Source organism: Neolamprologus multifasciatus, chromosome 7 (assembly GCF_963576455.1).
Source record: "Neolamprologus multifasciatus chromosome 7, fNeoMul1.2, whole genome shotgun sequence".
Lineage (NCBI taxonomy): Eukaryota > Metazoa > Chordata > Actinopteri > Cichliformes > Cichlidae > Neolamprologus > Neolamprologus multifasciatus.
This window is the reverse complement of record NC_140445.1, coordinates 32,678,060-32,822,238: the sequence shown is the minus strand read 5'-3', so window position 1 is coordinate 32,822,238 and position 144,179 is coordinate 32,678,060. Positions and strand designations below refer to the sequence as shown.

General features: G+C 39.0%; 4 protein-coding genes and 1 long non-coding RNA gene across 6 annotated transcripts; 3 read left to right on the top strand and 2 right to left on the bottom strand.

Annotated features, from left to right (window-relative positions):
- Positions 1 to 703: 703 nt before the first annotated feature.
- On the bottom strand, positions 704 to 13,255 carry adra1ab (adrenoceptor alpha 1Ab). Its single transcript, XM_085164965.1, has 3 exons — positions 13,050 to 13,255; positions 8,428 to 9,710; positions 704 to 3,556 (listed from the first exon to the last, which is right to left on the bottom strand). The coding sequence occupies exons 2-3, from the start codon at positions 9,341 to 9,343 to the stop codon at positions 3,105 to 3,107; spliced, it is 1,368 nt and encodes a 455-aa protein (XP_085021091.1). The 5' UTR covers positions 9,344 to 9,710; positions 13,050 to 13,255; the 3' UTR covers positions 704 to 3,104.
- Positions 13,256 to 22,820: 9,565 nt separating this feature from the next.
- On the bottom strand, positions 22,821 to 24,704 carry LOC146514593 (uncharacterized). The gene is made up of 3 exons (XM_085164555.1): positions 24,508 to 24,704; positions 23,900 to 24,446; positions 22,821 to 23,843 (listed from the first exon to the last, which is right to left on the bottom strand). The coding sequence occupies exons 1-3, from the start codon at positions 24,702 to 24,704 to the stop codon at positions 22,821 to 22,823; spliced, it is 1,767 nt and encodes a 588-aa protein (XP_085020681.1).
- Positions 24,705 to 26,282: 1,578 nt separating this feature from the next.
- LOC146514592 (uncharacterized) lies at positions 26,283 to 27,816 on the top strand. The gene is made up of 2 exons (XR_014875459.1): positions 26,283 to 26,856; positions 26,998 to 27,816. It is a non-coding gene; the product is annotated as an uncharacterized LOC146514592 (long non-coding RNA).
- Positions 27,817 to 37,743: 9,927 nt separating this feature from the next.
- Positions 37,744 to 48,723, top strand: tmem230a (transmembrane protein 230a). 2 transcript variants are annotated; one of them, XM_085166855.1, is made up of 4 exons: positions 37,744 to 37,896; positions 39,268 to 39,382; positions 40,042 to 40,164; positions 47,811 to 48,723. In XM_085166855.1, the coding sequence occupies exons 2-4, from the start codon at positions 39,281 to 39,283 to the stop codon at positions 47,949 to 47,951; spliced, it is 366 nt and encodes a 121-aa protein (XP_085022981.1). In that variant the 5' UTR covers positions 37,744 to 37,896; positions 39,268 to 39,280; the 3' UTR covers positions 47,952 to 48,723. The 2 variants fall into 2 exon arrangements, with proteins under 2 accessions (XP_085022981.1, XP_085022982.1); XM_085166856.1 differs by lacking the exon at positions 37,744 to 37,896 and adding an exon at positions 37,910 to 38,061.
- Positions 48,724 to 48,842: 119 nt separating this feature from the next.
- On the top strand, positions 48,843 to 111,269 carry igsf9a (immunoglobulin superfamily, member 9a). Its single transcript, XM_085166854.1, has 21 exons — positions 48,843 to 49,538; positions 57,740 to 57,834; positions 57,959 to 58,159; positions 65,935 to 66,081; positions 69,607 to 69,755; positions 70,567 to 70,678; positions 75,899 to 76,040; positions 81,506 to 81,651; positions 84,328 to 84,470; positions 88,546 to 88,686; positions 89,177 to 89,293; positions 91,034 to 91,184; positions 91,437 to 91,548; positions 93,087 to 93,277; positions 95,429 to 95,646; positions 96,005 to 96,089; positions 96,917 to 97,087; positions 97,477 to 97,513; positions 97,821 to 100,049; positions 100,743 to 100,816; positions 101,588 to 111,269. Exons 2-21 carry the CDS (start codon positions 57,774 to 57,776, stop codon positions 101,749 to 101,751), a joined length of 4,791 nt encoding a protein of 1,596 aa, XP_085022980.1. The 5' UTR covers positions 48,843 to 49,538; positions 57,740 to 57,773; the 3' UTR covers positions 101,752 to 111,269.
- Positions 111,270 to 144,179: the final 32,910 nt, after the last annotated feature.

The following is a 144,179-nucleotide window of genomic DNA, read 5'->3' as shown; positions in this document are numbered from 1 at the left end:
AAACTCAATTTCAATATAGACACAGAATGCTCATTTCAGAGCATTAATTTTTTTAGACTGTTATTTATTTCTGTATTTGTTTTCTGCTGCTTTTTACTTTCATGCAATGCAATTTAATTAAACTGCAGTACTGCTGTAAAGTTTTCAGTTATTGATGTGATACAAAATAATTCATTAACAGTTTCAAGTACTGATGACAGGATAATGTTGGCATTTCATAAACGTACAACATTAAAAAAACATTTATTGCAGAAGCGATTAAAGTAAACACTAGAGATGCACCGATCATTTGGCCTGGGTCACCCAATCACTTAAATCACCTTCACTGAGCTGAACTTAAAATGGACAGTCTGAAAAAGCCGAGAGAGGCAAAGTGGAAAAAGTTAAAGCCATACAGTCCCCAGAGCCAGCCGCAAACCAAAAGCCTCAGTGTGAGCAAAGGATCAAAGCTGTTACAAGAGAAATGAAAGAGATGAGAGAAAGAGAGGAAAGGGGTTGATGTCTTGTTAGCTGCTGAATTTACAGTTGTGGTCAGAGGTTTAGATACACATGTCATAGACATCAATGCCATGATATTTCTATTTGTAATAATTTCTGAACTGTTCTTTTTTGACAGCCCTCATTGGATTTATCAATAATCAGAACAAGTAAGAGTTATTTTGTTGTGTCACCACTTATCTGAGGTCTGGAAGATGACCTAAACTGTCACTCTTAGAACCAACGCAGGAAGCACCAAGGCTCAAAAACCCCATCGGTTTAAATACACTCTACCAACTCTGCCAAGAAGATCAAATATCCAGCACAAATTATCCCAGACATTTGTTGATGGCTACCAAATGCGTCTGGCAGAGGTGCAACTTGCTAAGGGACAATTAACTAAACATTAGCAGGCATGGATGGATAGTTTTGAGCCTGTGTGGATTAGAGAAAATCCAAAACAGATTCAAACTTGTGCAACCGATTCTTGTTTTTGTTTTGTGTGCTGTACCATCATTTTACCCTGGAAAGAGAACAGCATAAAGAAAGAATTAAAAACAACTCAAATTACCATGGTATTCATGCCCACGATGAGTATATTTAAACCTCTGATCACAATAAATAAGCCAGACAATTATGTACGTACCTGACATTTGTTTTGTCATATAAATATAATGGGCATGTTTCTACTTCTTAAGGTAAAATATGCCATACAACAGGGGCACAATTAATGGTGCATACATTTTTGTTATAGTTGTTTAAAAAGAGAAGATCATGAAACTTACTGTTGCTTCTTTTATTTAAAAAAAATAGGGTTTTTTTCACCCTGATGAAAGGGGATTTTTGTTTCGATAAGCTACAACATTGGAGTGCTCCAGGAGAATTTCAATCGGTGCATCTCTAGTAAAGGCCATGGAGGGGGGGGGGGGGGGGGGGGGATCTCTAATTCACATAGAGATCTGGTATCCTGTCCTCTGACATTACCAATTTAGAATTTTGTAAGTCGATTAATTAAAATGTGAAACCATTATGGCAGTGTCACTGGCAAACAGTGCATAAGAGGGTCATTTTGGATTTAATGATAGCAGCTTTCCTCCACTGCTGGAGATATAACATAGGTAATTAGTAATTTGATCAGTAAATAGCACATTCATTTGATTTGATTAGATTTTTTTTACACAAGGAGTAAACTCTCCAATGTGTCCAAATGATTCCAGGCACATTGTTAAAGCACATTTCACAGCTGTGTTCTCCCACACACTTTTTCTTTGTATTTTCATACTCTGTCACCAGCTAACTTAATCACGACTGGTAACGTAACTGCCACTTATGTCTCAAATTACATCTGAGTTAAAGAAAATTGATTTCACTTAATTGTTGCACTAGGAACTGGAATGGAATTGGCTCACAAAGATTCAGTCTTCTTTTGGCTCATTGTTTTTGTTCTGGCCCTGCACCAAAGCCCAGGCTGATGGTATCTATTGAACAGGCATTTTAATTAGGATTTGTTAGACAGCGAAACGCAGCTAAAATGAGAGTTACTGTTAGACTTTCACTCATCAGGTGGACAGTAAAACACATTGTTAGAGGATGGTAATGTTGCTCTGCTGGATGTGTAAGCAGAGAAATGTCTTCTTATGTTAGCCATAGCTTCTTTTTAATGAGGTAATAATGCACATCAAGCCTGAGTTTTTGTCAGCTCATTTTAGAGTCCTTATGCACAAAAAACCTTATGGATGCATCTTACAGATGAGAAGAACCATTGCAGTTTTGAATGCGCGTGCATCAGTTTTAAATAACCAGAATAAAGCACAAGTCGTACACCAGCAGGAAACCAGTATTCACACAAGCAATGCTGTAAAACACTGAAAGCTGATTTTTAACACAATTTCCAAAGAACCCAAACAAACAGCAAAGCAAAACTCTTCCACTTTAAAACTGTAAACTGTGCTGTGCTGTAAAAATGTCCTTTTTTTTTTAAACCCAGTACTCACCAAGGAATGCAATTTTCAACTTTTTCTTTTAGGAAATTATTTCATCTCTTTAAAGCAAAGGTCACACATGCAACACACACGCTCCTCTATCTTCCGCTTTCTCAAAGCTTTCGCTGAATACTAATTATTTCCATGACTTTTGAGTATCTCACCCTTAAGGGTTTTTGTGCAATCTGAAGAAATACCACTAATACTCAAAAAATATCATGTCTCCCGAGTTCTCTTACAATAGCGTTTCTATAAGTTTCTGTTATCTCGTTTATTCCTTGGCATTCAGGGATCGTTATACTTTCTATCCTAGAAACTTGCCAAAAGGGCTTTTAACTTGCATTCTCAAACCAAAAGAGCTTTGCATCTGTTCCAAAATTCACTTGCTGGACAGTCACAGGCTCCTACTTGCTGGCAGCTGAAAAGCTCCTCTCGAAAATTTTGACATTTAATGCCCCGTTCAAGTGAAGCTCAGTAGTAGCTGTTGTGAGAATACAAGTATTACTTACTAGCTCTCCAAATGATGTGTCATGCAACGAGGCACCATCAACAGCTCAAGCCATTATTGGCTAGACCTGCACTCTAATATCTCTGTGAAATATAATTATATGTAAAAGTTTTACATAGATGTCGAAGTGAAAGCTGTCAAACAGCCTCTCCTGTAATGCCGAGGGAAAGGTGTAAGACCTTAGCAGATCTGTTGGAGGCCTTCTCTGGTACTGGAGTATGACTTGCTGAGAAACACCATGCCTTCAGAAGACTCTTACTCTGGCCTTGTGCACTCTGAGATTGGTCTACACCATCAGCAGATGAGGATGAGGTTGACAGCACTCTACAGCAAGTCAATGAAGAAACGGTGACAGGTTCTTGCACTGGGCCTGGGTCGGAGGAGTGGGTGGTGATGTGTCCTAGGGTTTGAGAAGTAGTCGGCACAGCAGTTCTCAGGCACTGGCCACGCAGCACGCTGTGGAAGGCTTTCTTGAACTCCTGGCTAAAGCACGGGTAGATAATGGGGTTAATGCAGCTGTTGAGGTAACCCAGCCAGAAGGTTATTTTAAAGATGGTTTCGGGAGGCTTACAGGATGGGAAGATGGATCCTAGCAAAGATGCAGAAAGAACCTCAAATCAGAAAATGAATACAAAAGCACACCAATGAGAGCAATAATACCTCAAGGTCCTAGATAAAGGCAGATATCGAAAGCCCATGGATCTGGCAAGATTAAACCATTCTCTAATTTCACGTGGTTTCAATTTATTCATGTTTTTGTATAATTACAACTTTCTGGAAACAGATATTTTTATTTGTCAGCATGACAACGTCCCTGCACATTTCCAGCTTTATAAATAAAACATTTCCCAAGTGGATGATCTTGACTCGTCCCTTAACAAAAAAACAAAAAACAAAAAACAAATAATGAATAATTTAAAATGGCATCTTGGAAGAAAAAGGGCAAGTGTAATAACTGTACTGGCACTAAAAAGGCAGTAAATCTGTGAAATGGTTAGGTTTTTTTCCCTATTATTTTATACTGGCATTTGCCAACATCGGGTGACTGAAAAAATTAGCATGCATGAGGGGAGCATACATTACAGCGGTGTAATCCTGCAGAGTAGATTCATTCTTTACCTGCTCCTTTAAGGCTTACATTCATTATATCATTTATTTATCTTATCTTAAGTTGCTTTTTAGTTTCATTTTATTGTGTGGTACTATGTTTTTCTCTCAGTTATATTTAGGCCAAGTTCTGGAGCTCAAAAATGAAGCCAATGCCAATTTACCAAAGATTGCAGTGGCCACTTGAGGCTGGCTCCAAGAGCAAATCAATCCCCACAGAATCCCATTTTGAAAACATCAAACTTCAGAGCACATTACTCTATTATTGGATTTTGTTAATACCTTAATTTAGGGGCGTGGATGTTAGGCCTTACCTCGATGTAGCTGAATCATTAAACCTTGACCCTATTTGTACTACTGGAGCCTTTTGGAGCATTTTTTTTAACGAATTTATCTGACAAATACTACGGTTTGCTGTGTGGTACACCCTGTCCACAAAGCTTTTGCTTGAGGTTTGTTGTGTTAAATTCCAGTCATTAACTTAGCAGTAACGAGGCATCTGTGATATTTTGTGCTTTGGGTCCACAGTTTTTTTTTTTTTATAGATGTAGCTTTGAAACCAAGTGTTCTAGAAACTTCTGGCCAAAGAGTCTCGAGAGTAAATATTTATGCCCAGAACACTGACTTTGAGCATTTCAATTACATGTTAATTTACCATGTGATTTTATTAGAAAAATGCATTTTAAATGGTTAAATTTCATGGAATGTGGCCAAATCAAATTTACTTGACATCGACATAACTTTTGGTTGCAGTCAGGCATCATCCAGGTTTAGAAACCAAAACTAATCTGTTAAGTTTTGGAAAACATCTTGGTTTCTCTCACAGTGTTCATGTAATTTTTCAGCTTTAATTGTAAGAATTCTAAGGTACCTGTTACACAGACTGGGCTGGAAAAGGAAAGCAGCTGTCATAATGTGAACGTGCAAGTTCATATTTGATGTTGCCCCTCTGGTGTTGTATCACTCTGACCTTTGTGTTTGTATGATGTATGTTTGTATTACAAAAAATCCGACTATTGGCCTTAGCAAAGGTGAATGCTCCCCGAGTGCCCTTATAGTTGCTATTGAAGCAGCTGCTGTGAAAGGCTGGTGACCAAATGGTTTAGAAAAAAACCAAGCATTTGATCTGAAGGGCTTAGGATAATTCAAAATAAATAAAAAATATACTTGTGGTTTTTCAAACCCTCAGTCTGTGAATCTCCGAGCTTGAATGAACACTGTGCCGTGAGCCGTGACGGACCGTCTCAGTTGAAATGCATAACTATCCTCCTGTGACTGGCTGCCTCAGGTGGGTACAGGGTGACTGAGGATGCCTCCTGGCATTACAGCCCATTAAGCCTCATGCTAGTTATTATCTATAATAGCTTTCATTGGGGAGGGAGTAGTAGTTTGCTTCTTTCCATTTCAGCTCACAGCTGAAGCCTTTTCCGCTCCAATATGGTGCTTTATTTGTTCTGTGTGGTTGCTTATAATTGAATTTCTTGATGTTCCTTTAAAGAAACTTGGCCAGTAGAATCAAGGCAGAGTAGAGAAGGAGAAAGAGCTTGCTTGATGTTGTTTTCATAGACCAAAACACCAACCAATTTTATGCAAACTATGGGTACTTGTATTTACGTTGTATTTAACAGTGACTCGAACAAAATTCCATCCTGGATACAAATTTTGTGGACCGTGTACAATAAACGTGACACAAACATAAATATAAAACATAACATGAAATGAACATAATATATATGAAAATTAAAAGAGCTGTAATAAATGTTTTTTAAAAACATACAGTATAGATAATAATCGCTGTATGTTTGATGATGTGCAAAGTTTTGTTAAGATTTGGAGTGGGACTGTGATGCACAGATTGCCGTTCCCAAAAGACTGTTGCTATTGTATCTACAGGTAATATATTGGCAAATGTGAAAGAGCCACCATGAAAATTCCTACTGTCCCCCTGAAAATGACTGTCATAACTTCAGTGGACCTGAATTGACACCTTGCAGGCTTGCCACACTACCACACAGACAAACTCCAAAGAGATTTTAACACCTGCCAAAGTATTTGTGGTAGTTCCCACTGCAGCAAGTGTCACCGGGATCACATTTTGCCATGATGGCATGCATGCATGCACTTACACAAGATAAAAACAACATCAGTTGCAGCTGTTAAAGCTGCCCATCACAGTTTTATGGTCTTATTTTTGTTTAATCCAATAGTGCAGAGCCCTTTAATGTTACGTTCCCCTATTATAAGCAGATGGGCAATAGCACTATGCAAAAATCTGTCACAGTTTATTAGCTTTGAGAAACAAATGATTCATTAATAGCTGTTATTTCCTAACAGACATTTTGACTTGTCACTGCAGGAGCACACGTGTTCATACTAACATTAATAGCTCTATTTTCGAACACCGGTAAGCCATAATAGCAAGCGCCTGAAAAGAAAACAGGTGAATGGAACTCAGCTATCATTATTTATTATTAATCATTTGTTTTCACCACAGCAACATATCAGAAGGCCTTTTGTGAGAAAAGGCCTACTGACTAAATGTTTCAACATTAATGTTAAACAACAATGGCATAGAAATGATCATAAAAGTTGGAAAATAAGGGCAGTGAAAATAGTAAATCTTTGATATCATCTCTATCAACATGGGAAAACTAACTACGGTAGTTGACCTTGGCTTGGTATTGTTTTGTCATATTATAATAACTGGGGTACAGTTATTGTGATGTGTTAATCCCAGTATAAAAAGACTTGATTGTTGACTAAACCGAGACATGAACATCTAGTCTTTAGAATAAAAGGCCTTTTGTTTGCTCTTGGATTATACCTTGTGTCTGTTATATGGATAGTTATGAAAGTACACACTGCAAAGAAAAAACTGAAAACGATAACACGTATATTATTTGTCCAGATGATGTGTTTCATCCACGTCTCCTACGTCTCTTATCGTAGCTGGGTTCCGCCTTCAATAAGATTAGTATTTATGTAACCAAATAGATTTTTCAGCGTGAATCTCACCATCTGTGACCTGGGAGGTAAATACTGACTGACTGCTATTCTTAAAAACATGCCGGTCCACTCCAACGATCACTTATCTCAGTCAAGCTGTAAGAGTTATTTCAGAAGCAATTAAGATTTCTAGATAGAGCCTCACAACGGTTGGTTTCTGTCCTCTCTTACATCTGTGATAGCATCACTGCTGTCACCATCATTGACGAGAATGTAGGAAAAATTTATTACACATAAAGCTGAGGATATCTGACTGAATGGACATTCACCTTTTATTGAGCTACTTCGCATTATCCTCAGCCCATATCTACAGATGGACAGGAAAAAAATCAACATTGGATGAATCATATTAAGTCTCCTGCTTGGAAATGTCAAGTTTTTCATTATCTTTGTAATCAAAATATTCCAAGAAACCTGCCAATCAAACACAAAAGTAATGCACTTACTGTCAGACTAAGGGAACTGAGGTGTAACTCTATTACAAGCAAATTAATTCCAAAAATAATTAATGATAAGCAGACTTTAGATTCTCCAAAACAAGTTTTACTATATTTTTCCTCTTCTTGACCTTCCACTGGTTTAAACCTGCCTTAAACCAACGTTACAAGTGTGGCATATAGGAGTAGGTTTCATTCTATTGCTACATTTACTAGTCTATTCTAGGGTTAACTATCCTCTGGGCAATAGGTGTATACTGCTAAAGTGTTATTTATTGAAGTGGGAGGGGTTATGAAGCCGCATGCTGCAGTGGCTGTACCCAAATACTAAATGGTGTGCATCCCCATTTAGCATAACCGCTGCTGTAATGAAGTTTTCTCAGTCCTTCTTCTCCAGTTCGATTATTTTATCTTTAGTCTGATTTCTTTCTTCTTCGTTGTACTAAACCTTTAGCAGCAAAGAAAAAGAACTCAGACTGTTGAACATTTTCAAGGCTCTTTCTTTGTATTTTCACCACCCAGCCATCTGACACAGGTACATCCATACAAAACTTGTTTTACAAAGACAATTTCAACTCATCGGCATTTTTAACCTTCAGTGAGGTTGAAAATGCCGTGATAATATTATACAAATGTTTGTGTATTTTTTTCATTTCAAAATACCACGTGTTCTCTTGTGTATAAATATATTGATAAATAAATATTTGCTGCTCTCCAATTTTTTGATGCTAGACAGAACATTTTTAGTAGCTAAAACAGCAGTAAATGTCCTTCAGTATGCAACAAAAGATGAATTTCTCTTTGAGAATAGCAGATGCTTAGGTGTGTGCCTTGAACCTAAAGAAGAACACGAGTGTTACAAAGTGAGGCTTTGTCAACTTAAGTGCAGAGGAGGTAAGAAGGTACCTACCGATGGGCAAAACCAGGAAAAAAGGCAGCCAGCACATAATAAAGCATCCAACGACAATGCCAAGAGTCTTGGCTGCTTTTTCTTCTCTTGAGAACTTCAGCAGCCTTGGCAGGGAAAAGGAGGAGCGTTTATGCATTGCGGTCCCCTCGTCACCCTCTTGCTTCCCTGTCTGAGCAGCGTTCCCTCTGTGTATCCTCAGCATCACCCCCTCCATCTCTACCCCTTTTCCTTTCCTCCCTTTCCTCAGGGTTTTGGTCTCTCTCTTCGCCACGGTATATACACGACAGTACATGGCCAGGATGATGACCAGTGGTATATAGAAAGATCCTAAGGCTGAGAACAAGGCGTAGCCAGGCTCCTCTGTAATTCGGCACACTGTCTCGTCCTCTGGGTCGGGCTCTTTCCAGCCGAATAGAGGGCCAACAGATATAGCTGCTGAGAGTCCCCAGAGAGCAGCCACCGCGGTCAGGCCTCGCCGTCCGGTAGCTATAGCGGGGTAACGCAGGGGGTAGCTGACAGCCAGGTAGCGGTCAATAGAAATCACGCACAGGCTGAGGATAGAGGCAGTGCAGCAGAGGACATCCAGGGCGGCCCATACGCTGCAGAAGGACCGGCCAAACACCCACCTGCCGAGAGCCTCTGAGGTGGCGGAGAAAGGCAGGACAGCAGAGCTGAGCAGCAGGTCTGCTGCTGCCAGGTTGGCAATGAAGTAATGTGTCACAGAGCGCCAGTGGTGGTGGAACAGCACAGACAGGATGACCAAGATGTTTCCGAGGACCCCAAACACTACAAAGACCACCAGCACCATCCCCAGGACGACTGCCTTGGCTACATCCACCTCTGGGTGGGCGGAGGAGCTGCAGTTTGGACAAAGACCTGCTGCAGAATAAACACTCATGTTCTCTGCAGGAAACATTGTAATCTGCTGGTTGCATTAAAATGTAAAGTGTCTTGCAAATTGATGACACTCATGCCACATCTGTTCTTTAATTACTTCAGCTCCAACCCTCTGCCGTCTTCCGCTCCTCCCAGTGCAGAGGATAAAAGCTTTTACAGCTGCATAAACTGCTCTTCCAGTTAATTTGTAGGTACAGTGGCTCTTGCCAGCACTCCAGTGATCATGTGGCCAGGGTTGCTTGGCAGAATGTCTTATGCTGGAAGAGTAACACTGCCACAGTTTGCCATATTTAGTCTGGAAAAGCTTAATAAAAATGACAAATGCTCAAGTGGCAGTCACAGATGGATTTGGGGTGTCATGTCTTGCCATAGCAAAAAGGCTTTACCTGTTAAAACAAGAAAAGAGATAAAGGAAATTTATCAACACATTCATAATCCTAGGCTTTTATAAATACCCAAAACGAGCTCATTACTGCTTTAAGTGCTATTCTTTCTCTGCCAGCATAGGAGCAAATCAAAACAGAGGATGCAAGACAGAGCACATTAAATGTAAAATTGTAAAGTATAATCACCCGGCCATGATTAAAGGGTAAAAACATCATTTAATGGCCTCTTTCAGCCTCTTTGTGTGCAAATTCTTCTCCCTTTATTACAGCTGCAGTAGAGAAAAGAGAGTATGCCCCTGAGCCCATCATTCACAGTTTTCTTTTTCATTCAAAAAAAACCCCCAAAACAAAAATCCCCCCCTCCAGTGCGGTTTTCTTGTTTTGTTGGCTCTGCAAGAAAACACTGGTAAGATTAAAACATCCCATTATTTATACCTGATATTTGTTTAACCTTCATTTAAGCTGTCAGACTGATTAAAGCTAAACATGTTTTTACACAGGCAGTGTTCTTGAAAAGTAACTGTGGTAAGGATTATAATAGAAAAGAAAATATAAAGAAACAAGATATCATCCATTAAGAAAGAGGCAAACACATGGACAACACAGCAGGAATATTATCCTTGGGGGGTGGGAATCATTTGTGGCATCATGAGAAATCCAGCCAAACATTCAGAGAGCTTAAAGATAAATGAAGACAGAGATCATTTTTTAAAGCCAGAGGTTGTGATGCTCCCTCAGAGGTCTTGTGTCTATAATCAGGGTTTTAACTCATCTACCAGATGACAAGCCAAGAATTGAACCTTGAGGAGGGCACTATATTACCCCAGTGAAGGCTTCAGCCATCGAGAGTCCCACTCAGTACCACTCGCAGTGAGCGTGTTTTAGATCAGGGATGTCACCGAGCGCGATAAGCACCAGCGAAGCATAGAATAAAAGAAAGCGGCTGTGATAAAGCCTTCGGAGAGAAGAGTCATGCTTGTCACATGTTCGTGCGGGATCAAAGGATTTCACTCGCCGCACGTCCCACTGCCAGGCGGAACGAAATTCACCCAAATAAACACTTGATGCTGGGATTTCCACATCAGTGGCCGGAGGGGGAATTGATAGGTGGTGAAAACATATCTTGGTCATATCTTAACATTTTTGGTTGTAATAAGATTTCTCAGTATGGTGTCGCGCCTGCACGGAGAGATTGCTTTTTTTGGTTTTGTTTTCCTCAGCCCACCAGTGTTCGAGGACCACTGTTACTGTGGAAGGATGTCAAACAGGGAATATATTTACATTGACCTGAGGCAGCAGTTGCAATTCTGCATAGGTGAAACAAGATTACCAATATCTACAATGTGATGCAGTACAACCACGCACAGTGTTTTGTGTGCCTCAAGGCCACACAGTTGTCTTAACAACAAATAAAAACTAGAGGGGCGGCTGATAATGTAAAGCATGTATCAATAATAATAATGAGAAAAAGAATACTTTAATCATTGTTCATATTCATTTGATTATATCTAGTAAAAGGACTTTCTGCATCTCTCAATTTTATATTATTGCCAGCCGAATATCCTTTTTCCATTTAATAAACCACGAAAATATTGTAGAGATTAATAGACAACGATAACCACAGCCTCAGCCCCCAAGGGCTTTTTCCTTCATTTGTCCAGCAGCAAGCAAAAACAAAGACTGAGACTGCACACGTCCATCATTCTCTGCAGATAAGATTTGATTAAAAGCTACCAGTGAACATCATTACAATCTAATTTACATCTGAATCCAAAGATGGCTCACTCAGGTTATTGCATTAGCAGAGCTCCTGGAAAGATTGTATGTTGTCCTTGGAGAAACTTTTTTGTTCCCCCTCCAGCTGGGCGGCCTTTGCCGAATGGAAACAAGTCAGCCAATTAAACCTAGCATTGGAATTATTATAATTAGGGTTTTGTTTTTTAAACAGATAGGATATTAGTGAGCATATTAACTGACTTAATGTAGCCTGACCATGGGTATATTAAATCAGAACAGCAGTTCATAGCATGGGTTGGTATCATTATCACAAGGGTAACACAGACAATATCAACTTACTATTAACTGTCCTGATATTGTTTTGTGAAAGCAATTGAGTTTTCTACACTTTGTAAAGTGCAAACATCTCTGCATCATGTCAAACACATTCCTACAGACTTATTAGATTTTTGTTAGGCACTAATCATCAAGGATGCACTTTTTTCACCCCAACCTGCTTGCCTGTAACTAATTTATTGCTTTTCGGTGCATGATTTGCAGACTGATGAGAGTGTATTCAATGAACTTAATTTGGAAAATTTGCTCCCACAAGCTCCCACAAGGACACATGAAAAAAAAATCACTTATGATGAAGTGAGAATATGCTCACATTTGCACAAAGATCTAATTACTTTAGATCTGTTCTCTGTCCAACAAACAAAGAATTGTAATATTTCTCCAGAACATCAGCTCTGAGAAAAGGGAGAAAAGAAAAATCAAGGATGTTAAATGTTTATTTTGAACATGTTTCCTCCAGGTCACCACATCACATCAAAACAAATGGAATTTATGACTTTGATTCAGATGCCCGTGAATGCCTCGGTAGAGTTCATATATCATTTGTTTCTGCAAACACTGTAACATAACTGCTTGTGTCAGGTCTCTGAAGGAGAAAGCACTACCGTGATGAATCACTGCACATTTGAAGTCAGTTTCTAAATTGCTATTTATTCTCTTGGGGGGGTGGGTTCATAATTCAGTCCCCTCGTGACACTGATCATTACATTCCACTAGTCTTGAACATACACAGCCTTTCAGGGCGGACAATGTGAGTGCATCTCCTTTTCATCCACCTGAAGAAGTGATTTTTGTTAGTGTTTGTCATCATTTAATGGAAGATACATCCCTGAGGACCAAAGCTTTGAATTCTCCTGAGCTTTAAAGCATGTTCCATCGCCTTATGCAGCTACAACCATTCATCATTTTCTTTGCATTATTAATATTCACTTCAATATTCCACATATTCTGAATGAATATGGCCTGTACATGCCTTTTATTTGAGTTCATTTCTAATAATAAACCTTCTGTTACATATTTTAAATGCACAGAAAACATAAACTCTCTAAAAGGTTGCCTGGATTAGCATTACTAAACGGAAATAAAAGAGGTTTTTTAATGTGCTTATATGTGGCCTGCCAGACAATAACCGCCTCCTCCACATGGTTAAAAATAATCACAAACAAAAACAATGATTCATTCTGATGACTGGAAGCCACTCAGTTTGTGAAGTACAGTAAGCAGGAATATGGACAAGAAAAAGAAGGGAGGGGGAAAAAGTCTTACCTTCATCCATGTGCGCAGATCTCACCGGAATTCAGCTAATTTTCTCTGAAAGCATGTCATTTGTCACAGTGTCATCCGCAGACAGCACGGAAAGCAAAGTCAAGTGCTTCTCTCCCTCCTGCTGTCCTCCTGCTCTCTCTGGTGAAAAATAAAGTCACAGTGGACCACCCCACCTGATCCTCCCAGACCCCGCCCCCTCACCGAGCGGCTCACGCCTTTTAATTGCTGTTCATTTTAAATTAAACGCTTATTCAGGTTACCGCGTTCACGTGCGTGTGGCCCGGTAAAAGCGAGCTAACTGAGCTGTGAAACTAATTACACGTCGTTTCAAAAGGTTCATTAGGCTTCAGAAAGCAAGATTTATAACTCTGTTATTTTTTACTGCATTTTTCTACTGTTAACAAGTAAAGTGATCCTAACAAGGACAGTGTTTTGATATGTCTTATTCCGCTGTGCTTATAGCTATGCTGCTGTACAAAAGCTACAGTGCTGTGCAAAAGTCTTGAGCTTTTTAAATATTTATTTCACTGGATCTAAGAAAAATGCTAAAGAAAAGACAGTTCAACAGACATAAGATAGCCTTTCTCTGGTGATTACCAGAGAGCCAAAACTTGCATTTTATATTTTATATCCCGGGATATAAAACAGGGAGAAAAGGATGAGGTACACCGAGTTACACAAGGGCTGCACTGAACATCAGTGGCAACAGGTTTCATGAAGTGATGAGTCCACATTTGAATTTTCTTTGTTTAAATCGGCATTAATTTATACCGAGAGGCGAAGCGGACAGAGATGGAGGCTCTGTCATGGTTTGGTGCTGCATTTCAGCCTGTGGTGTTTGGGCTCTTGTAAAACTGATGGAATTGTGAATGCGCAAAAGCGCTGTCAGTTTTTGAACCATTATGTAATACTATATAGAAAGTATCAGATTGCCAACTTCATTTTTCAGCATGACAGTCATCCCAAACACACTGCCAATGCAGTAAAAGCATACCTGGATAGAAAAACACATAATACAACCATGACATTTCCATTTCCCCATTTTAGCAAAACATGAAGAACTGAGGGGTGGCTTTAAATGTGTACTGGATAAGTTCTCCAAAACATTTTCTCCTGGAAGCTTTTTTAAAAGTAGAGTGCTGCTTTGATTTAAATGTATTTGTTTTCTATAAATCAAACCCTAGAGGTATGACCTTTTGTCAGTAAAGATGGTGTTTTACTGACTTGTGTGTTTTACTTTCCCCTAACTTGTTGACTCTTACTACCACATTACTATTACTATCACAGACAACATAAGAATCCTCTATAAGCAACTCATTTTCATTCACTTTATTGAATGTTGGCTATATCAGTAATTAAATTAATTAATTCATAATTTTCGAATGTCTTGTGTCTGTTTAGTCCCACTAGTTTTTGTTTTCCCCTAATTTTCTTTCTACTGTTGCAACTGATCCATACATTTACCTCTACAGCAGTGTGATGGTTACATAACTGACAGCCATTGCAATAATCTTTCCATCCCAGATAATTCACATTTTAACGGGTCGATTTCAATAACATAGGTAGGCATGCTCCTAAAGACATTAACCACACTCCTGCACAATTCTGAAAGCAAACTACATTTTAACTTTAAACAAAGTTATAAGAACTGTTTCAATATGAACTAGGATTTGTGCTCGGTGCATTTCTGATGTTGATGGTTGCTAAGAGGGTTGAAGCAAAAGCACCATTGCATGCTGTAAAATTAAGTTTTCCCTTCTGTGGAGCAAAGAAGCTTAACCCCCCCCCCCCCCCACACACACACACACACAAAAAAAAGCTCCAGGCCAAAAGCTTACAAAAGTTTGATAAAGGTGTCTGCATACTTTGTTTTTCTTATAGCTGCCTGAAACATTTGTGAAGGACTTTTGCCAGTGAGAAGATGATGGATTTCTGGTTCTCCAGAGACCGAAGGGACCGGCTTGATCCTGGTGGTGCTTGTCTTTTGCTTTGCAGAGATATACTAGATGTAGTGAGGCAGAATCCTTAGTGGGGGCAGGAGAGGTCCAGTGCATCAATAATACCTCAAGGATGACAAATAGGCTATTTCTTCACTCAGATTATTGTTTTGGGTTGAGTTATTTATGGATTCTCCAATGGCTGAGCAGCTTGACCGCAGGTGTCTCAGATGTTGTTGAGGGCATAGGCAGCTCTGTTCACTTAGAGATTTTTTTTTCACAATCCTGTCCTGAATGCTGGGATGATGCATTCATCTTCACATGACAGAGTTGTCTCATATGTCTGCTGCCACTGTGTGTATTGATCTAGTGTATGGATCTTTCTTACGTATGGGCTCGTTGCAGCTTTCAGCACACATTTGTTTTTGTTTTTTTTACACTGTCCTTAGACTGACCTCCATGGCTTGTTCCCTGCTCAATGACAACAAGTGATTTGTTGTTTGGAATTAGTGGGGTCTGTGCTGATTGAGCTCATCCAAAAACAACAGCAGTTGAAAGCCTTAAAAATGAGAACGTCTTCTTTTATTAGTCATTTAGTGTTATCCAAATTAAAAACAGAGAGTGTGGTTTTAGCAGCTACAATGTGTTGAACTCCAGAGATTTAACTGTTCTTTGGCTCTGCAGTTATTTACACTGTTTGTCCAAGTAAAAGATTTAAAATCTCTTTTTCAAAGGACACCTCAAAATTTACATCGTAACCTGGTCTCATGCCGTAAGTGCTGGTCAATTAGCCCCACAAATTCAGTCTCTTTTATTGTGTACACAAAGTTGACCATCATTCTACAGGAGAAATTGGGAGAATACTTCATGATCCTGTTACTGTATATTTTTGAGTGCTCACCGAGTGCAGACCCAGCTAACCAAGAAAACAGAGCTTTGAACAAAGTGAAACCCATTTTACTTCAGTCTGATTAGTTTAGGTGCCTAAATATAACCGAGCATCAAATTAAAATGAAGAAAATGGACTTGAAACAAAACTTAAGTGAAAAAGTAATGGTTCTGCTGTAGGGCTTAAACAATGACTTTGGCCTCTGCCATTCCTTCAGCATCCAAACATGGACTTTTTCCATCCTCAAAACCTCTGTGTTGAAGGACACAATGCAACAGATCAGCAGAGGCCATGCTGATAAATAACCCATATTCCTGTAAAAAAAAAAAAGAAAAGAAAAAGAGTTAGGGGTTGTATCGAGGGAAATGAATAATAGATTCAATTTTGTGAGCATTTCACGTACTGCTGTGAGATTGTGTTGCATGTGGAACCTAACAATCAGTAGATGAATATTGCAACCTGCTGTTAAAAAACTTTGATTGACCATAAAGCTATTTAATGGTTGTGTGATGACAAACTTCGTTTTACTAAATCAGGCTCTGCACAGGCTTAAAATGAGCTTCAAATTTGCTGAGCACAGCACAACATGTTTTAATAATGAAACTAGGCTTGCAGTTATTTCACATTTTCTCAAAAAATTAGTTTCACTCAGCAGAGGTGTTGATGCCATCTGTGGGTTTAATATATAAATGTTAAAAGAGTGTCTTTAGGAATACAAAACCCATCTAAAAAATTAATGATAGATAGATAGACGTGGTTAGAGGCAGATTTTCCTGTGCAAAAGTTATGTAAAAATGTGACTAGAAGTGAATTTTCCTTTCAAAAGACCATTGCTGACACAAATGATGTACTTTAATGGAATGACTAGAGAATCAGCTAAACAACACTGAAAATGAAAAGGTTTTTTCACCTACACAAACCCAGATGAAATGCATGGACACTGAATTAGAGTCCAGCTATAAAGCCTCTTCTGGTACAAGCATCTCTCAGTATAATACAAAACAGTTCAATGTCAAGATTTTGCTGTAGTACACAAAATACAGGACACAGTCGAAAAGTAGTTTTAATAAACTGTAATGTAAATCTATTTTACAAAAGAATGACAACAGTAAAAGAATGTAAACAAACATTTTTCATAAACAATGATAATCATATCTCATTTGAACTATTAAGGAACAATATAGGATCCATGAGCTTAATGCATGATTATAAATGAAATTTAGATTTTATATAATATTGCAAGTGCTTTGGGCATTTTTATTTTTACATTGCTTATGCAGCAGTGAACATCACAGGTAACAGAAATTTTGATCAGGCAAGTATCTTTGGATTAGTTTCTTATTTCATTCACAGGCAGGAGCCGTACTAGGGAAGGCAACTTGAGAAGTCTGAACAGCTTGTCTCTGTCTCTGGGGCAGGGGGCTATATTCAGATAACTTTCTTTGGGAGGAGAAACAGAGCTTCTCCTCTTTTTATGCCAGTCTGAGCACCAATGCTCTGAGCAGGCAAGTAGTGGGTCAGGGAGGTTAGAAAGAAAGTATTTTCTGCAGGCTCTTCAACAGGTTTCCTTGGCGGAGACAGACAGGTAAGTACAAAGCAAATGTAGACTGAGTATAAATACTGCCTTGATTTGAGATGGAAGACAAGTGTGCCTGCCCTGGGTTAGACAGCACCCACCACTGAAAGAGTCTGATAAGTTTTCATTGACACATACATTCACACAGACAGGGGAGAGATGAAGAGAAAGGCTGATGCCATCAGGACCTTCAATATCACTTTACCTCATTCTCTGTGTAGAAACTGTTGAATGAAACTGAAGTATTTGCTGTGTGTACCTGTCTGTAATAATGGGATGCAAATGAGAAAACGTTCCAGCTGAGACCTGGCCAGTCCATCCTTCTAGCTGCTCAGTGGATAACAGTTATACCAAACTTGTGGAGCTTTTGCACAGCTGAGCCACATGAAAGCATTTTAATGCTGTGTTTCTACACTATGTTCAGGCACAAACACAATAAAACAGCTACTTTAAAGCTGAAAACTTGTTCTAGCTTTTTCATACAGGAAATGAATCAACAATCAATAAGGGAATCAATGAAGGACTCAACCAAAGCAAAAATAATAAACCCGGTACAGCATATAAATAAATAATCATGTAACTTCTGACAAAGTCAGGGTTTCAGACAGTGTTTGGAAAATGTTGGGTGAATGATTGAGTGAAAAAAAGCAACAAACATATGGGCCCCTCCTGAAAAACCTTCTTAACACTTCTAAACCAGGATTGTCAAATTCAGTTTGGTTTATGGATCATATACACTGCTCAAAAAAAGATAAAGGAACACTTTGAAAACAAATCAGGAAAAAATCAAAACAAATAAACATGGCAGATATTTATCCTGATATGGACTGGGTAATGTGTTAGGAACAAACAGACAGATATGGGCTGTAACTGTTACTTGTAATGCGTTACTGTTATCCGATTACTTTTTTCAGGTAATGAGTAAAGTAAGGGATTACTATTGCAAAAAAGTAATTAGATTTCTGTTACTTTACTTATCTAACTTACTGTTAGATTACTGAAAGTACTTTACTGTTACTTTCCTAGTTACAGGGGGAACCCAGGGCCCCCTGCAGCAGCATAGGGTGTGACAGTGGATCCAACAATTTTTATCCTGATATCTAATGGTAGTCAGGGTGCTGTTGCCTAGCCTACAGAGGTCTATGTGTTCCTCCATAGACATGCCTCCCCAGACTGTCACTAAACCACCACCAAACTGGTCATGCTGAACAATGCTACAGGCAGTATAATATTCTTCACAGCTTCCTGAGACCCATTCATATCTGTCACATGTGCTCAGGGTAAACCTGCTCTCATTTGTTAAAAGCACAAGGCACCAGTGGTGGACCTCCCAATCGTGGTATTCTATGGTGCCGAGCAGTAAACACAGGACCCACTAGAGGACATCGGGACCCTCAGTTTCAGTCTGAGGCAAGTCTGTGTCTGATTGTTTGGTCAGAAACATTCACACTAGTGTCCCACCAGTGCTCATCCTGTTTCTCCTTGCACAAAGGAGCAGATACTAGTCCTGCTGATGGGTTAAGAACCATCTATGGCACTGTCCAGCTCTCCAGAGTAGCTACATGTCTGCTGTAATCTCTTGAGACTGTGTTGGGATACACAGCAAACCTTCTGGCATAGTGCCATGATGTGCCATCCTGGAGGAGTTGGACTACCCTACCTGTCTGTAGGGTCCAGGTATTGCCTCATGCTTTCAGTGGCGACTCTGACAATTTGACTATTTCACTCTTAAATATCTTTATATCTTTAATCTAGAAAAGCATCTTGTACTTTTTCACTCCTGCATACTAATTCTGGCATCATCTTACCAGGAACAGCTCTGTACTTTGAACCTTTATTGACAAGTTGAAAATATTTGACTGCAGTTCAAACAATTTGTAGAGGGGGGCCAAACTGGACCCTTTGATAGGCTGGTTCTTGCGATATCGACTGACTGCACAGGTGCCACTATATATGAAAACACACTTGATCTTAGGCTGCATGTCTTTAAAGTGTCAAGGTGCTTTGTGTGAAGATCTGAAAAGTGTAAACAATGAAAGGCCCAAGGCAGTTTTTTGGGAAGAAAAGTTTTTCTTAAGCTCTCTTTCTGAATCTGACTACTTATTTTATATGCCATGCGGGTCTATCAGATGTTGACTATGACTTGTGTTGACAAATCCTGTGTTCCTGCCATGAAATGTCAACTTGAAGTTTTATTTTTTAAAGTTTAGAATGACTCAAGAGCTCCAGATGCTCTTTAGACATCAATCAGAAAAGTGTTTCTTCTTGTTCTTGTTGTTTCATATTTCCTCCTTTTTTTTTCCTTTTTTTTTTCCTTTTTTTTTTTTTTATCTCTGCAGTTGTTGAAGTTTAGCAAGTCTACAAACTGGTATGGTTTTTTTCTGTTGGAAAAGGAATCTCAAGCTTGTTTAAAAAGAAAAGATTATTTGTTACCCCGTCACAGATAAAACATTTACTCTCTGGTCAGTCGTTTTTGCTACAAGCTGGACATTTGTTGTATTCAGCTCCTGTCTGGAGATTTCTTGCTAAGGAAAAAATACTGAACTCCTTTACTTTAAAGGTCAGGTTCCTCATCTTCCAGCAGACAGACATCTTGGAGAGCCATTTCTGCACCGTAGTGCTCATAGCACCCTCTCACAGCTGATATTCTTCCACATTCGCCGCCTTTAGACATTTAAAGTGATTGCATTTGTAGGAAAAAACTCGCTCCTTTTACTGCCAGGGGAATGCAAACACACACGGCGCCAGCCTCTGCTTGGCAGAGAGAAATACATTTTGTTGTTATCAGTTTCAGTTGGTTAAATGCTAAATTATTCATAGGAAGGTAAAGGCTTGCCCTCATGAGATTAGTGGGCCTAATTGTTCATCCAGTTTGCTGCTTGAATGCGGCAACTTTGCTGGCTGAACGCCAGCATCCTGGATGAATCTTTTAATTTTTTTTTTGTAATGAGAAAAAGACATGGCAGTCAGTAACTATTTACAGAACCCCTCAAACTTTTAATATAACCAGCAAAGCAATAATGGGTATATACAAGTTTGCAGGATGTGAAAATTCAAAGGAAATTATATATTAAGTTTGGAAAAGGTGGATAATATTTAGTTTTGAGAGCATTTTACAAAGACAAAATCACAGAGTATGTTCACCCTAATGGCACTTTAATGACATTTAAGAAATTTAGAGAACATTTAAGTTAAGTGTTTTTAATTCTTATGAGATCTGTTCAGTTACTAATGAAACTTTCCCAGACCTGAAACCACACATCAGATGAGAATCTGGTTTCTTCTTTAGTGTCAAAAATCGACATTATTTATACTGCTCAAGCTTTGTAAGTGTGTACGATTATTCACACTCATATCCAGCTCCTCCCCGAACCTAGTGTGAGGTGTACTTACCCAGGAGTGTGTTACGTATATATACACGCGCGCGCGCACACACACACACACACGCACATGCACACACACACACACACACACACAGAGGCACACACACGCACACACACACACACACACATATGTGTGTGTATATACCAAGGTATGGTAATAATATGGTAATCTTTTCTAGGAGACTGGTTGTAGCAAAGATGCATTTAATATGGATTCATTTTCCAGTGTTCGTCTGTGAATCTAAAAGATATGCCACTGTAAACTTTACAGGGCGGAAAATATTAAAGTCAACTGTCTTTATTTGCCCCCAAAAATCTCACTGACACATATAAGGTTGTTTTATGAATACAAAACTGGCTGCAACTGATGTTAAGCCCTCACATGCTTATTTATATTATAATTAGTCTGAACTAGTGGAAATAATGAGTTTATGGGTAATTTAAATACTGCTCACAGGAGCCTCATTCATTCAAAAAGAGAAAAAAAACTACTTTTCAACACCTTTAAGTTATTTGCTTCGGTTTTTAAGACGTACTGTTTGGTTCAGCAACTGTTTTTAACAAGCGGGCCAAGAACACTATTTTCTACTGCCTTAGATCCAAACATCAGGCAGACAAAGTTAGCAATTAACTGTGATAACAGAGTGGAACATCTGGCAGCTAAACAGCTACAGTGCTATGAAAAAGTATTTGCCCCCTTCCTGATTTTTCGTTTTTTTTTTTTTGCACATTTATCACATTGACATGTTTCAGATCATCAAATGCAGTTTTATTTTAGACAAACATAACTGAAATAAATACAAAATAGAATGAAATGACAATTTCATTTTTGTTTGGAAAAAAACCTGTCCAGACATGCCCGACCCTATGTGGTTGTGCTATCTTTCGCAACATGAAATGTATTCAAGCGTCTTTCACATTACTATGGAGGAGCTCTGGCCAAATCTTCTTTGCAAAATTGAACAGCTGCACATTGGATTGGTTTTCGAGTGAAAATGACCTGTTTAAAGTCATGCCAAAGCATGTCAATCGGATTTAAGTCTGGACTTTGATGAGACCTAACAAACACCTCTTTTTTTTTTTTCTTTTTCAGAGGTGGAAGAGCTTTTTAATGTTCTTTTTGGTCAACGATGATTTTCTCCTTTGAACTCTCCCGTGGATGCCATTTTTGTCGTCTGTTTCTTTTTGCCTTATTGTTGAATCATGAACTCTGATCTTAACTGTAGCAAGTGAGGCCTGCAGTTCTTTGAATGTTGCTCTGGGTTCTTTTGTGGCTGTCATGGTCCCTGGGTCTTGGACCCAGGAATGACTTTAGAATTATAATTACAGCAGTTTCTCTTTTTGTATTTCCATCCTGTTCCCTCTCTGTTCCTTCCATCAGTCTTGTTTCTGTGCTGTGTTTTTTTTCTTTCAATGTCCCCCTGTGTCAAGTTAGTCTTCTTCATTTGTTCAGCTCTATTCTGCTCCCTGATTTATTTATTTGACTGTTGTTCCTTATGTATTATGTTGTCACGTCCGGTGTGGCAGACGTGTGGAATTGGAGATAGGACCCAAAATGCGGCAGCTCTGGTGCAGATGAGTGGTTATTTAACATAACGAGGCAAAACAAAACAGGAGAACTAGAAAGTCAAAAAAACAAAACACGAGCCCAGCACCAAAAAAAACAACAACAAAAGAAATACACCGGAGCCCAAAAAACAGAGTCCAAAACAGAAGAGTTCAGGGGGCCGGCCAGGGGGCCGACAGCACAGGAGTCCAAACAGTTCAGGGGGCCGATTGTGCGGACGGCAACGGCGGCGACGTGGAAACAATTCGGGAGGCCGACCGTAAGGAAGGCAATGGTGATGACAACAGCACTGGTCCGGGGGCCAGCCGTGCAGACGGCAAAGGCGGCGACCCAGGCGACGGAGGTCCGGAGGCTGGCCGCGCAGAAGGCAGCGGCGCCGAAGTGGACACAGTTCAGGGGGCTGACCGTGCGGAACACGGTCAGCCCCCTGCGAGGACGACGAGTCTGAAGCCGGGCCAGGCGAGGACGACGAGTCTGAAGCCGGGCCAGGCGAGGACGACGAGTCTGAAGCTGGGCCAGGCGAGGACGACAAGTCTGGATGACGGCACGGAGGCTGCTGCAGGCGAGGCTGAAGGCTCTGAAGCTGGACCAGACGAGGCTGAAGGCTCTGAAGCTGGACCAGACGAGGCTGAAGGCTCTGAAGCTGGACCAGACGAGGCTGCAGGTGGCGGCGTGGAAGCCGGAGCTGGAGGCGCTGCAGGCGGCGGCGGCGTGGAAGCCGGAGACGGAGGCGCTCCAGGCGGCGGCGTGGAAGCCGGAGACGGAGGCGCTCCAGGCGGCGGCGTGGAAGCCGGAGACTGAGGCGCTCCAGGCGGCGGCGTGGAAGCCGGAGACTGAGGCGCTGCAGACTGGACGGATCCCTTGTACCCTCCAGCGACAACAGGAGACGAAGGCCGGACGGCCCCCTTGGACCCTCCAGCGGAGACACGAGACGAATGCCGGAGCGGTCCCTCGGACCCTCCAGCAGAAGACATCACCAAGCCAGCAGTCATGGAGGCCACTGGCTGACACAAAGGCGACTGGCAACGCACTGAGCACTGGCTCTGCCTAGGCAACGCTGACATGGTGCAGTTCTCAGGTGCCTGCTTAAACTTCAGGGGTCCAGAATCAGCTGGGGACTGAGACCTAGCCTCTGGGGAAGCCCTGGAGCGGCAAACTGTGCCAATGGCGGCTAAACCATGAAAAGCACCTTGAGAAGAAACAAGTCTTTCTCCCTGCATGGAGTGAATGAGTGAAACTGGTGATACTGGAGCCTGAACTACGAGTAACGGTGACACAGGGGCCTGAACTACAGGCGACACTGGAGGCGCTGGAGCCTGAACTACAGGCGACACTGGAGGCGCTGGAGCCTGAACTACAGGCGACACTGGAGGCGCTGGAGCCTGAACCACAGGCGACACTGGAGGCGCAGGGGCCTGAACTACAGGTAAATGGTAAATGGCCTGTATTTATATAGCGCCCTACTAGTCCCTAAGGACCCCAAAGCGACAGGTGACACTGGAGGCGCAGGGGCCTGAACTACAGGTGACACTGGAGGCGCTGGAGCGTGAACTACAGGTGACACTGGAGGCGCTGGAGACTGAACTGCAAGTGACACTGGAGGCTCTGGAGACTGAACTGAAGGTGACACTGGAGGCGCTGGAGACTGAACTGAAGGTGACACTGGAGGCTCTGGAGACTGAACTGAAGGTGACACTGGAGGCTCTGGAGACTGAACTGAAGGTGACACTGGAAGCTCTGGAGACTGAACTGAAGGTGACACTGGAGGCTCTGGAGACTGAACTGAAGGTGACACTGGAGGCTCTGGAGACTGAACTGAAGGTGACACTGGAGGCGCTGGAGACTGAACTGAAGGTGACACTGGAGGCGCTGGAGACTGAACTGAAGGTGACACTGGAGGCTCTGGAGACTGAACTGAAAGTGGCACTGGAGACACTGGTGACAGAGCTGAGAGTGGCTGCGGGGCAGCTAACTGAGCTGAGAGTGGCTGCGGGGCGGCGCGATCGGTGATTCCTCCCCGCAGACGGCTCCGACGGGCCGGGCAAGATCACATCCGGCGAGTCGGGCAGCGAGGCAGGAGTGGCTGAGAGAAGGTGAGGTGTGTGCCGGAGAAAAGCCTGCATGGTCGGAGGAAGCGACTTCAGAAGCCATGGCAGGCCAGGAAAGATCCGTTGTAGCCGGCTTTCCACGGTGCGGCGAAGCTCCTCCGGAGGGTTCTCTAGCCACAGCCCGAGGAGAATCTCCACATTATACATAATGTCGTCCCGGAGCTCCTCGGACGAATTTACTGCCGCTGGGTCCATGGTGGCTGGTTCGTACTGTCACGTCCGGTGTGGCAGATGTGTGGAATTGGAGATAGGACCCAAAATGCGGCAGCTCTGGTGCAGATGAGTGTTTATTTAACAAAAGAAAATACAAACAGCAATGGCGTGGGTGAAGGTGAATTAATTTGGTTATCTTTGTCTAATATTAAAATTTGATTTGGAACATAGGTGTGGTGACTATGAAAAAAACAAAGAAAATACTTCACAGAACTGTAGACATATCATTCAGCGCTTGGTACAAACCAAAGGAGAGTGCCCCCAAGTGACTCAATGCAGTTATAATATTTCATGTATTGAACTGCAAAAAGCTTTATATGAATATATGCAGTTTTTCATAAATGGTCTGACAGACAAAAATTCCACACTGTGGACCTGACATCATCATTTTCCCAGCAGCAGCCTGCTTAGTGTTCTGACTTGCTATCATACATGCAACAGATGCTGAGAGCAATGGAAACTGCAGAAGGAAGTCTTCTCATACAGTTATTTATTTATTTATTTAGACTAATAGTATGCTTAAAGCCAGCAGTGTGAGACATAGATAGCAAGGTATGTTTCAAAGAAACAATGTGAAAGCTAATTGCATTTCCGGGGCTGGGCAGAGCTCAGCAGAGATGCTAGTGGATTTTTACAACACCAGGGGACTTGTTGGGAGAAAATAGTGAATTGAGTTAACTGTGGAATGTGCTTAGAGATGGGCAAATGGAATTTGAAATGAGCACTTTTGTTTCATTAATGTGCAAAGCCTCTGGGGCCGACAATAGAACAGGATGTCTATATCAACATGTGTGGCAAAAGAAGGAAAAAAAAAATTGTTGAATGAATAGGAAACCGTTCTGGGGGCCGACCTCGTGGACGGCGATGACGTCCAGCTGGTGGCCGGTGATTCCGAGGTGCAGAACATGGCTTGGGCAGAAGCAGGACCAGGCGAGGCAGCCACAGAAGCTGAAGCTGGACCAGGCGAGGCAGCTGCAGAAGCTGAAGCTGGACCAAGCGAGGCAGCCGCAGAAGCTGAAGCTGGACCAGGTGAGGCAGCCGCAGAAGCAGAAGCAGAAGCAGAAGCAGAAGCAGAAGCAGGACCAGGCGAGGCAGCCGCAGAAGCAGAAGCTGGACCAGGCGAGGCAGCCGCAGAAGCTGAAGCTGGACCAGGCGAGGCAGCCACAGAAGCAGAAGCAGAAGCAGGACCAGGTGAGGCAGCCGCAGAAGCTGAAGCTGGACCAGGCGAGGCAGCCACAGAAGCTGAAGCAGGACCAGGCGAGGCAGCCGCAGAAGCAGAAGCTGGACCAGGGGAGGCAGCCGCAGAAGCTGAAGCTGGACCAGGCGAGGCAGCCGCAGAAGCTGAAACTGGACCAGGCGAGGCAGCCGCAGAAGAAGAAGCTGAACCAGGCGAGGCAGCCGCAGAAGCTGAAGCTGGACCAGGCGAGGCAGCCGCAGAAGCTGAAGCTGGACCAGGCGAGGCAGAAGCTGAAGCTGAAGCTGGACCAGGCGAGGCAGCCGCAGAAGCTGAAGCTGGACCAGGCGAGGCAGAAGCTGAAGCTGAAGCTGGACCAGGCGAGGCAGAAGCTGAAGCTGAAGTGGCATGAGGCTGGACGGGGTCCTCGGGCCCCCCAGCTGGAGCAGATGCAGGACCAGTAGGTGCAGAAACCACTGGCTGAACAGAAGGCTGAGCAGGTGGTGGAGCAGACGACTGAGCTGAACACTGGGGAGATGGCTGAGCTGTCCAGTGGACTAAGGGCTGAGCTAACGGTAACACAGGAAATTGAACTATGGACTGGGCTGCTAACAGAGCTAATGACTGAGCTATAGACTGAAATAGTAGTGATGGTGGTGGTGATGATGGTTGTGGACTTAACTCTCCTGAGCCTCTGGAACACAGGGAGAACTGCTGGGCGGGCTTGCCTGAGCCTTCAGCAGAAACAAGAACGGGTGCAGGCACCTGCCGGACACAAGCTGCTCCCACCCAAGGAGTAGGTACAGGTGCGGAGACGGGCTGTGTCCTGGCTGACCTCACCCTGGAGACTGGCATGGGTGCAGGGATGGAATGGTTCACAGCACCCCCTCACCCTGGAAGCTGGGACAGGCACCGGCAACGGCTGGGCAGCTGCCGTTCTCACCCGAGGAGCTGGTACGGGTGCAGAAACTGACAGAGCCTCAGCCGGCCTGGAAACCAGAGCAGGGACCAACTGGGCCCCAGCCTCCCTCACCCGAGGAACTGATACGGGTGCAGGGGTACGCTGGGCCCGAGGTTCCCTGGGAGCAGGAACAAAAGGAGGCAAAGGAGCGGGCTCAGAAAAAACAGTCTTAGAATGGGCAGGCTCAGGGTTAAAATGTACCGGGTCGACAAAAACAGACTTATCAAAAATGAATTTTGCACTTTTTCCACCACGTTCGCAGTCTTTGCTTTAGTAGTGTTTAAGGGGTTTGAAGTGTGTGACTTGTCCTTAATTAATCCCCCCTGCCAGGGAGCTGAATGACAATAATTTTCCCAGTCAATGTCATCATCCATAAGGAAAGTTCCCCACGGATCAGAGGTGAGTTTATGACTTTTAACGTCAGATGGGACGTGAGAATAAAAGTCATTATCACTCACCACCGTGAGTTGCTCAGCAATGTCCAGTTTATGGTGGCGGGTGCGCCGCTTCCTTTGAACAGAGGAAGCTGGCGAAGCGAGCAACTGAGCCTCTGGTGCACAGAACGGTGACACTGAGGCTGGAGCGTGAGCGCCTGAAGCCACACGGAGGACTCCCACCTGAAGCGGGCGAGGCTTGGATGCAGGCGGAGCAACAGGTGGGGACTTTCGGCAGCTCTTGGGAACTCCAAGAGCCAGCCGAGTCCCACGGAAAATGCGCTCGTAGTCGGGAGCACGCCACGGCTTCCAGCGGAGCTCTTCCTCCAGTTGGGCGAAGGCTGCCTCCCGACGCTCGTTGAGCTCGTGGTCTGCTGACTCCATTATATGGTCAGGTCATTCTGTCACAGTCTGGCTGAGGAAGACTGCATGCGTTTGCAAGAGAGGACTCAAACGCAGACCAAAAACTGAATGTGACATGGATTTAACAAAAAAACAAGCCGTTTATTGAGGCTAGGAAACAAGGTACAAACAAAGGGCATAGGTGAAACTAAACAATAACCTAAACTGGGTGAACTAAAACTAAACATGAAAAAACCTTAAACATGGTGAACTGAAATGGATATCTGAAGTTGTGACCTGGATGAGCAGACGACCTGACAAGGAATGACTGAAGACACACGGACTAAATACAGACAGGAGGATAATGAGGGAAATGGAAACACATGGGGAAACAGCTGACACACATGAACATAACGAAGTCACAAGGGGAGAGTAAAACTAAAAACATTGAACATAGGAACTGTAACGTCGGGTTGTGTTTAGTGGTTGAGAGGAGACGGTAAAAACACTTAGCAGGATAGTCAAAAGAATACACACACTGGCACTGGGAATTCCACAGCGTGTTCTTTAATATACCTTCTCTTCATCAACCATATAAGCCCTAACTATTCACTTTAGCTAAAGTTATTAAGTTAGCTAAAGAGTTGGGATGCTGTGTAAGACATAAATAAAGCTAAAATACAAAGGTTTGGACACCGTTTTGCATGTTTCCCTACTGTAGGGGTCTCTGCAAGCATACAGAGGGGGTACTCTGAGAGGGTACAAGATGACAACTTTGGAATTCTACTAGAAACAGTCGATCATATTTGTTTGTCAAAGCTGAATTTAGGGCAAACTACGCTAAATTAGCGTTTTTAGCTAGCAGCTACAATAAGCATAAAAGTTACTGTACGGCTATCATTTGTTAACATGACGCTTGTTCTTATACATGTAATACATTTATTACCAACCTGAGAGTTTATCCGCTGGTCATTCAACATGACGAATAACTTCTGAAGTCTTAATTCAGCTCAAGATGCTGTAGATTCCCATCAGTAACACTTTCGGTCCGCTAGTAAAACGTAGTTCTATTAATCTGCGCTTGAACCGGAACCGGATGTAAGTTCCAAAAAACTGAATTTTGGAACTGAAATTGAATTGTAGAACTGAAACTGAATGGTGAGAAGTGAAACTGAAATTACTCGAGAGCTGAATTTTTAAAGGATAAAATGCAGTTTCAAAGCAAATCAATTCATTTTCAATCCATAAATTCAATTTCAAATTAGACTAATTCAAATTCAGTTTTCAAAAGCATTTATTCAAGTTACAATTCAGATTCAATCTGAGCAATTCAAATTCAAATTTAACTTATTCAAATTCAGTTTCTGATGGCACAGATTTCTGCCCATACATACGGATGACAACATTAACCCTCGACTTGGGTTTTCTTAAAGAGACACCATACCATTGTGACTGTTACAGAACACAGGACCCCTTCAAAATAAAACAGGAAACATAATGAGATGCAGACATGACAACCTGAACTTGACAACGTAAGACACAGACATGAAACGCATGAAGGGCAAGGGAGACTTAACAGGGGTTGGAAGACACAAGGGGAATCTAATAACAAATGAACTAGAAAAACTAATGAGCGTAACCATATACTATAAACATGAAAATAAACTAATACTCAAAACACTGGGTCATAAGACCCAGGATCGTGACATTTATTTACTTGATTCCTGTCATAATCAGGTTATAGCCAAGTAATAAACTGATTTTACATCTGCATGCTGGGACAGAAACACCAATATACAGTGTGTAAACACATGTATGCATAAATTCACCAACTGAAACAGTACACATAGATTATTTACGTTGTGAGTAATAATGCGACCAGCATTTTTGTATGAGCAGAGCAATGAATAAAGATACACATGACTCTATATATACACACAGTGCACATAGCTGTGGACACACTGATATACAATATAAACACATCGGCTCAGTTTAGCTGAAACTGCTATCTAATTTAACAGCCATGCAACCATGTCTTTAGGTTTTTGCTCTTTAGACACGTGATGATTTAAATTCTTCAGTCAGTTTAGAAACTTCATTTGTATTATGCTGAGATTAGTTTTTACTATTTAATCTGCCATGTTTGCTATGAATAGGGTGGATTGCACAACTATATGCATGTCTTTACTTCTCTTTCTAGCCTTGCTAGAAGGGGAAAAATAAAACACTAAAGTCAGGGGATCAAACACCATCTCTAAAGTTATGGACTGTAACACTATATAAGCATAATACTGGAAAAAATGTGCCCAAATGTCATGGCTAAAAAAACATACTATTACAAAAACGTAGGATATTTCCCATAGTCTGACTATTTCATAAGCAGTCCTTGCCTTTTATGGTAAATGTACAAAACAAGCTCAAAGAGGCAGGACAAATGAGGAGTAGGCTAGTACACAGTTGGTGCATTATGGGCTTTCCCATGTGAACAAGGCGTCCTGCCAGCATCGCCATAGCAGGCGAGACACTGTGTTTTTCTTTATGACCCCTGTAGCAGCAGCAGGCGTCAACATCATGCTACAAGCCATGTAATATTTTCCATGGTAGCAGGCTCACTTTGGCTTCAATAGTAATTTTCAGCAGCAACCTTTCACCACTTTCTGAAGACCAGCCTGAAACAAGTGTTTGTGCAATTAAAGTGCCCCAAGGTCTTTGCTAAACAGAGCTAAACAGAGTACTGCACAAGCACTGTGTACCTCCAGACTATTTCTCATTTGATCGTATCTATTTGATTAAGTGAAACACTCTGGTTAATAAATAATGGACACAAAAAAGTTTGTGACTCCCTAAATTGGCTAGAAGCACAAGCCCAAAGAAAAGTGTTGTCCCTGAATTTAGCTTTACCTCAGACTTTAATACTGTTCGTAAATTCCTCAGTACTGCGGGGGTCTGGTGTGCCTTTTGATTTAATGCAGTAAGAAAGGAATGCTGCTGATATGCCCTTTTGAGTCTATAGTATTTCATAGAGTAATTGCTTAGATGATGGCAATAATATAACACTTTCAACATTGTTTCTTTCCTTGACACGCCAAGTTCTTTTTGTAGTTCCCACAACGATTGAAGTGGTGTATTCTTAACAGTGGTATCTTATTTATGATAGTAGGGAGTTCATGCTTGAGCACAATAAGTTCTCAGTGAAGGTCCCTGGTTTCCTGCCATCAGTAGAAAAAGGCAGCTGACTTCAGGCTCACACAGTTTGTTCCCTCCAGTTATATCCAGGTTCTCTGAATACTGCCTGCAGCTTCCCCAAATGGTGTTGCTGTTGTCTTTTAAAGTGGCATTTGGAGTTTTTCATGTAAATGAATGATGTTAAAATTTAACTCTGAATTCATTGTCTGCACTGACCGGTTGCTGTGTTGTGGATTTTTGTGTAGCGGGATGACATACATGCAGTATTTCATTATTATTTTCAAAGGATACAGGTATTAAAGGGATATTAAAAGGCTCTGTCACCTTATTCTTTTAAAATTATAAATGGATGGCAGCCTTTACCTCTTTTTCACCTATGAGGTACTGGTGCCATTACAGGTGGGGAATAATCTTTGTCTTGGTGCCATTTGAGAAACCACCAAAGGTATGAGGAAGGGAACAATCCACAGTGTTACTTAGCACATTTGAGGTAATTTTTTTGGGAAGGGAAATGGAATGGATGTAATCTGTGGGCTACATCTGCAATCATCAGTTAATTTCCCTTTTGGTGACTCCTCATAAGCCCCTGGCATTAATAGTTCCAGCTTTCAGCACTGTAATTTTGTTCTGATCTGCTGATGGTAGCTTTTGGTACTGGCATCAGTATTTTTTTTTTTTTTTGTGGTAATGTATGGAATAGGTTGGTAGAAAAGAAGTGTCTTTCTGTCAACCAGTTGATCCACAAGTTGGTCCAGACTCTCCATCAAACTATTGCCACTGCCATGAAATTCCATAGAAATGCTCATGGCCAGCAAAAGATTAATTCTAATGAATATGGATTAGCATTCATGGTTTCCAGTGGATGAACCCAACTAATTGCCTTAGCTGTCTGTTGGTTGAAGACTTTACCTATGCAAGGAAAGCAGATTATTCCATATAAAATCAGCTAAACATGAGAAGAGTTCTCACTTGCCAAAGTAAATGTATAAAATAAATGTTTCAGTGGCATACACTGAAATTTTTGAACATTTTTTTGAAGCCATAAAAAAATGACCTTCAAGCGATGAAAACTGTCTAAAAAGACTTTTGGGTAAAGATTTTTTTATGCCCATGTGTGATCAGGTGACTGTTTGAAACTAGTTAGTGTATATGAAAGGTCTCCTGTTGATCTAAAATTTAATCCCAGGCTCATCTTCAGATTCATGTGCCTAGCTCCTACTGAAGAACATCTCAGGGATCAAATTTCAAACTACCCTTATGTGCTTTGAGCACCTTGCCCTTCATCCGTTTTCATAGTCTAAAGGTAAAATTTTCTATCACTTCAATTGATATGCAGACATTATTGTACAAATATAGAAATAAATAAATACATTCTTAGGGGGTTGTTGGGAGGCACACACTGATTTTCCATGGAAAGACCCAGTACCTATTGGATGGATTAGTACAAAATTCAGCAGAGACATTCATGGACAAGCATAACAATAGAGTGTATAGTTTTGACCCAGTTTTTTTTTTAACTAAAGTCTGCATGTAAAGTTCATCTTTGGTCTAAGGCCATATATGAAGGCATCTTCATCTTATATAATACGTAACTACCCAATATATGAGTGGAGCTAAGATGCTGAAGCTGGAGCTTAATATCTTGCCGTTAAAAGATAAATTGTATATAATTGCATCAGGAAATCCCAAACTGTGTGAACTCTCTTCCGCTTGTTATCTGATTCTGACTCCCACTGAGTGAAGAAATGCTGCCTGGAGGAAGGTGGCTGATGCTATTGATAGTCAGCAAGGGCAGTTAGGATTAGTTTAGCAATGAAGTAATCATTAGTGATATATTTCAGTAGTAGAAAGTAGGTTGCATTTCTTCAGACTACACTGATAAATATTTATGAGCATGGTTGTATCTAAATTTCTATATCTAGCAATACATATGACACACTAACAAGCAAGTGACGGCTGTTGTTTTGTGGAAACGTGGGGAAATATGGGTCTTAATCTTCGGGCTGTAATGGTAGGGACTTTGTTTTGTATGCAGCTCAAGAAGGATCTTATCCTTAAGCAGAGTGACATTTACTTTCAGGTTAACCAAACAACTGGAGAGCCAAAAAAGTCAGGATTCCAGAGCGGCGGGTGAAATTGAGTTTACTGTGAAAGTGTGAGTATAAATCACAAATACAGTGACATGGAAATGTAACAAAAAGAGAAATAGCAGAGACAAGCTCAAGGATGATGTCTTTCTGAGGACTGCATGCCTGAAATTTTGAGAGGAAGGGGAAAATACCAACAGTTACCCTTTCTTCAGATAGTCCGTATTTATATGCTTACATAAATCTTAACAGCAAAAAAATAGAATCATAAGAAGATAGTTCACAATCAATAGTTTCTAGATAGGGTATTATGAAAAAGCTGTAGTATATCTCAGGAAAAGGAGTAAAGGACCAAGGAGTGGACTGTTGCCAAAGTAAATGTATAAAAAGATATGTTATGCAACTCAAATCTTTAGATATAAGTCCAATGAAATCTTTGGAGATTGGTCCAAAGATTTATGGGTGACACATGGAGCCATACCCATGCTGTGGCTAAGGAGCTAGAGCAGGTTGCCAGCTAATCGAAATGTTAGGTTTGATCCCTTGCTCCTCCAACCTGCATGTTGAAGAATTTGTGGGCTGGATGACAAACCCTGATCTGTCCCCAATGCATCCATGTGAGTGTTAGATTAAAAATGTACGAATGGGTGAATGAGGGTTTTAGTACGATATACAGTGATGTGAAAAAGTATTTGCTCTCTTCCTGATTCCATTTTTGTTTTGTATTTTTGTCATGGTTAAATGTGACAAATTTCAATATTAGACAAAATAACACAATCCATCCATCCATTCGCTTCCGCTTATCCTTTTCAGGGTCGCGGGGGGCGCTGGAGCCTATCCCAGCTGTCATAGGGCGAGAGGCGGGGTACACCCTGGACAGGTCGCCAGTCTGTCGCGCCCCCCGCGCCCCTGAAAAAGGATAAGCGGAAGCGAATGGATGGATGGATGGATGTTTAACAACTAAGTGGAGTCAAGCATACAAAAAAATAGGAATGAGGAAACACTTTTTCACACCACTGTAATTACCAATCCATTTACATTACAGTGATTACTTACAGGAAAGGGCTATTTATGCATTACTTTTGTAGTTTGCATGCAGCTAATTCACGGATTTACCTTGGAATCATTTGCAAAGGTATGCCCATTAAAACCATATTTTTACTTACACTACAATTTGGAGAAAAACCTTTTAGCTCTGACTCATCAGGGTATGGGCAGGATATCTGATTCTCAGATTTTTAGTAACCTTTGTGTTTCATGATGGGGTCTCCATAGGTCAGGCTTGTTCTGATGACCGATCCATCTAGAAAATTGAGCTCTGGGGATGTTTTCAGGAAGAATCGAAGGCTTCAAGCCCTTTGAGTCGTGTTCTCCAATACACTGCTGAGCATGTTTTGTTGTGTTGTGTGGTGGGGAGTGACAGCTAACATCAGTGAGTGCTGACTGCTCAAATAGAAAAGCGGTATATAAGAACCAGTCCATGTTACATGCTACGTCCATATGATCTTCTGCAGTCTTGATGTGGGTGGCATGAATACCAGGAACCAAGGTTTCCAAGCAAAGCATTGTACACTAAAAAGGTGCCTAAAGTTAATACCCTTTATCTTTCAGTCATTTTAATCTTGTTTTTTTTTTTTATAGATCATAAAAAACACCTTGACTTGCTTCACCTTTTAAATTGCTACTTATATAATAACGTATTCTCTTTTTACAACAATATTTCAATAATTATAACGCACCAACATAATAGCTAGTTTCAACACTTTAGCTGAGAAGGCTCTTTACTTTTATGGAGGTGGAATATCGAATGAAGGACTTTCTAAGTGCTGGAGCACTTTCTGTGTGGAGTTTACATGTTCTCACTGTGCCTGAGTGGGCTTTCACTGATTTCCTCCCACAGTCCCATATTAGGGTGATTCTAAATTGTCTGTAGGTTTGGATTTAAGTGGTAATTGTAGTCTGTCTGTGTATACTGGCAGCCTGCAATACAACATGTCTTTCTAGCAGACAATTATTGTCTCTCATGTTAATTGTTTACGCAGAGCCACTGTATTGTACTGTCCACTACATTTTATACTCTGTAATACTGAGACACTTTATGGCCAATATGATATCTGCTACTCATTTATTTATTTTTACTGTATTTAGTAAATCATTTTTGCTCGGTTTTATTGTGAATTTTAACTATTTTACTTAATAAATCCACTTTCTCCTTCTTTCGGTTGATCCCTTTGGGGGTCATCACAGCTCATCTGCCTCCATTTTACCCTATCTCTAACAGCCTTTTCTGTCACACCAAGTTCTGTATATCCTCCTTCACTATATCTTCTCTTGTCCTCCTGCCTGGCAGCTCCATATTTCATATTGTTTGCCCAGTATATACACTATCCCTCCTCTGCACATGTCCAAACCATCTGAGCCTCAGCTGTCTAACTTTGTCTCTAAATATCACCTAAGGTATCTCTCTGATATGGTCATTTCCAGTGTTGGGTAAGTTACTTTAAAATAGTAACTTAGTTACATTACTAGTTACTTCTATCAAAAGTAACTCAGTTACTTCAAGTTACTCGTTACTTTCAAAGTAACTAGTTACTGGGAAAAGTAACTTTGGTTTTACTCAGAATTCTCTTGTTAATGTGTTGCTTCCATAACTTTGTCAGTCTTCTAGCTTGCTTACTTGCCACAAGTGCACTGTGCCACCTACCAATAGAAAGGAAAAGATAATGTGCATATTTCCACGAGAGAAATCCCACGCCTGGACCATCATTGACTGCTGCCATGATTCTAGCCTACGTCACAGCGTCATGTGCGCCTTTTACATCCAACACAAAAACTGCAGTCGTGGTGCTTTGATTGTACTCAGAACTCGGAAATTCTGTCTTCTAAATAAGAAGATGTAGGTAACACCAGACTGCAGATGAGCTGCATACAGGGCTGGACTGGGACAGAAAATCGGCCCGGGCATTTTGACTAGAGACCGGCCCGCCATTATAGGAAAAATCATAAAGCCTTTGAATGAAAACAAACGCTGTTGTGACAGTGATGTACACTGTCTTGATGGTATATATGCATCAATCTATCAATCGTTTGTTGTAAGATTCAGATAATTATTTTTTAAAAGCTAGATATTTTAAATGAGAATAAGAAAGAAAAGTATTTCCTTGTGCCCACCTATCCCTGTTAATGCCCTACCTGCCCCCCTGGCAAAAAACTTTGCTAGATCGGCCCCTGCACAGTTACCAGCTGTCAGCTACATAAAAAAAGGATCCTGGTGTTATTTGTCTCTCAGAAACAGTTCATAACTTCCCTTCAACTCATTCATGTCACCTAAAAGGTAAACCTGTTTCTCCATCACCTGTTCAGCTCTGATGATTCAGTAAGGACATCTCCTGGTTTCATCTTCATGTTTCCCTCTCACCAGATAACCAAACCGATATCATGACCAGCAGCTTTTTTGCAGCTGTGGCTCCAGCAAACATCAGCTGATAGTAGAAATTAATATTAAATAAATTATAACAACAGCTGATCAAGCTTAAACGTGCTGCTGTTGTTTAACGCGACATCGGCTGGTTTCCTCTCTCTGGCGCAAAGTGACCGATAAACAAACAAGAGAGAAAAGCCGATCAGCTGATCACTGATCAGTTTTCATGATTGAAGTAGAAACGGGAGAGGGAGGGGAAGAATGAAAGAAGAAGAGGCAGCTGTGCAGCAAAGACACAGAATAACTCCAGCTTTGTGCCTTTTTCATTGTAGCTGAATTACGGGACAAACTGTTCCTTTTCACCTCAAAACGCGTAATATTTTCTCTTAATACCAGACGGGACGGTTGGCAACTCTAATAACTTATGAACAAAATAAAGTTCAACATGATTAACTTCATAGCACCCACCCAGCTGTATAGAAACTCCGTCATGCTAGCTAGTACGCAGTACGGAAAAAGTCAGAATAACGAAAATAAACTCCACCTAAACTTGGTTTATATCTGACCCAGATAGACTGCAGGTCATAACTTCTTACCTAAAATTCAGTTCACACTCGGACCGGCGGCCGCCTCGGGTCTCTTTTCCTTCTGCGTCCCCTTTCTCTCATCCACCTGCTGCCTCCACCACTTGCTAATGTTACTGAATCTGTGGAAGCTCCGCGATAGCCACCACACGAAGTAACGAGTAACGACCCTATCTAAATCCCAGTAACGACTAACGCGTTCCTGATTTTGGCATAATAACTAGTTACCGTGCTCGTTACCACAAAAATAACGTAGTTACTGTAACGCGTTACTTAATAACGCGTTAGTCCCAACACTGGTCATTTCTAATCCTGTTCATCCTGATCACTCTCAACAAAAATAACCATCACTAGGAATACACTGAGTGAATTTATGAATTAAAAAAAAAATAATAAAATACTGATGTATTGTATTTTATTATTTTAATTTATATTTTTACATATTGAGCACCTTTAATTAGCTTTTAACATAACATTCTGTTGGGTTTTATTAAGAGTTTTGCATTTGGGCCACCTTCATTTTTTAAATTTTATTTTATGTGATTAATTGAGCTCATTTCTTTCTTGCATTTTATTTTTTCCACTTTATTGATATATTTGTTTTGCTTTGTATTTCTTAGATATGTATTCATTCTGCATTATTAAAGGTATTTTGAATTATGTTTAATGTCATGCTGACATTGCTCTTTGCTCATATGCTTTTAGTGCTATTTTTTTGTTTTCTTTTTCTTTTTCTGTTCCTTTCTTTTCTCACTTCTTTTCATATTTCTCACCGTGTTCATTATCTAATAGTTTGCGTGTTGTTTAAATTAATTGATTAGAAAGTTAAAACGAGACATTTGTGTGCGCATGCGCCATGACGAAACCAAAAATAAGGAAGTTGATGTAGTTTTTAATAGGTGTAAACAATGCAGATGTGGCGCCGCTGAGAGCATTCCGAGCTACATGGACACAAGTGTGCTGTTTGTACATACCTCAGATAATGGTGAGAGAAGGAAACGAGCTGTATGTGTTCGCGACTGTCTGTTAATGTTTGCTAGCTTCTGATAGCATAACTTCTAAATGGCTAATGTTCTAGCTAATTAGGTAACCAAAGTTCGCTAGCATTAATGCGCACTGGTACACAGTAAAATAATGGCGATTTGCTACGGTAAGTCAGGGTTTGTGAATTTAAATGGTGCTAGTAACTCTGCTTTATGTCGTATTATCGTAGTTCAGTGAATAAGGGAAGCCAATATTGCACACACCCCTACCGTCTTATTAGTTATATATGTGTATATTATATTTCCTTTAATTTCTTACAGTGTTTTTTAAATCATCCCCAAATTACTAAAGTAAATTTTTCTTTCATTTAAAAAATAAATGAAGAAAAAAAAAGTCATCAAGATAAGTCCCTCTGAAAATAATTTTGTATGATTCACTACGACATTATTGACATAACCCTGAGCTTTCCTGATCACAAATGGCTCTGTGTCGACTCGATGTGACAGCTGTCAGCAAAATAACAAGATGTTTCTGTTTCTTAGTCTTCCTTTTTGAGATCCAAATTAAACACAACACAGGCCTTAATAGAGATCAGATCACAGGAGTACTCACATTTCTCTGAGTTCCTCTGGGGTAGGTCAGTGTTGCTGTATTCATTTTGGTTTTTATATTTTCTTTATTTTCTTGAATGGATGCTGCGTCATGTGAAGCAGAATAATCGTTTAAATTGTTTTCATTAACACTGACTTGCTTATTCGCAATGCATACTAGAAACTGGAATAGAAGCAGTGGCCCTCACAAAATTCTCTTGAGATGAGTTGTTATCTGCAAGGATTTGTTACTGAAAAGATGGGGGCGGGGGAGTTCCCCCCTATTCCTTTTCACAAAATCTCTCTTCTATAATAAATACTTTAAATCAAGCTATTCCATGACCTTGCCTGATTTGAATGTTAACCGGTTTATCTGAGGAAGTTATCTGTTCACTGTTTACATGTTCAAGCAGAAGTGGAAATGAAAAGAGCAGATGAGTGTATCCCGGTCACTGACCTCTCTGTCTTTTTACTGGGATTGCCATTTCAGCGGCATTTCATTGGTTCCTATAAAACGTATCTGTGTTGAGAGCATGTATAAGTTTGACGACTGTGATGGATGTTGAGTAATCTTTTCTATTTCTAAATGCTTTGGGCAGTTTTATAAATCAGTGAGCAGAATCCTTTTTTTTTCTTTCCCCATCAATGTTGAGCTTTAGTTGTCAGGCTGTTTTTCTCTGGATAGATCAAAAATAGACGGCTCTCCTTCAGCTCACGACACCGAACGAGATAAATGTAGCCATCTTGGATGATTACCTGTCTGTGCTTCTCTCTCCAAACAGCTTCTATGCCATAATGATGACAACTAGAAGCAACATGCTCGCTGCTGGAATATCTAACAATAAGGTCAAATACTCACGGCTGGCTGCTGCTGATGATGGTTACATAGACTTACAGGTGAGAGACTTTGTAGATTGATGACAGAATGTTACTAAAACATTTCTCCACCACCAGCAGTGATTTGTTATGAATCGTTAAGTAATGATTCTGTGTAAAAGCTGAGGCCCTCTGTAATTAAAACCACTTTGCAAAAGTTTTAGGCATGATAAATGAAGCCGCTTTCAACAGTAATATCATGAGTAGGTCGTACATGGTTAACTTCCAAACAAAGTGGAGTAAACATGGAAGAAAAATAATCAAATTACTGGGTAGTGTGATCACTGTTTGCATTTAATAGAGTGCCAGTTGTCTTTGTCATATTGGCATTATTTCTAAATTACTTGCCAGGTAGGTTGTTCCAAGTATCTTGGAAAATGTTCACAGTACTTTGGATTTAGGCAATCCCAGCATCTTTCCATGTAATCTTAGGCTGAATTCATGATTTTGAGATTAGTACTATACAGAGGAGCTTTCCAATTGTCATGGGGCAAGAGATATTTCTTGTTGCTAAACATGGAAGCAAGCTGATCTGGAGATGGGGAAATTCTAATTGCATTAAAGTAGATTAGATTGAGTAGCTGCCTCATGAAATCATATGATATCAATATATTCTGATGTACAAAATTATATTTATTTATTTATTATACTATATTTTTCCACAATTTCACTCTTCACAGTTCAAGAAACCCCCTCCAAAGATCCCATACAAGGCGATTGCACTGGCAATATTCCTGTTTCTGATTGGCTCTTTACTAATTATCTTTGGGGCCCTTCTTCTGGCAGAAATCATACCGGTTGAGGTGAGTTTGGTTAGTGTGTTTAATATCTGTTCAAAAAAAATTTACATTGATGGAGCCTTTACACCAAAAATAATTTTACTGTAAAGAAATGAAGGACTTTGTCCTGAAACAGAGATTATGTGTGAATTCACAGAAAATGTCATATTGTGCACTTTGTGAAAAAAAGAAACGTTGAATAAAAAAAATAGATACTAAAAATTGAAAAATAAAAGTGTATTTGTTACTTGCTCTGGTGAAATGCCATAGGTTATATATTTTGTTATTAAGAAGACTAAAACTGATGAAAATACAGTTTCAAAGTTTAAGCCTTTAAAATTATCCGCATTTTCCAAAGCCGTCCTGTGGGCCAGATTGGACCCTCTGGTGGGCTTTTCCTGGCCCATGGGCCATACACTGACTTTTCAGTGAAACATGTCTACAGCCTTTAGGTTGAAAAACAATTTCCTTGTCTGCTGCCAAAAAAAAAAACACGGTTAGTGTTTACCAAGTCATTTTCTTTTGTTCCTCTTTTCTGAAATCCAACGGTAAGGCTTGTGTCAGGACTACAAGCCCCCAGAAATTCATTTGTGAAGGAACTCCTTCTGTCTGAGCCGCTCCTGTCTTCTTCTGTTTAAAACGTATTTAGAGCTACAGATGGGTGACAAATCAAATTAAAAACAAAGGGAAATGTTTAGTTTCCAAGACTTGGATTATGCCTCATCATGGACTAACTACTATAATAATGGGGATTGTGATTAAATGTTCTTTTTAGTCTAGGACTATGTTCAAAATTATTATGAAGCAGGCTGAAAGTTAGGGTTTTCACTGCCACATGCTGCCAGAGCAGCTTCAGTGTGCTGTTATGTTATCACTGATATAAAAATGCTATGCCTTATTTAGCATGTACAACAAAGACACAAGCCAAACATTTGTGAGAGCGCGAGCAGTGTGTTGGCCTGTGATAAAAGGGTACTACTTCAGTAGTATTGGCTATAAGAGATCAGACCTTCAGATAAGCACAATACTTTACAAAATATGCAAGAAAACTGTCCCTGCTAAATGTGGAAACAACAAGCTTGTTTCACCATTTCAGGAAAAAATGCAGTCGAGTGCAACCAGGCTATGAAAGCACGTGAGGAGGTGATGTGCAATCCAAAATTAAACAAAGGACTCACCTGAGCATCACTGGAGCAATTAACTGCACTCATATGACTGGAAGAGTAATCAAAATACAACACGACAGATAATAAAACTGAAAGATATTTTATATGTGACAACAATATACAGTTCCTTACAGCGTTAAGGAAGTTTAGTTATCGGTAACATGTTAGGCAGTTATGTTATACTTTTACCTCAAATTTCCAGGGAAAACTTAGCCAAAGCTACTTTTGTGATTACATTTGATTCATGCTGTGTCACTATTGTTGCAAAATAATGCTGCTGCTCCTGCTGGCACCTTGTGGCAAAAGATTCACACTTCAAATTAGGCAGTCTGTCAACATTGACCGGAACTCATTGGAAAAGAAGGGTGGGTCCCTTTACTTTGTGTTCACTAATAAATGTTGCTGCCTGCGAGCTGCAATCACAGATGCAATGTTCGCGACTTCTTCTATTCAAAAAATTTCATTATTGCATAATTTCCATTGTGATATATTGTGTGTAATTTTAAGACTATGTTGCCCACCCCAAGATGGAATGCAAGTCAAATAGATATTGTCCTATTTGGGACTTTGATTAGTGTGGTGGGCACCTCTGTCTAACACAAGTTCACAGTTTCTCAGAGGAATTCATTAAACCATGAATTGACCCCTTGTGCCCTGTGGATGGAGGCTTTGTTATACTTAAAGATGAGAGCAGGATAGAAATGTTTCTTCAAAGAATAACCATGATTACTGAGACCAGCTTTGTATCGATCCTTTGCGTGGAAATGCTAGAGAAATGCAACCGCATGCCCTCGCTGTAAGGGTCAAATCATCACCTCTCTCTGCATGTTACTTTATGTTCGTGTTTCTTCTGCAGCTTCCCTAAGATTTATGTATCCAGAAAATGTTTTCTACATTATTTGAAGGGCATCATCTATAATGCATTTCGGTGTTTGAAGAATAGTTTGTAGCAGTTTTGGAAATATGCGTTTCCTTTCTTACTGACAGTTGAAAAACCAAGAACTACACCATTCTCATTTGAAGGTGGAGTCACCAGCTGGTTAGCTTTGTTTACCTGCTTAGTTGAACGATAACGGGGTGTGCTTGCCAGGATATGAAACTCATTAATGAGCATCTTAAATCCACACAAAATCTGAAATGAATCAAAACCTAAAATGACAAGTTAGGATTTAATTGGGACTCACGTGCCACAGTATTTCTGCCTGTTTCTATGTTGTCTTTGGACAGAGCAAGAATCACTATTTGCCTGTTTTTTTTCTTTTTGTTTTTTTTTATAGCTGCTGTCTGTATTTATATGCTTAGTATACAGCCATTTGTGTGATATTATTCTAAAGATGTAACTCTGACAAAAGAGAACAAATAGTCTTAAGCCACTCCTCATTTCTTTGTGTTTTGAGGGCAAAATGGGAAATGAGTATAGCGATTTATGGAAACTTGCAGTATATAGGGCAGAAACAGTTGGTAGAATTGTATTGAGCTTGTAAGTCACTGTTTGGCATGACCACCTTTATTCTTCAACACAGCCCGAACCCAAAAGGCAAGCTTTCTTGCAATTTATTTAAGTAGTCTTCAGGAACAGTTCTTTAAGGACATTCAGAGCTCTTCTTTGGATGTTTACTGCCTTTTGTTCCATTCTCTGTCAAGATGATCCCACACTGCAATGTTGAGGTGCAGGCTTTAGGGAGGCCAGTCAATGACTTTCAGTGTTACATTATGTGTTTTTCTGCCTCAGCCTTTTCTTCCTGTTTCCCTTCCTCAAGAATGGCTTCTTGACAGCTACCCTTGTACAGAGACCATTTCTGATGAAGCTATGGTGAACAGGTGATGGATCAACTGAAAGGCCAGATGCATCTCTCAGGCCATGTGCCAGGTCTTTGCTGGACCCCCCCCCCCCCCCCCCCCCCCCCGTATTTCTTAAGGACATAACGTTCAGAGACCGATCATCTGTTGTAGATGTTTTGTTTTTGTTTGTTTGTTTTTGTCAGGCCTGTGCTGCTTTTGTATGTGGAGATACCCCAATTTATTGGCTAGCTCTTTGGGAATAATATAAAATACTATTATACACCTTTAAAATGTGTTATCTTTGATATTTTTTGACTCATATGAAGTAAGTTGCTAGGTGCTAGTAACAAAGGACCTAAAGATAGTTTGACTTGTTGTTTACGAAGTTGTCTGTAATGTGTAGCCTTTCCATTCTTTGAGTTAGATGTTATCTGCCTGACTACTTGTTAACAGAAATATCTCAGATATCTAATCAACTCAGTATATCTAAAGCAACTCAGTGCACTTAGCCTTCAACTTAGAGAATGGTCCAAAAAGAGAGAATATCCAGTGAGCATCAGCTGATAATTTGCAGCAACTGTGTGATGCTGTTATTGTCAGTATGGACCAAAATCTCTAGAAGTGTTCTAGAGACTAGACCAGAGACTCCTGTACCTTGATGAATCCATGCCAAAAATAGATAAGACAGTTCTGAAGGCATAAAGGGTTCCAGCCTGATTTGCTGACAAGAATAAGTAAACAAGACGGTGACGCTGAAGCACCCCCAAAGACTTCTTACTTTTTTTGACAATATTTACTACTGAAAATATAAAAAGCATTCAGTACTTGTTTGAGACATAACATTTTAACAACAAAAGTATAGATGACACCAGATTGTCAGTCCAAAGAGGGAGAGAGGAAAGAGGGGAACGTGAGGAGAAAGTACAAGGTCAGGAAGAACCAGGTAAAAAACAGACAGGGAATAGTGACAGGCACAACAGAAACTGTTAAACTGCTTGAGAGAGTTGATTTCCAAAAAGTGATAGACAGATTTGCCAACCTCAAGGTGAGGCGACAATCTGCAGAGCCATAGTAGTATCTGCAGTAAAGATTTTTTCATGCATTGTATACATTGTACCATAGGCAAAGTTGCCTCCATTTTTATAATTTTATTTATCAATGTTTTGTACATTTCAAGTGAATCTCTGTCCAAAAAATGCACTCAGTTTACTTTTTACTCACTATGAGCATCATTCATTATTCTCCCCCAGTAATTAAGGTTAGGATTAGAGATGGCACGATACCACTTTTTTATGTCCGATACCGATATCATAAATTTGGATATCTGCCGATACCGATATGAATCCGATATAGTGTGTTTTTTAATCAATAAAACTTTTTTTTAATATCTTGCTGCATTTTGTATAAGTTTATACTCAAGTTTAAATAAATAACAACACTAAAGCTATTCTGTTATACCTGTATGTAAAAAATACACTGCGCCCAAAATATTTCATAGTTCAGCAAAACTGATCAATCTAATAAACTCAAACCTGCTCCATCCTCCCTATTCTGGTATTTTAAAGAGTACTTAGCAGAAATATTAAGCAACCTAACTAATAGGGTTGCAAACTCCCAGCAAAAAAAAAAATAGGGAACCACCCTCTTCCTCATGATGCTTAATCAATGTAATCAACTTTAATTTGATGCAGGGGGAAAATGCACAAAAATAAATTATTTTTCAAGAATAATTAAATAGATTCAACATCTTTCTTCAACAGAATTGCAGACTGCACAGATGGTATCTTCCCAAAGGAAAAAGTACTATAGCTTACTAGGGTATATTAGACTTAACAGTTACTATATACAGTAATGGACTTCTATATATTTTACATCAGATTAAAACTTTGGGTGTAAGAGTCAGATAATTATTTATTAAAAGCTCGACATTTTAAATGAGAATAAGAAAGAAAAGTATTTCTTTGTGCCCCCTTTTCCCTGTTCATGCCCTATCGGCCCCCCTGGCTAAACTTTGCTAGATCCACCCCTGCACAGTTACCAGCCATCAGCTGCGTAGAAAAGGATCCTGGTGTAGAAAGTAATAAAAAATAAATTCTAACAGCAGCTTATCAAGCTTAATAGTGCTGCTGTTGTTCAGCCGCTGGTTTCCTCTTTTTGGTGAGAAGTGGGCCAAAAACTAAGAAGAGAGACGGAGTCGCGACAGAAAAGCCGATCAGCTGATCATTAAGCAGTTTCACGATTGAAGTAGCAGCAGGAGAGAGAGAGAGAGAGAGGCAGTCCCTCCATATATCTGTTGTTAAGCTTAACGTGGGAATGCTTTACAAACATTCAGAGATGAACTTACATACTTGCTTTACTTCTCTCTGGGATAACTTCCTCGGAGATGAAATGCTGGTTTGCTAGCGAGGCTACAAATACACACAGCCGCTCTATCACGTGATGCATACTGCTGCTACGGTTATGAGCCGAGTTACGCCGTGTAGCAAGTTTTGTGAGGTGCTTTTTTGATATTTAATGGATCGGATTACATTTTTTATTTCTCGTCGATATCCGATCTAGTAATTTGGATACCGATACGTAATATTGGATCGGTCCATCTCTAGTTAGGATATGTATTTTTTTTTTTTTTTTTATTATTATTATTTTTTTTTTACAATTCATTCTTCGTTTGCAGCATTTAAATATACTTTATCAGATTTGATGGTTTTGTTACAGACTTTTCAAAAATGTGTTTTGCTTTTCTTTCTCAAATGTGGGGATTAAATTGTGTAAAATGTACAAAACAGTGATGTCATGTTTTGTGACGAGGACCCAGGCACAGAGAGACTTGGTGAATTTAAGAATCTTATGATTTAATAAAGAAATTTGCAGACTTGCACAGAGATGGTAAAATTATGATGACTGATAACGGAGACGAAGACAACAGACGATGAGGACAGGGAGGAACAGGGGTTTAAATGCACCAAGGAGACACTCACAGGGAACTCGGGACAACATTTAAGGATGCAGGGACTGACAGACACGGGGAAGAAGTCTCATCGTGATGAGTAAAGTTTATCCTGCCTGGCTGGGCAGCTCTCTGGGTGCTCAGCACCCCTAAAGCTCTGATCCTAGAATCGCCCCAGACGGTCAATCTGTCCAGATATTCTTGTTATACATGACCGTTTTTGGTACTATAAAGACACTTCTGTCTGCACTAATAAAGCACTGTTGGTATTACCCAGCCCTACTTTTGACACACAGTTGGAGAGCCAACAAAAAAATCCAAAGTTTCATCCTGAGCAGCAATTAAAACACCCCTGCTGCTGTTACTCTTGTTCTTAAATAGCTATAATTGAACAGCTGTCCTGAGATTTTATAGTCCTGCTGTCAGATTTGTGCTATGCTCTTGCTTTTACTGGTCTCAGTGCTTTTATGTGTTTCTGAATATAACTAATGATTTTGATATTTTATAGCTTGGAGTTTAAACTTCAGTGGAACCCCTGCTTTGGGGTTTTTGCTTCCTAAATTCATGACACCACACAGGAGATAACTCAGCCTGCACATATTCGCATTATCAGTGGGAGGGTAATGTGAATATTTTTTAACCTACTCTGCAGATGGTATTTGCAGAAAATTTGATCTGACGTGAAGGCAGCATCGGAGTATATGAGTCTGTTGTACTTGCCAGTTATCCCACACAAGTGTATTAGATAACAGTTGTTTTACAACTGGAACCATGTCAAGGGCTTCAGTGAACATTGTGTTGGGAACCTTTGACTCAGCCTAGTCAACCATTGTAGTGGCAAAAACAAAGAAATTAACCAAGGGAAAAGAGGTTGAAGGAACGCAGCCAATTTAGGCATTAAATTCCTATTTATTTATTTTTGAACAGTCAAGGGTCAGTTCACCCAAATTAATGCAAAGAGACTGAAATGAAAGATCTTTTTTTCACTTCCTGATCTTCTGGGACTTTTGTATTTTTTGCCTGTTCTTCCTTAATGAATGGAGCTTGCTCACTTCTCATGGTGGTGGCTCAGTTATCATGTGGCCTAAATATAGGGCCACTGTCATGCCAACTGAGCCATCTCGTTTGGCAGGTGAGGAGAAGTCGCCTGCTGACATCCATCAGAAAAGGTGTTGTAAGTGGACACTTTACAAGACACAGATGAATAGAACATTTCAGAAGCTTAATACAGACAAATGATCGACATTACCGCAGCCCAGTGCAGCTCCCTGTCTTTAAAAAAAAAAAAGAAGAAAAAAAAAAAACTGGTTGAGGGTTACAGTGACTCTGAGCACAAGACTGCCATCTGGTGGTAAAATTAAACAAATTAAACACATCTCTTTGGTGTTGATGGAGTCTGCCTTTGCCTCCTGGTTGTTAGATGCCATGCATATGAAATGACTTATCATTTACATGAAATCAGATGTCAGACTATGAAGTCATTATGGCTGCATGCCTCATCAGCGTAGAGTGTGTTCATGTAGTGCTGACAGGCAGTGTTGAAGTAAGTATGTTAAAGCGTGATGGAGAACATTAGTCTTTAATGACTTCCTCTTGCATTCCACTACTAAATGCAATATTTGGTATTCAGTATGTATGAAGTCTATCTAAACTTGGTTACAGAATGTAATAATGTGAGCATTAACGAGTATTTATTTAGGTAACTAACTGAAATCATAGCGTGTAAATTCCTTCTGATTACCAGATTTTCTTTATTTTTTTCTTGATGTTTTTAGCATCCCGACCGCACTATTCCTGTCATCATCATAGGGATACTCGTTTTTCTTCCGGGATTTTACCATTTGAGAATCGCCTACTATGCTGCAAAGGGTTACCGGGGTTACTCCTATGATGACATCCCAGACTTTGGCGACTGAACCAAATACCATCCAATCATCCCCTATTTTTCCTCACTGTGTATCTTGGTGCCTGCTGTTTTCTGACTGAATGTATGTATCAAAGAGTAAAACCATATAATTTTAGGATAGATATCTGTATTTGTCTGGGTGGGCTTACTGAAAGATTTATGGTATGTGTGTGTTTGTTTTGTTTTTTTTCTCCTAACTTTTTTCCTAAAATGTGGCTTGTGTGTTCACATGTCTGCCAAAGCTCTACAGAAGTTAGAGACTTTACATATATATGCAGCTTTATTAACATTAAAACACTCAGTGACTGGTGGATATCAGTCCATCTGCTTACCTGAAACAGCACATCAATGTTTTTGCTGTTACGCACCTCACTACATACATTAAGAAATGATCAGTGAGTATAGATTTTGATAGATGCCTTTAATTTACTATTCCTAGAGTGCACGACTGAGAATCGGTGTGATTATTGTATAGTACTTTAATGATGTACAAATAGGCATCTTGTATTTTACATTTTTGGCTTCTTAATGTGTTACATCGTAAAAGACGATGGGAACTTGCATGTCTCCTAAAGATTGTATTTGCATTGCTATCAAGATTTATTACTTTAATGGTGTAAAGTATATTTTTTAACCAAAAAGTATTACTTCCCTTATAAAGTATTGTCTTTTGTCTACATTTGCTTGGTTTTGAATATTTACCAAAATGTTATTTTGCATTCACTTGCTGGAGTTAAAAAATATTAACAACAATAAAAATGAGACTACAAATCTACAAAAAAGTTTGATTTTTTATTTTATTTTTATCCTTTGTGATTGTCTGGTACAGCTGGATTACATCCTCTGCAAAGTCTTTTTGAGATATGCTTTCGATGTCAGACTCTGGATGAATCAAAACTTGAGTGTTTAGCAAAGAATCATGACTCACTTTAATAAATAATCTGTGTTAACATGTGTCTATATCAAAAAGCGAAAGACAGGGATCAAAAAAGCAATTTTAGGAAAAACTTTCACTAAGTTTAAAAAAACCCAAACATCTGTCCTTTGTCTAGCAAGTACATCTGTTCTCCCTGTTTGGCCAACAACATCAGGTAAAGGACACCCTCTTGTGGTTACCGCTAAACTGGATGCCATCAAGGGATTAAGGGCTAAAAAAATCTCCTTTCATCCTCTGCCTGCACAAACAAACACAGTTATTAAATCAGCATTGGCTCAAACATCCAGGGGCTTATAGGACTGTGGTCTGTCAGTTTACTTTGTTTTGCTTTGAGCCTTTTGAACATAACAAGGAAACAGGAACAAGCAGCGGAGGGAGGAAGGAAAGAAGGGAGGGGGGAGGTTGGACTCCGGCAGGAAGAGCAGTACGTCGATCCCTCGCTGTCACCTGTAAGTGAAATGAACACCTGTTGCCGGTGGGCTTTTAAAAGGAAAACGCTCAAATTTCAGGTAGTTTGCAACGCTACAAAGGAATAAGGCCCGCTTTTAGATTTTCAGCCACTGACCCGGTGTCTACAAACTCGGGCACAAGTTGGACTAATACTCGAGAAGGATGTGTTTTTAAAAGCAAAATCTGCCAGCGGCTGAAACGGAGCTACAGGTAAGATAAGTAAGAAAAAAAATAGAAGATGTTAATGATTTTGAAAGTGTGTCTGACTTCCAGCAGCTTTAAAAGGATGAGAAATTAATGCTCGGAGCTCAAACTGTGGAGTGCCAAGTTTCCTCTCAATCCTCTGAACTGTGGCATGCATTTAAACGTCAGTAATGAAGTTTCTATGGGGGGGATTTTCATTCTAATGCGCAATATGAAACTGACAGAAACTCAGGAACAGCCATTTGCCATGAGTAATTTAAACATCCCAATGCAAACTTAAGTCCGTTTTCTATTGTTTACATTATTTATTTGTATGTTGTTTTTCCTTTATGGCTGTTGCTTTAATTGAGAATGACAACCTTTAGATTATTAAAGAATTTGGAGTCACGTTATTAGAGAAAAACAGGGCTAAGATATTGGCTGTTAGAGCGTGAGTAGACAAACACGGTACATTCACAAAGAGGGGATTTTATGCCGCATATGGATACAACTTTCACAAGCAGCAGTGCAATATGTAGAGCCAGAACCAGCATATAAGAGCTCATATTTTTCTGCTATTGTCTTTGTATTGAACCCACCGTCTATCTTTATTTCACCACTTATGGAAGAAATGGTCTCATAACTTTCCGACACAAGCATCATTTAATGGTTTGAAATTCTATTTTTGGTTTGAATTGAGGTTGCTGATGTGCCAGATGGGTGCAGTTTCCCGTTATATATTATTTTCCATAAAGTTTATATCATCAGAGGGAGCAGAGTGGCAATTAATTCAGCAGGACGTGGTGGCACCTGAATAGTACATATGCAATAAACACTTCAGATCTGACACCTAAAGTGGGTTGAAGTAGATCATTATCTACAAAACTATTTCATTCCCAGTGGTTTTTTTTTTTTTTTTTTAGCTTCTGCGTTCCAGTGAGCCCAGTACTGATACTGGAGAAAAACTGACAACAGTGTAAATAAAAAAAAAGTAATTCTTTAAGTTGAATAACATACAAAACATCTATGCAAGGTGGTTTCTTCAGTGTAATACACCTGTGGAAACCACCAACTACTCAGTGTTTGAAATTCTAGTTAAAAGTGCAATGCACCACAATACAATGGCCCTTTAAAAAGGAAAACGTAATGTATTAGTGTATCCCTTTACAACACAGACAGCTGGGACTACATGAACAAAAATCTAATCTACTATGTGTTAATGCTTTTAAATTTTGTAAATACAATAGTGTTATGATTCAAATGTTGCCAAGTCATGATTGGTCCCTTATTGTCACCTGTTAACAAACTCAGCCCCTCCCACTTTAAACCACAGAGAAAAGCAAAGGCAGACAGAAAGAAAGGAAACGTACAAGCCCCTACTATGGTGAAATACCCAAAACGTGTGTAACTTTGGATGAAAATTGTGTACAATGTTTAGGATAAAGCTGAATTTAAAATGAAAAAAGAAAGTGTTTCAGGAATTTAAAGCAGAGCTGTTGTGATCATTTCCAACTTGATATTTTTATTCTCGACTCTGCTGAGTTTCTTTGCACGATTCTTGCTTCAAAGTACTAATTCACTGTGGGAAACAAGCAGTTTCAGTTCCTCTCCCTTTAAGGCCACCCTCGCTTAAAGCCAAGAGTCATCTGATTAGCGTATGTTTGCAAACAGTAGATTTTGAGCAGAAGCATTTAGAGCAGTCTAAATCCTTCGATTTTTCTCACAAACATTTGTACATATGCTCACCTCATTATTTGAAACATTTGGCCTTGTATATTATGAGCAAAACTGCCCTAATGTTTGAATTTCATCTGATTTTAAACCTTGAGTTAAATGAAAGCAATGCTTTCATGTCTCTTTTTTTAGACATGAAGACCTTAACTTGACACCAATGATTCAGACTTTCATGCAGAGTTTATCCCTTTCATTTGGAATGACAACAGCCTCTCCAAGCCCAAAGATTAAACACTTTGTCATAAAATCTTTTCCCTAACAACCACAGAGCTTTGAATGATTTCAGCAGTGGCCAGTCACGTTGCACGAGCTTTGGAGAAAGGTGCATTTGACAGTGCAAAGCAGCAGACAGACAGCAGATGATACCTTGTGTTATTTGATTCAGATGTCAAGACTCTGTTGTTATCAACAAAACACAGACAGTTGCATGCATAACAGCAGAGAAATGACAAATATTTGTTCAAAATTGGACCATTAGTTTACAGAGAACTGCATTATCTGAAATATTTGGTAGCATTGTTAATATAGATGGTAGTTGACAGTGAATTTGGATTTATAACAATTTATTTATGGCTTGAAAGACAACATTTATGACTTCAGCTTAACCTGGAACTTGCGGCTCTTGATTTGGGACTCAGCTCTGTAACCTTTAGATGATGGATTAAATGAAGTAAAGATTGTGGCATTCACCTGGATTCACAGAACGGCTTCTGAGCAGAGAGATGCAATACCCACACTGCAAAAAAAAAAAAAAAAAAAAAACTCTTTATTTTTCCAGTTTTCTCTCTCATTTCGAATGCCCTATTTTCGCTTAAGTGCACATCAAACCAAGCTACACAGAGAGGTTCCTATTGTGATGGAAAGTGTGTATTTGACTTTGAAAATGGGCTTTTTCTAACCCATGTGCAAGCCATGAAAAAAATACAATGTAGACTTACAGGGTGGTTTAGAGCAGGTTGATTGCCAATGCACAGTATTTATGAACTCTGAGAGGGAGCTGACAGTCAGCACTCATGACATGACAGCTCACATTTGCAAAATTGTCAGTAATGAGATCAACACAACGGTCTTGGGATGGGTCCACGAGTCATGGGAGCTTCCTGTGGTGCCTGGCACCAGTGGATTGGCCGGAGTTCCCTAGGGCTTTTGTTGTCTGGCCACATCTGTGCTTAAGCCATGGGACCTTTGGGGCTAGTGGAGGGCACTGCTACCTGGGAAGCTGCGGAGACAAGGGTGTGTGGTTGGCTTGCATTAATGTTTTGTTGCATGCTACGTGTCAAAGAAGTATCCATGTGAATGCCAGTGCACAGGAATACCACTGCAGAATATTGCACTGTAACAAGATGATGTCATTTTAATGTTGTGGCTGATTTGTGTATATGCAAACTCAGTAGGAAGCCAGAACTGTGGGACTTCAAAAACCTACTTATTTTAGATCAAATGTTAAAAAGTACTTTTAACGTAAATCCGAACTCTTTTGGGAATAATTAAAGTTATATAGCCTTTTTAAAAGTTGTGTGAATACTATATATTTTTTTCAACTTGTTTGAGACCAAACAACGCAAAGTACTAAAAAAAGAAATACTCTAGATAGTTGGAAAATTTTGAGTCAGCGCTTCTTATTTCAGCTCACAAGTCTTTAAGGAGGGAAGTAAAAAAATCTGGTTTTATAGTAGTCCTCCACAAGGCAGGACCATCGGTTGACATTTTTGGCTTTTTAGTTTAAATAGCTAAGCTGCTATTGAATTGATGACTTTGGCAAAGTATAACTTTTCCTGTTCTGCCACCATCAAGTTATCATCACCCAGTACTTTGGTATAAAGGATGGCATATATATATATATATATATATATATATATATATATTAGGGGTGCAACGATACACAAAATTCAATACTTCAATACTTTGGTGTCACGGTTCGATATATTTTCTATACAAAAAAATGTTCATGCTTTTTTAATTTGTCATTTATTAAAATTATAAATATATACTTTAACTCAAAAGTACAGTTTTTAAATTTAATGTTGCTATATATATATATATATATATATATACATACATATACATATATATATATATATATATATATATATATATATATATATATATATATATATATATATTAATGAACCGCTGTACCTAACTGTTAGTATTACGATCACTACACATTCTTGGGCTTGCTCAGATTTAAATCCACATACACTCTACCATAACAGCAACCTTGGAAATTCTCTGCGTGTCACGCTGTGTGAGCACACTCTGAAAACTCTTCAAATATGTGATGAATACCTGATGTTAAAGTATGTGTTGTATTCATCTCATGGAGGCTGTTCGGTGCCCTGAGCTTTAAAGTGTTGATGGACGTGTATCACATGTGATTCACAGCGCAAGCATTGCTTTGGATTACTGTCTTCACTGTGTTTCCCTCACAGTTGCACTATAATCTGTTTAAATCCAAATCCAACCCTATGGAGGCCTTTTAGTGTGATTCGGCGCCATGCCTAAAGTTTGAGTTCTGCAGCGCTAGGAATTTAATATTTATAGTCATGCCTTTGGATTAATGATTTTGTTTGTCCAAAGCTGAAGCACCATTTTCTGTTAAATGCTGTTGTTTACCTCTTTAGGTCACAGCAAATGAGCAATTTGACTTCTTTCCCCTTTCTACTTGCACTCTGGTCAGAGGCTAATGTCCAATTTACTGTAGCTTGCTGGCAGATACAAACAGCCTTGAACAGTTCTAACCCACAAAACAAATACCCTTGGTTTCATATTCTCTAACGGATGCAGCACCTGTTGTTTTCCAAATCGATACCGGTGCTATTGTAACAGACATATTTTGAAAATAAACCCAAACAAGCAGGGACCACAGCAAAATGCATGGATGAGAAACAGAATTTCATCAGAAAACATTTAGGCAAGGGGAGCTCCTTTATCTTTAAGTTTTAATTGTGGTAGGTAAAAGGAGAGCTGGCTGCTGATAAATCTGTGACTGTGCCCTCTGTGATGATTAATCAGCTGCTCCCCATTTCTTTCCTTATGTAGATTAAAATGGCAACAACGCAGAATTTCAGCAGCAGCATGCCTGTCACTGACTTTTCTATTTCTGCCAGCTGATAAATCTATGCGAGACAGGGCGCTTTCTTTTGTGAGCTACTGGCTCATTTAGTATAGCTTTATACATTTTCCAGAGTGCTGTGCTGTCACCGTGCTTGTGTTTATATGCATCCTCTCAGTGTCAGAGGAAGGGATAATACGTCTGTGGGAAATGTCTAGAGACCATCTGTGTTACCATGGCTGAGAGCTTCACCTGTGCGGGCCGCTTTGTTTGGCATCTCTCTGAATTTTTGGTTCAAATTTAATGATGGAAAATGTCCTGCAGTTGATTTTTTTGCCCCCCCCCCCCCTCTTCTTGCTGTAGCCTCCCTTTCTTTTCCCTCTCTTTCAAAAATAATCTTTCTTTTAACTCATGTGGATCCACTTTATTGCCTTGCTATTTCACCATTCACATAAATAAGCCTTACCTTGTCAAGCAGTAAAACTATAAACATTTTTATTCAGCTGAAGCTTGCACGTATTTGCCAGATGCGGGGCAGAGGTCTGGTTATAATTCTTTAATCAGCGACTTGATGACTATCTGTACTTTGTGATGAATCCTTATCATCTCCATTCTTATTAGTTAACAAGAGGCAAATAAGGGTGATACATAATAAGTAGATGATGCTGAGCATCTGTTCATTAAGAGCCAAATGGGGAAGCTTAGTCATGGCAACAGGGAGTCTTCATTTGTATGTGTGTGCATGTTCTCACACTGTGTGAGGGAGAGAAGCAACAGATTCATAATGTTGAAGCTTTACCTTGGCTTGTCATACTCAGTCTCAGCAAACATGCAAGGCCTAAATCCAGCATAATAAGTTCAGGATAGACTCTGTTGTGTTGCTTTGCATGACGCCATGTGGACGAAGGGCAGGAGCAGGGGAGTGTTCACTGTCAAACACTTTGCGATCAAATCTTTATTTTTTTGCCTGACTTTCACTTTGATTTTGTGGAAAATCTGTGTGTGTTGTTCTGTTGCTGAAGTATGTGAATATGTTAGAACAAGTGCAGCAGCTGTTGACAGCCTGTGTAATTGTTTGTCTTGAGTTCAGACTTTGTCCTGGTAGTGAAATGAACAAGCCAATAAAAGCCTTATGGTTATAGAGAGCTGATAAGGCCTTTGCTGCTCCTGCTGCTGGGTCAAGGATAATAACATTGCTAATTATCAGGAAGTACAGAGATCACTCAAGATGAAATCATCTTCATGAATCTGTTACCTTTTAAAGTCAACACTTGCTTACACCCAGTTTGTACAAACTACATAGTCATTATACATTAGAAACAACAAAGTTTCCATATATATTTGATAATATTCAGGTGATGTGATTCTATACTGATCATTTATTGTTGATACCTACAATTTTTAAAACTTTTGAGATGTGAAAAACAGATTTCCATCACAGGGGGGTATTTTCTTGTCAGTGGACTTGTGCTAAGCCAAATTTGGGTCAGTACTGTATATCGGCAAGAAGAAATACAGTCTGAAAACTGTCAACGAAATGGTAATACATTTGAAATCCTGTGAGTTTTTGACTCTCGTTTAGTCAAGAATTTCAAAAAAGAACAAGTTTAAGGTATATTTGGATTTCCATTTTATGCTTTTTCATAAATCACCTGTGACATTATGAGAGAAAGGACATTATTGTTTTTTTCCACGTTTATCACTTTTGTCCCTTGCTCAGATGTTAAATAAGAGTTTAAATTTAGCCATTTACTGGTGTTATAATTAGATACTTTGATTCATCTTTGTAGTTTTCCCTCTGTACACCACAACAGTCGAACCACAATCAAACAATTGAGATGTGATTGAAATGCAAAGTTTTGGTTTTAGTTCAAGGGGTTTAACAAAAGCATTGGATAATAAATAAAGCAGATAAATATCTGAAGTTCATTCCAAAGTGTTGAACTTTTTGTTTTGTTTCACTGAAACACTCATTATATGATCCAAAGAGATTTTGATGCAAGCAAAGGAGGTCATCATCAGGCTGAAAACCAAAATAGATCTATCGCAGAAAAAGCAACAACTTTAAAGGTGGCCAACTCAACGTTCTGGTACTGTGTATGTTCTTAAAAATGAAAAATTCACTGGCTGGCTCAGCAACACCAAAAGGCCAGACCAGAGAAGATAAGTCAAGTTGATGATAGCAGAATTCAGTCTTTGGTTAGAGAAAGCCCTTTCAAACATTCAGCCAAGTCAAGAACTCTCTAAAGATTGTAGGTGTCCAAACTACTGGTTATACTCAAAAATCTATCACTAACATGATTATAGGAAGAGAAAAAAGTATGAAGAAGGAAAGGAACAGCTCACAATCTGAAGCATGCCACATCATTTCTCAATGGCATAGGAATGGATGACTGCCAATGGACTCGGGTCACTGGTGTTTATGGATGAAGTATAAGGATGAATTCTGAAATGTACAGGGCTGTACTCTGCTCAGATTCAGCGAAATGCTGCAGAACTGCAAAAATGATTAGATGGAGCTTCACAAGGTGATGGATAGTCACCTGAAGTATGCTGCAAAAGCAACACAAGAGAGTACATGGAAGGGAAACGAGGTCAGTTGGCGACCCTGTGTGTAGAAGCAGAGCAGAGAAAAGGCCCGGACATGACACAGGAGTTCAGAGCTTTGTCTTTCATCAGTTGATGGCATTGTTTTGCAATCTGCAACTAAGGAAATCAAAGGAATTGAAAAGCTTGGCAGGAAGCAATTCCAATTGATTGGACATTTTAACCTGAATCTTAGATCTGAATTGGGACAGTTCCAATGCCCTAGTCAGTAATGTGCTGTTGAATAATTTAGGCAGAGTTTTCATTGAACAGCTTCCATGAAACTGTGAACTGACCTGAAAATGACCCATCATCTTGATTTCCTCACTCCTGTGTACATATTTGATCACATCTGAGCAGGGATTACTTTGACTGGATTGAATCAGCTGCTGCCTTTTGGCATTAAGTTGCACTCCGTAATGCTTAACTGTAGCCTGCGCTCCATCAGCTCAGCTCATCTCTGTCCTTGAGTGCTGAGTCTCCTGGCTGCTTCAGCCAAATGTCTTCATTGATGTGCTCTAAATAAAACACTTAGATGTCACTTTGCACGTGACTCGCAAAAGATTTATTTGACATTTATGACATTTACTTTCAGAAAACGATATAAGGCCGGGGAGCTTTCTGGCTGCAGAGGCCGCTCTGCCCATTTGTGTAATGATATGGGATGAATTCCAGTTATTGGAAAGCTGTATAAAAATCTGAATGCTCCTTTCCTCGTGTCTGTAAAATTATGACAGAAGTGGCAGCTCTGGTGTAGACTTTTTAGTTTGGAAATCTGTCACAGATGGCTGTCTTCTTGTGTGCAGCCAAGCAAGTAATGTGATTGTGACAATTGTGTCTCTTTTGCCTACAGATTGAACATGCTGCAGGTTGTATGAGTGACAGATATGGGGTCGGCAAGATCTTATTTGCAGACTTTCACTGTGGCGGTGGTTATTTGCCAATTTCGTAAGTTTTTTTTGAAATATCATTTTGCATTCCAGTGTACTTTCTCCATTTGCTCACTGTTATCATTTGCTTTGTGAACTAACTGAAGCATATTCTCTGATTTTGCTTACAACAAACCCAACAGTAACCACTGAAGGTTTGACCTCTGAGGTGCAGGCAAAGGCTGGAAGCTCCGTGGAGCTGGAGTGCAGACTTCCGTCATCAGACCCAGCAGTTGTGTCCTCTGCATCCCAGCACGTGGTTGAATGGATTCGACAGGGATTTGACATTCCTGTTCTGATTAAATTTGGATCTTATGCACCTCGGGTACATCCACAGTATGAGGGTAAGCATCTGTTACTACATGCATACACCGTTTGCTATAGTTGATGCCATTGTCTCAAGTAGCTTATCTTCATACTGTACATACTACTGATGTAAAGTATAATTATTGTATCTTAGGATTTACTCTAGATATTGTATTGTAAGAGTATTAGCTTAGCTGAATTAGCTTAAGAAGCTATTGGACAGACTGCAAGTAAATCACGTAGAGAAAGTTTGTTTCTCCTGTTAATGATGGCTATTAAATTTGATGTTCCCCTGCATGTTGGTACTCCTCTTATGTTTTTTTTACAGGTGTTATTGTTGTTTCTGTATGTGAATATGCTTTAGTAAGGAACTTCAAACAGTGAAGGATTCTTATTTGTTGCCATTGTCAGTACAAAAGACACTCAGTGAATTTAAGTTGAAAATATTAGAATGATGGCTGAATATGACATGGTTTGGTCCAAGTTTCTTTTAACTGAAAGAATGTAACCAATATCAGGTTCCCAGAATACACTCAGTACCACACCTTGATGTCCTTTTCAGACCAATCTTATATTTGGAGCTACTGTTAAAGGAGGTGAAACATTGCATCATCGCCTATTGTGCGCACTTTGCACACAGCACAGAGAACAAAGAGTCTACAGGGGGAAAGAGCCGCTATAGTCCAAGGATACCTTTGTGTGGCTCCTGTTATCCTTTAAAGTCGCAAACAATGGAACAAATGTGGAGAAAAAGAAGGCATGTCTGGGTTAGTCAGATCTTTCTTTTGTCATTTTTTTTCTTTTCTGCTGTGCTGCCTGAAGAAAAGTTCAACCTATGGACCTCTTCGGTGTTTTTGAATTTCTGCTTGAGAACAATGTAGTCATAGAAAGAAGAATGCCAAAGGAGGTATGATGATCCCACTTCAAAGAGTAAAATTCATTTAAACAGTTCAGCTGGTAGCACAAAGCAGACAGCTAACTAACACTGAGTTGTTACCTTGTCATTTATTTTCAGTGATGAGAATACCGATAGGGGGTAGATAGCAGCAATCAACATTTCATTTGTATAATTACTGCTATAGCAATCCTCTTCTGCAATATTCTTCAAAACCCTTCTTACCCGCTGTTGCATCAGTCTCTATAAACTCATTCGATGTGACTAAAAACTGTTCATACCCACACAAATCATTTTAAAATTCTGGCAGAGCTTCTAAAGACACCAGATATATCAGATGTTTTTTCTGAGGAAATGTGTATTAAAGATGAGGAACAAAAAATGTAGACTGTTTTGATCCGGTGCAGTTTCAAATATTGCACTGACTTTAAAGGTGCATGTGAGGAACTAAAAGAAGAAGTGGAATCAGAACTAAATGAAGTATGTGAAAATATAGATCACTATCACCGAAACTTAATTACCAATCATTTTACGTTTCTTTTTGTGTCATTTTCAATATGTGATGTGTGATATTCAATTTCAATTCAATTCAATTCAATTTAATTCAATTTTAATTTTATTGCCCCCTATGAGCAAGCACTTTGGCGACAGTGGGAAGGAAAAACTCCCCTTTAACAGGAAGAAACCTCCGGCAGAACCAGGCTCAGGGAGGGGCGGCCATCTGCTGCAACTGGTTGGGGTGAGAGAAGGAAGACAGGATAAAGACATGCTGTGGAAGAGAGACAGAGGTTAATAACAGATATGATTCAATGCAGAGAAGTCTATTAACACATAGTGAATGAGAAAGGTGACTGGAAAGGGAAAAACTCAATGCATCATGGGAATCCCCCAGCAGCCTATCACAGCATAACTAAGGGAGGATTCAGGGTCACCTGGTCCAGCCCTAACTATATGTTTTAGCAAAAAGGAAAGTTTTAAGCCTAATCTTAAAAGTAGAGATAGTGTCTGTCTCCCGAATCCAAACTGGAAGCTGGTTCCACAGAAGAGGGGTCTGAAAACTGAAGGCTCTCCCTCCCATTCTACTTTTAAATACTCTAGGAACAACAAGTAGGCCTGCAGAGCGAGAGCGAAGTGCTCTAATAGGGTGATATGGTACTACAAGGTCCTTAAGATAAGATGGGGCCTGATTATTTAAGACCTTGTATGTGAGGAGCAGGATTTTGAATTCAATTCTGGATTTAACAGGAAGCCAATGAAGGGAAGCCAAAACAGGAGAAATATGCTCTCTCTTTCTAGTCCCTGTCAGTACTCTTGCTGCAGCATTTTGGATTAGCTGAAGGCTTTTCAGGGAGTTTTTAGGACGTCCTGATAATAATGAATTACAGTAGTCCAGCCTGGTTGTCACAAAATTATAGATGTTAAAATGCATCTACAATTCCTGCTCCCTAAGGACTTTTCATTTATGTCAGTCTGTCAGTAGATTTCTTGCTTGAGCTCAGGGCAGTTAAAGAAATCAGTGGATTAAAACGGGGCTGTCTGTTAGTCACAAACACAACAATGCTATTGGATACAGGTAATTGCTGATTCCTAAATGATTATTGCCTACAAATCCCATAAAAGATTAAAAACAACAATTTGTTGCCGAACTCACTAAATCAATACTTTTAGAAAAGTTGCTGGACACTGTAGTACCTTGCCAGGGGTAAATGGTGATTTGTTGAGGACTATTTTCACCTGTGGATTACACATTGTGTGCTGTGTTTGCACTTACAGCACCAGGGATGCTGTAATGCATTAAGAATTTACTCAAAATAAAATGCAGGGCTTGTGATCAGAACAAAAGGCCACCCAGTGCAATGCAAATACACGGTCGGACGATGAAACTCTATCACCCAGAGGAATGAGATAAACCAGCTTTTGGCTGAATAAACAGTAACAGGCAGTTACATCAATTCATTGTTGGTGTCGGACTATTCATTTTTTAATATAGAATAATTCCAGCTTCATTTTTGAAGTCACTTTCCGTGTACAGTGTACCAATCTCTTTGGTGTCACGTCCATTGATTGCTCTAGGATACAGTAATGAGCTGCAAACACCGGCATTACGTGTTTCTTTGTCAAAGGATCAGAACCTACTTTCAGCTGAGTTAAGGCCTTTGTCATGCGAGCTGGATGCCACTCCCTTGCCCAACCCAGGCAGGAAATATGACACAGACATTTACATAGTAATAAAGTCGGGGCAAACGTTAGCTGATGAATTATCGTAAGTGGGAGTGGGGCAGACTTTAATTCCAGCCCCGGCTCATAAAAAGCAGTAGCCTTTTGTCACTTACTCTCAAGACAATCCGTCAATGTGCAGCTCATTACACTGCATGTTAGTTTTCAGACGAAGGCTTCTAGTAAAAAGCCCAATAAAAATATGCCTGCCCTTCAACCCATAAATTACACTATTTGTACTCTCGACTCAACTACAAAGCTTTCTTCAAGGAAAAGCAGCAGCTTTAATAGACGGGTTTGCTAATCACATGCCTCTCAGGTGACAAACAAAAAGCTGCAGTTCTATACAGGTTTGAAAAAGATGCTTTGTCCCATCTGAGGCAAAGCTTTCTCACAGGTACCAGCCGGTGTGGGAGTAACAGGTGCAGCATGGGAAACCAACGCTTTAGAGATGGAACGACTGGTGTGTATTTCACCCCCTCGGGCCATGAATGTTCTCGGGTGTCTCAATAGTTTGGCTTCAGGACTCAGTCTCCAACTGTTGTTTAGCTGTTGTGATTCTAATGGAAGTTATCCAAGTGATTCACTCTGCTGAGGCTCATTTTTTTCGTTCCATCATTCCTCCCTTTTCATCACCTTAAACTGATTAAACCCATCAACATTCCTTGTCTTTTGGCCGTGTCTGTAGCTTTGCAAAGTGTGAGTTGCTTTAGATTTTCATCTGATTGCTCCCCTGAGAGGGTTAAGGGCTGAAAAGGGCTTAAATAAATTTGTGTAATAGAGCTGTAAAGATCAAAGGATTAGCATCTTCTCTGTGGAAAGGACAGAAAGTCCCTCAACACCCATACAGCTGCTGACTATAAAAAAGTAAATACAGCTGTATAAATGCACTGTTCGCAAGCTCTTTCTATTCAAATCCCATCATAATCAGCCTGTGTGCAGGAGCAACACATTACACACAGCTGAAATGGCTAATACTTCCTTTTTTACATGGAAAAACATTAGAGCCTTCACTGGGATTACTCATGTTCGTTACAGCAGTGAGTAGACCTCAGCCTCTGACAGGGACAGAGACCTTCAATACCAAATTTAAAACCGTGACACAGAAGAGCTTAACACACAAAAAAACAAAAAAACAAAAAAACAAAAACGAGGAGTGAAACCTTATCGTTTTCTTTTCTCTAACCGAAACCCGAGTGCCTCTGCGAAGCTTGCCAAGGGCTGACGACATCTTATAGAGATGATGTGGGCTTGCTGCCCATGAGTATCACATTCTCAGGGTCATAAATGTCTGGGCTGCGCAAAATGGTATTGAATTTAAATAATTTTTCATACAAGCCCCTGTCACAGAAAACAAGACACTTTCCCCCTGAGATACGTCCCACCCAACCGAAGCCTTTCTTTAGAATTTGAAAACGTCATCTCCAAAATGTTACATATCCATCTTGGAAGAAAGAAAATCAATATCTCTGGTGCATCCTTCACTCTGAATAGAACTGGTAAAAATAAAAAGCACACTCCGCAGTCCTCCAAATGTCCCTTTTGTCAGTAAAGTGCCTGCTTTTTATTGAGCTCTATTAAGGACCTCAAACCTGTGGTCTTTTCATAAGAGTAGGTGTTTTTGTTTGGAATTTTAAAGCATTTTGGTACTGTGATCCCTGCCCTGATTTTCCTTTTTTTTTTTTAAAAAACATAAAATGTATTTAAAAAAAAGCTGGAAAAAGCATCTCAAATTAAATACAAATTTACGTGCTACTGTGGCTAAAATACAGTAATGATGAGGCATAAACTCTTTAAGGTTCAATGTAAAAAAATGGTCTTGAGCTGATGTGATTTTTGTAAAAGATCTTACTTCATCTTAGTCCATCTGAAATAAAACGATGCCTTTTAATTATCTCTACTGAAGGAAAAGAGGCTCCTTTTTCCCTTCATAGAGTTACTGTCTTAAGAAAGATGATGACCATCACTTTTAATAATGTATTCTAGTAGACTTTTCATTTCAGACTTAATTCCTTCATTTGTAGAGAGTTGTATTTCTTCACAGCACTGAATGGTTTCATGTTTCCCTGTCACCTGAGAATGTATTCAGGAATAATGCCTTTAGGCAGCTTCACTTGGAGACACTATATTCAGCCATGTTTTTGTGTGTGGAGTATGTTGAATTGAGCTGAAAGGAGGATAGCTGAATGAGTCTCAGACCTGCAAAGCTGCTCTTTGGCTAATTTATAATGTTTTCAGTGTGTGGAGCAGTGAACATGACAAGGAAAAGTATTGAGTCTTGTTGGTGCAGGCTGGGTGTCTGTTTTTCAATTTAGGTTCATCATCACATTTTTTCCCGGTGAACACTGTTTCAAAGCAAGTTTTTTAGGGCAAGCTTTCAACAGTTTTTCTAAGGTACCTGTAAAGATCTGCTGCTATGCAGCCACACACTATTGGAGACTGCTGCGTTTGAAAGTAGAATATGAATGCAAGCAAAAGAGGAGAACTTAAAATTCACCGCCTGCAATATAGTCATCAGCATAGTCTGAGCATCAGAATCTGCAAAACAAATGAAAAATCTGTTAAAATCTCAATTATTCTATATGACTACAATTTTGCATTAAAAGCAGATACACAATATCTGTTTTAAATTTGGATGATATCCTCTTTACCTCCTTATGAAACTCTGCATTACTTCCAGCACTGCTGCTACATGTGGCTCCTGTCTGTTCTGACCAGTTTTACGTGTGCATTTGCAATATGTGGATCTCTTCTCCTGTGTGACATCAGCCGACCATCAGTTTGGATTTTTCTTATTTGATTTTGCATAGATGGAAGGGGGGCAGGATTACAGAGAGATAGTAGCACAGGTGGTAAGTAATGATTGCAAGATTCCATCTTCAATTGTTGAAGCAGATCCTCATACAGTTCAGGTTGTTTGCACCTGATTTGTTCCTCAAACACTGAAGGATGTTACAGTGTATCTCTATATTTGCACAATTTGGATGATTTTCATAGTACACAATCCAGTCACTAAAGACTGCTGTTTAGTTTATGGGTCATAGGAGACCCAGCTCTCATCACCAGGGATGATCCTCAACATGCCAGTTTGACACTGAAGTTGATATTTGCTCTCTACCCAAACATCAGCATCCCAGCAGGGATGAGAGCACTGCAGCACTTTACAAGTAAACAACCTTCAATGAGATAGCGGCCAAATTTAAATCAGGTACGGTTTCTGCTTTTTATAGGCCGATTAGCAGATCCTTTTGATCCCACCTTGTATTTAACAGTTTATGGGTATAAATTATTCCATTAGATAGCCACTTATTATTTAACAATATAGTATCATAAATTATTCTGACTGATTAACGCCCTATATTTAATAGTTGGTGTTATTTTTGATGGGCAGGAGTGAGTTTGGCTGAAGGACAAAAATGGAAATGCTGTTGTTATATTTACATCAACAATGCAAAGCCAGACTGCCTTCATTTTACTACACTCCTGATTTGTTGGCACACTTTACCTTTCGTTAAAACTTGATTCTCATGCATTCTCATGCATGCACACATTTTCAGACAGTGCCTCTCAGCACAAATAATCTATGCCTGACGGTCTGAGTCGTGCACACTGTCTAAAGTCTAAATTTCCTCTGTCTCTGCCTCTGTGTTGTATTGTTTCTGTGGCCTCACACTTAATTTACCTTGCATTCAAATCCTTTGCTATCACGCATTTTTCAAACAGCAGCAGTGATGGCAGTAGGCCATGCTCTTGTTTCCCCTCCACCCCTCTCTTCACTTTTATCTCATCACTCCCAGTCATGTTTCCTCAACATCCCTGCAGCACCACAACCCTTCCTCTAAGGTGCAATAGTGACCCATATCAAACTGATCTCCTAAACAGGCAAGCAGTAGAAAAGGTGCCAGAGGTCAAAGGGTGGAATTTTAAAAAGTGTTAATCCCCTGAGTGTATGCTCATGTGTACTTTACTCTACCTTAACCCCCACCTCACTTTTCCCCTGTGGATTTTGTCCCCTTTGGCGGCTTGGAAAAGTAAATACACTGTGTTATCAGTGTCAGCATACCTAACTCCAACTTCCTGGTTCTTTTTGACTGTCAGGGCTTTCCCTCCCTGTCATAGTAAACAGAAATCAGAGCCTCTGTTAATAATTACCATCACAGCACAGGGATCCCAGTGGGTCTCAGGCTTCCACAGGGCAGTGTGCTTTCTGTTTACATGTCTTCATTTTGAGATGGTGCAGTGAGAGGCTGTGTGTTCTAACACAGTGCGTTCATTGACAGTTTCTCTTCGGTCATGCTTTCCCATGCTATTGGGTCACCGGACAATTGCGTGTCTGTTAAAGTGTGAAAAACTAGATGGACATGGAAAGATGTGGGCTGCAGACTGGAAAAGATAAAGGCTTGATGTTGCAAGCTACACTGGCTCTAGGGAGCCGTCACCTGGCAACAGGGAGATCAGATTTCTAAGTTTGTGCGTGCATGTGTGCTGCAGTTTGCGTGTTTGCTTGTGCATATGTTGCTGTGTGGTCGTTTTAAGGCACCATTTGAGGACACTATTCATTTCCTGTGTGACAAAGCATCACAGGCCAACAGATGCACACACCTGAGACCTGACAAGTGAAGTCACAATTGTCTGCGCTATTCCTCTGTCACGTTCCATGCACCTACCCTCTCACTTTTTTCCTGCACTCTGTTTCCGCAGGGCGAGTATCTCTGGTACGAATCACCACCCTCAGGCTGGAGGGCCTGCTGCTCGCTGACCAGGGCTTGTATGAGTGTCGAATCCTCTCACTGGATAAGCCAACAGATGAGCTTCAAAATGGCACCTGGACTGTACTTTCTGTTACTGGTGAGGTTAATGGAACAGCTTGTGTGTGTCATTATGGCTGCTCTCAAAGAGGAATTTAGTTGGCTTTTTTACAGTAAGCCAGAGATCAAAATGTAAACAAAGGACAGGATTGAATCCGGTTCGAACAATAATTTCCATCTGAGCCCCCTGGACCAGTTTGTCACTCAAACCACTGAAAATGAGAAACGCTAACTTTTACTACAGCACAGGAAAGCCTGCCTGAGGCCTTGGTACTATTTTGTTACTAGCTGAAATGTTGCTCTTATGTCTTGTTTGCAATTTATTTGATCAGGTTGATTTATTGTTATCATTACAACAGAAGCACACATCCAGCTTAGAAGTTATATTTTGGTCATGTTATACCAACAACTTTAGATTCTTTAGCAGCTCAATGGTGTATTTACCACATATACTGTATATAAAAGATGGACATAACGTCAGCCACTCAGCCATCCATTTGTTGTTTTATGTCTGTCTGTTTCTTCAACGGTAGTCTTTTTTGTTCCTCCTTGTTTAGTGAGGGTTTGATTTGACTAAAAAGACAAAAGGACACTGCTGATGCATATATTTGACTTAATAATCCTGGTCTAAATCCTGCCCTTTTTGTCATTTATTTTACTTTAAATAGGACCTTAATTCACAAAATTACCATGTTCTATTAAATAAAAGAACATCTCTTTAAATTTGTTTTATCCTGTCTTATGTTTGCAGCCAGTGGAGTTGCCCCTTTCTGAGATTTCAAGGAATGCAGTTTTTAGGCACATTTTCTTTATGGCTTTACTTTTAAGACCCCTTTTTATATCATTCACATGCATTTATTTATATATTATACAAATCAAGAAACAAAATGTAACATGAGCTATATGCCTCTATTATAGGCTCAGTTGTGATGTTAGCAAATGACCACGCTGTTAAAACGTCCTGAAGTGCTGCTAGCAACATTGACCACACCACAGTTATTAGAGGAAATTAAAAAAGATAAATTGGTAAGAAAAAATCTTTTTAGGCAAGTGAAGTAAAAAGAAATGCTTGAGTATAGAAAGAATTACTAAATGAAGCAATATTATGTACTAACAATGCTAAAATAAAAATACAAATCTAATTGAGGCCTGTAGAGTCTGAGTTTAACCTCTTGGGTTTTTTGTAATTTCTCTGAGCAATACATGATCTGACCTTTGAGTTAATTAGCTAGAATAGTCACTCCTGGGAACATTGTGGCATTTTGTATACACACAAGTGAGGGAAGACTTTCTTTTTCACATGACTAAATGTGTGTTTTAAACTGAAATTTTTTTGAGTGCCTCAAGCATAAAAATGGAAATGACTAGAAATGGAACCAAAAATGAGCATGCAGATAGATGTGTGTCATACAGCTTTTTTAAATCTACATTCAATTTTAAACCAATTACCAGGCAACAGCTAACCCCTCATGCTAGCAACAAATGAAACCATAATGCACTAATGCAGACTGCTCACTCTGCATTCCTGTAGCTTGGGATGTGGCAGTATTACATTCAGTGATGGGAGAAGGCGGGAGGAAAGGCGGTGCAGTCAGAATGGAAAGCAAGACCTGGGGTGTGGTTGAATAGTCAAATTTGCTTGGGAAGGTTCCCAACTATGCCAAGTAAGCTGGGAGTATCTGTGCGGCAGCCATGATAAGAGCTTTTTTGCGTTCTCCACATACTAAGGAAAGGTGCTTCAGTGCTTCCTTTATTGCCACTTTTAGCCCAGGACCCACACGACCATCCTCAAGGAAAAGAGAAAAAGGTCATTCTATCCCAGAGTTCTGACCAGTTATGAAAACAACCAAGAAAAAGTGCTAAAGTGTGCAGTTCATGTAAATGTTAATTATCAACATGTTTTCCATTTACTAGCTGATATGTTTTGAATTTTAAAGTAAAGATTATGAGTTATTTAGTTGTTAAATTGTATTGGTTTCCAAAGGAAGAAACATAGAAAACATGACTTAATTCCTTTATTGTTTTATTCCACATTCTATATAATATATATTAATATAAAGAAGTTTATATTATTCAAATGTGATCTTTTAGCTTACAGTCTACCGTATGAACTTCCACACATCAGGTAACTGCTGTATATACTACATAAAAATCACCTCTTAAACTGAAAGAAAACGAACATGATGTTAAAAGAAGTTTTTTTAAAAAGTGTCTAAACTTTTTTAACAGATCAGGTAATTTGGATAACTTCTGACTTCTTTTACCTGCATTTTGGAAAGAATAGTCATTGACTAGAGTTAGCGTCATACTTCTTGATAGGTGTAAATAATAAATCGTAATATGAAATATGCATCATTATTTTTGCCCTTTGAAGTTTATCTATATTTTCGAAAACCTTTGCTATGATTCCACACAAAAACATACAGAACAAAGTAGGAGTGCGCCTCAGATCAAAGCGGCAGAGACAGTTTCACCGAGCTGGTCTGTGTGAGCATCAGGATAGAGGTGAGAATAGTAATAGATGATGACTGTGTACTTGAGGACTTGGATATTACTTTGCTGGCATGCCCTGCAAGTATGGGCTTTACCTATTGTTTGCACTCCCCTTCAATAATAATCTGTGCGACTGTCACAGGTTTGAATTGGAGAGATAAAAGAACATGCTTCTTTTTCTGTTTTATTAGTCAATAATATACTAAAGCTTATTTTCAGAGAGTAAGTAAAAAAAAAACTTAAATATTCTTCTTATACAGCTACAGTATGGATATAAGTTATGGTGGCTTTTTAACTCTGAAGTGTTTGCAGACAAAAAAGGAAGGCCTGATTGTCCTTTGATAAGATCTGAGATTTAAAGTGTCAGCAAGATGTTCTAAAGGCACATTTAAAAGGCTGCATTTGCAACTGACATTTTCAGTTAAGTATGTGAAATAATAATGTGTCTTTCAGGCTGCTGCTGTAACAAAGCAGGCTGTACTGCTGTCATGTTGTATATAAATGTATTGTCTGCTAATCCAGTTTTTCCTCTTTTGTATTTTTTCCCTTAATACTTCTGCTTTGAAGACAGAGCTTTCTTGCTTTTTACAGAAGGGTAAACAGCTCGAACAGCTTTAATGCTCCTTACCATTGACTCACCAAGTCTGTTGAAATGTACTGGGTGGATGAAACGCCATTCTTCCAAATGAAATTCCCACATTTGGTGTTTTGATAGTGATATTGGAGATTGCTGTTTAACACATCGGTCCAAAATTTCCCACAGGTGTTCAGTCATTTCAAAACTTATCAAACCAATCAGTGGCACCTTTATTCCTATGGAGACCATTTCCATCAGTAAAGAAATATTTCATCATATGAAAAAGTTGAAAATCTTTATATTAATTTGTTACACTTCCCACTCAGGGGACACAAACTATACCATCAGAATGTATGAACATGTATATTTGTTTATGGATGGTGTGAAAGTATTCAATCGGAATTTGTTTTTCCATAAATGGCGGAATCTGTTTTTAAGTTTTTTAAATTTAGATGGTTTATGAGCATCTTTTTAAAGCTGTTTTTATATCCATAGCCCCACCCACCTTCACTGAACCCCCACCTCCTGTCCTCGAGGCTTTGGTTGGAAGTCACATTTCTCTTTCCTGCATGGCTAATGGCAACCCTACTCCAGCCATCACTTGGTTTAAAGACGGCATTGCCATTCAAAAAAATATTTCTGAGGTATGTATTTTTTAAGGGGTTTAAAACCTGCAATACAAGTATAGAGCTATAGTTGTTACATGCATGGGGTGAAATAAATAAACAATATTTTCCTCGAAAATAATATATAGTAGTACTCTCTCTTTTTTTTCAACCCTCAGCAGTTGGCTGCACCTTTCTGAGCCTGGTTCTACTGGAGGTTTCTTCCTTTTTAAAAGGGAGCCATCTGATTATTGGGATTTTCTCTATATTATTGTCGGGTCTTTACCTTACTATATAAAGTGCCTTGAGTTGATTGTTGTTGTGATCAATAAAAGTGCATTGAACTGTATAGTGTTCATGCACTGCAATACATACAAAGTTTGGGTAACACTGAGCAAATGTATCCAAGATGCTTTAAAATCAGCCTCAGTTCAAATGCCCATCCATCCATCCATCCAAGTTGACACAGCAGTGTTGATGCAAAGTGGCACACAAATAGGTTCTAGAAGAATCCTTGGAAGGAAAACAAAGGCGCTTTGGACACAAGCACCAAATCTGTTATTAAGAAGAGGGGATAAACACCCTCCTACCTGTTGAAATATTGTGGCACAGGAAACATTGTGTGGATACATGTGAAGTATGCATGTAGGAAGTGGAGATTCTACTATATTACTATTCTACTATCAGCTGGATGCAAATGTCATACAGTATTAAATACTGACATTATACTGTAGGGTGCCAATGCTTTTGCACAGGCTACAATTGCTGCTACCTATTGTACTTTCTGTGTGTTTACCTGCCTGTTGCATTCAGCCACCTCTCCGTTCCTTTACTATGTCATATTTATCAGGATGGAGTTTTATCTCTGCGAGCAGTGAGTATACATTCAGCAGGACAGTACACTTGCCACGCCTCCAACTTTGAGGGAAACGTGACTTGCGTGACAAAAGTGAAGATCAAAGGTCAGTTGTTGCCTAACAGTCTGTCTGTCTGTCTTTCTGCCTGCCAATTCCTTTAGTTTCTGTGATGTCTGTGTGCCCAACTGGCTTGAAGCCACCATAATTTACATTTCTGTTTCTTGCCCTTGCATCATGCAACAGAGCGGTAAAAGAAGTTCAAACTGAACTTGACTGGTATTTAGCCACGCAGTGACTAAATAAGAGTCAATATCATGATGTGAGACAAGATATCATCTGGGACTTGCCAATGTTGCTTTATCGTGATAAAGCTTTGTGTTTTGCTCAGTGTGAAGGCTTCATTTTAGAGAAGTTGATGTAACTTAGTGAAAAGTTTATTGTCTGTGGTCATATATATATATACACACATACATACATACATACATACATACATACATACATACAGTGGGGCAAAAAAGTATTTAGTCAGCCACCGATTGTGCAAGTTCCCCCACTTAAAATGATGACAGAGGTCAGTAATTTGCACCAGAGGTACACTTCAACTGTGAGAGACAGAATGTGAAAAAAAAAAAATCCATGAATTCACATGGTAGGATTTGTAAAGAATTTATTCGTAAATCAGGGTGGAAAATAAGTATTTGGTCAATAACAAAAATACAACTCAATACTTTGTAACATAACCTTTGTTGGCAATAACAGAGGTCAAACGTTTACTATAGGTCTTTACCAGGTTTGCACACACAGTAGCTGGTATTTTGGCCCATTCCTCCATGCAGATCTTCTCAAGAGCAGTGATGTTTTGGGGCTGTCGCCGAGCAACACGGACTTTCAACTCCCGCCACAGATTTTCTATGGGGTTGAGGTCTGGAGACTGGCTAGGCCACTCCAGGACTTTCAAATGCTTCTTACGGAGCCACTCCTTTGTTGCCCGGGCGGTGTGTTTTGGATCATTGTCATGTTGGAAGACCCAGCCTCGTTTCATCTTCAAAGTTCTCACTGATGGAAGGAGGTTTTGGCTCAAAATCTCACGATACTTGGCCCCATTCATTCTGTCCTTAACACGGATCAGTCGTCCTGTCCCCTTGGCAGAAAAACAGCCCCATAGCATGATGTTTCCACCCCCATGCTTCACAGTAGGTATGGTGTTCTTGGGATGCAACTCAGTATTCTTCTTCCTCCAAACACGACGAGTTGAGTTTATACCAAAAAGTTCTACTTTGGTTTCATCTGACCACATGACATTCTCCCAATCCTCTGCTGTATCATCCATGTGCTCTCTGGCAAACTTCAGACGGGCCTGGACATGCACTGGCTTCAGCAGCGGAACACGTCTGGCACTGCGGGATTTGATTCCCTGCCGTTGTAGTGTGTTACTGATGGTGACCTTTGTTACTTTGGTCCCAGCTCTCTGCAGGTCATTCACCAGGTCCCCCCGTGTGGTTCTGGGATCTTTGCTCACCGTTCTCATGATCATTTTGACCCCACGGGATGAGATCTTGCGTGGAGCCCCAGATCGAGGGAGATTATCAGTGGTCTTGTATGTCTTCCATTTTCTGATGATTGCTCCCACAGTTGATTTTTTCACACCAAGCTGCTTGCCTATTGTAGATTCACTCTTCCCAGTCTGGTGCAGGTCTACAATTCTTTTCCTGGTGTCCTTCGAAAGCTCTTTGGTCTTGGCCATGGCGGAGTTTGGAGTCTGACTGGTTGAGGCTGTGGACAGGTGTCTTTTATACAGATGATGAGGTCAAACAGGTGCCATTCATACAGGTAACGAGTGGGGGACAGAAAAGCTTCTTACAGAAGACGTTACAGGTCTGTGAGAGCCAGGGATTTTCCTTGTTTGAGGTGACCAAATACTTATTTTCCACCCTGATTTACGAATAAATTCTTTACAAATCCTACCATGTGAATTCATGGATTTTTTTTTTTCACATTCTGTCTCTCACAGTTGAAGTGTACCTCTGGTGCAAATTACTGACCTCTGTCATCATTTTAAGTGGGGGAACTTGCACAATCGGTGGCTGACTAAATACTTTTTTGCCCCACTGTATATATATATATTTTTTTTTTTCCTGAAATCATTAGTACATGAATGAAGAATATAAATATTATGAAAAGAGAAATATTTATTTTAATTTCTTTTTCTTTTATGAATAAAATGCATAATTAGTTCTTATTTTGAAAAATAAACTTTTCTTTTGCTAATAATTGTTTCTAATTGCTTGTAATACATGCAGGTGTTCACACACGTGAAAATTACAAAGATGTTTTCAAATCATAGATCTACCGTCCAGTTTAGGGAGAAATGCATGTAAAATATGCAAATAGGTTACTGTATATCATTGGATTACACCAACACACCACTGCGTAATACACTGTGGAATATATTTCTGACTTCTTCTGTACTCCTACTCCAACTCCTACTGCTGATTTTCCTCTGGAGGACCAGGATTCATCTGTAGCTTGGTGTATGGGGAAATAATTTTTGTTTTGGCAAAAAGTCTTTTTGAGGCTTCACTTAATTTTGGAATCTCACAGATGCAGTGGCCACATTTTAAATAATAATCATGAGCACGTACGACTCTAAGTCACATTATCTGAGCTTTGGCTGCATTCCTCTGAAGCATTGCCACATGGGTGGATTACTGACTAATAGCTGATCTGGATGGAATCAAACTAAAAGCCTTAAGTAACCTCTAAACACTCACTCTTGCATATATATGTCATGCATTTATGATTATAAACTTGTTCAGTAATGAGCACTGTAATGATTATGATCTTGTTTATATATGTATATAAGACATGCGGTGTTAGATCTTTTTTATTAGCTCTGTACAAAGAGCACACATGTTAATACAAGTTTGGAGTGGCTCAGGGAAGAGATAAATGTGACATTGTAATGGCACTAAAATAGCTGCGTTTGACAAATTCCTTTCAGTTGCTTTGGTGTACACACTGTTTTTCTTTTTGACTTTTGGCTTGGTTTGTATTAGCACATTTGTCACCACAACTAAAGGCTTCAAAAGAGTCATTGTAGAAACCCTCATGTGTTAAAATATTCAGTCAACCATTATAACCTTAGGAAGCTAGAGACTGACTAATTTGTTGGTGTATATGGTGTCAGGTCATAGACTACAGATAAGTGATGGATGCAGCCTCCGTGAGGTCTCCCATTAGTTTGGAAAGTCACTCTTGAAGCTTTGAGTTAAACATTTAAGACATTTTTAAGGGCACTCTGTGCTCATACTCGTCAATCAAAACATAGACCTGCTCTAAAGTATACCAAATCTCATTTTCCTTTTACCACATGTGGAGCCATACTTTATATAATAAACAGCATTTACTCATCAGTGAAGTTACAGATGTAGTCAAATGTTGGCTAATTTTGTCATATATGAATTGGATATGATATATATATATATGTATGTGTGTGTGTGTGTGTGTGTGTGTGTGTGTATTTACTATACAAATAACAAACCAATTAAATCATGTTCTTAAACCCACATTTGAGCCAGCACACTGGACTTCTCTGACAAGTACATCATTCAACCACTAAAACTAATTTATCTATTCAGGAATGCAAGTAAATATCTGTAGTTTGCCATCTTAATCAAAAAATAATAATGTCCTTAACATTTTTTTCTGTTTCTTTTCTAAAACAGTAAATTTGAAAATTAAGAGATAACAACAGTAATTAATTAAAATTATTTTTTTAATGCTAAAATATGAAGTGCTTATGCATACTGATACATTAACCATCACAGAAAATATTCTAGTAATTGCCTATACTCTTAGTTTAGGGCATCTGTGCATCTATAGAGCACCCTTGTACTCTATATACCGTATATACTCTGCATGTATGGATTTTTGTCAGATATATTGATGTCATAATTTTTTACTTCACTAAAAATGTTTAAGCACTGGCCTCGCATATGCACAATCTGAGCTGTGTTTACTATTTCTACAAAATAGTGTCTTGACAAATCAGTTACTAATTACAGGTGAAGTCTATGCTCCAACTTATCACCTGTATGGCACATATTGAGAATATTAATATTTAAGTAAGTACGTACTTTGGTTTCTGAACAAGGACCCAGCAGACCTTAGAGAGAGACAAAGGGCTGCTCATAAAGAATGTAAAAGATGTAAAAATACAGTGTATGTGATGTGTCTGGCCAAGCAAAGACATGATGGGGACCGCTGCAACATCGCAGAATGTTTTGTATATTTTAGTGTTACGGTTAAAAGAAATGTTTGAAAAGCCAATGGGGTATTATCTTCATTTCTCAGTAAACATCTACTTCTTACAATTCAACTTTTGCTGTGTTGTATTTTGTTTCTTTTATTAGGTTTTAGCATCTATTTTTGTTGTTATTATGTTTCACCAATCTACAACCTATTTAACCATTAAATATCCAGTTGTTTCCCACTTTATCTGTGGTTGTGTCTTTCGCTACCATGCATTTCATGAATAATTCATTCTGGTATTTATTAGATGGATATTTTGTATCACTATGATGTCATTATTTTCTCTCCTATGAATAATAAGATTTTTAAGGGAATGTAAGAAATTAGTAGATTTCTCATGGAGGGTAAAACAGGTTTCCTCTGAGACCAGCCAAAACAAAAGGAATACAACATACTATACTCCTCTACAAGAAGAATACTGTAGTCCAGCATAATGTTAAAGGATAATACTGAGCTACTGATGTATTTATGTTGTCCTGAAACATATAAGGCATCTTTTATATCACGCTTAAGTATTTTTTAATACTTGAGCAATATACTGTCTTTTGTCGCATCATAAAAAAGGTGTTTGATAGTGAAGGTTACAGTACGTATAATTTAATGAAAAGAGAATGCAATATACTGGAATAGATGCAACAATCTATTTGAGAGTCTTTTATCATTATTTGATTATATTGCAGCTCTTTCCTAAGAGGTCCTTCAAATTCAGTTTTCTTCTTGGCAAAATAGTCATTAAAGTAAAAGGAGAATACAACACCTAGTGTAGATACGGGACATATTGTGAGGGTGAGTATTGAGAAATCTGTTAAAACTGTTATTTGTATGAGGTGAATTTATTCATCTAGATACAAAGGAATTGTACTTATGTAATTTATTATTTTTTTGTGTCCTCTGCCAAACTGACACTGTTTCTTAGATTTTTAGGTTATTTATTTAATAACTATAGAGACAAAAAAAAAGGAAATCTTTATTATTATATCCTGCACTCAGCCTTTTTGTATCCTGCATCTCCAGGTCCGCCTGTCATTGTCATACCTCCCAAAAACACCTCTCTGAACATGTCCCAAGATGCACATCTCCAGTGCCAGGCAGTGGCAGATCCCCCCAACATGACATACGTGTGGGAAAAAGGTGGAGAAAATGTCTATCACATAGAGTGAGTGAACTACCATTTTGATCATTATCCTTTTTTCTTTTTTCTTTTTTTTCCAGGAATGTTGTAAAAGCTTAGTGGTTGTTACGTAAATCTAATTTTGTGCTTTTTGTTCAAGATTGCCTTCATTATCGTTTGCATCATAAAAAAAGGAAAATCACAAAAAGCGGACAATTACTGAGATTTGTCACATTAAATCTTTAATTTTTTTTTTTTTAAAAAGGAAAAAGAACCCAACATGTTGGGCAGGTTGTACAAGAGATGTGATTTACTTTATAGTGACTGTATTGAAAATTTACCAGAAGCATAACCTCACCTCCTCCTACAGTATGTCTTAGTGCTAGGCATTATAGCACACAAAAGCCCAATTCAGTGGGTTTAACAAATCCAGAACATTCCTTAAAAGTCTGTCTGACATCTACTTGTGTCAGTTCATTACATTTTGGTGAATGAGGGCGAGTCTTCAGACTCTGCATTAAATAAAGGGATACATGAGATCACAAAATGTACTCATGAAATTTACAGCAATTTGAGCCAGATGTCATCAATTTTATATGTTTTCTCATTCAATTATTTATAAGGCACTCAAACCCCCTGTCACTCAAGTTCAAAAATGTCAGGTAAACGTGGATCCATACGTTCTGTTGATCTGGAAACATGGATACATTCATGTAAAGATCACTTTATTATGAAACCCTCATTGATGCTGCATATAATGCATGGTAAATGCACTACATAGTATGGTTTCTTTGAGTTTAATAGCTAATGTTTGCATGCACTAAAATAGCAACAAATTTACCAGGCAAATGTAAAATTGTTATAAAACTGCAACAGCACCAAGGAAAAATACACCCAATACAGCCTGTATGTTTTTTTTTTGTTATTCATAAAAACTGAGTATTTAGTGTCCCGTGGGAGTGTCTAAGGTGATCTGTGGTTTGTCTGCCAGAATATGCACATCACTGTGCTCAAGCTTTTTAGTGCCAAAATAAGAAATGCTTTTAAAAATAACACCATGAATTGCTTTTATTTGTCATGTTACTTCAGGGCACCTTTTCTAGCTGGAGATAGTCTTTCAGGCTATGCATTTGCAGTTGTTTTCATGCTTCAGAATTCATCATGGACCAATCACACGTCCCCACATACTTTTGAATAAGTATATAAGCACCTGACTTGACTTGTTGTTTTCTAGATACAAGTAAAACATCTAGACAGACCTGAATTAACGAAAATGAGCACTGAGTGATTTCTTTTCACTCTGAGGTAACATTGACTGCACAAACTGTTTTTACAGTCCAGTGGTGATCTAAGGGCCACGTTAAAGAACTCACAACTAAAAGGTTTCTTTGCTGGCACAGAATTGAAAGCGCTTTGCTGTAATCAAGTCTGCTAGTGATGAAAGAATGCTTTATTCCTTCGGTATATGCCTAGGAGAGAGGGTGAGCTGTACACCAGAAATATTCCAGAGATGATAGAAGGTGGATTTTTTTTTTTTGCTACTTCAGATGTGAAATTTAAATAAGGAAAAAAAGAAACACACACACACACTGAGGTTACTTGTTTGGGGCTTGACATTTTGTGCTAAGGATTTTAAGTCACAGATGAGCCTCTGTTTTCATATTTTACCTGCAGTTCTTCTTAACTAGTGTGGCTTGTCTATGTTTGTCCAGGTGTAGACAACAGGGTAACACCCATTAGCTGATATAAAAAACAACATTGTATCACATTGAAGTTTTCTAAATCAGTGTTTATTTTCTTATGAATGAATGCCTCATATGCACTGGGCTTGGCTCATTCAGCAAATATACGGGGCATTAAATATTAATGAGCACAGTGATTAAAAGTAGGGAAAAAACATATATTGCACTGCACTGACCTCAGTTCTGTCTCAAATTTTCTTTCTAGTATCAGCTGGTCAAAAGGTATGAAATTAAAAGTTAGCTGATAGATAATGAATCAGTGGAATCAGAAATGTATCTCGGCAGGTGTTAGATGCAGAAGGTTATTAGTTTGTAAATACTGGAGACAGCATCTATTTTGTGTTTGTAAATGTGCAATTTCACCACAATGTTATAAGACAATAAATAGGCCAAAATACTTCATTTATCTCATGGTTTTTAACTTATTTTTTTTACCCCTAAACTACGTAAAGGGCAATAAAAGATAACATTATGTTGTAGTCTCCAAAAACAAAGAAAAATACAGAAATAGGATAAAAAATAAAAAAGAGAAGAAATTCTGATGTTGCAGTAGCATCAGTCGTGTCACTTTAAAAGAAGAAAAAAGATATTGCCCTGAAAACTGTAAATCACCGAATGAGCTTTTCTGTATGAGAGGTTTCATAAAAGCTCTGTTTTGTGCCAGAGAGAAGATGGAGTGAGCAGGGAATGGTTCATGATTGCCAGCATATCATGCACCAGACAATTGAACAGTCTCTTAAAAAACAGTGGCTGGGATAGGGTCAGTTGAGCAGGTTGGGGGCTTAATTTGCATTACTTCTCCCCTTGAGCATTTCTCTATCACAGGTATTACTGTTCATTATACTCAGGTTAATACTCAACCGGATTTCGATTGGGGGGGGGGGATTCAGAGAGGCTTTTTGGACCTGATATATATTGCTGTTAACAGCTGAGCAGAGCGTATGAGGATTATTCTGATTATCTATGACTAATGCTGGGAAATAAGCCTTTTTTTTTTTTTCATTTCTTTGTTAAAAATAGTGAGGTGCTCTTTGACAGTGCCAAAATAGATTTCCTATATTCATTTCTCCATTTACACTCAGATTTCATGCTGTTGTTTGGGTTTAAGATGCAATCATGGCAAAAAAAATAAATAAAAATCAACACATCCCTTTGAATTTGTCATATTTTCAATGTATTTTGACCTTTGTACCTTTAAGAAAGACACTATTCTCAAACTAATTATTTCATGTTCACAGCATTAATTACAAAAAGTAAAATCATTCACGTGGAAACAGTAAGTAAAGTCGTACTGCTGTAACACCTTCAGATCCATACATTTCGGATCAGGTGTTCCAGATTGGGTGCCAATGACACTCTTTAGAAGTGAGAGCTGGAACCTGTCTTATTTAAAAAGTATGACATCAAGAGTCTGGTGTTTTCTTTGCTATTGAAGTGTGTCCTCTCATGTCAAGATCTAAAGAGCTCTGTAAGGGAATAAGAAAAAAAGTTTTGGGTGCCTATGAGTCTGGCAAGGGACTTAAAAAGATTTTGTACAAGAATGGCTGCCCCAGCAAATTTAGCCCAAGAGTAAAGTGTTTGATGGAAAAAGAAGTCTCCAAGAACCTCCTAGTTTATTCCAGGACCAACAGGAAACTCTTGCTACTGTTCGTCTCAAAGTACATGTGCTGACCTGCAGATGAGATGTGCAAGGAAAAGACTTGGCTGCCTAAAAGTAACATTAGGCCAAAACTAAAGACTTATGCCTGGCTTTTTGGGTTGCTGTGTTCCAGACTGATAACTCAAATGTCAATTTGTCAAGTCACAAATGCTGTGACCATCACAAATGTGATGTGATGAGCATGTCACATATGTGACATGACCATGTCACATATGGACATTTGTGTGTAGTGTCATGATTTGGGGTCGCTGTGGACTGGGGAGTCTCTGAGTCTCTGAGTCCCAGTTATGTGCAGTTATTATCTTTTCTGTGTAAGATATTATGAATTTATTAAGTAAATAGTTTAAAACTGAACCTGAGGGGTACCCTTTGATGGTATAATGATTCCCATCAAATTAGCAAATCAGCCAAGGAATGGCTGCAAGAGAAGTTATGAAGAGTTATGGAAAGGCCTAGTCAGGTTCTAGTTGTAGGAGGATTTAAATGGGCTGTACGTGAAAAAAAGCCCTCTATCATAATACAGTTGACTGAAATCTACATGTGGCAGTGGCAGAAAATTTTACAAAAGCCTGGTGGATAATTGTGCAAAAATACCTACAAGTTATTGATGCCAAACAGGGCAGTATTAGCTTAAGAGAGCAAGAGTAACGTGAATATTAAATGTTTTTGCTGAGTTATTAGAATAGAAACTGCTAATTAAAATGTTAATTATTCCATGTATGAAAAAACAAACAAACAACAAGCAAACAATTTATTTTTTTGAATGAGCCCTGTACATCTATCATTTTTCATAAGTAAAACACCTTAGGAAAACCTTTTTGTTTTTTTGTTTTTTCCACTTTATTGATTGATTTATTTATTTTTACCACAAGGGGAATCAGTAACTCCCTGAAAAATTATACCCATGCTAGCGAAATATGATACAAAAAGTGAGAAGGTAGTTTAGTGCTGAAGCCTTGGCACAGTAGCACTTTTGTGTTATACCCTAACACATGCATGGCTTTCTGTCTACACCAATAATGGCAACATGCTGTTGCAGGTATTATCCTTGCCTTATTCGTTCAGCATGTTAGCTTGCAATTAGTTGCTAATTACTGCTTAAAAAAGTAGAGCTGAAGCAAATGGTAATTTTATTAGGTGATTACAGGTATTTAATTATAATGTACTGGATAAACTAAAGCTGACACTTTTAACCTGGGGAAAAAACGAATATAAGGAAATGTAAATATGTGGCTACATTCTCTATATGTCTATTTTTCATAGCAATTCATTCCATAGTTGATGACATATTTTAGTTTTGACATGACATCACAACACACTCATGCCACTAGTGCTGCTGAATAAAATTGATGATAAAGAAAATCACCCTTTGACCTCTTGTTTTATTTTGTCCTGTAAGATGGTAAAAAACAACTTCTTACCATCTCCAGTTTTATTCTGCAGATTGTCCTCTGTGTGTCTGCCGTTTGTTCCTGAGGCAGGTAACATACCGAGGGTTTGATAGAGATTTGTTTGCTAAAGAAGCTGGCCACTGCTGTGACTGACTGATACAGTAAATGTGCCGTAAAGCCTCATAATTCAGTTAAAAGAGCCTGAAAAGCTCTGTAGGCCTTCAGCATTGGCGATAAATCTTTGTGGTCACTGACAGTGACCCATATCACATTTTTCGATTGATTCTCTGTTAACATGAAACTGAAACAACTAAAATATTCAGTGGCACTTGCTATTTTTCTTAAATGCAAGAGGAAAACAGTAGTGGTAAGAAATATCCAAGTTTCTTATAGTACATGAATGTGAATGTGGCTGAAGGTGGTCCCTTAAACATAACACCAAAGTCACAGAGCCTGTTAGATGGATTTGTTTGTTTGTCTTTTTTTCTTTCTCTTTAAATATAAGGATGTATAAAATGAGTGGGCACACTGCCTCTCACTCTAACTGAAATAAAATGAAATGTCCTTAACCTCCATCTGCACAGAACAGTGAATAACAATATTAATAATAACAAAAAAAACCCTCCTACACTTTTGATGTTCTGAAAATGTGCTAGAGAATATTTCCCTCTTATTCTAAAGTAGCTGGTTTGCTCTCATACTGATGTTTTTCTCAAGGTCTCTAAAGTCACGAGTGAAGATCATGGTAGATGGGACTCTACTTATCTCCAGGCTGATCCCAGAGGACTCTGGCAACTACACCTGTGTGCCAACCAATGGCCTGCTCATGCCGCCAACTGCCTCTGCCATCCTTACAGTGATGCGTACGTTTGTGTGTGGTCTGTGGCTAATATATAATAAGATGTCATAAGAAGAAATATTTACTGTGTACTTCATTTATCCCAGATTGGTCAATTCTTTTTAGCTACTACACACAACATCTTAAATAAGTTAAACATACACTGTAATGTACTATATAGCAAGTAAAATATTTCAGTAACTCCAGCAGAAACAACATTTCAAATGGCTACAAAAGTAGTAAAGCAATTAATAGTAAAGCATTAATTGGCTCACAAGTGTCTGTTTTAAGTCAGCTGAAATTAACTGTTAAACATCAGGGTACAGACGACTGTCTGCTAAACAGATGTGTTGCATTATAGAGATATTGTATCAAGTATGAAACAATTTTCCGTGTCTGTCCTTGTGGCAGTGGAGCTGAATCTGTCTGTTAGAGAAAGCGCTTCAATGTTTGCTTAGTAACCTCTGCAGTACAGCATAAAAGTTGTCCAGTTTTCATCCAATCACTGAGCCACTATGAGTCCTTAAAAGACTATTTGTAATTTCCTTCAAATTTCATTTCTTTTCATTATTGTCTCTATTATTATGAATATTATTGTCATTAAGGCCTGAGCACTCAGTGTAAAGGCCCCATTGTATCTGCTCAGTTTAATATTATTTCGACAAAATAATTGCCTGTTTGAGGGCCTGAATTTGCATGAAAACTTGTGAAATCTGGCAGTAATTTGGCATTAATTAATTTTAGAAACAACTTCAATAGCAAGGTAAGAGTCCACATAGATGGACTGCCTATGTAACATTTCTGGATTTTAAAACCTTGGTCACCTAGAATAATCTAGTCATTCTCAGTAACCCTCAAACCATTAAAACACACAAAGATGCAAAAAATATTATCAAAGATGTACTTCTATGGGGTCTGAGCATGACACATTAGATAGTGTTTCAGTGGATGGTGCTGACAGAAATCGATCAAGTGTTGGCATCACAGATGGCAGGAGGTTAACACACATAGTAGGGGAAGCTGACACACCTGTATGTAAGTCAGGTGTTGAGTAGCTTGGTCATCCAGAAAGAACCAGAGTCCATTTGCATCACACTACAAATAAACTTTGACTTGTTCATCTTGTTTTAGTTCACTATGCTGCACTTTCAGCACTGATAACTTCTGAACAACTTTCCTCAGCACAGATAACCAAAGCTTTAGGATCAACTGTGTTGTGTGAATACAGAGTAAAGAAACTCAGCCTTTGCACAATCCTCCTTTTCATCTAAGTCCATTAAGGCAAGGACGAAGCTCCCCTATGGCTTGAAAATGTCTAGATTATTCTTTTTTCTTTAGAGGCAAAAAAGAAAGTGGATTCTAAGAAACCAGCCGTGTTATATATTTTATATTGTTTATATATTGAAAGGGTGGTCTCCTTATTGAATGATGGGTACATGTACATATAGAGGTTTTACAGTGTGTGTATACTTCTATTATATTTCTGGAGTGGAGATGATGTATGTATTTTTGAAAACATATTTCTATTTTTATCTAGTATCTTTGATAGGCTTTAAAATACAAATATGTATCAAAATTAGGTTTTACTTGCCCAGGGGCAAGAGATGTTTAGTCCATGGTCCTGACAAAGATAAAAACAAAATTATAACTAAACTGGTAAATAGAATATTTAGGAAACCATAACATGATTAGTGTGAGTACATATACTGTATGATGCATTTATCTGCCAATGCCAATTAGGATTTACTACATATCTGACATGTTTTGCTTACTGGGGGTTGCTGATGACAAAGGGTCAATTAGTCTGAGCTTTCTTTCATATGTCCCATGTATTCCCTTCATGTTGAGTAGCAGTCTTCACTTTAGAAACATTGTAGCATCGTAAGGTAGACAAACACTGTGATGGACAGTCACAAACAATATTTTAAGCTTCATTTTAAGCACTAAGTCATAAAAAAACATGTCCTGATTAGTTTAATTACCACTAAGAAAGCCCCAGTCATATTTTTTATATATTGAAACAGTGATCTCAGAAAAAAAATATAAAAGACAGTAGGAAAGTGAAAGCAACTGATAACTTTAATGCCAAGAGGCAAAGGATATCCGTACCTTCTTTCAGCAGAGGTACAGAGGAAATAACAAAGGTCCTGGATGAGACTGATAACTAGTGTTTATTAAGGAAATCTATATAAATTAAATCAAAAAGATGAAAATAAGATTTCAGAGACATTAAATATGGTGTTTTATTGCACTGCTGTCAGCAGTAGAATTGGTTCTGAACTAAACTGTAATGAAAAAATGCACAGTTCCTAGAACTGATGTAGAAAACTAGACCATACATTCCCTTGAAACCCCAATTTTTGTCTTGTTTTTTCCGCTTATTGTATTTTTTATTGGTGAGGCTTCTTTAAGGTTTTGTAAACAGTTCCCTATTAACATTTTGCTCTTGCCTGTGAAATATATTATTTTGTCAGGCACTCAGTCAACTGCAAATAACAGTCTGCAACTTCTTATACTGAATACACAGACTTGCAGAAAATGCAATACAACAAAACAAATGTTTTTCAAAATAAGTTATGGATCATGGCACAGTTCCTCTGCAGTGGTATGTGCAGTTTTCCTCAGTGTTGACACAGTAAAGTATTTTAATGCTTAACTATTACTAAAATATATAATGTTTTATCTATATAACTGTTCTCAGACCCTGCCCAGGCACTAAAAATGCCCCAGGAAACATACCTCCCCACAGGTATGGATGGTGTGGTTTCCTGCCCAGTGATAGCTCAGCCCCCGCTGCTCCGTGTGGATTGGATGAAGGACGGAGAACCAGTCGACCTGTCTTTGGTAATAAGAATAATAATTTCCACATAACCGCACATTTTCCTTAGTAATCAGCCTTTGCTGTGTCCTTAAAAAAATGATATCCCCTGTTCTGTGCACCCAACACTAGACTACTGATTTGTGATACTCACAAGGAATCACTGGCTGTTTTCTATTAGTACAGAATGCCCAATTTGTCCAACACTGCTGTGAGCTTTATGAATCAATAGCTGTGAGCATTTACTATATTTATGTACTATGTAGTTATTTAAACATTATAAAATCACATTTCCTGTGCTGACTCATCAAAATATGTTCTGTTTCTTAGGTCTAAGGCCATGCAATCACATACATTTTAATAGAGTGGCAGAATTTTTTCAGTCTTAAAAGCTTTGAAAGCCATCCTTAAGGCATTCCTTACTGCCCCGTGTACTTCCATCTTTTTATATATTTTTTCTGCTTTCACTTCAATCTACTGCTCATTTCATCTCATTGGATAAATGGGTGTAGGAACCATTATAGATGGGGGAGGGGAGAAGCATTTTTTTTTCTAAACCTTTGTCCTTTCTTTAAAAAAAATCATAGTTGCACACACACACACACACACACACACACACACACATACATATATATATATATATATATATATATATATATATATAGGGCGTTGTTGGAATGCTACTATGCAAGTAACCCTGGCGGAAGGGGTTACATGAATAGGATGAGGGACATCCACAATGACGGCGAAACAACTAGTAGCTCAGTGTTCCAACATTCGAAAGAAGGGACTGCTCTCACAGCTAGAGAGGTACAACATAAATGCTACGGCAAGGGGGAGCCAGGACGCCAGGTCAGGGGGGGTAGGGTGGGGGTAGGGTGGGGGAGATATCATCACCCCCACCCGAGATTGGGTACAAAGCCCCAAGTGCGATAGGAGAAGGATCGTTGAGTGCGAGAAGAACTGACCTGAAAGATAGGATCATGGCCAAGCTTGAAACCTGAACCCGTAGCCGGTTACCAAGATTACGTGAAGTAAATGGTAATGGTAAATGGCCTGCATTTGTATAGCGCTTTACTCAGTCCCTAAGGACCCCCAAAGCGCTTTACACTACATTCAGTTATTCACCCATTCACACACACATTCACACACTGGTGACGGCAAGCTACATTGTAGCCACAGCTGCCCTGGGGCGCACTGACAGAGGCTGCCGGACACTGGCGCCACCGGGCCCTCTGACCACCACCAGTAGGCAAACACGGGGTTAGTATCTTGCCCAAGGATATTTGGCATGCAGCCAGGAGGCAGCCTGGGATCGAACCACTGACCTTCTGGTTAGTGACTGACCTGCTCTGACACCTGAGCTACAGGTGATGATGTTAATGCAGCACTACGGATGATACCTACTGCCACGCTTACCGAGACTAACAAGCTGATCTACAATACAGCAGCAGTGATCAGTGAGATGCTTGGCTATAAGTTGAACAGCCACAAGGAGCAGTACCCTCCATGGAGAAGGAGGCTAGAGGGCAAGATCAAAGTAGCACGGAAGGAGGTTAGCCAACTAACGGAGTTGCAGAAAGGTGCGATAAAGAAGGTGCATAAAAAATACAGCAAGCTGTCCATACATGAGGCCTTGGAAACTGCCAAGCAAAGACTCACAGCCTTGGCCAGCCACTTGAGGAGGTACACCAGAGAGATAGAAGGCAGGATAATAAACCAGCTGTTCTCCACAGAACCAGCAAAGGTGTACTCTCAGTGGCAAGGGAACAATAAGAGAACAGCACCACCAAGGCTGGAGACAGAGCAATACTGGAAGAGCATATGGGAGAAGGACGCAACCCATAACGACAATGCTCAGTGGCTAGTGGATCTGAGGGCAGACCATAGCAACCTCCCTGAACAGGGTCCAGTAACCTGCCATAGAGGACAGTTACAAGTACCTGGGGATCCCGCAGGCAAATGGGAACCATGAAGAGGCCGCTAGGAAAGCTGCAACCACCAAGTACCTGCAGAGGGTCAGGCAAGTCCTGAGGAGTCAGCTGAACGGTAAGAACAAGATCCGGGCTATCAACACCTACGCCCTGCTTGTGATCAGGTACCAAGCTGGTATAATAAGTTGGCCAAAGGAGGAGATAGAAGCCACTGACATAAAGACAAGAAAGCTCCTTACCATGCATGGAGGGTTTCACCCCAAGTCCAGCACCCTGAGGCTGTACGCTAAGTGGAAGGAAGGGGGCCGGGGACTGGTGAGTGTCAGCACCACAGTCCAAGATGAGACAACGAACATCCAAGAATACATTGGGAAGATGGCCCCAACTGACCGAGTGCTCAGTGAATACCTCAGGCAGCAGAAACCCAAGAAAGAGGAGGGAGACGAGGATCCATCATGGAAGGACAGGCCCCTGCACGGTATGTACCACCGGCAGATAGAGGAGGTGGCTGATATCCAGAAATCCTACCAGTGGCTGGACAAAGCTGGACTGAAAGACAGCACAGAGGCACTAATCATGGCAGCACAAGAACAAGCTCTGAGTACAAGATCCATAGAGGCTGGGGTCTATCACACCAGGCAAGACCCCAGGTGCAGGCTGTGTAAAGATGCCTCTGAGACAATCCAGCACATAACAGCAGGGTGCAAGATGCTAGCAGGCAAGGCATACATGGAACGCCATAACCAAGTGGCCGGCATAGTGTACAGGAACATCTGTGCCGAGTATAACCTGGAAGTTTCGAGGTCAAAATGGGAGACGCCCCCAAGGGTGGTGGAGAATGATCGAGCTAAGATCCTGTGGGACTTCCAGATACAGACGGACAAAATGGTGTTGGCTAACCAACCGGACATAGTGGTGGTAGACAAACAGAAGAAGACGGCCGTAGTGATCGATGTAGCCGTTCCGAATGACAGAAACATCAGGAAGAAGGAACACGAGAAGCTGGAGAAATACCAAGGGCTCAGAGAAGAGCTCGAGAGAATGTGGAGGGTGAAGGTAACGGTGGTCCCCGTGATAATCGGAGCACTAGGTGCGGTGACTCCCAAGCTAGGCGAGTGGCTCCAGCAGATCCCGGGAACAACATCGGAGATCTTTGTCTAGAAGAGCGCAGTCCTGGGAACAGCTAAGATACTGCGCAGGACCCTCAAGTTCCCAGGCCTCTGGTAGAGGACCCGAGCTTGAAGGATAAACCGCCCACAGGGGCGAGCTGGGTGTAAAATATATATATCTATTTATTTCTTTTACAATGTAAGACCTTGGGAAGCAGCTATTAAAATTAAATCATTCCCTTGGTTTTGTGTGCAAAAGAGCCACCCACTTCCTTTGTCCCCTCATCTTCACACAGTGAGCTGACCCCCTCCTCAGTGCTTTATGTCTGAGCTGTGGACATGTCAGCAGATGAGATGCACCACAGGAAATGCAATAGATTCCTGCAGTGTGGGACACAGGCGCTAGAGTCAGGCTGTTATTCTGCCAATTATTCCAATTCTACCATGGACGTCACAAGCTCTCATACCCACAGTAATACTTTCTTACTGCCTAATTCTGGGAGGGGGGGGGGGGGGGGCATGATAGCAATTTTGACTTCATTAGACTGAGTGGCAACCTTTTGCACAGTCAAAGCTAAACACAAGCCTTCCAACTGTGACTTGATGGAACAAAAAATGACTGAAAATTTACGGTTTTAAAAGCAAATGCTTGAAAGCTTTGCAGGCCATTTCTGTTATGTGTGTTTTGACTGACCTGACAGAGAAAAATAAAAAAATAAATAATCTTTTCTAATCAGACAAAAATCACATCTTTTCACATTTATTGTAAATCTCTTCTTGCAAAAACTGTGCCATTTGGATGGAATCTGTGTATCAGGGACTACAAATATCAAAAACTGTACTTACTTTACAGTGAATCATTCATACATATCTGAAAAGCGCATATTTTGCTTGCTTGGTTACAGATTTCCTGCCATTTAGCTCTTTGAGTATTCTGCCTACTTCCTGTTTAAAATGTGTTTTTTACATTTACTTGGTGTATTATTCAAAATTGTGTGTGCTAGTACTTTTTAATCGCTTACTGTGAGAGGTGTATACAAATTGTGCATTTCTCTCAGTATCCAGGATGGACCTTAGCACTAGATGGTTCTTTGTTCATGGCGACTGTCAACGATGATGCAGCGGGCATGTACAGGTGTACTCCGTACAACAACTATGGAACTATGGGCACATCTGGACCAACTAGTGTAATTCTACAGGTTAGTTTGCAGTCCAGGCCACCTGGGTCTCTCACCACAGGGATGCTGTGTATCACATGAAGCCACTGTAATGATGTACACAAGACAGATTACATTTCACGCACCACAAATACCGCCTTTGTGGTTTAGATGTGACCTAAAAGCTCATCGAATTTGCCTCCGAATCTGTCCTGTTCTTATGACTGAGCTGTCAATTGCAGTAATGTGAGATCATTTTAATTAGCCACAACTGCATCTGTCACAGCGAATTAAAAACTTTAAGAGAAACGACATTTTATTGACCTTTTTACTCTGACGTGAGCCCTCTGACATTAATAGAAGTCAACTCAGAGTAACTACAATGGTGGCACTATTGGGGAGTTAATTGTGTGGCTAATCCTTTTGTTATTAAGATAATCTTGTCCAAAGCGGCAGTAATCCAGTCTTAAAATCCATTGTTGGGATTGCTGCGGACTCCTTAATTCAGCTATATTGTTTTGGCAATTCGCAGGACCCCCCTTCATTCAGCATCACTCCGGAGAAACAGTATAAAGTGGAGGCTGGTAGAACCCTGCTTATCCCCTGTCAAGGAAATGTGGACCCAACAATTAAAGTGACCTGGAGCAAGGTAAATTACCCACTGTGGTTTATTTAAAAAGCGTCCTGTTTTATTCATGTCAGTGCAAATGCTTACACGGATCTTCAATTTATATTGTTTACTCGGAAATCAGAATCAGACACATGAGTCAGTGCTTGCACAGGACATAGAGTACATATGATGCAGTCTGGGTGTATATAAACAGATACATTTCCAGTTATTGTTTTCCTGATGTACTTTTCTAAATGAGTAAAGACAATATTTTTCACTCTTCCACCCTGCATCCATTTGACTCATGATGACTCATCTTGCACTTAGGGATGTATACATAAATGTATCCAGTAAAACACGTTGAGGGGTGACTGCCTAACCGTATAAATCTGCACTTGACCTTAGCTTGTGGGTAGTAGTAGCTGGTGGAGCTGTATCATGTAGGAGGCGTGTGTTTTGATTGCAGTTGGCAAAAATTTTGTTTAGGCTTCCAAAGGACAGAGGTCTAATTTATTCATTTCTAGTTGATCCTCCTCCTCCTCATCTAAGAACATGGATAAAGGAGGTGTGGATGGATGCAAACAGTCCTGTACAGCTCTATGATGTGTTGTGCTGTAGGCACTTAACATGCCGTCTTCTTAGTTATCTAAAGGATTTGAGCTCATCTCCTGTGTAATAATATTCTACGCAGATTTTCCAGTTCACTTGAAAATAAGTCGCATTACAGAAATAAGAGATGCTCTTGCTGCCATTTGACTAGTCTAAGAAGTAACTAGACCAAATGATGAGTGCAGCCAGAAGCAAAATCAGCGCATCAGTGTCTTTCCTTGCCAGAGATTGAGACCAGTCAGCAGTTGAAAGAGCAACTTTATCACCACTTTTTATTATGAAATTGCCTACTTTTCAATTTAAAAAAAGGACTTTATATCCACACTCATAGAAATAAGGGCAAAATTCAGATGGTTGTATAACAAAATTGCTATGCATGCTGTAAACTTTACGACTCAAATTTAGCAGAAATCTGCTGTTTAACCTCCTTTGTCATTACATTTCAAATCCAGTCACTTGGAGTATAGACAGTAGACTGTATATAATGTGGGTATAACCTTAGTACACTGACCCAGCAGATATTTGAAGTTTTCACTTAACCATTTTGGCTACTGCCATAATTTTTGAAAACCAGACACTGTGAATTGGACCTTTGTTCCATTCCTGGTCTCTGTTTCCTATTCTAGCCCACTTATCAAACAATCAGCATGTACAGCATTGTCCATGTTGAGTTGGGGTGCAACATGTTTGCAGGGTTTGAAGGCTCTCCACAATACCTCTTCAATGGACACAACAACAGTATCATAAATGAATCATGTGATGTTTCTACAGTCATTGGTATACAATCAGACCTCTTTTCACAAACAGGGCCCCCAGTGGCTATTAGAAGAATTGCAGGTTTAAGGCAGTTCTGCATTAGCTTTTCAAACCTAGAGGACTACATTAAATTTTTCAATGGAGCCCAAACAAAATCAATCAGTCAATCAATAAATAAGCTTATCAACAAATATATGTCCCAATATGTCTGGTCAGCAATGCATATTAAATTGCCATGAAATGCACAAGTTAAATTAACTCTTGACTTGTGTTTGACTTGTAATTTGTTTGTCCTAATATGTCCCAGCTATTTGTGAAAGTTATAAGATGTTTCATTCATGCTATAGGTACATCTGATTATACCAACGCAGAGAGTTTTCTTCCACGTGTGAATGGTTTTGGTGTTTTTGATAGGTCGGCCTGGCTCGTAGCGTTTCCTACTCCGTAGAACCGGATGGTTCTTTGCTGCTGCAGCCTCTGACCAAGGACCACCAGGGGGTGTGGGAGTGCAGCGCTTCTAATCGTGTAGCCTCAGTAAAGACCAGTACACACGTATTTGTTCTGGGTGAGTCCTGTCTAACAATACCATAACCACACAGTGATTACATGAGCTGTGCACATTTTTAGTTTTTACTTTCCCAAATTATTTTCTGTGTACCTGTGCAAACCTTTATTACACCCAGCACAGGCCAGATGCCTGTGCCTCCACTCCGCCTCCGATGGATAAATGTAGTACAGAGAGAGATGGCCTCTAAACTCCAGGTAGTTGAAGTGCTGGCCGATTTCCATCAACACCTCTCCATTCCCTCCATTACAGGAACCAGTCCCCATGCGGCTACCTCGCTGTCCGTGTCTCCAGGGGTGAAGCAGGCCAACATATCCTGGGAGGCAGGCTTTGATGGAGGATCAGCACAGACATTTTCAGTTTGGTGGGTGTAAAGCCACCCACTTTCTTTTCGGGCAGTAACCATGGCAGCCATCGACAGCAGTGGTATCACTCTATTGATCTCCCGAATGAGGAGTTCATTTATCTGTTATCACTTGTTGGCAGCTTCAATAAAAAAAAACGCTGCTACAGAGCATAACTTTATAATGCAGTGGCCATGCTAGCTACAATACAAGGTTACTGACAAAAGAGAGGATAATCTGCCTACTTTCTTTTCCTGTGAATCAGCACTTTTGTTCTGATGAATCATAGATGAATGGATTTTGTTTTAGATATGCTTGTGGTGTGATGGAGAGAATAAAAGGAATCTTAAATTGGTGGAACTTGGTCAAAAACAACCAGAATTATGTGTGCACTGTTAAAAAAAAGTTTAGCATGAACGCGAAGTGTATATTTTCTAATTAATTTCAAGAAATAAATAATAAACTATATTTAGATCACCATGTATTTTTTATGTCAGAGAATACTAGTACAGAGATACACAAAAGTTCTTCAAAGACCACACTGTAACCTGAGAGTGCTACATCAGATAAACATGAGATGAGCTGTCTTAATCCTTGAGAGGGAACTGGGTCAGTGCTACAGTAAGGAGCACATAAAGAAATCTAAACGACTTCAAAAATACTAAAATAGATCAGCCATGATCAAACAACCTCCCGAGTCTTGGCTGCAGCTTCCTTTGACAGCCTGTGGTCACAGCATGTGTTGCCGTGACCACAGGTTAAATGAAAACACTACAGTGAGAAAAGCAAGAGGATGATCGTCTTACTTTAAGAAGTTCAGCATATAATGATATTTGGGTATAATGTGAAAGTCATACCTATTGAAACGTATGGTAACTTTAATCACCATATGTTTCAGTTATGTCCACAAATGATTTTGAAAAAAAAAAACATGTTCTTGTTGCACTTTGTCGCGTCTAGCAGAAGAAATGTTAAAAATCATGCATATGTGTTATAGCTCTTTGGGCAGCTTTTTATTCCTCTTGAAAATGAAACAAGTCTCTGCTCTTGTAATTTGCCTAATAAAAGTGATTTGCTTATTGCAGAACACAGTAAAATAAGGTCTCTGCGCTGAATTCTTTGTACACTTGAATATCAAAAGAGAAAGTCAGCATAACCATGTTAATGTTACCAGTAGCACTGATGGAGTCCAAGTCATCATTTAAAAAAAAACCCTGCTTTTCTGAAACTGGTATTAATATTTCTTCTGCTGTTTTTGAATAGGTGAATAGGGTATTTTTTAGCCTTAGGGTCAGGTAATTTTCTCTGTAGAGAAAAGACGTGTAGAACCTCAGTTCTGGTAGAAACATGAAAATCACTATAATTGGAGTTGCAAGCTCTCTGTGCAATTTCACAAGATACATCAGTGCCGTCTCTGCCACACATTCTGGAGCTGATGACGAATATGAATGTTTAATGAAACCTACTTTTCTGTCATGTTTCATAAAATCACACTCCCAGAATTCCCTGCTCCTCTTTTGTTCTCACTCCTTTTCTCTTTGTCTCGCCTCCTCTGCAGGGTGAAAAAGATTTCAGCAAGTGATGATGATGGGAAGCAGGACTGGTTCTCTGTGCCTGTGCCCCCCTCCTCTGGCACTAGGCTGCAGGTGACAGGCCTGTCTCCTTCCACCGACTACCAGTTCAGTATCCTGTCTCAGAATAAAATGGGAACTGGCCCCTTCAGTGACATCGCCACTGCACGGACTTTGGGTCAGTATCATCCCCTGGTTTTATCTAAATCTGTCTACGGAGCTGCAATTTCAAAGGATGATCTTATTTTGGCACAAAATGGAGATTTGCTGTCTGATTCACTCCAAAGCTCCAAAGCTAACAAATCTATTATCAGATGTTTGTATTCCTCCTCACTCTCAGCTGCAGCTAATTAAGGTTAATTCTGCCCAAAGGCCAAAAGCAAACTTTAGCTGTTGTGTGATAAATATGCGAGTCAGCTCTCAGTGACAATAATAATGTTCTTGCAGTACAACTAACTTTGTGACTGAAGAAGTCTGTAAGCTATTCCATCAGTTGGTCTATTCCCCAGCACAAACCTAAACATCATTTTCAGTCATGATTTTCAGTGCCTAGAAGATGAAACCTAATGGGTTTATCTCATCTTTCACATCTTTCACATTTCAGGCTTGGTCCAAAAATTGATTAACTGGTTCGCATACATGTGTTTTTTCTTATCTCACTATTGCTACTTTTAAATACAGACTTAAAATGCCAAATGAACACATAAAACAAAAGGTTTGCACACTCATTGCAGCTCTTATAGCATTCTTTGATCCCATTTAAGCATTCCTGTAGTGACACAAACTGGAAACAAAACACAGTGCAGTGAAACAGGATTTCCTCTCTTCACGATTTCTTATTTTTCTTTTTTATATTTGCTACACGTTTCAAATCCAAAAAATTTAATGTTAGACAAGGTCAACTAAATGAATAATATATGCAGTTTTTAAATGATATCATTTATTAAGGGGGTAAAAAGCAAACCTACCTGTGCCTGTGTGTGGAAAAAAAAGTTGGCCCTAAATCTAATAACCTTCTTATCGCTGGGGAGCAATTTTGGCCCACTCTTCTTTGTAGAATTGTTTTAATTCAGGCACGCTAGAGGGTTTTCAAGCATTAAAGGCCCGATTTAGGTCATGCCAAAGCATCTCATTTGAATTTAATTCCAAACTTTGACTAGCTCACCTTTGTTTTGTCTGTTCAGAGGTGGACTTGCTGGTGTGTTTCAGATCATTAGGTTACTTTTTCACATAGGTTTGGATAGCTTTTTTTTTAAATTACATTTTGTATTCACTCAAGTGATCTTTGTCTAATATAAAGTGTTTTTACTTTAAACTAGCAATATCCCCATTAGCTTGCGCTAAATAATGCTAAGACACTAAACAGAGATAAAAACATATATAAAGCTTAACATGTAAGCACTGTCAGAGCATGTTAGTATTCATCACAAAGCACTGCTGTGTCTAAATAGAGAGAGCTGTCAGCATGCCGGTAACTCTTTGTCATGTTTAACTTTTATTTTCCAGCATTGGGCCCATATGTTCAAAGGTATTTTGTGTGATTTACAACTCTCTGGTGTCATCAAAAAATTATCAAAATTTAGCTTAGGGCAAAAACCAACATTAAAATGCAATGTTTATACACCCAGTGGCACTACTGTTTTTTTCATAGATGAATGGATAGTACATTAAAATCCGTTTAGTCCTCTGCCTTAGACTCATGAAGGCTGGAGCTGTGGATGTTACAGTCTGTGGAAATGTTGTTAAATGCAGATTTTTTTTTCCTTGCTACAAACATTTTTTTCATTCCAGTCAGAGAAAATATATCTGTGAGACATCTGAGAGATCATGGACATTAATTTGAAGGTGAAATCCACTGGATAGGAAGTAAAAAAAATAACATTTAGATTTTTATTTTTTAAGATATTTATGTTGGGAGCCAAAAAAATAAAATAAAGGCTAGACTCAGGGGAAACAAACAACCTGATCATGTTAGTTTGTCTTTGTTAAACATTCATGGCAGCAGTTAATTATAATAATATGATAATCCTGAAAATAAGGAGTAAGCATGCTATATCAGTGGTTTCAGTTAGGAATTAGATAGATACAATTGGATGGATGGATATGTTTTTATCAAAAAGTCTTGAATTTACCAAACTGCATAAAGATGACTATGTATTTCTTGTTTGGTACACTGCAAAAGACTAATGTCAACCTCTCTCTTATTCCCCTCACATTCTGAAGATTGAGCATCAGTGGCTGTAGCAATTTCCTCTGGTGTAATTTAATTTTTCCGCCAGAACATATCAATCTGATCAACTGAAGCTCTTTCTCATTCTCTCTGCATCAGATCCTCCACCAAGGAAAAACAAACTAAAGCCCCCTGCATCGCTGTCAGCTAATCGGGGTTCAGCAGGTGTTGTTCTGCAATGGTTCCTTTCTGAAGCTCAGCACCCTCCCGTCACTGGCTTTGTTCTCCAATCCCGCACCGAGCAAGGGGAGTGGTTTAATTTGGACGAGGACATCAGTGCCAACAGTAGCGAGATAGTGGTTCCGGGTCTGCACAAGGTAACAAGCCAGACACGCTGCTCCCTGCGAGACTAATCAGTCCATGCTGCCTGTTGAATGCCTTTGAGATTTTTATCTAAGCTTTCCTTCCGTGGTTTTACTTTTTCAGACTCTCAATTATACACACTTCATGACAGTCATCACTTTTCTGTCATATTTCAATCTGCATGCGTTGCCTTTTTTTTTCTCCTCCAGTCTGTTTCATCCTTGCTCTTTCTCTCCTGTATAGGCCTACATGAATTCAAATGAACGTCATTAGCATTGCAAGCACAATCCGGTGTTGACAAAGTGTGGTTTCATCCTCTGTCCTCCCCACTGTGTGTGTGTGTGTTTGTGTGTGTGCGGATGCTGGTCTCAGGACTGTGTGTACGAGCTGCGACTGCTATCTCGACGTGGGGACTTGCTGAGCGAGCCCAGTCCATCAGTCAATGTCTCCACTGCAGGTAGGTTTGGTGAGCAACCTTGCTCACTTCACATTTGTTCCCCACCTTGTGTTTGAACCCATTCTACTTCCTCAGTCTCCTTGTCCTAACTCTTTCCCCCCTCTTTCTATATTTCTTATCCCATCCCTCTGTTCCCAGCGTTAGACTAAAATTAGAGCAGGGCCTCAGGGAAAGCTGTCCATTAGAAGCCTGAATGATTGAAATGGCTCCACTAATAACTTCTCAAAAGAGTTAGTGATTGAATTTGCACTTTTCTTATTATTATGTGAATATGGAATGTTACATTAGCTAGAGTACAGAGACATTAAACAGAGAGATCTGCAACCCCTAATGGTGTAGGACCATCAGCACCAAAACAATATCCTGTTGATTAACACAGCTCTGCTGATAATCTCAGTTTTACATCTGACAGATTAAGTTATGCAAAGTAATTAAGTTGCCGATTAGATGAACATTATTATCAGGGATTTAATCTCCAGTCTACTGGAGATTAAATCTACCTAAAAACCTTTTAATCATGTAGAATGTAAATTCATTGTTTTAGTATTATTCTGTTGTTGCTATTGTTCTCAAGTTTGTGCTTTCCCCTTTAATCAAGTATATATTTATGTAATCCTATAGTTCTATCCATCTATATCCTTCTCTCTCCCTCTCCCCCCCCCCCCTCTCTATCTACATATATATATACACATATATGTATATATATATATATATATATATATATGTGTGTATATACTTAAAATGTATGTTCCTTTTCTTTTTGAAATAGCTATGATCAGACCAGCCTTTGTTTAGCAACATGTACTACTGCTGAAATCATGTCACAGGTATGGAGATCTACCCGTCCACTTCCCGGCTCCTGGAGTTCGTTCCAGAGTCGTTACTGGCCGGTGTCCTGGGTGGGGTCGGCTTCATGTTGTTGGCCCTGGTCTTGCTGCTGGGGTCCGCCTGCATCATCAACCGCAAGAGGAACCAGCGCCGCAGAAAGAAGAGAGATGGTAAAATGCTCCTCACTCCAGAGACTCAGCAGACACTCACTTTGATGAACTGCATCATGAATATAATCATTTATTCAATAAAATATTGAAAGCACTTTCAATCCATTATATAAATCATGGCCCACTGCATGGATTTGGCGCTCCTCTTGTCCACCCCCTTCGTCCATTCACTTGTAAAAGTTATTGATGTCATTTACATTACTTGCTAATTAGGGTAATTTCTCATTAGTGGCTGATAAATGTAAGTGTAATTAACTTTTTGGACAAGCCTGGGTGCCTCGGGACCTATAATGGGCTCTTATTACGGTTGATTATGTTTTTACTTCTTGGTCAGTGTGGTTGTATCCTACTGAGTCAGATACCATCTTGCCCCTCTCCCTTCCTTTCAGAGCCCCCAACTGCCATCTATAAATGCTCCCCATCAATGTAAGTACCCCTTTATCATTTCATTATAATACCTCCCATTCACCTTTCCCTCTGCCTTCCTTTAAGTGTGCTGAAAATGCCAGCACTTCAGTTATTTTCTATTGCATATCTTTGTTTTCTTCCTCATCCTCTGCTGCTGCTGCTGCTGTTTTATTCTCTCTCTATATATTTCTCCCGCCCCCTCTTTCACTTTCGCTCAGTCTTATTTTCTCTGCCTCTATTTCTCTTCCCCTCACACCTCCAGTTTTTCTTACAATTTTCTTCTGTCACCCCTCCCTTTCCCTCTTTTTCTCTCTCCCCCTCACAGAAAGACTTCAGGCACCAGCACTCCAGACAGTGTGCTGAAGAAAAGCCTGCTTCCAGCCAGCTCCCACTATCCCACATCTTCCTCTACCACCACCTCCTCTTCTTTGCAGACAGACTGTTCCTCATTTAGCACTGAGAATAATAATCGGAGGAAGCATCTTATGTCCAAGTACAGCAGAGACAGCCTCACTAAAACAACATCTCTAATTTCTCCTTCAATTGAAATGATCTCTAGAGGCCCAGATGGGCGATTCACACTCCCACCGTATGACACTGAGACTCTGAGTGTTCACAGCAAGAAAAGTGTAAGGTATGACCAACACTCTAAAGTTCGAAGGTCTGTGTCACTGCACTCGGAGAAGGAAGACAGGAAAGAGTGTCCATTTGTGCTTTCTGTTGATCTCCCGCCTTGCAAGAAGTCAAGTTATGATGGCTTTCCTGAACTCAGCAGCTTGTGCTCTGACAGTAGTTTGGCCACTATTCATCATCACGACAGAGAAATGACTCCCGTATTTCCAGTGCTTCCACATATCCGAGCTGGCCTTGGTCAGCCATCTACAACTGCAAGCGCTCTGGTGCTCCAAATGGAACATGAGAGGGAAAGGGGGAACCTGCACCGCTGCCTGAAGCTGGCTCAGGAGAGGGAGGAACTAGAGAGGGAGCTGCAGTGGTACACGTTAGAAAGAAACTCCACAAAGCACGAACAGTCAGACTTAAAGAGGAGGGAGGATGGTGGCAACGAGCTTTTATGGGAATACAAGAGCAGCACCTTGCCACACAGATACTCCCTAGCCAGCAAGGAGAACCGTTGTTTCTCACCAAGCTTTTTATCATCATCTTCTTCCTACTGGGAAACGCATCCTCTTGTTTCTCCACCCACTTTGATCCAATCCAGGACACATCTCAACGCATCATCAGCTGCAGCTCCCTCATATTTAAAGTCCAGCAATCGTCATTCTTCTCCGTTTTTGCCCAAACAGACTTCCTTTCAATCTGAGGAGGCAGGCAGTTTTTCGAAAGCCAGATTAACTCTCCCACATCTTTCCCTAGAGCACCAGATACATGAAAGAGCAGGGGCAGCACCAGAAAGCTATAATGATTCACCACAATCCACAGGCCTAGATATGCAAACAAATGATTCATGTTCTGAGACTCAGAGACAGAACAATCTTAGTCATGGCAGCCTTTCAACATTGTCTTTCTACAGCAATAAATACACTGAAAGATCTAATTCAGCTCTTGATGCGTTGCCAGGCTCTTCAAATGTGGAGGTAGTGCTCCCCAAACCCACTGGTGAAGATTTGTGTGTTGAGATGAGTGTAGATGAGCCGCACTTTGAGATGTGTCGTGTGCGGCCTGCAAAGCCAATGTTGCACCAACGAATTGCATCTCATGTACAAGGGCACACACTGACCCGCAGAGGTCGGCATCATGATATGAGGAGGAGCACAAGCTTGAACTGCCGTGGCCCTGTTTCTGTGGATGATATATTCAGGGTCCCAGATTCTTCGCAACCTTTAGAACCACACATGTGGAAAGCTGCGAGCCAAGGCTCTAAAATATCACTCTCTAAGCAGCGAAGTCAGAGTCTAGACTTGAGAAGACGGGAGGAAAGCAATTTCCTGACTCCTGATGCATGGATAGACTCTCTTAGCCAAGAAAACTGCTCTGCTCCATCATCTTGTCCTCCAGACTCGCTGTTCTGGAAACCTCAAAGTGCTCCTCCTAGGAAGATTTCCAGCTCTCCTCCAAATGATCATGCAGATACCAAATATGCCACCTATTTAACTCCTGCTGCTGCTGACCCTCTATTTTCAATGAGCCGTCCAGAAAGGCCCACAACAAATCCTAATGTGCCTTGTCATTACGAACCAAGAAGAGAGACCTGTCTTGTACCCAGTGCTGCCACAATGCCAGGGGACTACCAGGAGGACATGGAACAGGAGGGAGGTTATTTGGAGGCCGTGAAAGGAGCCACTAAATGCTTACTGCCCAACACCGATGCTCACGAGGTACTGGAATTGGAGGCAGGAGGCTACGATGGAGTGCCAGAGTCTGGCAGCAGCTACAGCAGTTATGCCAGCAGTGGCCTAGGAAGCATGGAGCCCAGTAATGGGCGCCTTTCCATGTGTCACCTTTCTCCAACACTTATAAGCTCACCTGAGACTATAGAGGACACCCAGGGGAACACACAGGACATACAAAATAACAAGATGGAACCAAGCCAAAGGTATTAAGCCATAATGAATAAAGGAAATTATGTTGTATAGAACAAAATGTGTGGGATTACATTTGCAACTTGAATGAACCCTGTGTGGTAAATACAAGGCTTGCAAGGTTAGCCTAATATACAATTTAATGTAGTTTATAGAAAGAAACATTGCACATTGTGTTTTCAGATTGCAGTAATATGCTGTGTACCCAATTTTAGAAAACCAAACTTTAGAGCAAGGTTATTCTTTAAAACATATCAAAAAGTTAAAAAGAAGTTTTTTAAAAAAGTAATTTAATCCTGCATTTTTGTATAAACTCTATCAAGGTAGAAGAGCATCTGATGATGTTTGTGTGTTGGTATTTTTTGGAATACAGTGTGAACAACATCAAAATAATTTAATCCATTTGATCAACATCAAACACTGATATATTGCATAAAGATGAGATGGAGATTATAGAGTTTCTTTGTTTTACAGGAAAGCATTTAATAGCTGTTTAAAAAAATGATGATAATATTAAAGATTTCTGAATATTTGCAAGAACACCTTCAGCATTGTGCTCCGTCTGACAAACTATGAAGCAAAAAACATGAAATAGTTTATTCTTTGCTGGGAGAACTCGAAGTGTGGCTCATAGTTTTTCCATTTGTAGACAGTCATGAGTGTGTGTGAGCGTGCATTAAACATGCCTTGTTTTATGGCCTCTCTAGGAGAAAGGTCTCTGTCGATGAGAACTATGAGTGGGATGCTACTGATTTCTGCTCACAACCTGCTGACCATCACGGTAAGCATTTTTATATTCTTGTTATATTCTTATATGGCTTATGCTTGAGTACAGACAAGGTGGAAAACTGTATAAATCTGTTGAAACTCACTGAGCAATTTATGTGATTGTTGTGTGGTTTATGATCCTCAAATCAATAGAAAAATCCACACCATTTAACCTGTGGGAATGTAATACTCCTCGTGGATGGGGACACTGAATAAGGGCAGAGACATTATGCAAATTGTTTCTGTTTAAATGTGTAATGACAATGGAACATTAGCTCTCCAGCATTTCAGACTGTGAGCTGTATAACTGAACTAAAAATACAAATGACAATCACTTGTTCTAATGACTCTTTAATGTGCATCTTCCTCTTGAATGTGCATATATCTCTGATCCAGCACACACAGGTGCAAAATGCTAACAAGATGCATGTATTTTAGCTTAAATTAATTATTAAATTAAATTAATTATTCTTTATATGGAATACTTAGCAAACTCGTATTTGATCTGGGGATGTTTGTGACTACATATTGCAAGCACAAATTAAGAGAAACTTCAGATGTTTTCACTATTTAGCTCCAGTGAATTGACTTCAAAGTTAACCTGCTGTCAGAAGCCAATATTTAATTTCCAACCTGTAGCCTATGAAGGTTTCACATGTTTGGGTGTTTAAGATTTAAGGGACAAAAGCCTACAGGGTGCACAATTTTAATGAAGTGAAATCTGCGGTAAAATATCAGGAAACTCACAGATACCACAATTTCACAAGTTTCTTTTTACCTGCAGGCCTGTTTCCTTCGCTGAATCTGCTGAAGCCTGATCCGTGCCGCAGCCTACCCAGCATGCAGCGCTCCACTAAGGCACTGAAAAATTGCAGTCAGGTTTCTCGGCTCCCAGGGCATCAAAGCAGCTGCTCTGCTGAGCCAGAACCAGACACTGTGCTGTTCTGACAGTGCCAGCCTTTGGCTCGTCTCACCTGGTGTGTCCTTTCACTTACTGACTCGCATCAATGTCGACAAAAAAGTGCATGTGGCAGAATATGAGCCATTGTGTGATCAATTTTAGTTCCCCTTTCAATCAAAAAAAAAGGAGAAAAAAAGAGAGAGGCCAGTACAGAACTGCCTTTTTTACTAGACTATTCTCTTTGCTAAGCTCAACTGAAAAGAATCATTTTCAACACATGTAGGTCCCAGTAAAAGTAGTAGAGGCATACAACCATCTCTATCTTTATGCAATGCTTTTAAACTTTGTTTCTCTTTGTGACCTATAACTATCATCCTTTCGACATTTTCTTTTGAGACTGTCTGCCAATCTACCAATATCAAATCTGGTCACCGTGTTTTCTTGTGCACTTTGATATGCATTCATCTTCCAGGGATGACTCAGTAGCCAAACAAAAGACAAAACGATCACAGTCATTATCAAGTTACTGGTCTATGCTGGGATAGAGCTTTCAATATTATCTATCACCTTTGAGTTTAACAGCAGATATGTTAATGAAATTTCATCCAATAACGAAGATGACTAAAATACAGAAGGTCATTCAGCTGCACTGTTGCACAATTTGTGTAACCATCTTTCTAGAAGTATAATTTCCCAGCAGAGAGTGAATTTTTTTTTTTAGAATCCCAACATCTACTCAGTGTAGTGAAAGGCTTCCTCACCATGCTGTCTCCTTGTTCAGTGCAGCAAGACCATTAGTTATGTTCAGTAATTGAAGAGGGTCATGTTAGCTAAGATCATATTTCTTCTTGTTTATTTTTTTATGGTCATAAAGGGAAATTAGCCTTATTAAATTGTGTTGCCTAATTTGGCAAGGGTCAGCTCTGACTAATCAATGTTTTTTTCCCTCCCAGCAACACGTGCGTAAAAAACACTTGGGAGATAAGAGTGCTGCTGAAAAGTGGCCCCGGTTAAATGCTTTGCTTGTCAGAGTGTATTTTTACACATCCAGTCAAATAGTATATAAATACCATGGTGCAAAACGCACTTCTATGAATATGTTTTCAATGTCGAAAAACCAAAATCCAAAACAAAAACTCAGAGATCATTATAATTTACCTTTAGAGAAGGAAACTAAAATTTTGCAGTGCTTTATGATGTTCTTATTACACGGTGATTGTAGTTTTTAATAAGTAAGAAAAGAAGGTTCAATTAAGAGTATAAAGTCGTGAGAAAGTTGTATTTTTCTTAAAAGCTGCAAGAGATCAGACTGGTCAGACTGTAATGTAAGTCTGAAAAGCACTAAAACACATGAAGTTTTATTCAAGCCAAATTTTTATTATTTAAGCCAAACTCTTTTTGGATATTGTGCTTTTATCAGTGGATACTAGTCATACTTCTGTCTGAGCTGTAGGACTGCAAATTCTGTTGTATGAAGGTCTTTTTCCCCATTCCCACTGCATGTTGCTTTTTGTTTAAGTTTAGACTCTCTTTTACACTGACTCACACATTTGCACCGCTGGTGACCATTATGCCCAGAGACATTTTTAGCCATATGGTGGGTAAGCTAAAGGATTCTGCAGAGCATAGAGAAGAAGAACAACACTGAAATCCAGATACTGAAAGGAATTTGCAGGCTGAATGTGTACAAGGACACTCATCTAGGGACTGATGTGCACTTTTATATCGATGACTTCTATGTTAGTCATTTGTTTAGCCCAGGAAGAATGACACACTTGTACCAGGCTTCAGTAACATGAGTATCAGATATTATTTTGATTAACAAAAAGAACTAAATGTTATTAAAGCCTGTGGTTGTGAGCAATGCAAGGTTAATGTTTGCTTTTATCTTTTAATATGCCTTTCAATGGAACCCTATTTTGCGGAAAAAGAAGCAATGCTAGCTTTCGACGTGCTGGTGGTGCTAAGAAGTTTAAAGAGTTTGCTTTGTTTTAACGCATAGTTGAACAAATTCATAACATAAAAAAAATCTGTTTTAATTAATGTGTGGAATAATTCCCATATCAAATTGTAAAAACAGATTTTTTCCAACCTCCTTTTCCTACTGCAGATTGTTTTTTTTTCCCTGGAGGATCAAACCAAGCACAAATGTTTCACTGTTTCTGTAAACCTACTGAGAAAAAGAAATGCACCCATGCCTCACGCTCTTTTCTTCACGAACAATGGAGGAAAGGAAAAGAAAAAAATTGTTTTGGTTGCTGAACCTCTATCTTAAGGCCTGCACATTAGTCAAGCAAATAATTAACTCAGAACTCTGCAGTGTACCAAAGCATTGTGGGGTATCCATCCTATAATTGAAATTCACTCATAACAGCTACATTTACTGCAAATCAGTGTTTCACTTCTGTAGAACATTTTCATTTTCTGGTGTGCGTATTGTACCTCAAGTCGGGAAATGATAAAATCCTAAGTGCTTTGCAGACAATTTGTATTCAGCACCAGCTTTTTCTGTTTGTTTGGGTTTTTTTTGCCCTACCTTTACAAGTATAACTAGTGCAAAATAGGTGGTAATATGTAACATATATATATATATATACATTAGAAAATGGACACATGAAACAACACTGAAAAGTGATAATGAAGCATAATAATACACTTTTAAGGAAACCTGTTCACAAAGAGTTGTGGATAATAGCAAAGGCTCATAAAGCTGATTGTTATACTGCTACCTTTTTCAGTTATTGTGTGTACTTAGGAGGATTAGCTTCAATGCGAGCTCTCGTTTATTATGGCCATTAAGAAGTGAATGAATTATTTGCAAATGCCAGGAAGTGACTCTCCAAGCTAGAAACTAATCAAGGTCTCACTGAAAGGAGATGTCATACACAAACCAGAAAAAGGTGCTTACATCCCCTCTATAAAGTTGAGATAGCTAGAAAGTAACTGGAGACTTCATGTTTATTGAATATCAAAGTTAAACTTACAATCACGGGATGCTCTGCATTTAAAGCAACTGTGTGATTATACAGTGAATGAATACTGAAATGGCAAAGATTTGTAGTATAATGAGTTAAGTTCAGCCCGTATTGCATTTTGGCTTGTAGTCTAAGAAACACTACATATATTTATGGCTTTAAGGGCTATGGTTGTAACATTTTCACATGTTTAATTGAGTTCCACTTAGATTCAAGTTTGCCAAAACACATTTGTCATCTTTTTTGCTGTAACAAGTCATAGAAAATAGTCTTTTGTACAGCACTGACAGCTTAAAATATACATTATGCAAAGCCCAGATAAAAATAGAGAGAAAATGCAAATAAGCTCCTGATTATGAACCAGTGTTCTTCTAATGATCAGAAACACCTCAAACTCTTAAAGAAGAAAAAGTTGGCAAAAACTCTGAATTAATCAATTCTTCAGGTTTTACAAAGCCCCTGAAAACGTGGCATCAAATCCTAGATATTGTTCTATAAAAAGAAAGACTGAATGGCAAAAGCCATGTGAGACTGCATACCACCGGCAAGCCCCCCCCCCCCCCCCCCCCAAAAAAAAACCCCTCTTCATAAATCCATGAACTACGTCCTTAGATGGAAAATGCAGTTTTAATTTTCCTGAGAAAACATAATGATTTCCAATTCTGTTATTAAATTTTTTACATACATTTATGAGTATATGTGAAGTGTTCACTGTTGCGCTTCCTTGCCATGGTAAAGTTAATCCCTTCTTAGGTCCCTGCCTTAAGCTTGGTTAAAAACTACCAGGCAAGCTGACAACATAATATCTTACCTTTATCATTAGCACAATCAGTTATGATAACGATGATAGATTTTGTTACTGGACAACAGCATAAATCAGCTATACTAAATAGACCTTAAAATTTTGTATATATATTGCTTTTCACAGAGACTAACTTTCTTCTCACTCTACTTCATTTGCACAGTGTAAACTGTAGAAGCAATCTGTGATGACGTACAAATATTGAGTTCCATTCTGCTCGTTTGACACTGAGTGGGCAACTGACTTCACTGACTGATAAAGTACTTGTATTACATATGAACCAGCTTCCAATTATACTAATGGTATTAGTACCGCAGCACCAGACAACCTCCATCCTGAGAAAACGATCTGAGGTAATGTCACAGTCATCTTTTTTAATCCTCGGCAATTCCATTTATTTAGACTTTTATATCACTTTGACATCAGAGATTATGGGGTGGGACAAACACGTATTTCTTGTCTCTGGCTGCGGAGTAAAGATTTCACAATGCAAAGAGCAAACACTGAAAGCAATAATGAGTGTGTACAAGTGCAGCCTGTGCACAGGTAGTTCAACAGCTTCTTCAAACAGAATACACGTGTAGCATTCAAATGACAAGAACTTGACATAATTTTACCAGAGTGGTGTGAATTAATCATTTGCACAGTCTCTGACTTAAGGTAAGAAAGGAATTGTTCGACAATGTAAAGACTGGGCTATTGATTGGATACTAAATGTCCTTTATAACTTAAAATTTTTTGTATAAATTAACCTCCTCTGATGGGCTGATTAGTTACAGATCCTTGTAATTAACATAAGCTATTAATTATCTTTTAATTAATAACCCTATAGTATCATTACAGAGTTCTCTATTCTTAAATTGACTTCTGACTTGATTAGAAACAGAATTTCCTGGTTGATTTTGGCAGTAACTGTCATTTTAGGTGATAACAACAAGTGTTGAATTGGACTTGATGTATTATACTACAATTCCAAGGCTAGCCACTGTGCCGTATCATAGTAGCAAATACTAATTGAAGCAGCAAAACATGTTGATTTAGCAAAATCTCTGATTTATTTTAGCAGTAGTTTGCCTTCTTGTTTTATTATTCCCTACAATATTTAAACAGATCTACCTTTAATAGTGGTAATTCTTAATTTAGTTTCACTAGTTTAATACTTTTGTTGTGTAGTAGTGGCAGCTGTCATGAATTTATGAAAAATAATGTCTTATTTCGTAGCCATCTTAACCTTGTTATGACAGTATTTTTGGAAACTTGGACGCAAGAAGCAAATAATCCAACTAGCTATGAGTGGCCCCTCTTACTTTGCCACACAGGTGTCAGTCATTTAACTTAATATAATTTCATTGTGGGTGCAAAGTTGTTGGTTGCAGCAACTTTTCAAAAGGACTAATTTCATGTAGAATCTATTTTTTTCTCCATTATCTTAAGTGGCTCACTCATGCCCACCTCAAAGCGCAATTACTGAAGGGGCCTAAGAGTGATCTTCAGTTGTTTTACCTGGAGGCTCAATTAAAAGTTGACAGTGTGTACTTTTTAAATCGCTAGAGGAAGCATGGGTTTACAACTATGATTAGATATATAATTAAAATAGACAAACAGGTCACCCTGAGATTAAAGTTCATTATATCACAACTCCTGTCAGTTAACAAGTCATTTAACAAGCAGAAAAGCCAAAAAATCGACTGGTTTCTCCTTTTCAAGTGTTGATGTGTTTATTTTGTAGTGTTACACTGCTGTAAATCTGGGCTTAAGCAAGCTGGATAAAACAAGCATATATAATATCTATATATATCGTGCACATGTGTATGTATTCTATATTTAACATGACACTGGGGAAAAAAACAAAACACTTGATAGATAATAGTAATGAAGATAACTAGATATTATGTTATAGAGCTACAAAATGAACCAAACATCCCACGTAAAATGCAGGTTAATACTTTCTAGCTTCAGTCGTAGCATTTTCATGCTACGACATCCAGGTTTTTAGACGTGCAGACATTTGTAATTATTTTTTTGTGCTTTTTCATCCTTAAGCAAACTACAGCAGGTATTTTATTTTGCATGGCAGAAAGAATGAGAATGGCAATTAATGCTTGTTGTTGAGGATAAGCTGTGGCTATTATCTCCTGCCAAGTGTAAAATTAGTGCGATTATCAGCAATATTACCATGGAAATATGGTTGGACGTGGATAATTTAAAGATGGAAACCTAAATGGGACTTTTTCAATCAGTCTATCTACACATACAGCATTCAGCCTAAGAGGCAAGAATTCACAACATGTCAGCAAAGTTAATTACCTCTCTGAATGCCTCCCAGCAGAGAGTGGAATAATAGCATCAGGGGAGAGAATGACTTTTCTCCTGTTGTATTGCTTTTATTGTACAGCACAATCTTTCTTAACCCCTATTTCACTTTAATTAGGCATTTACCCAAGAGACAGAGGTTTTGAAAAACATCTGTGTTCTTGCTATCCCAAGGGCAATAACCTTGCAGTGGGTGTTTCTTATTCTCTCATTGATTACAAAGCGTGTTCATCCAGAATTGATGACCTTGTTATATGGGGTGGTTTATTGTGTCCTTGAGAAGAAACATTTACCATAAAGATAAGTAAGCCTAATTTTCCACAGCCACTATTGATGTGATATAGCACTTTTTAGGGCTTTGAAATATGACAGTTATATTTGACTGATATTTAATGGATTTCTTTTCATTAACTGAATTAACTGTATGCGAGACTTCTGAAGCTAAGACTCGAAAAATGGAGACTTATTTTTTTATGAGGAAAATATATGCATCTATATTATTAAAGGCACAATATATCGATTTATATGGTTGAATTTATTTTCATTTCAACAATTATGACTGATATGAACCTTGTGATATGTGACATGAACCTTATTAAACATGTTGTCAAAGTTGCAAAAGTGACTGTAACTACTTAACAGAGTTCATCTTGATGTTTAAATAATAGCTGAAGATTTCTTGTTTATTTTCTCATGAAAAAAATATGATCTATAGTTATTTGCTCAGTTTTGAAAGTTGTATTTTATGTCAGACATTCAGATTTCTGTGTAAATATTTGATTATAATAATGTGTTATCATATTGTGATTTTGTTAGTTCACTTTTTTTTAAAAAAAATATTATAGCCATTTGTGTGCAAATGAATACTATGTTGAGGTCCTTGCCTCACCGGTCATATTTTAACAAACAATCCTGAACCATTTCACTGTTTGCCATTTACTGGACAAAAGGTGTTCACACACATTGGATTGACTCTCCCACAGCAGGGAAGTAAAAGTGAATTCTTAAACTGATTTGCATTCTCTTTTGCTCATTTTGAATGATTTGCATGCATAAATGCTTTCAAAATCAATTGAACTTTGTTGATCCAAACCTTTTGAAGAATTGGGCTTTCTGGGAGAACTATGACTGGCATAGAAATTAAACCCAAAGTATATTCCCAAACTATAAAACAAGTGCAAGTACTTGTTGAGAAAGTTGAGCTTTTTAGTTTAACTTTTGGAATTTTTGTGTTTAAAGTTTAGAGCGTTCGGTTTGTAAGCCGCAAATGACATGACTCATGTTTTCATCTACTTCTTTCCATCTCATCTGGAGTTTGATCATCATAGATCACTAAGGAAGACGATCTAAAGTCAAAATACCTATACATATCTTACTGTATCTATAAATAAAGCACATAAAAAATTTGCAGATACCTTTCCGACTGCACTTCGTTTCAGTTATAATTTAAGAAATATTGTTATTTTCATCTACAGTCATTTATATTTATTGGTATGACTCTGTACTGGGACCACTCTATCATGCTTTATGGTTTCTTCAGGTAAAGATTAAAAAAACAAATAAAAGATGGTAATCTGTTGCAAAGTGTTCCCTGTTTTTAAAGCAAACATTTCAAAGGCAACACGATCATTACACATGGTCCCAATCATTTTGCTCATGACGATGGTTTTCCATGAATTGAAAATCGGTAAAATATTTCCTCTATTAATTTCTCTCTCTCTCTCTATCTCTCTCTCTCTCTCTCGATTATTTAAACTAGATATGATAAAGTACAGTTCCCGAATCCCCGTGCGGACTGATTCCCACGCTAATAGATAACTTTAGGAAAAAAATGTCGTAGGCAAATTGTGATATATTTCCTGTCGTGTGCACTCTGGCAATGCAGCTACATAACACATTTGTCCATTGTATTTTTACATTTAACCTTTCTTAATTCTGACTCTCAAGAATGAAAAAAGTGCAATGGAAAAAAAAAAACATGTAAAATGAGTACGCAGTGTTTCAGAAATTCTCAGGTCTGTTTCCTGTTTAAGGTGTTACTGTGATATTTTATGATTTGTCACTGTCGTGTCGGTTTGCCCTCAATCAAATAAGACGGATGCTGCCTGCAGCTGTTCATTTTGATCGGAGCAGCTGCACATCACATGTCCCCACAATCTCCATATTGCACCTGTTGATTTGTTTTGTCTTCTTGATCCCCTCAAAACGTCCCAAATAGCAGACAGGAACCACCAGTGAAAAGATTGTCCTTGACATGTTTTTTGACTTTGCCTGTGATGTGTATACAGTATGATGAAATGGAATCTGTTGATTGCTAGCAGCTTCGCACAACAGACAGACCTCTTCAAAGACTAGAATGCCTGATGCAAACTAAGTGATGCCAATGTGACAGAAAAATAGCAGTGCACTGGTGTCAGTGTGAGCTGTCATACACTGACGACAAGCAAAATGTCCTGCAGGAATGCACAAAGGCACAGCTTGGTTGTTGCCTCATACTTCATAATCACTAGTCAGGGATGAGAATGTGATAAAACCAAATGTTTTCTGTTTCTTTTTAATGCATAGCCCATGGCTTGAGGTATGAAGTACAGTGATTACACCGTGAATGGTCTCTTTTCACCTCTAAATACAGGCCATCAATAGGCTTACACAATGAATGTTTACTGTTTCAGACAAATAGATTATTCCATTAGTCTAATTGATTAGAAACAGGTTAGTGGGGCCAAATGTGTTGGCCAAAAAAATAATGAGATAAAAGTGTGTGGAGTCAGTCCGGTGTGCTAAGGTCAATGGAGTTTTCTTGCTTGTTATAAGATGTCAGCTGCTCAACTATTCAGGCCCTGTTTTTGTTGTAAGTGATTATTTCTTAATGTTGTTAATGTATTCAGTGGATGACAGCTCTGGGCTGCAGGCAGATGAGTTTAGTGCCTGGACTAATAAAAGATCACTGATGTAATATTGTGTAGAATAATTTTGTGAAATGCATGGCACAGCCATGCCAAAAATATGGTGACTTCACAAATGTGCAATGTTACCCATGCTACTCACCTGTGCAGTTGTATATCATCACTAATGAACTATGCATTGATATGTAGCCAGGCTGTCAGTTTTATATGGTTATTTCAAAACCACCATTTTTTCCCTCCTCAGATCTTAAATGCTTAATACTGGTAAAAAAAAAAAAAAAAAAAAAAAAGAAGCACAAAACAAAACTGTGACACAACATAGTGGGAAACATTTCCCCCTTTGTTTTTTGGTCTTGAGCAATAGTTCTACAGAAATTCTGAAGGTCTTTCACTTTTTTGTTGTTTTTGTTTCTTGACTGCTTTTTCACTCATGTTCACTCCAGTCATTAATTTTTAGAACATTTTTATTCTTTGTTACACCACTTAACACTGACCAGTATATAAGCAAACAAAGTCAAGTCCTTAAAAATCATAAAGAAATATTCCAGCAAGGACCTGACACAAGACCTGAGAGAAGAATCTGTCCTTTCAGTTAATCCATCTACTATTTACTGAAGCCTTGTCCAAAATGGCAGAAGGTTGTCTGTCAAGAAGCCATTCTTAATAATAAAGGGATGCAAAGAGAAACTACTGTGGTGGTCATTCAAGCATGTTGTGTTCCTCTTGACAGAACAGAACGAAAGGCAAGAAACACCCAACAAGAGAGCTATTCCTGAAACTATTTACAGAAATTCTTAAAGAAATCACCTAAGAGAGTTTAATTTTACAGACTCTGTTTTCAACTTATATCCTCTGTTTCCATTTATATTTTTACGTATTTTTATTTCCAGTTTCTTCCTTTACATTTGTGTAGGCGTTATTGCATAGTGGTTTAATGATAACTGACACCTGTGGTTTGCACATCCTATAATGTTCCCAGGTGTTTATCGTACCAGCTGTTTGAGTTTGCCTTTCAAGTATTTATATAACTTCTTATGTTTGAAGTGTTTCTTACTTTCTTGCCTTTTGGCTTTTTCAAGATTTATGTCATAATTTTTAACATTTGACCTTCCATATCTTCAATCCACCAAGAAAGACGCTACAATTAGGGCATCAGACAGATGTTGATAGGAGTGCATCCAATTTATTCTCAAATTAGAATATAAAACTCTTTTTTTGATTAAACTATAGTGATGTAAGGAAACACAAATGCTGATGTAGATGCAACAGTATGCCATAGTTTGTAAAATCTCTTCTAGTAAAAGTTTCCTATGGTTGTCCTTATCTGCACTGTAGCTGGCAGTGCTCTGCTGGCTGAAATAGGGACAAAAGCAATTTGGCACCACTGGCAGATAATTCATATGGTGCAGTGCTACAGGATTAAACCAGGAACCACTAATGAAATTGAGCACAAGGCTTCTTCAAGGCTATTTTCAAAATGTCCTTGAGCAATCACAGTCACGTTTATGATGTGATGGAGGGAACGCTCAGTTTGTGGAAACATTAAATGTTTTTATTACTGCTTTCCACGTCCTTTAAACTTTCAGTGTATTGTAAAACAGAGACCAATGCCACGCTTAACAATTCAACATTCATTTTATGAGTTTGCAAGTATACGGCACATTGGATAACAGGAAACAAGGAAGTCAACAACCTTCCAGTTTCCTTTTAGATTCAGTCTGACATCATCAATTTGTTCATTTAAATTTTCATGCAAAAAAGTGGAAAATTATTGGGTTGGGTTGTCTTTTTTTCACAGGTCACATACTGTACACATGCAGCTGATGTCAACAGATCACTCCATTTTTCTGTCAGTAAAGGCCAATCCTATGTGTTGGCTCTAATTAACAGTTCAGACACAACTCATGAATCCTAAAGACTTCCAGCACAGTTCTTCTTTGTGTGAAATACAGTGACTTTTTGACTCTTCAAAGCCAGACTGGATCCTTTGGTGGACCAACTCTAGCCTGTTTTACACCCCTGTTGTTAACAGTAAATCTAAAAAAAACAAAAAAAACAAACCCCAAAACATCCACATATGTGATTTCTTGATCATACAGACTGCAACAAACTAAAAAAAAGTCTTTCGATTTGGACAAGTAAGTCAGCTCATGCTAATGTGGCTGATAAAATTACAATCCTCTTGTTATGACTCATTATGCTTTGATGCTGTCATCTTTCCTCACCTCTACACTGTGTCATTAACTGTAATGTGTTACCTTAGCAACTCTAGCGCCAAAGTGTCCCAAGCATCCCAGATGCAGCGACCGTGTCACCACAAGCTTTGACACGCTGTTAAGCAGAACCTCTAGAGCATTTCAGCTGCTTAAAATTTAATAGAGGCTTGTTGTGGTCATTTGTGATGAAGATAAATGTCGTTATAAATCCCACCCCCTCCATTTGAGGGTATTGCAACACAGTATTGGCAGTACTAGGCCTATTCAAACAGCTAGACATAAATGTAATCTCATAGAGGTTTTGGTGTGGTTTTTATTCATAGTTATTTGATATCATTGCTTCATATACTTTGTGATTTATCACATTACTCAATGTAGTAAATACATACAAGTTTGGATTTCTGGGCTCAACATGGTCCAAATAAGAAATAAGTCAAAACATGCTTTTTGTTCTTATGAAATAACATTTTGTTTTAAAGTTGGTTAGCACGTCATAATAAAAGCACCCAAGGACCAGCTAAAAGCCTTCAAGATCTGACTCCATTAAAACTTGGCCTTTAGTTTCTAACTTGGCCTTTTAGTCTTCACAGTCATTAAATAAAGTCTAGAAATAACTTTCCTTCTTGGTGCAGTTATTTCTGTCAAGCACAATGTAGCAACAGCCTCGACTATAATAGAGTTGTATAATTTTGCCAGCATTTTAAAAAAATGTATGTATTTATTATTTTTTGGCTTCTATAAGAAGTATAAGGAGATATAAAGCAGAACATAAACACCTGTTCTTCTACTGTGTGGCACTGTTATTATTCAGCAGGAAGGTCTTGGGCACAGCTGCTGTGTTTGAGGGGGCTTGTGATGGCCCCCCGGAGAAGGAAGACAGGGACGTCTGCTGTTGTCAGCTGTGAGTGGACAGACTTATTTACGTCATAGAGATCCTTAAAATCTCAGTGCACTAAACTCAGATCTCCGGAGGTAAAGAAATCAGGTGCTTTAGAGCTTGTTGATGGCACTCTGAGGTTATGACAGGCTTGAGACATTTTTTTTTCCTTCTGTGCCAACATAGTTTTAGAGTGCGAAAGGTTGAATAGTACTGCCTAGGCTCAGGGGAGCTTCAGTGAATGAGGTATCCATTTCAAGCTGCAGCATGTCCTGATGTCCTGCTTTTTCTTTCCTAGATGGAGCTTTTAGTGATACTTCAAGCCAGCAGTAGCAGCAAGAACACTCATACACTTGTGGCCTTCCTTGGTGCAGAGGGGACTTCTTTTCCTTCGCTTGTGGAAGAAAAAAAGTAGTATATGCTATGAATCACTGGCTTGTCACAGTACCTCTACATTCAGTGAGCAGATAACAACAAAAGGTTCTATGTTTTACTATTAAGCTGACCTTGAAAGTTGTTTGACAGCACCTTTGTAATGCTTGGGAGGTGGGAGGGCATTTTGAGCCCAGCTTCAAATACCTCGGAGTTCACATCACGCAGGACCTGTCATGGTCCTGTCACATCAACACCGTGGTGAAAAAGGCCCGTCAGCGTCTCTACCACCTCAGACGCTTGAGAGACTTCCGACTGCCCTCCAAGATGCTCAGGAACTTTTACTCGTGCACCATAGAGAGCATCCTGATGGGAAACCTCTCAACCTGGTTTGGGAACAGCACCATGCAGGACAGACGAGCTCTACAGAGGGTTGTGCGTTCAGCTGAGCGCACCATCCGCTCCGAGCTCCCTGACCTGCACTCAATCTACAGCAGGCGGTGCTGGACCAAGGCCAGGAAGATCGTGAAGGACCTCAGCCACCCCAACAACAGACTGTTCTCTCTGTTGAGGTCAGGAAAGCGATTCCGCTCCCTGAAGACCAACACAGAGAGACTGAGGAGGAGCTTCTTCCCGCAGGCGATACGGTCTCTCAATCACACCACCACACAGTACTGACCCACACATATGGTTCTTACACACACTGGACATTCTGGACTTTGTTTACACTAATTTGATTAGATGCGTGGTCATCTAATCGAATCACTTCATCACTTAAATCACTTTAAGCATATTTGCACTGCACAAGATACTTACAAGTGTGGATTGCACAACCCTGGACATTATATTCCTTCATTTCCATTTAATACTTGTACAGCTGCTGTTATTGTTCTATATTTCTTCATACATTCTTATATATTTCTATATTGTGTATTTGTGTATTGTGTATTTTGTTGTACAGTTATCTTATTTTCAACTTTAATTTATATATTTTATCTTATTCTTTCCCAGTTAAATTTACCCTTCATTCTAATTTGTTGTTGTACAGTTATCTCATTTTTAACTTAAATGTTTATATTTTATTTTATTCCTTCCTAGTTAAATTTACCCTTTTAATTTTCATATTTATTTCCTATCCTATTCATAGTCTTTTTTTCTTAGGTCACGAGCAGTTGTCTAAGCATTTCACTGCATATCGTACTGTGTATGACTGTGTATGTGACAAATAAAATTTGAATTTGAATTTTGACTTTGAGTCCATCCTGCAACAATAACATTTGTGATTAAACTTTAAGATTATCTTAGTTTTTCAAATTATTTAGAATTTAATTAGAATTTAATTATTCTGGAAGAAGAACTTTTAAAATGAATACATCGTTGTGGAAAATGAGTGGTATTAGTTAAGCTAAAATAAAAGATGGCATTAAAAAACTCTAGAAAAAAACAAACGCTCACTGTGACACAGACTGAACTGCCTGCATTGCCTGCATTTTAAAATTGACACCACAGCTGGCTACAACAAAACAAGGAATGCATTTTAATAAATTAATCATAATAAAAGTAGTCATAAGATTAATTATAAAGGTAGAACAAAGAATGTTTATCATCTTGTCCACAGCTGCTTCTGCTTCACCAGCCTCGCAGCCTTTCTCATTCAGTCTACTCTGCTTCACTTCAGTCTGTAGCCCTCCTCAGCTCTGCTCCTCAGATCTCAAACCCTTTAGGCTGCTCAGATTTCCCTCTATATTTGCTCAGATTACTCGTTCACACTCTGGGCCCTCAGGTCAGCCACAATCCCTCTGCTGACCTGCAAAGCCAGCAACTTATTCGGTCTATAGTAATTATTCATCTTCATTATTCATCAATTGCTGTCCCCTATATATGTAACTCAATCAAACTGATCTAGCTAGCTCTGGCTCATATGATAGCAGCCTTCAAAATGTGTCCCTAGGCAACCAGGCAAGACCCAAAGGCTGAGTGAACCACTTTGCGGTCAGTTCTATGAGGTTAATATGATGTCCTTGGAGTTATTCTTCTTATAAATGGTCGCCCCAAAATTCACTTTATGAGGGATAAATCAATTTCAGCAAATGTCAGGAAATATGATGTGAGGGTTTTTATTTTAAGAGTTGCACTAATTTAAAAATGCCAAGGAGTCAAAATGACCTTCATGTTGAAGTTCTAGTGTTAAGTTTACTTTTATACTGGCTTCCCTTTTCATGTCATGAGGCTACATCCATCTTTTAAATACAGTCTGTGATGGAAACAAAGAATTTGAAAGAGTGGCATTGTGTTGCAGTATTTAAATTGTTGCATTTAGAGATTTTGGTACCGAAATTTTGAATATATCCACCTCTGCCACTTTCAGCTTTACCTCAAATCTGTCTCATGCGAGTGCAGAGATAGAAGTGCAATTCCAAATTTCCCTTTTCAAGGGGAAAAAATATTGTGATTTTTAAAACTTAAAACAGTTTTAGAGGCCTTGCTTCAAGGTGAAGATTTGAATGATAAAGGGACAAAATATATGAATAAAGAAGGAAAAAAAATATTGTGAAGAGCACTCAGCAGTTACTGAACTTTGCACTGAGGTTAAAATTAATTGCTAAAAGAGAGACAGACAGAGTTAAATTTGTACCACCACAGTGCCCTTTGCAGATCCAGAAAAACTCCTTTGGTGACAGTTCGCGCTTCGTTTTCTTGCTGTCTTTTCCCCACGCTGCTATAGAGAAGGACCGTAAACCCACACCAATTAACTCCCTCCAAGAACAACTCCAAATATCTGACAACTGGGCTGGAAGGAAAGCCACCATTCCCGCATCTCACATCAATGTGGTTTGCATCACACCTATCAGCATCTTCCCACCGCACACTCAATCCGGTGTGCAGAGCAGAAGTGCGCTCGCTTAGTTTGCTCTGTGTGACAGCTTGTAACCATCACATGAATATTTGAGTTCAGTCTCACATTTGAGTTGTTTCAAAATGCAAGAAACAAGGATAACTTAGCACAGAAGAATTTGGCAAAGGGGGTATTTATTTTACTTTTACTAGACTATAGTAAGTCACAGCTACATTCATGAGCAGCAAAAACAAACAGTGGTGATAACATGAATGACAAAGAGCTGCAGTAATAATTCTATTTTAGTCATTGGTCTTTTTCACAATTTAATTACTTGCAAATGAGCTGCAATTTGCTTCCTTAAAACACAGTGTTACATTAAATCCTCCAGTGCTAGCTATCTTTAAATGCAACTGTAAAGAACACAGTTTCAACCGGTATTAAAATTGGCCTGTGTCTGTTTTGAATAAAGATCTTAAAATCTCATCGGCTGGTCAAATGTCAAGCTTTTAGCTTTAAGTGTTTTTATTTAGCGGTCTATATTCTGACCCCTGACATTGCTTCAATACCTAATTTTCAGTCCAGTATTTTTAGTGACTCCATTACTTCACTTTTGAGCTCTTTAGTTTAACTGAATGTCAAAACACCTAAAGAGTGAAGTTTGGCAGCTATGTGTTAAAAGGTGCACACATAATGCACTTTTACTTTCAGCATTGATCAGCTCACCTCAAGCAACCTTTTTAAACACAAAGACTGGCTGAGCTAAACTGCCTCACAAACTGCTCCATTTACCTTTTGAGTTGGGGAAATGATTTTCCGGGGTTTTAATGTGTTAGAAATGGGTTAGAAATGTGCAGCCTTTTAGAAGAACATTGTTTCAAAATGAAATGTCTCTTTGAAATATAGAAAGTGACTTTTAGACAGTTGATAAGTTAAAGAAAATAAATCCTTAAATGTTTTATCCCTAAAATGAGGAAATCCAGTGGCTATTTTTCTGACACTACATCATTGAAAATCAATGCAAATTTGTTGTGAGTGATCACTTCAATCCGCTGATGAAACCTTTCTGGCCTGCAGGACTAAAAATAAGTATCCTACTTGGGGACCATTATCTTAATTAGCTTTAATTTCACTGGTCACTGGGACAATGATTGCATATATAGAGTCACCAGTCACTTGATATAAGTATTTTTTGAATGCCATCTCTACTCCTTATGCAGTGTCTCTGGTTAGACAGTTTTCCACCAAAATCATAAACAGGTGCAGTGTGACTAATTGGGTGGAGAGTCAGGTGGTTTCCCAGTGGGGTGGTTCCTGCTCACCTGTCTTTTGGGCTGGTTGGGTGGAGAAAAATAATTTTAACAATTACTTTATTCATCTAACAGCACAGCTTCTGCATCACAGTAAAACAGCTGTTCTACCATCTTACTGTAACTTCAGCATGTGTGTCCTTTTCACGCTTTGGAGAGGCAAAGCGTGAAATGAACATGATGGGCTGGCGTGTCTGTTGCACATTTTGCCGCGATACTGGGTTGAATAAAGACGTATGATTTAAATAAGGAAAGATCATTTGGAGGAACTGAAAATGATTTATAGATAGAAAAAAAATTATCAACTCAGTGATTAGACTCCAATTACTCATCATGGCAGAAGTGTTAAGATTTAGGACAGAATGCCAGAGTCTAGATGGTGGAGGTGGTGGGGATGAAAATGGAGGCTGCGGTGGAAGTGGAGTGTCTCAGGTGAAGCTGAGATGGGGAGGAGACGGTTTGCATGTATAAGGATCTGAAAGGGAGAATGACAAAAGAGCACTGAGATTGAAAGCATACAGAGTGGAGGCTGATTGGCTGAAAGAAGGCAGGCAAGAGGATGACTGAACTGTTATAATGATGTCAGTATTGAGTGTGACAGCGTGGGAAAGTGGACGTGATCTAAAGAAGAGGTTAGCAGTCGAACATCTGTAAAAGCAGACAGATGAGTGATTACAGGTCACTTACGCATGAGCCTCATTAGGAAGAATGGTGTTTCTTCACATCCATATAGTTGTAGAATCCATGATAAAGGTGCACTAAAGCTGTTTTGGCAGCATGTGGTGGTCCAGTACCTTGCTAAATTCTTCTTAATATTTTTGCCATGCTAGAGTCAGCATCTGTCAAAAAATCTTTTTAAAGTAGCCAGAAAATGAAATTACTATCACTAGGACGTTTTTAAGTGTAGTGCCACTGTGAGCTTGACATTTGGCTTTGACTAAAATGTCTCAACTTATATATGTTGGATTAAATATGACATTTGCTGTACACAGTTTTGTTGCTCTGAGGTTGAAATCTAAAAACATGGATGGTCCCTTTTTAGTGTTTATATTGCACTATTAAGTGTCATGTGTAGAGTGTGTCAGTTTCTGGACCCAAATACAGAGTTTAAAAAACAAAAACCTTTATTTTGTCTTATTATGTTCAACAATTTGATACATCCAAATAGGATGAACACAAGGAGAAAAACTCACAGGCTGACAAAACAGTCAGTATGACACAACAAAGATCACAAGCAGTCTGATTAAGTATGTAAGAGATGATGGGGGCAGAGTGGAGGCACCTGGGAACTACACACAGCAGAACTAAATCTGTTAATGAGACATGAGCAAGTAAAACAAGGCAATAAGGAATAAGGAAAACAATAAATCTCAAACTATAACCAAAAACTAGAATTATGAAGTCTGACTCAAAATATTAAACAAACATGAATTTAGCTGTCCACAACTCAAAACACTGGTCAAAGACCAGGACCTCAACTAATTACACTTCCATGAGCTCCAGCTGTACTTTGAACTAAAAAGTAATGCGATGTTAAGAAAGTTCGCACTATTTATCTGGTTCACCATCTTAGATATGTAAACATTTGCTGATGCAAAGTACCCAAACGGTTTTGCTTCTTTACAGTAGAAAAAATTAAAGACCATCAAAAATTTCCAGTTTAAGTGAAAATTGCACACACACAACTACAGTACAAATTTCAAATCAATATTAAATTTCTCCAAATTGTTTTTTTCTCTGTGATTATGTATAATTATGTGTAATTATAATTAATCTTATTTTGCATAAACACTAAGAAGTCTAACAAATGAAAAAAAAATATACCTAATCAGAAGAAATAGCAAATGTAATTAGAGATTAAATCTGCAAGAGATTTTACAAACACACTCTCACTCTCTCTGTCTCTCTCACACACACACTCACACACGCACACCTGTCACATATACACACTCTCACTCTCTCTGTCTCTCTCACACACACACTCACACACGCACACCTGTCACATATACACACTCCCACTTCTCTCTGTCTCACTGGTTTTCCTGCCACCCTGGAGAGTTCACTGCTCTTGCTGTTTTAACCTCCAGCCTGGGTTGTCCATGCTGCGTACACTGTGTGTCACTCAGTGAACTATTTGTTTGCCACTCATTGCTCACTGCCCTGCTCCTGTCCACACATGGCTCCCTGCAGGCAACAAACCACTGGAGAGATTTCACATCACAAAACCCGTGTGCACAAGCAACTTCCCCTCCTAGCAGCTGGTAATTTGCTCCAGACAAGGCACCTCTGCTCCCATCAGTGAGATAACTCTTTATTCTTTTTTTCTCACCCCCACCCTTCCTTCTTCTCACTCCCTTTCCCTTCTTTTCAACAGCTCCACATGCTCTGCATGCAGTATGACTCATCACACAAGGTGCTTTCAGTGATAATACTGCAGCAAATAAAGGCATCTATTTACACTTTACAAGCAGATTGTAATTAAAAGTCAACATCAGGAATAGCGTGCTTCCCTACCACTATATCAAACTTTCATAAAGATGATGACAGAACACGTGGATTTGCAATTTTGTAATTATCAATACTTTACTTTGAGGGGGTTGTTTCACATTTTCCAACAAAACCTGTAGTAGAGTTGTTGTTTTTTCTCGAGCTAAATGCCAGTGCTGGGAAACTGCAGTATTTACTATGAACAATGGAAAGGTGAAGCCAGTGTGATTTGTTTTGCAGGTATCTGCTCATGATTTAAATCTTTACTGAAATACGCAACCAAGTCACGTGTGCAAACGGTGTCCTTTAGGTAACCTTTAGAAAACTTTTCAGGACTATTTGAACTCATGTCTATACCAGATGTTTAGTACACAGCTCTATTTTTTTTACTACAGTATCGGGTTCTTCACTAAATTCAAGGGCACTCAATTCAAAGGTCCCCCCCCCCAAAAAAAAATAAAAAAATAAAAAAATAAACACAAACAGTATTGGCCAATCAACATGTAGTTCACAAGTGGCCTTTTCTATAGCACTGTGATCATAAAAGCACATGAACACAACCACCAATGATGGCTCAGATAAAAAAAAAAAAAATCTTAGACAGAAATAAAAAGTTAAGCTCAGAAATTGAATTTCAACTGATGTAAATGAAACCTGCATGCAAAAGTAAAACAAGATTTTATTTGTTGATGGGTAAACACTAGCTTCTGATGCCAATATTGTACTTGCTTTTTCACAGAGGAAGAATACATTTACTGATTAATCATTGTGTCAAATAAGTGATTTTTATGTTTAAAAGTATAAAAAAAATCAATCATTTCTATTGGCGGTACTTACATATAAACGTCATAACTGTTGCCGGAGGAAACAATAACTTTAAACTTTGACAGACTCCTGACTTCCCTGCTTTCTAAGTAGACACAGCAATACAGTCTTCACTGTCACCACACATGATTTATAATGTATTTTGTCATCCATGTACTGTATATTCTTCACTGTCATCATTCTTTTAGAAATATTTCCACAAGGAAAGCAATTAAAAATATTCCTCAAGCTGCGGTAAGGCACTGGGGTCTTTATTATTCAAGGGGGAGAAGCCCAATCCTAATGGTTGTGCATGCTAATTGTATCAAGGTTACTTATAGTTCCACTGCATGATTAAACTCTCACTTTGTGTTATTTCAGGTGGATCACTGACGCAAAAACCTCCCTCTCATCTAAACAATGCTTCTAGGACAATGCGTTACATCAAGGCCAAAAATGTCAATTATTTAAAAGCCTAATTACATTCTCATTAATACCTCTTTTTGTTTAATTTAAGCCTGAAAGAATTATTTTTGACTGAACAAAGACTGATTAACAATTTCACTGACCCCCAAAGGAAAACTGCATGATACAGTAAACTGTATTTCGTTTATATAGTTACTGCGTGTACCAAGTATGACCAATAAAGTAATGGACTGCAGAATACTTCCTGAAGGTCATACTTTCGGAAAATTAACGAGTGGTTCTAACCTTTTTTTTCACATATTAACTTGGTGAAAATGGGAGAATCAGAATGTTCTTCCATAGAAACACATCAAAAGAGTGCTGTAGTCAGCTGTCTCCTCACTACTGAACATACTTTGTGATACAGCGAGGGTGCTGCCTAAGTACAGTTTACAGGAAGTGAGACAGAAGATGATCACTCACTAGCTCTGTATTTGCGAGGCAGTCGCCAGTAATATTTTTACATCTGCATAATCAGACATCACTGGAACCTTCTACTAGGAAGTAGAGATGAAATGTGGTCTCATTCAACTCTAATGTAATATCTAGAAAAGCTCAAGGATCCATTGTATCCATGTGCAGAACCTGTTAACATGCAAATCCATTTGTAAACATGGACATATGTTTTAGATTTTTTACCTCTTGCTGTGTTTTTTCCTAAAAGCCACGTTCCTCTATTCAAGCCATAGTTATCCAACGTATACATATGCTGATGCATGCATTGGTGGACATTCGGGGTTAAATATCTTACAAAGGACACTCAAAGCTGCAGGCAAGTGAAGTTGAGCATAAGTTGAGCTTTTTTGATTATTCAGACAACAGATTTTCTAGGTTCTGCACCATAGCCTGCCCTTAACGGTACCGCTGCCATGTAAGGTGCTCAAATGCCATCTGGAATAACTCTGGGTTCAGTCTAACCCACAGACACTTGGAGAGGAGGAGCAAAATACTGACTCATCAACCTTGTACAACCCACTCTACCACCTGTGCCACAGTAAATGAGCACTGATGAAAACATACACTGACTTCAGCTGAACAGATTTGACAATGATGATCCATTAGGAATCCTTCGTCATGCTATAACTTACTGCAGATGGCATTAAATCAAGCCAGATGCTGGCTTCCTTCCATTGACTCACTGTGTGGTTTAGTATTGATGTTTAGATTCTACTGATTACTTTAAAAGCGCGTCTGGTAATGCCCCCCAAACAAGAAATGGTGATCCCACATTTGCCATTATGCAGCCTTGCATACTAGATGAGTGTATTTCTCCCTTCAGAAATCCCTTGATTCGGAGATTTTACAATAATGTGGTGTCGTTATATTTGATGTCAATTTTTATGTATTTTTTATAGCCTTTTATTGTCTGGTTATGATCATTCAATTGTCTTGTTTATTATTTCTCTCCCCCACTTTTATCTTTTAAGTATTATTATTCTCATTATTGCTTAAAATAAGTTTTCCTTTTTTTAAAAAACTTTTTTTCTTTATTTTGTTTCTTTCTTTGTAAACTCATCTTTTTAAATTGCTTTATACATTTGAAATTATTTTTCTACACCCCTTTTTTCTACCTTCTTCTTCTTGTCATTATTATTATAACAGCTGTACTCATTTTTTAACCTTCCTGGTATGTTATATATTTAAAAAAATGCAGTGTGCAAGAGCTCCTCGTGCCACCCACAGCAAGCAGTCTAAAAATATACTACAGAATTACCACAGGGTCCCTGCGGTAATTCTAACCTACAGATGAGCAGAGTGAGGTGATAACATACACTCATGCTCATATTGTGTGTGTGTTGGTTTATTTTTGAAGAGTGTAACTCTGTTAAACATGTTTAATTTTTATCATATTTAATTGCTACATGAACAGCAATAATAATTATATATAACCCCATGGAATTAAAAAGAAAATCTGTTTTCTTTATTCTGCATTTAGAATTGAGGCAAATGATCCATCGACCATGTTAAAATGTTCCAAACTGCAGCAGTTTGTCTCTGATGAATGTAAGACCCGGTGTGCTAAACAATCAAGTCAAGATGTTGCAGTTACAGTGTATTTGCTTTTTGTCAACTTTATGATATTTATTCAGTATATTTCATTACTAAGGACTTATTGGTTTTAACAATGGAAAAAAGTCAAGTGTATAGTATAAAAGTATAAAGTATAAAAGTGCCATCGTAAATAATATGATACTTGCCAATTTCTATCAGTCCCATGCAAATTAAGTGGCCTAACCAACAGATAAACCATGCAATCCCTAAAGCTTTATCACAGGTAATATTGAACATATTACCATATTACTTGTGACACTATCAAGGAATAGTGCACCACAACTCATGCCCCAGGAATCAAACAGTCCTTTCTCTACCCAAGTGTGAATTCAGTCTGACCTTTTTAGAGCCGGTTTTTAAGCCTATAAGGGCGAGTGTTTGATACTTACATATAGATTCTTCAGTGGAGTTTCCCTTATAACATTTTCTGACTCCAGGAGGTCAAAAACTCTATTTCATGCAGTCTTTAAAGGCCACCCAAAAGCCTGCCTTTAAACAAACAGTGACACAGACCAAAATGTGTCCTTAGGTGGTTTCTCAGTGTGTTTGTGTGTGTGTGTGTGTGTGTGTGTGTGTGTGTGTGTGTGTGTGTGTGTGTGTGTGTGTGTGTGTGTGTGTGTGTGTGTGTGTGTGTGTGAAGTGGGCAGCATGACAGTTTGGACATTTGAGAGGTCACTGGCTGACCTTGAAATCTGTCTCTTCCAACAAGGTAAGAGTGTGGACGGGAGCCACAGAGAAGAGGAGCACTTGGTCTGGCTTATCTTCTGCTCTGTGATGTCTGCTGTTTAATGACCAGTTTGCAGGGATTTATGCCCTCGCCTAAATCAGCCTTTAGCCAGACAGGGTGACAGCTCTGCATCAAAGGTTTTAATCATCACAGTCATTGCAGACAGGTAGCTTGATATTTCCCCTTTGTGACCCTGGCAGCATCATTAAGCAGAAAACCCTTGAGCAATAAACATATTTTGATAGCTCATGTCTGGAGGCATATTCATAATGCTACTTGAATAATGTTATCCACACTATCCTCTTCTGTCTGACGTAGCTGGTTTTTGACCAGGTTTAATGCAGAAGCAATGCTGTTATACGTGGATGGTTAATATTTTTGTTATTATTTTAACAAAAGAACCAATTTGTCACTATATTGAACAAAACCAGCAACTAATAGGACATGGTGAAAATCACCTTTGGGTACATAGATTTTATTAAATGGAGACAAAAATGTCTTGGTGTTTTGATTTTTTTATTCTCTCAAGGGGTCTTGAATTTACGGAGTAATTAGTTGAGTAGATTCTAATTTTCCCCCAGCCCATCCTGCACTCCTCTGCAGGGAAGTTTACATTTGGTAATGAATTAAGAGCCTTGCGCTATTAAAGGGGGGTTTTGCTGACATCTCTATAAGCTTAAGATAAGCTGGGCCTAAATCAAGAAAAATGCAGACCAAGCACATTGCAGTCCAAGGAAATCTTAGCGAGAAAAGCTTTCAGCGGAAGATAACAGTAGGTGTATTAGCCTTTGCATTACCCATAAAACATCCTGGTTTGCCTTACTTTGAAAATGCTTTTATAGGGAGTCCTATAAAATTAGAAGATCTGAATGGTTTTATGTTACTGCTTTATAAAAGAAAAAAAACATTTTAAATTCAATTTAGTTGCAGGATTCAAATATCCAAGACTTTTGCAACAAACTGATTATTTTTCATAGGTTATGTTGATACTATAGTTAAAGTTAATTCAAAAATGAACCAGGAGAACGATTTCCAGTACAGCTCTGCAGCTATAGTGCAGTCAGTGTTATATAACTAGAAACTGTTTCTGCCTTTCTTTTTTCCTTGCTACCAATACTATATATACCCTGGAGATGGAAGGTCACAACAACAAAGTGTAAATTATATTTTGTATCCTTTTGTGTAAGTCCAAGTTATTTTGCTCTCCAGGCTTGGTCCCCGATGTTACTATCTTCCCCAGTCATTACATGAACTGTATACAGTGACTTTATACCGCCTGTAGGCTTGTATATTGACAGGCAGTGTGTGCCTATGTACTGCAGAGAAACAAACTTTGATGTACAAGCTGACATCCAATGTATGCTGGCAGCTATGATTTTCCGTCTTTATCACACCTCTCCCTTGCAGTTACATCATCCACACAGCAGCCAGCATTAGGAAAGTGTTCATCAAAACAAATGAGGGCAAGATGAATTTGAATTAGCTCCACTGTAGGGGTCAATAGTGTTAATTATGCAGGAAACTAGCAGTAATAGAAGTGTTATCGTAAGACTCAATTTACCTTGTAGCCAAAACAATTAGTGCTGAGAAGCTGTTTCCTTGCAAGTCACAGGTGTGATCCACACAATAATCAATCTGCCTATAGATCTGTGTTAAAGTGTCTTTGAGCAAGACACTCCACCCTCATTTGTTAATAAGGGCTCTCTCTTCTGGTGTGCATGTCAAACAGAAATGTAATTTATACCTATGATTGTGTTGTATCTACAATAGATAGATATTTGCTATGCAGATGTTATGTCTCAAAACACTACTGTTATTTTATTATTTTCTTAATTAGTGTATTTCACAGTGGCACGGTGGTCAGCACTGTTGCTGCACAGCAAGAAGTTCCTGAGTTCAATTCCAACATCAGTCTTTCTGTGTGGAGTTTGCATGTTCTCCCCGTGTTTGCGTGGGTTCCCTCCGGGTACTCCGGCTTCCTCCCACCGTCCAAAGACATGCAGCTTGTGGGGATAGGTTAATTGGATAATCCAAATTGTCACTAGGTGTGAATGTGCGAGTGAAAGTGTGTATTTCAAATCTAAAGATGCCATGCCAATAGTTGCCAATCAAACTGCAACCTTAAAGCACCACTGCCAATTAAATCTGAAAATGAGGGAAAGCAAAATGTTATTTTGAAGAAATTTTTTTAAGATGCCCCAGCAGCTGTACCTTTTTTGCAAGTGTGCCCATTTATGTTTGATGTTAAGGGAATAATTTAAAAAGGTTAGCAGCATGTTCTGAAATGAGGTGAAATCAACATTTATATTGATCCTCTCCTTGTTTAGGAAGTAACGAATCTAACGGAACTATTTGATCTGCTATGTAAAACATCTGGTTACATTTTTTGTAACTGTTACATTTCAGTAATGTAATGATTAAAGCTAGGGAAAGATATTTATTGGCTTAAAAGTGTGCACTGACTGCACAACATCTGGCCATTACCAGTCTGGCTTTTTCAAAACAGATCTCAAAATCTAGATGCGGATCTGTGGAAATGAAGTATGTCAGTCATAAAGAAGTCTCTATGTAGGACTGAAGTTTGAAAAATGAACAAATTAGTGTGGATTAAAGAATGGTTAAAAATAGCGTTAGGAGAGAAAATGAGCAATAGGATAATTTGTAGACCATAGGTGTTAAACTAAATCAAACAAATTTGGCCCGCAGCCTAATTACATTTGGCCCGCGAAGCCATACCAAATTACTATTAGAGCTGGCCTACTGATATTATACAGCCAGTATATATATTGTTTAGTATTAAGCTTTGCTTGTTCCATATTCAGTTTTTTAAGCAAAACTTGTTTGAGTCCATAAGAAAAGATTCATTGTCATATCTGGAGGAAAAGTTTTTTTTTCAATAAATATTAATGTTAGCCCGCGACTTTGTTCCAGATTTGAATTTTGGCCCACTGTGTATTTGACTTTGACACCCCTGTTGTAGATAGAGGAATTGCCACCTGTTGGTGGCATGTTTAAGTCTTTGTGCTTATAAAATAAAAGCAAAAAGAAATTCAAAGTGCTGATTACATTTGTGAAACTTTTCAGGCTTTGCGTCTGAAATTTTTCACAATTTCCAGATTGTGTTTGTAAAAACTTTGCCCTCTCAAAACACATTTTACACTAGGACGCCTCTGAACACAAGCAGTAAAATGTATTTTAAGACCTTTTTCTCCCCATTCTCACTAGCTGTTTTTTAAATAAAAACGTATACAGCAGCATGGGTTAGGTATGGCACTAGCTGACGAGCACAGCGGAACATTTAGCAGCTAATGACCACGGGATGTCCTTCACTGCAGACTAAACTGAAGCTAAAAAGGGAATGAATGTTGGATTCATATTACCCAGATGGTCAAAAACACTCCAAATGGGTGTTAATTTGCTTGGTATCTGCTCAATGTTTAAATTTTGCCAATAGGTTTGTCATATCAGCTTAAAAGTTTATATTAGTGTTGTGTTCACAGCTTCTGTTCAGTGCCTCGAGGCTGGCAAAAGCAAAAAAAAACAAAAAAAAACATGTACTACTGAATGTCACCACATATTTAATTTACTTTTTTGTATTAACAGGCAGCAGGAAAACTTTGAAGAGTCCCTGAACTCCAACAGATTCTGGCAGCACTGACCCATCTGTGGAGGGGCAAGCGATAAAAGGATTTCTAGAGCTCAACAGAGGATCACATCATCCTAAGACAGTTCTGATAAGGTTTCATGCTCAAATGCAGCTCTTTCAGTCTACTGATGTAACAGTTTACTCACCTGGCGAAAAGTGGAAAGAGTGTAAAATTGTACTATTTATTTCCTAATCCCTGAAGTTCTGGATCAGTTTAATGCAAAACACAGTATTGTTTGCTAAATTAAGATACATCATGTAAGAGATTTCCCTCCATTTTCTTAACTGCTCAACCATTTAAGGATTGCAGAAGGGGCTGGAGCCTATCCCAGCCATTATGATACAAAAGTCAGGGTATACACAAGTTGCCACTTCATCACAAGACTATAACATGTGGAGACAATCATTCACACTTACAGTATAGCCAGTTTTGATTAACCTTAGATTAATCTAGCAAGCATGTCTTCATACTGTGGGAGGAAGCCATAGTCCTTAGATGGGGGACATCCAAACTCTAGAAAGGCTCCAGCTGCCCAGCATTAGGAACTAGGAACCTTCTTGCTGTGAGGTGATAGTGCTAACTGCTGCATCAACCACTGTTTGATGTATTTGTTATAACTCACTTATTCAATTTAGTAATAATAAAGCTACACTGAAAATTTTTGATAAACTGTTGTTTTTCTATACGTATGCCATAAAGTGTGCATTATTAATCAGAAGCACTGATCTGATGGTTGCTAGCTGCTCTGGCGTGTAGGCATTGAGCTTAGAACTGGGTTGAATTCACCTAAAAAGGGAAAATCTTTGACACATGTAAGGCCATTTCAACATGATTTTGTTAACCATAAGTGGTGACAATATGAATAAAATATAAATAAAATCAGTTTTTAAACTATTTATGCGCTGTCCTTTAGACTGCAATAAAAATACCACAAGTACTGCTGTGTAGGAGTGGGCTGATTTCTAGTATTTACTCTTTCATAAGGTAATTACCCAAAGGATTACATAGAAGATTAAAACGAATGTCTACTTATTGCTAGATAAGTCTGCAAACAGTATCGATTCGAGATAAAAGGTAAATTTTGCTGTTATTAAAAGGTGTTTAGATTGAGTTTAGATTGAATCCTGTTTTCAGAGGGCAGAACTATAGTGTGTAATCAAGTGTCATCAAGGGAAGAGTGTCGTATATTACTTACACTGTGTTTGCCGTGTACTGAGCTGTAATTTCTCTGTGGAATCATGTCGTGAAAAGAGCTCAAAGATAACACACCATAATATTCCTCAAGATCAGCAAGAGTTGATTTTGCAGAGGCAGTTCACGTTTCATGTTTCAGTCAGCTTCATAACCGGCGTGATATGTGATCAGGAGAGCTCTGAGTAGGTGCGAGAAAGTAGCTGATGCCTACTGAAATTGTCACTAGATTTGTTGCTTGGCCCTTGTTTGATGTTCAGTCACTAAAAGGTTCCCAGAAAGTTGCCAAATCTGGAGAAAAAGTTGCAAAGTTGGCAACAGCTGTGCTTGGCAAGCAAGCAGTTGATTTAAAAAAATCTGAGCAATGATGGGTGGATCCAGTTTTGTTTATGGCCCTTTGAGCATGATGCTCCTGCCTCGACATAATACCAGTTTTTTCTCTTTTGTTTTTCATTTTTTCCTGCCAGGCACAGCAGAGTGTATCACTGTGTGAATAACAAAATGTTGTCAGGGTGGAAATGGCATACTGAGCTTTCCACTGTAAATAATTTACTGTCATTACAATTTCATTTTTTCAAATTTACTTACCCATCATTGTAAAACCATCAATAGCATCTTGTCCAAGTATTCCTTTTCCAAACAAATAAAGACATATACGGAATGTGGAGCTATTTTGCATTTACTGATTTCAGTGCCATTTTCATTCAGTTTCCTTTTGATATTTGTGAAAGCTGAAAGTATGAATATGGTAATCATATTTTGTTTTAAAACAGTATCTGTTTACAGCTACGTATTAAAATACTGCAAACTAGATGTTGATAAAAAAAAAAAAAAGAAGAAATGTCCAAACAAGTTCATCCGGATGACTTTTTTTTAAAAAAAAAGAAAATGTAGTGTTTTCTGTCTAATGGACAATTTTAATCACGGAGCCTTCCGAGTCCTTATCTTTGTTGAGTTTCAGTACTTGCTATATTCTTTCTGTTCATTCTCCTGTTTTTTTATTTTTTAATTATTATTGAGGTTTTGATGTTTTCATTCCTGCTTGGATTAAGTTAATGCTCCAATGTTTAAGTGTGACCTTTGGTTCCCATTTTAATTGTTTTGTTCTTCTTTTGGTTCCCTCAGCATTTCCCTGCCAGCTACATGTTTGTATCCTCTCTTTTATTATATTTTGTCTCTACGTGTTAAGGCCTTTACACGCCAAATTTTTCAGATCAAAACTTGATGTTTAAACCAAAAGTCTTATGCTTTTATATAATTCGTACACACACAAAAGAAAAAACGTGATAAGCTGAAGTCAATATCAAACAATGATGAGCTTGTCCTGATGTTTCTAAAGAAAAATGGAGAAAACAGAGTTCTGGGTTCTTCCATTTCTCAAGTCATGGTTTGATCCAGGAGCTGTATCACGACTGCTTTCGGTCATATTACAGGATGGGAGTCGGGCAGTTTGAGCTCTTGTTGGCAGAGTTGGGACCATATCTGAGGAGGCGGAGAAATCGTGTCCGAGAGCCGACTGACCCAGAGCAGTGTCTAACTGTGTGTGTAAAATAGTATAATTTTACTATTTCCATATATTCAGTGGGTGTTTTGAGCCACAAGCGCACTTTTTGCCAAATCCAGTGGTCTCATTGGTTAGATCTGCTTGTTTGCATGTGAAAATCGAATAAATAGAATTTGATCTGAAAAAGTAAATACGGAAAAACCTCCAACAAAATCATGTGGTTGATGTGAATAGCCGAATTAAGAACAGGTGAGTTAGAAAAATCTTTTTAACGTACAAAAGATTTGTGCAAATGTTATGTGTCTGGTATGTATAGACATACCAGACATGGTATGTATAGACATTTCTTGTCTTGTCTTGAAATAAAGTTCCCTTTTTTTGCAATAAATCTTCAACATTATGCATTTGGGTTCTTTCTCCTCTGACACACTATAGGGAGTTGTTTTTCAGGTTTTTGAATGATAGTACAGTTCATTGACATATAATCAAAAGCAGTGGGAAAAAATGATTCAGCAATAGCTGTCCCTTTCTTCTAATTGTTCTCTAAAATAAAAAAAAATCTGAAAAACAAGATGATAAATAAGTATTTCCTGTTTTTAAATGACCCAGACTTTTATCTCTATCAGATTTAATATTCAGAATATTACAAAAAAAAGCCTCTTTACGATAATTTTTTTTTCATTTTTTCACTTTTAATTTGGTGTCACTGTTCCTCTGTTATTGTTTGGCAGATTTTATGTCACTTTTCTGATGTGATTTACTGTACTCTTTGTTCTCTGGTTTACTTCCTTTAAAACATGCAAGCCTGACAAGCTTTTTATCAAAGTGTTTTTCTTTTTACAAATCCCTTGTTTTTGTGTTTCTAAAGTATGCCGAATAAATAGGACTTCACAAACTAAAGTGCTTACTGCATATTGGATCAAATAGAATAGAAAAGCAAGGATTTCTAATTACTGAGTAGGGAAAATGCTTTGTTTCTGTTTTCTTTCCTACCTCAGGTTATACATTTCAGTATACAAACTCCTATTGCTCTACTGCTTTTGTGCACTGTCTTAAAGTTTCACAAACTCATTTACATAAACATGTGATAATAAGGTCTGCAATTGTCCACACCTTATTTGTTTGTCCTTTGTTTGCATCATTATTTCCATTTAATGCACAGATGGATGCATTAAAATTAAATTAGTATGCCCTCAGACAGCACAAGCTAAAACAACAGCTCCCACATTCTCCCGAAGCTTATTATTGCAAGCTGTCAGCCACTGTGTTGTTGGGAAACTGTAAAATTGTTTTTTCTAGGGGAAATGCTTTCAATTATAGAAACATTTATGTAATGCTTGTTTCATTTGCATATGACCATGTCCACTTTGTGGGAAAAGCAATGAAATCACTATGAGATTATTGTGTGCTTCCCTCAGACGGATTCATAGCTCAACTGCAGCTCTGCACCAGCCCTTCAACTACACAGATTGTATGGCATTATTTTTGTGCCATTATTCTGAGCGCACATAAAAAAAAATTGCAGGTGCGAGTGTTGCATTATGAGAAGAAATTTATTTTGAGCGAAGAAAAGCTAAATTTGAGTGAACAAAATCCATTGCTGCGTGCAAAAAATGTATTTCAGTGTTTGCTATTATTCAATTCAATTTTATTTATATAGCGCCAAATCACAACAAAAGTCGCCTCAAGGCGCTTCATAGATACAGAGAAAACCCCAACAATTATATGACCCCTATGAGCAAGCACTTTGGTGACAGTGGGAAGGAAAAACTCCCTTTTAACAGGAAGAAACCTCCGGCAGAACCAGGCTCAGGGAGGGGCGGCCATCTGCTGCGACCGGTTGGGGTGAGAGAAGGAAGACAGGATAAAGACATGCTGTGGAAGAGAGACAGAGATTAATAACAGATATGATTCAATGCAGAGAAATCTATTAATACATAGTGAGTGAGAAAGGTGACTGGAAAGGAAAAACTCAATGCATCATGGGAATCCCCCGGCAGCCTACGTCTATTGCAGCATAACTAAGGGAGGATACAGGGTCACCTGGTCCAGCCCTAACTATATGCTTTAGCAAAAAGGAAAGTTTTAAGCCTAATCTTAAAAGTAGAGATAGTGTCTGTCTCCCGAATCCAAACTGGAAGCTGGTTCCACAGAAGAGGGGCCTGAAAACTGAAGGCTCTCCCTCCCATTCTACTTTTAAATACTCTGGGAACAACAAGTAGGCCTGCAGAGCGAGAGCGAAGTGCTCTAATAGGGTGATATGGTACTACAAGATTATCCATATACACACACAACAGCAGCCCCTCTCGTTCAGTTTTTGCAATTGCGCTCGCTCCCAATGTGTTGCTTGCGCTCTTAACATTTCTGCCCGTGCGCGCTCAAACTCTTTCTGTACACCATTATATTTGTGCCGCAAAACCAGCCAATCACAGACTTGGATGCAAAAAAATCTGATTGGCTGTTTTGGTTTCTAATCAGCTTGAAATGACAAAATGCAATATCCCAGAATGCATTTCGTCCAAAACTCAAACGAGGCAGTGGCGGAGGAACCAACAAAATCCAACTAAAAAGCCTTGATACCTACGTTGACTATTAACTTTGGTGAAAATGTGAAATGTATTCTAATTTTTTTCTGCTCAGCTCACTCTGCTGAAACCAAGAATATGGAGATATATCTTGCAGCATATCATTAGTCCATGAATAAGTGTACAGGTTTTTGCTAATGGCAGTCAAAGCAAAGCCTTGAGCCTAGTTCGCTGTCACCCACTTCAAGATGTGTTGGCTCAGCTTCTTTTGTGTGTGTGTGTGTGAGAGTGTGTATTTTCTTCAGGTACAGAGGACTGGAGCAAACTCACTCTTTCTCTACTCTAACAGAAGATTAAGAACATGGAAGACATAGCATTTGTACACTTTGCAGTTTTGGGTAGCCTTTTATTGGTAGTCTTTTTACCCATATTATGGCAGACCTTTTAAAGAGGCCTTCAATGAAAATAAAATGACTCTTTAAGAGTGCTCTCTAGACACAGTAGATGATTTGTGCCTTGTTAATCTTACTATAATGATCATAGCAAATGTATGTATATATGTCTTTATGTATCGTATTTCTTCCTTAGTGTCTATTGTGGCTGTAACCCATAATTTTGTGTCATCACGCTGAAAAATGAGTCAGTTTGAGGTTTGTTGGTTGTGGGACTCTGGAAGCAGCTGACAGTTACCAACAGGCTAAGCACAGTGAAGCCAGGCTTCCAGTTGTAACTTCTTCTACTCTTATATTAATACTTCTGTCCTGGTACTTTCTGAGTGTTGACTCCTATCATTCAGAATACTGCAGCTGCTTCCTGCTCCTTAATTATACAGTGGAACCCCGACTTACGAAATTAATTCGTTCCCGAGGGTCTTTCGTAAGTCTAAAATTTTCATAAGTCGAAGCACCCATCGCGCCTTTTGAGTGAACGATAGGCTATAGGCTAATTGCTAACTGCAACAACAATACGTCGTTCAAGTGGAATAGCAAAGCGCAAGTACAAAAGCCAAGGCGGTTGTCACATCATTCGGGAGGAACTGTGGGTATTGTAGGCATTCTGGGATAAGCCAATCAGAGCCAGCGGATTTCGTTACTCAGGATTTTTGCCGTAACACGGGCAGAAATATTGCCGTTAAGTGCCTTCGTAACTTGAATTTTTCGTTAAATGGGGTATTGGTAAGTCAGGGTTCCACTGTATATAAATAGAAGTGACTACGAGACGATGTTGCGGCAGCAAGCTAAGCAACCATTATGGTTGGTATAGTGGGGGTTGATCTATGAGCCTCAAGCTCTGGTTAGTGACCGAAAGAATGAATTCAAGTGAAGGGAAATGAGCCACGCCCAAAGGGTGGCTGGGCTGTCTGTTGGAGATGAGGTGAGGAGCTCAGTCATTCGGGACAGACTCAGAGTACAGCTGCTACTCCTCCACATCGAAAGGACGCCTCCTTAGGTGAGGTATTTCAGGAATGTCCCATGGGGACAAGGTCCTGGGGGAGGCCCAGGACATGCTAGAAGAGTTATGCCTCTCTGCTGGCTTGGGAATGCTTTGGTGTGCCCTCAGATGAGCTGGAGGAGGTGGCCAGGGTGGGTGTCACTACTTAGACTTGGCAACCTGAAATCAGAATGGATGGCTGGAAGAATGGGTTGGATGCATGGTTTATTTATGTGTAGTGAGCCATTCAAAATATTACAGACAATGTAGCAGTTTGATTCGCTGTAACAGATGTTTTTCTTTTGTTTTTTTTACTTTTACCTCTTACTCCACACATTATGCATAATTTCTACATTTAGTGTTGCAAGAAAATTACATTTCTAATATAATTAAATTTAATTTTTGCAGAGCTAAGAGTTGATCTTTTTACATTAAGAAAACATACATTTACATCCCCACAGCATCTGCTCAGAAAGTGCATTTCATTATATCTTACAACAGAAAAATGAAAAGTGAATTGTATTCTTTCTTCTCTTCTGGCCAGATTTGTCTTCAGGTTAGGATGACTTAGAAGTGTGTCCCTGACTCATATCTTCTTTTGTTAAATCTCTTCTTGAAATTCTATTGCTGTTGCTTCTATCTAGTGTGCGTAAGGCATTGGTACAAGACTATCAAGAGTGCACTCAAGAAAAACAATAATCCTTTTTTTTTTTCTATTTTTGCCTACAACCTAAACTAACATATGCCGATCTTTAAGGAACAAAGACCTCCATTCAAATGATGAAAACACAGCATAACAAAACAAGGACTTTATCCATGACTGCCGTCATTACCTTAACTGTAATTATAAAATTGGAAAGAGACACAGAAATTGATTTTGTTGATAGATTCTACCTCCATCGGGAGACCCTCGGGAACGAATTAATTTTGTAAGTCGGGATTCCACTGTACCTGAAATATTAGAATATAATATAGGAAGACATTTTTTACATGTTAATGTACATAATGTCTTATTATAGTGTTTATGTTAAACTGGTCTGTCATAAAGTACGACTAAGTGTTCTTTTTTTAATGTAAGAAGCACTTCTGTGCACCTACTTAGCAAGAAGTGTCTCACCACCAACTGAAAATATTAGTGTGTAAAAAGGTGACATGCTGTACTAATTCACCAAATGTAGAGGATTATTAGAGTGAAAGCAGTGATGCCTTAGATGTCAGCTTCATGTATTTATAATAATGTGTCAAAAAAAACACCCACAACTTCAGTTTTTTAGCATCTTCCTTTTCTCAGAAGCTGTGCAGTGAGATGAACCAACCACATGGCAGGTTTCCATTCATAGGTATTTTTATGTGTTGCTATTGCCTTCAGAGCAACAGCACGATAGGTGTTCTCATTTTGATTCAATGAGCACTGATTAACACCTGCAGTATTAGCTATCCACTCTTGGCTGAGATAGCAGGATGAATGGAAAGGACATTGTTATATTTGTTAACGTGTAATAGACACACCAGTCCAAAAAGACACGCATGCAGAAGTTGCAGTAATCTGCAGTAACAGCAGAGGGAGATATTGGTTTTATTTCAAGCCAACATAAAAAAAAATCACGGGAAAGACATTTTTTAACACATTTCTATGTAAATCCATAAGAGATGTACTTTATACGTCCCCACCCCCCCGTGAGACTGGGTTGTGCTGTGGCTACGTTTACCACATTGCAACTGAGGAAGGCAGATGTCACAGCATTTAGTCATAGATTTTTTTCTTTCTTTAATCTTCCAAGAAAAAAAAAACATGAACTGAACTCATGGGGACTTTTTTTTGTTTCATCCAGGTCACATTGGAACAAAGTTGTGGCTCCAGATGAAGGTTAGGTGACAAATTACCTTAAAATTTGTTAAGCAAACATTGTTCAATTTGCCTAATGTTTAATTTTAATCAACAAATAGCTTTAAAAAGACTTGAAAAATTGACCCATTCATTACAAATTAATTCAATAAATTATTTATAGTCAGGGCACAAAAAATGCTCATGGTCTGTTTGATACCTGCTGGTAGGCAGACATAGACACAGGCTAGCTGCATCTTCAGTATTATCATAAGAGAGGGTCTTGATATTTCAGGACTTAAGACCTTCTGCTTGAGTTAAAGGTTTAAGCAATTTGAATAATTGCAGACCAACAAAAACAAAGCTTATTCTAAAATGTTTATTTTAAAAGACACACCCAGATGCGGTCTCTCTTTATTTCAGCTCAAAAGTCTAGCAGCAGAGCTCTGAGTTCATGTGTAACTTGTTAATTGAAGTGTTAGGGAGGGTTACCAAAAGGCTTTTAAAGGCTGTAAGACATATTTAATGAAAATAAGGTAAAGCAACTTAAACACAATTTAAAGGACATAACAGCCATAACTGAAACTTCCAAATGAACATGATGGGTGACAGACAGAGAGAGCCAGAGCCAGAGCAAAACAGCTGGTTCAGTCTAGGTGTCTTTATATACACTGGGACTGGCCTTCTCAGGTGTGCTGCATCTATAATTGGGTCAGCTCCACCTACCTGCAAGAAACAGGTAACAGAAAAAGCAAAACACAAGGCCGGCCCACTGGCCGTCACAGTACGTAGTAGAAAAATACATTTCTTAATGACAAGTGTACACTGTATTTGATAACTCAGTTGATCCAGTTAATGAATGGGAGATGTACTGCACACTGTGGTGGTCAATGTACCGTTCTCGAATAATATTTCCCAAGAAGGAGCATATATAACATCTAATGTCTTTTAAATAAGACCGATATAGAATTGATCAGACTAACACAGATTTTGATACCGCTGACCAAAACTAGCCTGGAACCTTTGTTATGTTTGTTAATTTGTTCTTTTTTTCTTTCTTTCTTTTTTTTCAATTAACAAAAGCAAAATGACACAGGTTTTGGTACCATTTGTGCTCCTGTCATTGAGAAATGGCACTGAAGAGGTAAAGATCCACAATGAAAAGAGGAGAGAGAAAATATTTAAAACATCTGTCGCTCCGTGTTTCCGCCCAGCACATCTGCTGTGCATTCTAGTGGGGCACCAGTCACCAATGCAGACTTACTGCACAAACAGGGTCTACATGGAAAAATAATCAGAAGGAAACAAGTCACCTCATCACATACTCCAAAGCTGATATATGCAGAGCAACAACTGGATTTGGCATTGTAATTTCAGATAAAAGAGTTGTTTACAGTCAAAGATAAAGACAGGAAATGCTGTGGATTCCAATAAAATTGTACAAATTCTTGTTCGAAATTGCACGCGTTTGATTTAGAACTGCACGTTGAACATCAGTAAAAATCTATTCGTAGATCTTCAGCATGGTGTGTAGCCTGAAAATAATTGTAAGTAATATGCAGGGAGGTGTGGGCCAAATCATAATATCAGGAGTTGAAACACTCTAACTGCAGATAAATGATTTCCACAACAGGAACGATTATGAAGTAGTACAAAGATTTTTTTTCTTTCTTTTTTTTTCTTTCCATTTTGTCTGTTTGTCTGTGTCTTTTCAGAAATCATCCAACTACAAAATGTGCCCAGGGTTGCACAAGAAATTGGACATGACAGTTTGGTAGGCACTAAAACTTGACTTAGTATATTTATGTAACTCATCTCCTTTGATTTATTCATTTGATTGATTCATTCAGGCTGTAAGGTAATTATTTAAGAAGTCTCTGTACAGATATAGTTTCTTGAATGTGTGCCTCATGGTTCCGGATCAAAGACATCATCATTGTAACTTTGGGATTTCCAAGAACGTTTTGTAGGATTCAGCTGCACATTGTAAGAACAACTGTGATCTTTCCAATTAACAGAAGGGTAGAAAAGTCATATGGTCACATAAATCAGAAAGTTTATGTTTTTGCAAAAACCGGGTCAATCAAAAGCATGATGAGGAATACCAGATCCACGAAAAGATCGACACGTTAAGCTTTGTTTACTAAAAAAGGCAAAAAAAAACCAAAACAACAACAACAAAAAAGCAAATAGATTTACTAAAAATGTTTACTAAAGAAAGCACAACTCAAATTAGCAAAAGTGTGTAGAAGATGTAGTTTCCACGGAGGACAAATAGTAGCCCAATTTCCAGGATAATAAACAAGGACATAGGCAGCGTTTCACAATGGGTGGCAGGATAAAGCCTCTAATACAGCAGTGTATTAACCTCACAGTGAAACATAGAGGAGAAATATTCAAGCCTTGGGGTATTTGGCCATTGGAACGGGACACATCAATTCCTCCCTGAACATGAAGAGGCACTCCATTTTTTTTTGACATGCTATGTGACATTGCTCACCCAAAGTTTTACTTACAGATGGATTCATAACTCAAAGAACACCAAAGTGTTTGTCTGAGTAATAAATGAAGTGTTCATCTAGTTGAAGTTTACAAACCTGATGACAAAACTAATAAGATCTAAGAATACAAATATAAATAGAGCGATCACAACTAAAATAACCATAACAAGGAACATAATCTTAACCTATATTAAAAAAACACATAATCAAAAGTCCAAACACAAAAACGCTGGGTGACAGACGCAGGACCATGACACACACCCATGACGAGAGTATGTACAGTACAAACATATTTTGAATTACCATGACATTCACAACCACGATGACTGTATGTAAACATCTGACCACATTTAGGCTGATTGGGTATTTCAGTTGTAGAAACCTAAAATAAGATGTAAAACAGATTTTTTTTAATTGTGTTAAAGTGTTTCAGTTATTTGAACTGTTTCATTTGCATTTTTTCTTTTTATAGTTTTTCTTTAATTGTAAGTTAGTATTGTCTGTGTCCCACAACATTTCTATCTGCAGTATCTTTCATTCAATTAAGAGCTAATTAAATGCAATTGTGTTGCAGGTGGTAGTGGCCTAAGAGGTAGAGGAGGAACGTCAGTGGCACCTCCAGAAGTATACGTAGCCAAGATTCTGAACCCCAAATTGCCTCATTCATTCGATGGCGTATGAATATACGTATGATAGGTTAAAAAAAGAAGTATACAAACGTATACAATGTACGAATGTAATGCTGTACAAATATATGTGTGAACAGATGAATGCTACCTGTCATCTAAAAAGCACTTTGCACAGTATGAAAAGAAATGCACTATATAAAAACCAGTCCTTTTTAATATCTTCACATCACAAGAAACTCTTTGAAACATTGTTAGATCATGCTGGTATAAGATGTTTTATCTGATTTCCCACAAAACTTGGGATTCCTTGCAGCTTAAATGTAGCTGTCATTAAAGGAAAAAGCAGGGCAAACAGACGAAGATATTCATAAAATCATGTTCCTTTTTCAGAGATTCAACTTCTCAGTATCAAACCTCCCACACAAAATAAATGGGAACCTAATTTTGGCTCCCACAATTTATATATAAAAAAAGATCTTATTTGTAAGCAATCTGATGTTTAATAATCCAGTTGTAAAGTGTTGAGATGGCAGAGAAATAGCTTGAGGAGAAATGTCCCCTGTGTTAGTCTTAATGACTGTCTCTAGAATACAACTGTTCTTGGAACCCACACAGCAGTTATGTTGTGACATGGGTCCATACCAAATGAAGGAGAAGTGCTTGTAGAGAGACAGAGACCCTCCGGGCATTACACTGTGACTTTAGTTCTCATGAGTTTTAGCAGAGGTTTTTTTTTTTATCTGTTAGGCTTCTCCTGAGGGCAAGATGTCGAATTAGAGAGACGGAAGGGAGGCAGCGTGGGTAACAGGCAGTGGAACTGGAGACTGCCTTCTGCTTCATTTGTGCATTTGTAATTGGAAGTATGGGAGAAATGAGCTGGGTCATGATAGGTGGGTTTTGGAAGGGGTGGAGGGGTTAGCATTTGTATTAACCCCTCTACCATTAGCATTGGGGATTTTTGCAAAGGCCAATGTCAGCAAAGTTTTCTTTTTACTTTTTTTTTCTTCACATTCTCAGTGTAGAGTGGCTCTCCAAACATGCCATGCCTCCTTTATCACATGCGCACCTGGAATATGACAAGTTCAGCTATTTTGTGCAGCCTTTTCTGACGTGGCCTAGGACAACATTAGTTATCCACCGGGAAGGTTGTTTTTCAATTTAGCACCTCTATAATAAGCAAAAGCAGTTCATTATGGGTCAATAGTTTTTATTATTACTACTGCACAACAGGGTGCTAGAAGCGCTCTGACTTATAAAGGACCAGTCAAAAGAAACCTTCTGGCCACTCTCAAAATACACAATTCAGAAATCAGAAGACTCAAGACTATTCATGGCAGAGTTCATGGCAGAGCTCTTTATAACAATTTTTTTTTTTTTTTTTAATGAAAATGTGTAATTTTTTTTCCTGTCTTTCACTCAGAAGTTAAAGCAGTGTACACAACACTCTGGTCAACAAGCTTTGCATGGAATTTTAGTGTCTTTGAACTTTTCTAATATCAAAGCAAAGACTCCCATCTTGTTTATTGCTTTTATCTAACCTGGCAGGTAAATCTACACAATTACTACTTTTAAATGAACCGGACACAAATCAAAATCTAAATCAGTTTCCAGTCTGTTCCAGTGTTTTCCCCACATCCAAAAATGCTGTTAATAAGAATAATAATACATTTTATTTATAGGCGCCTTTCAGACCCTCAAGGTCACCTTACAGTAACACGTAAACATACCATAAAAAACATAAGAAAAATGTATATATAGCAAACATGGTAGATAAAATTTAGACATAAACAGTCATAAAAGTATAAAAGCAAATATAAAAACTGAGCAAGGTAAAAATGGCCTAAGAGAGATCAGGTGTTTGCAATTCTAAACAGATGGGTTTTGAGTAGTGATTTAAAAGTGGTGACACAGTGTGTGGTCCGTAGAGCAAGTGGAAGTGCATTCCAAAGTCTTGGGGCAGAACAACTAAAGGCTCTGAGTCCAATGGTAGTCAGACGAGCGGGTGGAACAGACAGAAGGGAAGCTGAAGAAGAGCGGAGTGTACGAAGGGGCGAGTATGTATGGAGAAGATCGGATAGATTTGGAGGAGCAAGTTTATGAAGCGCTTTGAAAGTGAGAAGCAGGATCTTGAAATTGACACGGAGGTGAATTGGGAGCCAATGGAGCTGTTAAAGAACAGGTGTTATTTGTTCAGTGGATCTACTTCTGGAAATAATACGAGCAGCTGTATTTTGAACCAACTGCAGTTTATGGAGGGATTTATGAGGTAAACCATAGAGAAGAGAATTACAGTAATCCAGACGAGATGTGACAAGAGCATTGACAAGTATGGCGGTACTGTGTGGAGTGAGTGAGGGACAAAGACGGTTAATATTACGGAGATGAAAGTAGGAAGACCGAGTGATATTATTTATATGTGCTGTGAAGGACAGAGTGCTATCGAGGATGACGCCAAGACTCTTAACCTGAGGGGAGGGTGTGACAACAGAGTTATCAATGGATAATGAAAGACTGGTTGGAACTGTAGTCAGTTTTGATCTGGTGCCTATTAAAATGAATTCTGTTTTATTGCCATTAAGTTTAAGAAAGTTGTGAGAAAACCAGACCTTGATTTCACTTAAACAGTCAGAAATGTATGTGGGTGGGAGAGTAGCTGTGGGTTTGGAGGATAGGTAGAGCTGGGTGTCATCTGCATAGCAGTGAAACTGGATGTTATGCTTCCTAAAGGACCCAGGACAGAGCCTTGGGGTACACCGGAATTAACTGGAGTAGATACTGATCTGTGAGGGAGTAATTGAACAAACTGTGAGCGGCCAGAGAGATAAGAAGTAAACCAGGCGAGTACTGTACCATTGATGCCAATAGATGCTAATCTGTGAAGGAGGATGCGGTGGGAAATAGTATCGAAAGCTGCTGTAAGGTCAAGGAGAATGAGGATGGATATAAGTCCAGAATCAGCTGCAAGCAAAAGATCATTGGTGATTTTTACTAGGGCTGTTTCTGTACTGTGACATGAACGGAAGCCGGACTGAAACTGTTCGTACAAGTTATTTCCAATGAGATGATGATGAACCTGTGCAGCCACTATCTTTTCAAGAATTTTTGCTAGGAAAGGGAGATTTGAAATTGGCCTGAAATTATTTAGATTGGAGGGATCTGAACCATTCTTTTTCAGTATTGGAGTTATTATTGCAGTTTTAAGAGAAGAAGGAACAGAACCAGATATAAGAGAGGAGTGTACGATATTAGCAATCAGTGGGGCAAGAGACGGGAATGAGAGTTTGACAAGATTTGTCGGCAGTGGATCAAGTTTACATGATGATGACTTTAAGTTAGTAATTATGGAAGATAGCTGAGTTATTGTGGGAAGTTCAAAATTGGACAGAGAGGATGACAGCTGAGAAGGACAAAAAAATGCAGGTAGAACAGTTGACCATTTCACAGGATGAGGGCAATTGTTGATGAAGATTCTCAATCTTGGTGTAAAAAAAGTCCATAAATTTGTTGCAAACTGCGGCAGAGTGTGTATGTATGGCAAAGGTATCTGGGGTTTAACAATATTAAGCAATGTAGAAAACAAAGTGCGAGTGTTTCCTTCAGCGGATTCAATAACAGAGGTGTAGTAAGCAGATTTAGCATGATGAATAGCTTCTTTATAGTGTTGTATATGACTGAGATACATGTCCTTGTGAATAGTAAGTCCTGTTTTCCTGGAGAGACGTTCCAGGCGGTGTCCAGTAGCTTTAAGTTGGCGAAGTTCAGATGAGTACCATGGTGCAGAGCGAGAGAAAGAAACAGTTCGAGTTTTTTGGGGAGCCAAGGTATCTACGAGGTTGATAAGTTCATTGTTATAGTGAGATACCAGGTCGTCTATGGAAGCTGAGGCATCAATGGTAGGTAAGTTATTAATGCCATGGGAAAGAGCTGATAGATCAATGCCCCTAATATTTCTAAAAGTAATTGAGCGGTTTTGTTTATTTTTGTATAGTGGGAGACTAGCATTGAATAAAACTAATTTATGGTCTGAAAAATGCATGTCCAATACAGCACAATTCTTAGGGGTGACACCAATGCAGCAAA

Coding starts and splice junctions, on each gene's coding strand:
- adra1ab (XM_085164965.1), bottom strand. CDS start 9,343: ATGTTTCCTGCAGAGAACATGAGTGTTTATTCTGCAGCAGGTCTTTGT. Junction 3,557..8,427: donor TTTCCTGGTTTTGCCCATCG/GTAGGTACCTTC, acceptor CATCTTTGCTAG/GATCCATCTTCCCATCCTGT.
- LOC146514593 (XM_085164555.1), bottom strand. CDS start 24,704: ATGGACCCAGCGGCAGTAAATTCGTCCGAGGAGCTCCGGGACGACATT. Junction 24,447..24,507: donor ACCATGCAGGCTTTTCTCCG/GCACACACCTCA, acceptor CCGGATGTGATC/TTGCCCGGCCCGTCGGAGCC. Junction 23,844..23,899: donor TTCAGGCCCCTGCGCCTCCA/GTGTCACCTGTC, acceptor ATATAAATACAG/GCCATTTACCATTTACCTGT.
- tmem230a (XM_085166855.1), top strand. CDS start 39,281: ATGATGACAACTAGAAGCAACATGCTCGCTGCTGGAATATCTAACAAT. Junction 39,383..40,041: donor ATGGTTACATAGACTTACAG/GTGAGAGACTTT, acceptor CACTCTTCACAG/TTCAAGAAACCCCCTCCAAA. Junction 40,165..47,810: donor CAGAAATCATACCGGTTGAG/GTGAGTTTGGTT, acceptor TGATGTTTTTAG/CATCCCGACCGCACTATTCC.
- igsf9a (XM_085166854.1), top strand. CDS start 57,774: ATGGGGTCGGCAAGATCTTATTTGCAGACTTTCACTGTGGCGGTGGTT. Junction 97,088..97,476: donor CCGCAGAAAGAAGAGAGATG/GTAAAATGCTCC, acceptor CCTTCCTTTCAG/AGCCCCCAACTGCCATCTAT. Junction 100,817..101,587: donor ACAACCTGCTGACCATCACG/GTAAGCATTTTT, acceptor TTTTACCTGCAG/GCCTGTTTCCTTCGCTGAAT.